We start from the raw sequence: 111,590 nt of genomic DNA on the forward strand, positions 1-111,590 counted from the left end.
ATGGTGCTACATGAACAATACAAAAACTACACTGAACTATGTAAAAAAACAACACGAAACTACACTAGACTACAGACCTACCCAGGACTGCATAAAGTGCACAAAACAGTACAGGCATTACAATAAATAATAAACAAGACAATAGGCACAGTAGAGGGCAGTAGGCTGGTGTCAGTCCAGGCTCTGGGTATTGAGGAATCTGATGACTTGGGGGAAGAAACTGTTACATAGTCTGGTCGTGACAGCCCGAATACTTCGGTGCCTTTTGCCAGATGGCAGGAGGGAGAAGAGTTTGTGTGACGGGTGCGTGGGGTCCTTCATGATGCTGTTTGCTTTGCGGGGGCAGCATGTGGTGTAAATGTCTGTAATGGTGGGAAAAGAGACCCCGGTGATCTTTTCAGCTGACCTCACTATCCACTGCAGGATCTTGCGATCCGAGATGGTGCAATTTCCGAACCAGACAGTGATGCAGCTGCTCAGGATGCTCTTGATACATCCCCTGTAGGATGCCTTGAGGACATGGGGGGGGGGGGGGGGGTTGACTTTTCTCAGCCTTCACAGGAAGTAGAGATGCTGCTGGGCCTTCTTTGCTATGGAGCTGGTGTTGAGGGACCAGGTGAGATTCTCCGCCAGGTGAACACCAAGAAATATGTTTACAGAAAAAGGTCTCAGCAATCAAGCAATTTTTCGGTGCAACCTCCTGATTTTGTAGTTTTTTATAAAATATGTGCCTTTTCATAAAATATGTGTCTTTTCCTGTTATTACTTAGTTTTTGTCAACAGTCACACACAATAAAAAGCTAATTATTCCTGTTTATTTAGTCTTATATAGATTTAGAGCCTTTAAATCATTGTGTCTACACCATAGGTACACATATATGCTGTTAAATGTTGAATATTCACTTTTGTTCATTTTTTATACTATTTCATGTGTACTCCTTTAAAAACTCTTACATCATGCAACTTTTATCATTAGCATTAAATATGCAAAATAACAATTTTGGACATCATAAACACATTTTTAATTTTAAAGAGACAATTACTTTAATAAATCAACTGTTTTGGAGGAACGGATTGTAAGTATATTAATTTGTAACAAAGGAAGTTCCATCTGACGGTGGTGACTGAGACCTGACGTTGATGGCAGTGGCCTAATTACAACAAACAATTCCAACCTTTTCACCACTCAAGTCAATGCTTCCTTGCTTAACAACTTTACTTAACAACTTCGTACAACGAATAACAATTCGTCATGTACATTTTATCCTTTTGTAAATATTAATAACAGTAAACAGCAAAATAAAAACTACAGTAGAACTGCAATGTTTAAGCATAAACATCAGAAAACACACCAGGAACTTTAAAAAAAAATTCCATCCATTTCTGGGCCTGAAAATCTTTGAAAACGTTCAGTCAGCTTTATCAAGAAGTAGACGATTAATATGCTCCTTCTCTATGAAGTCCATGACTTCAGCAGACAGGTGGTAGATCTCCCTCGTCCTGCTTCCACAACCCGGTGATGATGGCTCCATCAGTTTGACCAGGATATCTTCAACTGGTACGAAGCACATATCCTTTCCACCTGGTTTTGGATGGAAGCGCATGTTGGGCCCATGAGGGTGGAAAAACTCCACTTGAACATCTTGATGATGAGCATCCACAGTGACAGCCTTTGCTAACCACCAATTTTGGTCATAAATGACTGCAAGCCAATCTCCACAATTAATGACACCAGCAGACATATCTGTTGTAGTCCTGTCAGGTCCACTCTGGGGTTCCTGCTCCATTTCCTCCATCAGCTTTCTCTTACGCTCTCTTGACTCTTGCTGTCTACGTTTCCATGCCTTTCTCTTACTCCTCTTTTCCCTTTCATTCAAATCACTGATAGTTTTTATCTTCCCATCCTCTACTCTCTTCTTCCATCTTTGCTTTTCCTTTCTCAGGTATTCCTCCTTTAACTCTGGCTTACTATATATTTTCTCTCTCCGCTTTTTTTGGTATTCCCTGTTTCTTCTCCTTCGCTCCTCCACTGATAGCTGCTGCCTAGCCATAACTTCCTAAAATACATAAAAGGAAGGTCAGAATTTAATGGAATTACTATGAAATTGTGCAAAATCACTATGAATTTAATTATGTTTAATTTGGTGAAATTTTCTAAAATGATTATGAAATGGTGCAACTAAATTCATTTATGGTTTTAGTCATTGGGGATACATATAGTAAGGAAATATTGTAAGCCTGTGTGTGGAAGAAATAAAGGGGAAATTATGTATATTATAAATAAAGAGGTTAATGAAACATTAATGAAAACATTAATGAAACCAATTTCCCCCGGGATCAATAAAGTATGACTATGACTATATTACTATTTATTGTGATCATAAATTATACTCAAGCCTCCATTGAGGATGATTTGGATGGTTTTTGTCAACACCGTCAAACTATGTGTCACCACCGTCAGACAAAACCTGACGGTGTTGATGTCTGACAGTGGTGACAAAAACACACTTTTTTACATGACATGCATGAGTTATATACAGGAGCCATCTCGTTTTCCTTCTGTTGCTAGCTGCCTCTGGCCTCTACTTAAAATGCATAAATGTATGTCATAACTTAAAATAATTCTTTCTATACAAAAGAGACAGTGTTGACACGTCATGGTTCTGACAGTAGCAACATCAATAAATATGTAAAAATTATTGAAAAATAGCAAACTTACAGGAGCTTGTTTGACCTTGTTTGCATTTAGCAGATGTGGTGGGTGGAAAGGGGGTCCTTAGGAATATAGTTGACCATGTGGTTGCCTGATTTTATTGCTTTTTTTAAAAAATAAATATCTGACGGTGTTGACAAAAACTTGGGACCCATTTTGAGCCAACCACAAAATAAGAGTAAATATTGTTGAAAACTCACTGCTTTTAGTTTTAAAGGTTTTTCACAACGCTTTCATCTGGCAGATACACATTTTAAATAAATTTTTCACTTTTTTTTATCAAATTGAAATGATAATCTCTTGTCTGCGGACAGCTAATTTTGTGGGTTACTGGGCTATCATATAAAAATATAATTTATAAAATCAAAAGCATGAAAAAATATTGCATTTGTGCAAACCACCCTCGGATGATCAACCCTGATTATTTTAAATAAGAAAATGTTATTCATTTTCAACGGAATTAGCACTTTACTTAGTGGGGCATGTTTTCAGAATCAGTGTTTTTAATCATTTATCGAAGATGAAGATAAAACTTCAAATACACCTGCTGAAGTTGGTAGTTACTTTCTGGCCTTCTGGTGCTAGACAGGCTGAGTCTACAACAACGTTCATGCACCCGAGATAACCTGGTAGAATCTGGAGTCCAGTGCCTCTGGTCTGAGGTTTGCATGCCCGCCGGATCGACCCCTGAAACCGAGATGATCACCCAAATCTCTGACCGGGAAACGGTGGGCAGACCCCTCACTCTCCCTACCCGTGTCGCTACAGCCGTCCCCTTGCGCAACAATGGGCTCATGTTTTACGCTAAATAAATATTTACTTTATTTGTGCGGAGTCTTACAGCATTGACATTTATTTTCCAGACGAGTAGGGTAATAGCCGAAGACAAGACCTTTAGCATCGGTCTGTCCAAGAGTTGGTGAGAGCAGGTGGAACAATAGAACCGCCTTCGTGTTTCCCGCCGGAGCCAACCGGGAGGGGACGAGTTCTTCGCCTCTGCGCTGTAGGGTGACAGGGCCGGGGCTGGGCGTGCGGGACCGAGAGCACCAGGGCCGGGAGCTCAGTGTGCGGGAACAGGAGCAACAGGGCCGGGGGCTCAGTGTGCGGGAACAGGAGCAACAGGGCCGGGGGCTCAGTGTGCGGGAACAGGAGCAACAGGGCCGGGGGCTCAGTGTGCGGGAACAGGAGCAACAGGGCTGGGGGCTCAGTGTGCGGGGCCGAGGCTCGGGATAAACGGGCTGAACCGAGCGGCGAGTTCCCAAGGTAGGAGCCAAAACTCGGGCAAGAGAGGCTGTGGTTACGGACCGCCCGTGAGGAGTCTGTTGACCGAGGGCTGATTCTGACCCTCAACCAAAATGTCCATCTTCACTCCCACCAACCAAATCCGGTTGACCAACGTAGCGATTGTCCGCATGAAGAGAGCGGGGAAACGCTTTGAAATCGCCTGCTACAAGAACAAAGTAATGAGCTGGAGGAATGGAGCGTGAGTATCCCGTCCATGCAGTTTGTTACATCTGTTAATATAATATATCTCCATTTGTTTGTGTTTGTACGTAATTTGGTATTGTCGTGCACTGTTTTTTGAGATAGTATGTATTTATAATAAAGGGGGCTTCTGTTCGTTAAATATCCGAAGGTAGTATAGAGCTTTCTATGTGGTGACTTCCGTCTCAAAGTTCATCGTGAGTCACGATACTCACTTAAACCTTGATGCTATTCCCACAGATCAGCTGAACATCGAACATAACTTCCTAACCTCTCATTGTCTGATATCTGAATTTGGGTGCCGACCCCTCCCATTCAATTTTGTTATCCTTGCAGCTCTCCTCTCACACGAAGAGTGTGTCCATTCTTAGTTATTTGTGTCTCCTGATCCCGTTGACCAAGAGCTAAAAAAAATTAGGACTCATTGAAGAATGAACATAAGGACTAGATCACATGCTTAGAACTTTTTTGAGATATTTTATCTCACATATATACCCTACTATTTACGTTAATATTTTATCTAAGAATATATTTATTAATATATTATTGTGCTTAATCTCACTACAAATAGATTATAATTCTGGAAATAAATAGAACTATAGGGGCTTTTTCCAAAAAAGGTCAAATATCTAGGATGACACGGCCAGTGACTGGTGTGATTGCTAATAAAAAAAAAGTTTTGTTCTGATATAATTACATTAAAACTAACACAGTTTATATTTCAGTTTACAACTTCAGAGTTTTACATGACATCATTGAATATCATAGAAATTAAACATATAATTATGGAACTGTAGATGGGGTTGCTAAGATCACGCAATATAATGAAAAGAATTTTCACTCTTTTACAAAAATAACATTTGTAAGAAAAGATTAGTCTCTGTGACAATGCAATATCGACCAAATGAAAATTTTAAGTCAGTTTTTGTTTACTAAAAGTTTGATTCCAATTGGATCACATCCAGTGAAAGCATCTGGTTTTCATTCTGGGTCCTAGGAAGCAAGGGAGAATGCAGTGATACAAACTTTTAGATAACATGATCTACTGGATAGGTCAGTGAAGTATGGGTTTTTAAAGAAAGATTTGTGTGGATTTGTTCTGTATGTTTTTATGAACAGCTCTTTATCTCAACCAATTTTGTATTTTCAGGGAAAAGGATCTCGATGAAGTTCTTCAGACACACACAGTGTTTACAAATGTGTCCAAAGGACAAGTGGCAAAAAAAGAGGATTGTGTTGCAGCATTTCAGACAGATAATATGACGGACATATGTAAACAGGTGTGTTTTCACAAAACTTGTAGATGGAATAAGTTGCGTTGAAAGCTATTGCCTGATTGAAAATCGTTATTTTATAAGTTTGTTTTAATGTCATAGTGACAGATTGATATATTTTGGAGGTGTATTCCAATAACTTAAATAAATATTGTATCTGGGTTGCCCAGACTCCACCTGTCCCTGAAGTGCTTCTAACCAACAATGTTTAAAATATATAATAAATAGTTATCGTGAGAAACTCTGATGAGAATCAATAGAATCAATATTAATCTCTCCAAATAACTTACGATTGTGTCATTATAATAGTTACTCTTTAATACTTTGAATTCAATTTTAAATACAAATAAATATCTTTACCTTTCAGATTTTGGCAAAGGGTGAATTGCAGGTATCTGACAAGGAGCGGCATGCGCAGCTTGAACAGATGTTTCGAGACATAGCGACCATAGTAACAGAGAAATGTGTCAACCCCGAAACGAAGAGACCTTACACCGTGAACCTAATAGAGCGTGCCATGAAGGACATTCACTACTCTGTGAAGGCCAACAAGAGTACCAAGCAGCAGGTAGACTAGCACAAAGCCCTAAATTGGGCAGTTTTTACTGGATATTCTGGGGTCTTTAAGTCAGAGTGCATGTTCTGATGTTCACAGTTACAAGAACAAGACTTCCAAATGATTGTTCTGTTGACAAAACAATTTCATCTGTGTTGAGAACACCAGATGTGACAATAAGACCTTTATTTTACCCAATTATACAGGTTTCTTTATGTTTTGTAATTTTTGTTTAAGCTTGCAATATTTACTTTCTGCGTTGGCTGGTTCAGCTTTTGAAGTAAGATGAGAGTAGCGATGTATTTAGGGTTTTTTTGTTGTTAATTCATTTTTTTGTGCAGATCCAAGCATCGAGCTATCCAGCTTCTCAACAAAACTCACTCAGGTGTAAAGCCTTAACTGTCCCTGCACAATTTCAACAGGTTACTTAAAAACTACTGCGACTTCGTTTTCAGTAACTTGTTGATTCAGAAGTCTGGAGAAAGCAGCACCTGACCAGATTTCTAGGTTGATGTGTACTTGATTTCAAAATCATAGGCTAATACATTATGGCCCATTTTAGTAGATGGTTAACTGTATCCACCGAGATGACTTTTCTTACACCCAAACATGGACAACAGTGGTTTGTGATCAGTAAGGAAAGTGAAGCATCTTGTGGAATTTCTTCACAGCAAGGATGATTCCCAAGGCTTCCTTCTCGATTTGTCCATATTTCCTTCCTGCTGAGGTCAGTGATCTTGCTGCATGCATGTCAGTTTTTTTCGGAACCATCAAGGAATATATGGGATTAGACAGCTCCCACCCCATAGTTGAATGCATCCTTCTTGACTACGGTTGACAATTCTGAGTTTTTTTATGTGACAATGTTTTTTTTTCTTTCTACTTTATATGCACGTGTATGTTTCTGCACTTTGGCCCCAGAGGAACCCTGTCTCGTTCAATTGTACCCATGTACGGTTTGAATAACAATTAAACTTGAATTGATCTAATTTGATTTAAAATGTGTCAAAAGAAGGTTGCATGACACAATATTCTTCACCTTATCAAAAGCTTCTTGGACTAGCTCCACATGGCACCCTTGTTGAACAGGGCATTGAGTACTGCAGGAAGAAATACTGAATAATGACTGATCATGCCTAAAATTGATCGTAAAGTGCTGACATTCTGATGGTGGAGGCATCTTTAAGATAGTAGTAATGTTTTTGGGAGCAGGGCAGTGACAGAATCCCAGATACTTGATTGAAGACAGCAGGAGACTGCATTTTTCTGCCCAAAATCTTGTAGCTTGTTCAAAACGTGGTCCAGACATTGGCATAGTTCTGTCTGATCTGTGCCCATCACATTATCAAGGTAAGTGGAACACCATCAATACCCACTCAGCATGGTGTCCGTAAGCTGTTAGAAAATTGAAGGAGCCGCTGTACATCGAAAGGCAGAGAGGGGAATAAGACAACACCTTGTGTGTTGTAATGGTGAGAAGCTCCTCTGTATTTTCTGCCAATTCAACCTGGAGGTAGGGTTCAGCAAGTCCAGCTTCACAAGGTATTGACTATCATTCAATTTAGCAAAGAGATCTGCTGGTACCAGTAATGACTGCTGGTGTGTCTACATAGCCACTTTTGAGACCAGCTGAGAAGTCTGCACACAGCCTCAGTGTACTGTTGGCTTTCTTGCTAATGACTATTGGAGCTGCACACATCAGTAGTTGCCATCTTTAATCACTCCAGCTTGTTGTAGGCAATCTAGCTCTTGCTGAACGATTGGTAAGGCTGCGTATCGTACCGGTCTTTTGGAACGGAAGACTAGCTTTGTGTCTGAACAAAGATGGAATTCTGCTTGCAGTTTGGTCCATCGACCTATACCTTCTTCAAACACTGCTGCATAGTGCTATTATAGTTGTTGTATGGTCTCGTGTACTGATGGTGGTATGGCGTCAAATGACATGATTTGAACAACCAATATCTTCATACAGACCTCATCCAGAGGGATACTCCAGAGATCAAGCTTGTCCATCCAGTCAATGCCAAGGACATTCAGGTCTGGCTGGTCTGTTGGGTAACACACACTGTTGATTTGGTTACCATTCAGCTCCACCATGCAGTTTAGCTCATCAATCAGCTGGAGGGTTCCACACAATGCACTGCAGAACGTGATGAGTTGATTAGACTGGTAGGGACCGAAGTGCCCACCACTTGCTTTTGGAGATGATACAGTGTCAAACATCACCACTGAGTTGAAGCTTAACCAACTGATTTTTGGTAAATACATTGATGTACCATCTCCTGGGGGTGAAGTTTACTTTGAACATGACCATTAAACTTCTTGTACATTTTGATGGCTTTTATAACTTCTTGTGCTGTGTTTCACTAGCCGGGAAGACAGTGAAGGACGGCAAAATTCTTTGTTACTATGGTGTTGGCATTTGCTGCAAATGTGTTTCTTGTATTGACAGTTTTTTTTGCATTATGCCATGCAGCACAGTTCCAACAAGCTGTGTTTGGCTATTTGGAGACCTACTGAGTGATGATGTCTGGGCCATTGGAAACTGCATTGACATGGTTCTGTTTGACCAGTATGGAATTCTGTTTCAAGTTGACATTCTTTAGTGACAGCTTGTATAGTAATATCAGGGTCTTGTTCCAGTCTAGCCAGTAGCCGTTTGTGAATGTCTGCTTTGCCAAGTGCCTGAAATCTGCAAATAAAAATCAGATATTTGAACTGTGATTCAGTCATGTTACCCAGCTTGAACTTTTCACATTCGCGATTGATGATACCAGCATATGTGATGAAGTCATCTGCATCGTGTTTAACATCTTTTAGGCAAGGGTAGCAAACACCGAAGAAAGATGACTGTTCTCCAAAAAAGCTTGCTGGCTGTTGGACACTTTCATCAAATGGTAGGTCACACGGGATCTGAGGCAGAATGAAGTTGAAATAACATTCGTATTCAACAGTACCCAATTTTCGGAGGAAAGTATGTGTCTTCCATGAGTCATCTTTACTGGCAAACTTGACTTGGAATATATCTTCGTAATGTTCGAACCATGATCATTGCTCCTTCTAAGCTGTGTCAGTGCATGGCCATTTAGTAACTGAAATGCTCCCAAGCACATAGCCTTTGTTGCTGCACAGCTGGTATTTTCTTTTACATAATTTTAATATAATTGTGAAATATCCTGTAATTATATGTTAATGAATATAATCCATAAATTTTCTAAATAATAAATGTACCACAACCTTCACTTTAAAACATTTTAGAGCTTCAGTGTTTGTATTTACATTGCTGGTGTTTCAAGTTACAACACTGTTACAAATTGTAACAATAAACATAGAATGGAAATCAGTAGTCATTGTAAATAAACTGCCAGCCTTCGGAAAGCTGCCAACACAGTCCAGTCAATACTCATAGTATGCATGTTACAAAACAAAATGCCAGTTTTCAAGCTCTAAATTTTTTTTGCTCAGAGCAATGGTTGGTCCACACAGCTGTAAAAACAAATGGAGGACACTGATCATGATTTAAACATAACTCACAAAGTGGCATCAAACTGGAAGTTGGTAATGGACGCAACAACTGACTCATATGAGTTCTTTTCGGTGTTTAACACCAATGTTGTTGGACTCAATAATAACCTGCTGGTCAAGGTTTTGATTAACTTCAGCTGGGCCGTCCAGAATTGAGCTTGCTGCTATTGTAGAATTGCTCTCAAGTCTTCTGAGAAAATTGTTTTGTTGTTATAATACAGCAGCTTGTCACCAATTTGTTGTTTGCTTGCCCAATAATTACTGATGAGACCCAAAGCCAGGAGATAGAATAAAGCCAGAACTCGAAATAAATCTTTATTCAGTCAAACCACTCAACTACAAAAATCTCAAAACTCAACAATACGTCCCAAAGCAGGACTAATTAAATACTTTACTCAAGAAGACTCAAGATGTTGATAGGAATGACGACCAATCAGTGAAAGTCAGCCTGGGATTGGTTGTCAGCTGACCAGTAGGCATTGGTTGTTTTGGCTTGCTGTAACAGATATCAGGAGATGCAGTGTCTGATCTGCTCTTGCAACCATGTTATTTGTATAGCTGGTCCAATTATTTACAATCAATGGTGACCGTCAGGATGCTGATGGTGGAGGTTTCAGTGATGTTCATCCCATCAAGTAGAGGGTGAGGGATTAGACTCTCTCATTACACTTGGTCGTTGCATGGTATTTTTGTGGCACACATTACTTGCCATATATCTGCTTATATCTGTACAGGTACAGGTGTGAACTGTCAGTTGCTGTAAATTTGTAGTTAAACATGGTGTAAACATCAGCTGACTTACTCACTTCTGACCTTTATGACGGATGGGAAGAACATTGAAGCAGCTGAAGGTGGTTGGGCCTAGAACACTGTCTAAGAAACTCCTGCAATGATACCTGGGGTTGAGATGACTGACTTCCAAAATTCACAACCATTTTCCTTTGTGCAAAATATTACTCCAGCCATCAGTGTTAAAAATCCTTGAATCTTAAGTTTATATTTGTGCTCTTCAAAACAAAGGAATTAAAGCTGTCCTGCAGTGTTATTCTTGAAATTGGCATGTTGACAGGCATGATATTTATGTATCACCACCAGTTGTCTAGATGATAGTGGTACAAATAAATGGAGGTTGACAGCTCAACCTTCTACTTCTGCTGCTCGGAAGTGCTGGACAGTCAGTGAAGATACTGCATTTGTCTTGAACGAGTATGGGAGAATATCCCTGAACCCTTTCCTCTGTTCACCTGGTGTCCTCTTCCCAAAAGCGATTTTGAAATTTGATGTTTTTTTTCAGGAGTTTGGTAACTGGTTCAGTGGTAGAGAGAGAACTTTTAGAGATGCTGGCTTTCAGTTTAGAAGTTTGACCCGAGGCACCATTTGGACTGCTGAGATGCACACATAAAGCAATCATAGTGTTACTGGAAAGAGTTCAACAAAGTAGATTTTTTAAACCAAGTGTGTGTATGTGTGTATGTATATATATGTTACCATATATAACTCTGAGATTCATTTTCTTGTGGGCATACACAGCAAATACAATTTTTCCCAGTGAATGTAATGCTCAACCAATTATGACTGTACATTCATCTTACTTTCATCTAAAATTTATCTGCTATATTTGACTATATTTCAGAAGTAATCTATGCAAAAGAAACATTATTTGAAAAAATAAATTTGTAAAGGAATTAATGCATTATTGCAGGTAAGGTTCCACTGGACACAGGTCAGAAACAGGTTTTTGGATTAATATTTGAGTATCAGTAGTGTAATGTTAATGCTGTAGAAACAAATCCAGATTAAATTACATTACAGTGCTGATGTTTAAATGTGCGTATGTAAATTCTACTTGCTTAAATGTTCCAGTGTACAGAACCAAAGTAACTAACTTTTAATTTATCTTTTCATACGTAAAGGCATTGGAAGTTATCAGACTGCTCAAGGATAGTATGCAGATTGAACGTGCTCACATGAGACTCCGACTCAGGATTCCAATAAAGGATGGAAAGCGGCTTAAGGAAAAACTGAAGCCACTGATTAAAGTGATGGAAAGCGAAGAATTTGCTGAAGATTTAGATGTTGTAAGTTTTTTTTTACATTCCTGGTATATTGGAGTATCATAATCAATGCTATTGGTTTGAAGATTTCAGATTTGGATTAGTTTACTTTCATGTTCACCACGGTGCAATGTGATTTCTTGGCTTGTATTAAAATCACAGTTTAATTACTCAAAACATATTTAATCTCTCAATTTTTTTCTAGTTTGATAAAAATTGTTTATCTGCATATCCAGTGAAACCATGTTAATTCATTGGACCTAAACATTAATAAATGGAATTTATTTTTTTTAGATTATGAAGACCCGTAGTCCTCTTTTATTGTCACTTAGTAATGCATGCATTAAGAAATGATGCATTATTTCCTCCGGTGTGATATCATAAAACACAGGACAAACCAAGACTAAAAAACTGACAAAACCACATAATTATAACATATAGTTACAACAGTGCAACAATACCATAACTTGATGAAGAAGTCCGTGAGCACAGTAAAGTTCAAAGTTTCTCAAATGTCCCACATTTCACGCAGACAGGAGAAGGAAGAAAACCTCTCCCTGCCATGCTGACCACAATCCAACTCTGAGTCATGGGAAAACTTCGAGCTCTGATCAGCTGACACCGAGTACTGAGCGCCATCTCTGTCCGAGCGATTCGACCTCTTTCTCGGTCGCCAACAGTGGGCAAGGCCGGGGATTTTGAGGCCTTCCCTCCGAAAGATTCCCGACCGTACAGTAACGACAGCAGTGAACGAGCGTTTCAGAAATTTTTCCAGATGTTACTGTGCTTTCACATCCATTCTCCATCAAATCAGAATTGTCCACACCCCCATTTAACAGATACGACATCATTTTTCACTGGAGAGCTGCTAACGCACAGCCATCTTCTCCTCCCGCCTTTATCAAAGATGTTAAGATATCTCAATGCAATAAATTTGTAATGAGTCAGAGTTCTACAAAATACAAATGGACCCTTTGTCCCACAATGTCTGCACTGATCATCATGCCTACCAATATTAATTCCACTTGCCTGCATTAATTCCATATCCCTCCTCCTCATTCTCGTACTTGTAGAAATCCTCTTAAAGTGCTTTACTGTTCCTGCATACACCACCATTTATGGCAGCTCAATCTGTATTCTGGCTACTTTTTATGTGACGGTAACATGCTTATAATTTTTTTCTCTAGCTTAATCATGTGAGATATTAGCTGATTTGATTGCATAAAACAGCAGTTGTTGATTATTTAAGAAATACTGACTCCAGGAAATAAAACAATACTAAGTTCAGCAGGGTTAAAAAATGTTATAATTCTGTTAATATTTCCTATGTGGAGTTAACATGTCTTAACTGAGGTAGAAAACAGGTGTTGGCCTACTCTGGGATGCTGCAGACATCAGACTGAGTACTAGTCATTGTAGGTAACTGTTGCCTTTTACTGAGAAATGTTGTTGGCTGGATACCAACTGATGTTTGGCTAACCTGTGCTTTATCATCCTCTCTGGTCTACTAAAATTCACACATGAATACCCACTGCATAGCTGCAGGGTTGAAATATAAAGGGAATTAGGCTACACACTCGTTGATGGAAGGGATAGAAAGATTTGAGATCTGAAATTTCTTTGAATGTTAGATTACACAGCCAGCAGCTGCAGAAATTTTCTGATGGTCCAAATGGCCATTTGATTTTTTTTGCTTTGGTAATTAAATAGAAATAATCTTTATGATTTTACTTCAGGTATGTTTGATTGATCCTGGTTGCTTCAGAGAAATTGATGAACTAATCCGACAGGAAACAAAGGGAAAGGCTTCCCTGGAAGTTCTCAGCTTAAAGGAGGTGGAAGAAGGTGATGAAAAACTTGAATAAGTTGTTCATGGAAGCTTTGGTCCAGTTGCAAAACCAAGTATTCTTAAACCACACTGGTACCAATAAATAATCCATTTAAAGTGCACTGAAACTGTGTTTGCTTCAGTGGGACTGGAAAAGGAATAAATAATATACAATTTTTAATCCTTAATCCACTTGATATTCTATTCTATTCTTACATTATTTTCTCTTGTATTTAATTAAAATGTGTATAAAGATACTAAAACATTGCTTTGTGGATTTCTTTTCTTGAACTTGTATAGTTACATGACTGTAATGCTGGTGTTCGTTTGCTTTGAATTATGAGTATTCTGAAGTTCCATTTATCCAAGAGAACATTTTATCACAATATTGAAAAGTCCACAAAAAGTTTTGGATACAGCCTCGTCCATCACAAGCAAAGACCCCCCCATCATTGAGCACATTTACAAGAAAGCAGCATCCATTAAGGACCTCCATCATCCAGGCTATGCATTCTGATACCGTCGGTCCCACACCACCACGTTCAGGAAGTTACCCTACAACCATCAGACTCCTGAACCAGTATGGATCACACATCATGTCTCAACGCTAAACTGACTCCACAACCTATAGATTCACTTTAAAAGGACTCTTCAACACCACAGTAGTGTAGTGGTTAATGCAACACCATTACAGCTCAGGGCGTTGGGAATTTGGAGTTCAATGCTGGCGTCCTCTGTAAAGAGTTTGTATGTCCTCCCCCTAGAATGCCTGGGTTCATTCCAGGTGTTCTAGTTTCTTTCCACAGTCCAAAGACATGCTGGTTAGTAGGTTAATTCATCACTGTAAATTGTCCTGTAATTAGGCTAAGGTTAAGTAGGGAGTTGTTAGGGGTTGCTGAGTGGTGCAGCTTGGAGGACTATAAGGGCCTATTCCACACTGTATCTCTAAATAGATAACTAAATAAACTTGTTCTCAGTATTTTTTTTATTATTTGCATAATTTGTCAACTTTTGCACATTAGTTGTTGGTCAGTCTTGGTTATAGTTTTTCATAAATTCTATAGTTTTTGTTTCCTGTAAATACCTGCAAGATAAATCTTAAGGTACATATGCTGATATATACTGTACATACTTTGATAATAAATTTACTTTGAGCTTGTAGTGGTAGAAATACACTGAAACAAGAAGTGAGTCACTTACCACAGAATATTTGCTCTTCTATACTGTTCAAAAGACACTTAGAAGGTTATTATTGTTAATTTCATCAGAATGTGAGCAAGCACTTATCAGATATAGACCTGGTCATTTATTAGTTAAAGCCTGAATGGTCAAACCCCACTGCAATTGGCTACAAACTGTGTCATTGGTCTTGATGAATCTGACCACCTCATGGAATACACTTGTAACAGTTTTTCATAGATAGTGACCGGCCATCTCTACTGCATTGTCACATTGATTGTGTGATCCTTAAGTTTCATTGTTGTAGCACCGATGAAACAAGGCTTTAACCATAGAGTTTGAGACATGGCCCTGACTGTTAGGACAAATACCATAGGTGACACAATGACTACTGTTGATGTTATGTTATAAAGCTATTCAAAGCTCAAATGTCTTCTGCAGTTTAGTCACTCCAGATTTTGTCCAGCTGTGGAGTATCTGTAATTACATCTGCAATTACTTATTATTAATAAGTATACCACATTGTTGGAACTGTCTATAATACCTATACATTGCTACATTTTTGGCACTGCAGCAGTGGAAAGAGTTTGGGAAGGATTAAAAATGATTAAAGGAAAATGTTATGCAGCAGGTTGCAGGTTGGGAAGCAGGAACTCCAGAGAACAAAGTGCATATCCAACTGAAGTAAATTAAATATTTAAATTGTTGGCTAATTTCCAGTAGAAATTGTTATATAGTGAGGAAAATTGCTTAATAGTATCTACAACTGTACAGGATTGTCACATTGGAGATGAACTCAGTGTGAGAGACAGCACAAAGAATTGCAAACGATCTCTAAAATTTATATCATGTAAATTACTTCACTTCCAGCTATGCAAAGTGTCATGGATAGATGGAGTATGTCTCTCACTTTTCTTAAGGTACATCTGATAAATACTTAGTGCACAACAAATATTAAGGTAACCAGCATTGCAGTGTGTGGGGTTGGATATATAAAATCATAATTGTTTATTTTGAACATACAGTTCAGGAATACACAATTTACTGTGTCCTTTATTGCCTGATACAGGTGTAAGGAAAGTTGCTTAAATTCTGGAAACAATGCAGACAATACAAATACAAAATAAATAAATCATACAAATTTAGATAATAAATTGCTGTGAATAGATGAACAAGCAAATTTTGCAAAATATTAAGACAGTCAAAGAACAAGCAACTTTTATCAATTCTTAATATGTAATGTTCTCCAAACCCCATCTTTCTGAATCTATCCTTTAAACCTTGCTTCATCTGAATATAATATGCACTGTATAAAGTATTTTCTGGCTCTTAATATAGCCAATTAGTTGTGTGTAATTGATCATGGTTTAAACATGCTTAAGTTTCTGCATTCCATCAAACTGCTGTAATGAAAATGCATCTTTAAAGTAACCTCAGTGGAAACAAATGCCAAGTTGGTAAAATAGACAGACACCACATTTAATGACATAACCAAACACGTATCCAAGTGAATGAGCTTATATAAATTCTGAACATTTTAATAGCAAGAACAGAAACATCTTTTTACTGAACGTTGTTTATGAAAATAATCAATGAAAAAATACACTATAAAACTGCAAACAACTTCAATCAGCATGTTTATATGCTTAGTTTAGTCAAAGCATTCTTTCAACAAAGTGTTTTTATCCTCATTTCTTCTGAGGAAAAGCTAACTTGGCATTGTAAGCTGTACTAAAGTGTACCAATGATGTGAAAATAAAGTTCAAATGAAATTTAAACAGCAAAACCAGTTTCTCACATGGCTGCGAATCTTTCTAAAACAATGAGAGTGGACCTTCTAAATGTTCCAGCTAATCTTAATAATGAAAATTCACATCAAACCACTCAATAGGCAATCTTTTCTTTCTCCCTGTGAATTAAATATGGCTCGTCTCCTTAAAGTATCTTGAATTTTCTATAGCTATAGAGATCTTTTCCACATTAATTTTCTGCCATTTACAACAAAACCCCATGATCACAAAACTCATGAAATGCAGAGGCTGGAAATTTTAAACACCATAATATGCTGGGAACACTCAGTAAATCATGTACCATCTGCAGAAAGAAAAAGCTAACTTTTTAAACTCCAAAGACTTTTCATCAGAGCTGCAAAGAAACCCTCCATTTTCCAGTTTTGACAAAATGTCCATGAAATATTGACTTTAACTCTCTTTCCTCAGAGGTAGTCTGACCTGACAAGTGTTTACAGCATTTTGTTTTTTTAAATCATGATCATCCTTAGTTAAGGATGAATATATTCTTATAATTGAATTTTTGCAAAGAAATTGATTCAATTGAAGAAATGCAAACCTATACATATCTGTTGATTGGAAACCACCAAATTATTGTGCAAATGCCAACGTATGGAAATTACGCAAACCTATTTGAATTATTTTCACTATCTTGTTGGAATCTGAAAATGTCTCATTTTATAGCTCTGTATTTAACAGAACATTTTGAAGACTTAAGTTGTTTTTTTGAGAAGCTATCAAGAATTTGCACAAAAAATAGTTTCACATACATCAGGTCTAAAACATTAGTGTATTAAAACAAAGTAAGACTGATTACAAAAAGAAAGATTGTGATTTTATAATTTTATGCTCATACCTACCAATCCAACGCACCCCATGCGGGCTTTATAGGTTTGGTCACATTCAATTTTATTTTGTTATAAAAACTCAATTAAAATGATGTGTATATGAATGTCATATTCTTGTGCATTGTACTATTATCATTTAAATATCACTAACCATTACTACAAACATTAACCAAGCTATAAATGTAGTTTGATGAAGATTTTTAAATATTTGAAACATATTGGATGGGTCTAATCATCATTAGGAAGTCATGGTTTTTAGTGTTAACATTTCAATACAGTACAACATAGTACTCTTAAATGACAACCAGTACAACATGCGAAATAAACATCTTTGAAATAAAATGCTGGACAATGAATTTATAGAAGTGAAATACTAATATTCACCACTACAGGTTTTCATCTGAGTGGTGAAAATGATAAAACAATAATAGAGGAGCAAGTTGGATGAAATCAGCAAATGGATCCATGTTTTTGACTATTTGTGAATAAATAACATTTTTAATATGGATGGCTAAGTATCCTGACTGAAGCATAAATGATTCCATTAGTCCATAATCATATTTAGAATAAGCAGCAAAGGCACTAACATTTAGTGTTATAACTGGGAATTACACATAACATTTCCCATTTAGTGTAGCTATATATGCTCAGTGACTTAAACACACCAGTCTTTGCCAGTATGTAAATCATTATATTTGTAGTTTCAAACAGAATTCCTCTTCTTTTATAAAACAAATTGCTGAAGTTTCTTAAAAAAATTGTGCTGAATTCACTTCTTGGCTCTGGAATGCAAGTAGATCAAACTCGTGAGCGGACCAGAGTTTTGTGAAAGTCAGAGTTCTTCCAAAAAGGCCACTTGTGTCTTTGCAGTTACACTCTGTAAATTAAGCTGTTGAATTAAAGCAAAAAACACATTAATAAATTGTTGAGAGAATACCTTTCAAATTTTTTCACGAACAAGTTTCCAAATAATATCCAAGTCTTATCCCTGTATTGTATTACTGTGTGGCAAGGTATCTTTCCTATGGGAAATATATGTGGCTACCAACAAAAAGGAGGGTTACATTAGTTGGAATGGTTTTAAATGCCAAGTTCATTCATTCGAGGATCAACCTTATTCGCCATATACTTTTACATTAACAGTGAATTACGGTAAACTGGGACACACTGGGCCCCAATACATTTTGGTCCAAATAAACAGCTGCCCTAATTAGCCAAAGTTTCATGGAAATAGTTGAGGTTTAAAAAAACTGTTCAACTGAGTAACAAGTTGTGTATTTAAATGAAGTACAGATCAAGTTACAACATTATCAATACTACTACAGTACTATAAAACTGTATTAGCTCCTAATAGCTATCGATTGAGGAATTCATCCAGAGTATGCTGCCATGTTCTTTTGATTGATTGTAAATGAACAAAATCAGCAGACACCTAGTGCAGAAAGTGGACTAACTTCATGCAATGCTTTTGACAATTGCATGCTCCGAATCTTCATTTTCATTGAAACATTCAAAATGATTGTTGATACCTTCAAATCTTTGTAGTTCCTTAACTTGAAACAGTGAAATCATTTCATTTTCACTTCTAGGTATTTCTGGCATGTCCAAGTCAGAATGCTTGAAACCACAGTGAACAAAACAATTCTAAATTGTCTTACTGCTCATTTCTTGCCAACTATAAGTGACAAAGATTACTGTTTTTTGAACCCAAAATGTCAGCATGACATATGCTGGTGATATTAAACCCAATCCTGATTCTGCAACTGATGCTATTCAAAAACTGTTCACTGTAAGCACGGCAGAGTGTCAAACAGCCATACAAATGCACACAACTGACACTAGTCAGAAACTGTTCAGCAACAGTCTCCAGTCCCAATTAAGTGGTATGGTGCCCCAAATAAATGAAGAGAATGCTGGCTATTTTCTCTATTTTTGTTCTTTAAGAGTTGTCCCAAAGAAGCTGCTGCCTCTATTAACTGGTGCAATTAACCAGAATCCACTGTATTCGGAATTGGTTGTGGTTTGTTGGCACTACTTGCAACATAAAACAACAACATACAACTTTAGGGAATAAAAATAAAATTAGAAGCACTGATACAGAATAAATATGCATAAATGCACAAATATCTGCATTATTTAGTACAAGGTAAACTGTACTATAAAAAGTGCCCTAAAGTATTTTCAGTGCAGTGTACTAACTGAGGTAGTAGATAGAAGGGGTTGGGGGTAGAGCTAACGAGAGTGGTCAATCAGATTAATTGCCTGGGGGAAGAAACTTTTAAAATCAAATTAGGTTTTTGTTTTATTGCCCTATATAGCACTTGCCAGAAGGGAACTTGTGGGTGAAGGAATTTGTGGGGTGGATAGTGTGTCCAGAATGATTTTTCCTGCCTGCTTTCCTGTCTTGGACACATACAAGTCCGGCAGTGATGGTACACCGCAACTAATGACCTTTTCTGCTGTCCTGACAGTTTGCCGTAGTTTTCGCATATTGTGAGAGGATGCTGCACCTTTATCAGACAGTAAGGGCTGATGTGAGGATATCCTCTACAATGGCAATGAAGAATTGCATGAGCATGTTCTGTGGAAGATGGAATTTTACCAACTGCCACAAGTAGTACATCCTCTTCCTAACATTTTTGTTAATGGAGCAGATACGGTTCTCCCACATGAGGTCCTGTGAAATAATGATGATCAGAAACCTGAATGTTGAAACTGTGCTAACTGTAGAGTTATTAATGATGAGTGGGTGGAACAGAAGTACATTTCTCCTGAAGTCAATATATATTGCGATCGTTTTGAGGGCAATCAGCTCCAAGTTGTTGTGATTACAGCAGGACACTAAGCTTGTTTCCTTCCTGGTGGTACTTGGATTTGTCGCGTCTGACAATTAGTTCAATGACAGTGGTGTCATCCACAAGCTATCAGTTTAACTGATGGGTTCACTGGAGACACAGTCACTGGTGTATAAAGAAAATGGGAAGACACTCCTGTGGCGCATATCCCCACATCCTGACTGAGCAGGATGTGGAGATGTGTAGCCTAGTCTCACATACTGCCTCCTGTCAGAGCAGAATTTGTTATCCACTGCAGATGGAACCTGGTATGTTAACTTTGGAGAATTTCTGTTGTAGAAGCTCAAGGATAATGGTATTGAAGGCTGAACTGAAATCACGGGAGTATCAAGCCCAGACGAATGTTAACTGCATTACTCACAGATCTGTTGGCTCTGTAAGGCGAACTTCAGTGGATCTAAAAAAAAATTAGAGTTATAGATTTGAGAAATTATATGACTGGCCTTTCAAATGTCTTCATTGTGATTGATGTGAGTGCAACTGGCCTGTAGTCATTCAGTACAGTGATCATTGAATTTTTTGGGGGGACTGGAGTAATAACATTTTTTGAAACATGCTGGAACAGTTTAAGAGACTGATTGAAAATGGTTCTGAAGACTTCGGACAGCTGGTTAGCACCATGTTTAAGAACTGCAGGGGAGATAGAGTCGGGGCTAGCAGCCTTGATATTTTGCTTCCTAAACAGCTTTGTCACCTCCTCTTCCTTCGCAACAAAGGTGTCTGTCACTAGTGATGGTCCGCTGAATGGACACTAGAAGGGATCTTTGAAGTGTGATCTAGCTGCAGTGGAACGCGTTTAAATGATTAAGGAGGGGATGCCTTATTTTATCATTTGGAATGGATGGAAGGCTTCTCCAGACTAAAGAACAGTACTTTACAGATAACTGGTTCTCCAGATTGACTGAATATTGGCACTTGGCAGCTGTGATTGCCTTCTCCAGCTCTTACTTGGCCTTTTTGAAATCCCCGTTATCTCCACTCCTGTAAATCTCCTCCTTCTCCAGATGCAACTGTCTAAGCTCTGTGTTGAACCAGGGTTTATTATTTCTAATGTTGGTGATTGTTTTAGTGCAGATGCAGGCATCTTCAATCGGCGGATCGGAACATTTTTAAAAATAGATGCAAAGTAGTTTCTTAGCAGCAGTGGTTTTATCATACCATTTTTTTTAGAACTTTCAAATGCCTCAGATCCTCTTGCACACATGTAATTGAAAGCCAACATGCAAGTGCAACAAGCCATCCCAAAGGCAAAATGGATACGATGGCTTCAGTTGAGGAGGTTTTGAGTACACAAGTAACTATGCCTTTCTGCAATTATATGGGAACTCGGTGAGAATATTAGAGGAAAGATGCATGGATAGAGGAATAGTTGACAGGCAGGAAGTAGTGAGTGGAAATAAAGGTAACTTTGTTTGGTTGTCTGCCAGTGACTAGTGGTGTTCTCGGTGAGAAAGGTTAGGAGTCTTAATCTCCTAACCTTTGTTCAGAAAGTACATTGGAAATTCATTAGACACATTCCAGGGAGAGCAGATTTGTTATTATCGACAGTTTAAGGAGACCAGGGTAGAATTTTCTGGGCTTTATAAAACTGAACAATCCTCAGTGAAATGTAAAAAATTATTAGTGTTTGATCAGCTGGATGAAAGGCAGATATTTCCCCTCGCTGAGAAGTCTAGAATCATAGTTTGCAGTCTTAGAATAAGAGACAAGTCAGTTAGGATTGAAACGAGGAATGAAATGCAAGTGTGGCAAACCTTTGGCATTCTCAACTTCAATTTGTTTCAAATAGATAAAAGACCATAAGACAAAAAGACATAGGAGCAGAATTAAGCCATTCAGCCCATCAAGTCCGCTCCGCCATTTCATCATGGCTGATCCCAGATCCCACGCAACCCCATAGACCTCTCACCATATCCCTTGATGTCCCAACCAATCAGGAATCTATCAACTTCCGCTTTAAATATACCCACAGACTTGGCCTCCACTGCAGTCTGTGGCACAGCATTCCACAGACTCATCACTCTTTGGGCTAAGATAATTCCTCCTTACTTCTGTTCTAAAAAGTCGCCCCTCAATTTTGAGACTGTGCCCTCTAGCTTTGGATACCCCCAGAGGAAACATCCTCTCCACATCCACCTCCTCTAGTCCTTTCAACATTTGGTAGGTTTCAATGAGATCCCCATGCATTCTTCTAAATTCCAGTGAGTACAGGCCCAAAGCTGCCAGACACTCCCCATATGTTAACCCCTTCATTACTGTGATCACCCTCATGAACCTCCTCTGCATTCTCTCCAATGACAATGCATCCTTTCGGAGGTAAGTGGCCTAAATCTGTTGACAATACTCCCAGTGCAGCCCGACTATTGTCTTATAGTGCTGAAGGCTTTACCTCCTTGTTTTTAATATTTTATTCCCTTTCAAATAAATGCCAACATTGAATTTGCCTTCTTTACCACAGACTCAACCTGTGAATTAACCTTCCGGGAGCCTTGCTCAAGACTCCCAATTCCCTTTGCACCTCTGATATTTGAACTTTCTCCCCACTTAGATAATACACTATGGATCCTTTTACCAAAATGCATTATTATACATTTCCCAACACTGTATTCCATCTGCCACTTTTTTGCTCATTCTTCCAATTTGTCCAAGTCCTGTTGCAATTACGTTGTTTCCTCAGCACAACCTACCCCTCCACATGTTTTCATATCATCCACAAACTTTGCCACAAAGCCATCAATTCCATTATCTAAATCACTGACAAATAATGTGAAAAGTAGCAGTCCCAAAACTGACCCCTGAAGAACACCACTAGTCACTGGCAGACAACCAAAGTTACCTTTATTTCCTTTACTTCCTACCTGTCAGCTATTCCTCTATCCATGCATCTTTCCGCTAACACCATAGGATTTTATCTTGTAAGCAGCCTCATGTGAGATACCTTATCAAATGCCTTCTGAAAATCTAAATAAATGACATCCACTGCCTCTCCATTGGCCACCATGCCCGATACTTCCTCAAAGAATTCTAACGGATTTGTCCAACAAGATTTCCCTTTACAGAAACCATGTTGACTTTGACTTATTTTATTATTAGCCTCCAAGTACCCCGAAACTTCATCCTTAATAATGGACTCCAACACCTTCCTAACCAAATAACTGGCCCATAATTTACTCTTTTGTCTTTGTCCTTTCTTAAAAAGTGGAGTGACATTTGCAATTATCCAGCAAGTGATCCTTGAAAGATCATGACCAATGCATCCGTCACCTCTTCAGCAACCCCCTTCAGGACTCTAGGATGTAGTCCATCTAGTCCAGGTGACTTATCCACCTCAAGACCTTTCAATTTGCCTAGCACGTGTTCCTTTGTAATAGCAATAATGAAGCCAGCTCATCTGTCATTTCTTTGTCTCCCATTGCTAACTCACCAGCATCATTTTCCAGTGGTCCAACATTAACTCTCACCTCCCTTTTATTCTTTATATAACTGAAAAAAACTTTTAGTATCCAGCTTTATATTATCGGCTAGTTTACCTTCATATTTCACCCTTGCCCTCCTTATAGCGCTAGTTGCCCTTTGTTGGATTTTAAAAGCTTGCCAATCATCCAACTTCCTACTCACTTTCACCACTTTATATGCCCTTTCCTTAGCTTTTATGCAGTAGCCACGGTTGCCTAGCCCTGCCATTTCTTCTGTGGGACACATATCAGTTCAGTTCGGTTTCAGTTTCCGTTTATTGTCATTTAGAAATGCATGCATTAAAAAATGATACAACGTTCTTCCAGAATGATCTCACAAGAAAACACAGGACAAACCAAAACAAAACTGACAAAACCACAGAATTATAACATATAGTTACAACAGTGCAAAGCAATACCATAATTTGATAAAGAGCAGACCATGGGCACAGTAAAAAAAAGTCTCAAAGTCCCGATAGACTCATCATCCCACGCAGGCAGCAGAAGGGAGGAACTCTCCCCGCCATGAACCTCCAAGTGCCGCCAACTCGCCGATGCAGCATCATTGGCACCAGACCGCAGTGGACTCGAGCCTGTCCAAAAACTTCAAGCCTCCGACTAGCCCCTCCGACACAGCCTCTCCAAGCACCATCCTCTGCCGAACGCTTCGACCCCACCCTGGCCGCTGAGCAGCAAGCAAGCCGAGGACTCAGGGCCTTCTCCTCCAGAGATTCTGGACCACACAGTAGCAGCAGCAGCAGTGAAGTAGGCATTTCAGAAGTTTCACCAGATGTTCCTCTGTGCTCTCACGTCCATCTCCATCAAATCAGGATTGTGCACGGCACCCTACTTGACAAATAACAGACATCACCACCGGAGTGGCCGCTGCGAGCTGCGTCGCGCCGCCATCTTCACCATCATCCCACGCCTTGTGAACTATCCTCAGAAACTTCAGCCACCTCTGTTCTGCTGTCATCCCCACCAGTATCTCCCTCCAATCCAACTGGGCAAGCTCCTCTAATGACTCTGTAACTCCCTTTATTCCATTGCAATACTGGTACATGTGATTTATCCTTCTCCCTCCAGATATTAATAGATTTCAGGTATTAAGGATTAAAATGGATATGCAGACAGTGCAGGAAAATGACATTGTGGAGATTGAGTAACATGCAGCCCAAAGCATTAAATAGTCCCACTCGTGTTCTTGATCCTTGTGTTTTATGTTCAATGTCCCCAAACACTCACCATTGAATTAATTATTCTTTCTGGTGGTCATTATCATTTTCTTTTCAGGCAACTTCAAGTCAACTAGTGTTCGTAACAAAAAATGAGTTGCTAGAGGAACACAGTGGCTCAGCAATAACCAAGGTAGCAAAAGGATAGTCCTTCATAGAAGCTGAATGACCCACTGGGTTCCTCAGGAGCTTGTATTTTGCTCAATATCCCAGCACAGTTCCAAATATACTAATACGAGAAGTAGCACTTTCTTAATCATTGATTGTAGGCAAAATGTTGATCAGGCCAGGAAAGAAAATCCTTCCCAGTTTTGCTAACTGTACCAGAATACACTGCAATTATCTGAATGGTCAGATGAGGTCTATTTAATGGGTCACCCTTAAGACAGCACCTTGGACAATGCAACATCTGCTTAGAATGTCCTTAAGTGTTAACTAGTCCTGGATTGACACTGGAAGCCTCAACCTTCTGACTGAAAGACACAGGAACTGGTACACAGCCATGTGGTCACCACAACACACTTCTGTTTTCAGCTTATAGTTGCCATCCATGATTTAACTCCATACTGCTTCACTCAGCTCATTTACTGTTCCAGGACATGGCCACGTTAAGGCTCTTCTGACCAGGAGCCCATCTTCTATCTTTGATAAACTTAAACACATGCAAAATTCAACTCAAGTTCTTCATTAAGGTTGCAATCACCCGTTACCATGCTTCTGCAAGGCCCCCCAAGTATATCTTAAATTCTCCATTTTGTGTTCAATCCTTTCCATGGCCTCATCTTCCTCTATTACTAATCCAGAGCATCATAACTATATTAGGTATCTCCAGTTTAAGTGTGGGATTTTAGTAGAATACTAGTGGCCAAGGACCCAAGTTCTAGAACTTCCAAAATAACCCACTTCATTTTGTCAGCTCTATTTCACCATTAAGACACAAAACATCTGCCTTAAGACCTCCTTATTTAATTCTATTTTATTAATAAAATTTTGTTTGATAGCACATTTCGTAGACTTTGGGCATCTTACGACATTAAAGAAACTACACAAGTATATGAATATTACAGAAACATGTACAGAACTATCATACAACAGTAACCTCCTCTTCCTTCACAACAAAGGTGTTGGGAGTAAAGACACATTTCTGTATTTTTCATTATTTTTGAACAGATTTGAATACAAACTATAAAATAATCCAGTTAAAATATGCTATAACAGGCAATATCCTGAAAGTGTACATACATTAGATCCCATCTGGAATGAGATATAATTTGACATTCTGAAAACTATTTACTTTTTTGCAGTTATGATACCCCCAATTTCAAGTCAGCGGGAGGCATCAGTAAATTAGGCTGAAGAGAGTTACATTTGAATAGTAATTGTTACAGGAATAGCATTTTTTTTTTATTTTTAAACACAGAGATATAAGGACACATACCAGGTAGGTGATAAAGTGCTACAAGAAATTTAAAACAGACAAAAGACTACCCAGATAATTATGTCAAGATGCAGAGAGATTGTTCTGTCCCAGTAAGGTGGACATGATAGATGATGTTCTTTAATTTCTTCACAAACTCAAATTGACAGAAAACAAGTTAATATACAAAACTATGTTTTGTTCTATCTTAATACTACTAGACTAATAAGTCAAAGAATCTTTACTGTTTTGCATTAAAGCAACATGCATTTAGAGGTAATACACAAGTACATATTCAAAAAAGAAAACTCACATTACTGAGTGGTGTGTAAGTATTATCAGAAAATTCCATGGTCTCACTGGTAGGGATGCCCATGTTAGCATGTCGTTCTTCTAATTTCAGAGCTTCAATTTCAGTTTTTAGTTCCTTCAACTGCTCTTGCAGGTGTTTGCTTTTTTCCATGTATTCCACACTATGAAGTAAATTAAAATTGTGCACGTTATTTGCCTTTCAAGGCTGCAAATATTATTAATTCTGAAGCTCATCTGATGCCACTGGCATGCAGTACATCCCCGGACGAACGCAAAGGAGGTAGAAGTACAGTAACTTACCGTTCTCGCTCTATTTCCATGGATAGCCGCTTCATATCAGTATCCTTGAAGTCAAATTTAAAAGATCCAGATTCTAAGTTAAGATCACCAACATCAGCAGGGGGATGAGCTGAATATGAAGCTATAACCTAAGTGAATCAGATTTAAAAGTTGAGACATCAGCTGTACTTCTTAAAGATCTTTTACCTATTATGAATTCAGTAAACATTGCTAAACTAATTCAGTCAGCAAATTAACTTCTGAGGTGCATTCACCATTCATCACTCTAGACAAATTGCACATTATTCTGCATTGTGCAAGTACATTCGTTCATAACAATGAAGAGAATCAATAATTCAATACTAACCATATATGTGAAACATGAATGTCTTTTTTAAATGAATAAACTATGTTATTAAGTAAATTAAACATACATACACACAAAAAATACTTCCAAGTCATATTTTTGCATATACCGGATAACTGGGTTTTGTAATCTCCAGCAGTCTATGCTTGGCTCTTCTCTCTGCCTCTCGAGCTTCAGTCAGATCTTGCTTGAGCTGTTCTGCTTCCTTAGATCTGAAATAAATATTTTTAAAGTAAAGATTGTATAATAACACTATTCCATCACTACAAAACAATGCCAAGACATTCCTTCTGGAAATGATAAAACAACAGTGTGTTCCTAGTTTCAATGAGTCACTAAATCAACCATCACTTAATTTTGCCCTATGATTACATGAGGAACCTTTAGACAATACCCATCAGAAAAAAAAAACACCCATCACAAATGAAGGACCATTTAAGAGAATATTATCTACTTGTGGAAGAGAGACAATGCCATTGCAATTATGTAGTAACCATGGCTCTCCTTTCTATTTTATGAAGTACTTGATAGTTTTCTAGCCACATTGATTCAGGTTCACTTTCTGATTTCTAAATTCTGATCTCTTAAACTGGCCTGATCAACAGATAGGTTTGGGAAAGAATGCTGGCAAAAGAATGAATGAGAAAAGACTGACCGTTGTAGGATTTTCACATAATCATTACTTAGAACGTAGAAATCCATAGCACATTACAGGCCCTTCAGCCCACAATGTTGTGCCAACCATGTAACCTACTCTAGAAACTGTCTGGAATTTCCCAACTGCATAGCCCTCTATTTTTCTAAGCTCCATGTACCTATCCAAGAAGCTCTTAAAATACCCTATTGTATCTGCTTCCACCACCACTGCCGGCAGTGCATTCCATGCACCCACCATTCTCTGTGTGAAAAACTTACCCCTGACATCCCCTCAGTACCCATTTCCAAGCACCTTAAAACTCTGCATCCTCATGTTAGCCACTTCAGCCTTGGAAAAAAGCCTCTGACTATCCACACGATCAATGCACCTCATCATCTTATACACCTCTATCAGCTCACCTCTCATCCTCCATCACTCCAAGGAGAAAAGGTCAAGTGCACTCAACCTATTCTCAATAAGGTACTCCTCCAATCCAGGCAACCTCCTTGTAAATCTCCTCCGCACTCCCTCTATGGTATGCACATCCTTCCCGTAGTGAAGTGACCAGAACTGAACACAGTGCTCCACATGAAGTCTGACCAAGGTCTTATATAGCTGTAACATTACCTCATGGCTCTTGAACTCAATTACACTTAATGTGAACTGATTTAACTACAGGTTTAGTAGTCACCCTCTGACGACACTGACTTCCACAAAATATACTGCACGTCATTTATCACATAGGCAAACAGATGTCTTCCAAAATGCAAGCTAACCAACCTCCTCTCTGATTCCTCCACAAGCTTAACAGCTATCAACTCTGCTTCTCGCATCTTCTGTTCCATTAGACGCTTTTCCTCTTTTGTCTTCAAGGCTGTGACTTCCAACCTTTGTCGCTCCTGCTCTGCTTCTGCTGCTTTCTGAGCGAGCAGCTTGGCCTCCTCTTCTGCAATCTGTGCCTTCTCAGCAAGCAAGTCAGCAGTCTCCTCTGATCGTATCTAAGAAAAAGCATTAACTTCCTGAATACATATCGGTATGTGATAAAACTTAAGCCTTACCCACGGTCTGTAAACTCAAAAGAGAATCACAATCAGGTTTGACAGAGGAGTATGTCATGAAATGTGTTAACTTTATGGCAGCAGTACATTGGAATACATGGTAAATAAATATCATTGTATAAAGTATATGTCAATTAAGTAGCTAAGTTAAAATAAGTGGTGCAAAAATCAGAAATAAAAGTAGTGAGGTGGTGTTCATGGGTTCAATGTCCAATTAGAAACTGGCAGAGGAGAAGAAGCTACTCCCAAATCATTGAGTGTATGCCTTCAGACTTCTGTACCTCCTTCCTGACAGTAACACTGAGAAGAGGGCAGGTCCTGGATGGAGGGGGTCCTTAATGATGGATGCTGCACTACTCCCTGAAGATGCTTTGGATACTACGAAAGCCAATACCCACGATACAGCTGACTACAGGTTTTGGCAACTTAATTCCATCCTGTGCAGTAGCCCTACCTCCCAATACCAGATGGTGATGCAGACAATCAGAATGCTCTCCACAGTACACTTGTAGAAGTTTTCAAGTGTTGCAGTTGACAAATCTCCTCAAACTCCTAATGAAATATAGCAGCCGTCTTGCCTTCTTTATTACTGCGTCAATATGTTGCAAGAAGGTTAGGTCTTCAGGGATATTGACACTCAGGAACTTGAAATTGCTCACTCTTTCCACTTCTGATCCCTCTAGGAGGATTGGTGTGTGCTTCCTTGCCCTACTCTTTCTGAAATCCACAGTTCTTTGGACTTAGTGACATCAAGTGCAAGGTTGCTGCTGCGGCAGCACTCAACTAGCTGATATACCTCGCTCCTGTACACCCTCTCATCACCATCTGAAATTCTGCCTTGCCACAGGAGTTGTGTCATCAGCAAATTTATAGATGGCATTTGAATCTGAATTCTTTACGTTCATAATAAGATAGATGAATAAACAGCATAATATATTGACATGGAATACGACTCCTTGAAGATGATCACGCCAGTTAGAATGCTCTCCACGGTACATCTGTAGAAATTTGCGAGGGTCTTTGGTGACATTACAAATCTCCTCAAACTCCGAATGAAATATAAACCACTGTCATGCTTTCTTTGCAGCTGCATTGATATGTTGGGCCCAGGAACGATCCTCAGAGATGCTGACACCCAGGAACTTGAAATTGCTCACTCTTTCCACTTCTGATCCCTCTGTGAGGGTTGATTAGTGTTCCCTCATCTTACCCTTCCTGAAGTCCACAATCAGATATTTGGTATTGCTGAAAATGAGTGCAAGGATGTTGCTGGGACACCATTGAACTAATTGGTATATCTCGCTCCTGTACGCTCTTTTTTCACCATTTGAAATTCTACCAACAATGGCTGTATCATCAACAAATTTATACATGGCATTTGAGCTATGCTTAGCCACACAATCATGGGTGTAAAGGGAGTACAGCAGTGGGCTAAGCACACATCCGTGTGGTGCGTCAGTGTTGATAGTTAGCTAGGTGGAGATGTTATTTCCAATCCGCACAGATTCTGGTCCTCTGGTTAGGAGTTCAAGAATCCAGTTGCAGAGGGAGGTACAGAGGCTTAGGTTCTGTAGCCTTTAGCTTGTAGAAATGATGAGGTTAGATGCTGAGCAGTAGTCTATAAACAGCATCCTGACAGTTATTTGCATGTCCAGGTGATCCAAGGTTGCATGGAGAACCATTGAGATCGCGTCTGCTGCAGACAGGCAAATTGCAGTGGGTGCAGTTCTTTCCTGAAATGGTGTTGATTCTATCCAATGACCAACCTCTCAAAGCATTTCATCACTGTAGATGTGAGTACTACCGTATGATCTTCATTAAATCAGCTCACACTGCTCTTCTCGGGCACTGGTATAATTGTTGCCCTTTTGAAGGGAGTGGGAACTTCCAACAATAGCAATAAAAGACTGAAGATGTCTTTGAATACCTCAGCCAGTTGGTTGGGGCAGGTTTGCCGCCTTGCGAGGGTTCACCCTCTTGACAGCCATAAAGCACATATGTGGTTAAAACTGGTTACTACTAACCAAAAGGCTTTGTACAGAATAATTCATTGCTTTGATTGGCAGCCATCTCATTAACACCTATTATTTAGTACTAATTAATGGGTCTAGACATTTCAGTAAAGCTAAATGTCACCCATGACTGACATTCTGAAAAAAATTATGCAAATCTGCATAGTTTTATACTCTTTCACAACACTGTGGAAATTTCAAAGGAACAAACTGTCAATTAGGAAATAAGAATAGTTCAGTACTGGTCTTCCAAAACTGAAAATTTTAATCAATTCTCAACAAAAACATTCCATTATCCATCATGCCCACGAGCACTTGCACCCACAAGTTCAAACAAGCCAATGATCTGTACACTTTCCCTCTCATAGCTTATCTATATTCCTTAGAAGTTGTGACAAATTTACACCAGTTTAATTTACATTCAGCCTTAAGAACTTGAAAACTTGTTGATTCCCATAAACCAGGCACCAAACAGCCTAGTTCCTACTCCTTGATTATAAAGGCCTAAAGCTTATAGTTCACACTGCCATTGCCAATCTCTGTGGCAATTCTTGCAATAGCTACATACACAATCAACTTTTACATTCTTCTGCTCAATTCTGACCAATCACACTCAAAATACTCAGATCATTGACATATGCTGCACATTAGATTACATTTTTTAGATTACATTTTTTAATTATAGTTTTCATTGTTTGAAGACCATTATATCCTGGAAATGCCTGAAAGAAGTTTTAGTAATTTCTCAATAATCCCTGCTTTTAGAGATTTTAAACTTCATTTCCAGTGTAGTGTTACTACTTCAAGAGACCAGGTGAATAATATATCTATTTAGCATTAATTCCATAAATATTTTGAAAAGAGGAGTTCAAATTCATTAGGCACACGCAGCAGATTGAGAAATATGGACAATACTGGTCAATCGAGTAGTACAATATCTCTGCACAAGACTGTGCCATACCAAAATATACAAAGAAAACAGAATTTACATTTACAGATGGTCTATAATTGTGCTCCACAATGACTCACCAGCGCTTCATTTGCGAGCCTGGACTCATCCTGTAATTGATAAAGTCGCCTCTCCAAATCTTCTTTTGCTCGCTCAGCCTCCTCCCTCAACTTTTTCTCTCTGGCTAACCTTTGACGTTCCATCTGAAATCATAGTAATCCATCTTTCAGGGAAAATACTCCTGTCACATCAATGGACCAGCATTAAATAAACTATCACATGCATAATTTTACATGGAATGGACTAACCTTTTTCCTAGCCTTTTCTTCTCTGGCTTGAGCTTTCATCTGCTGAACTTCAATTGAATCTACTTTTCTTCTTCTCATAAACAAGTCATGATTTCCAATGCATAACTGCAATATCTGAAAACAAACAAAATAAAGGGTGATTTGTCATTATTATGACAATGAAATAGAATTTCAAATAACATGGACTCCCCATGCAAGTCTATTTTCGTCATCCCCATAGATGACAAAGACAGCTTCCTTTTTCTGAACAGAAAGTGCTATGGAAACCAAAAAATGTTAATAAGAGTAGCTACAGTAAGAAATTTGATTGGCTGCTTGAAGACATATTGAATCAGTCTGCCTTTCCAAAGTGTATACCTACCTTAAAAAAAATCCACATCCAATGCAGGTTCAAATTTTTAAAACATTTATTTCACAATTGAATTTCAACATCATCCTAAAACAGGAAAGGAACCAAAAATTTAAAAAAATATCAAGTATACATTATTTATTTAAATTGCACCTTTTAATCCTGTTTTTAAATCTCCATTAAGATTGCATGGTTATGAAATTTATTGATACTCACATTTTTAAATTATTATCTCTAAAGAGCTTTCAATAGTTTTCTACAAGGGAGGTTCACTTAAACAAACACATTTACAACTTACGGAGGTAATAGAGTGTTCGGCTCTAATATCAAGGCATAAATGGACTAACTGAATGGCAGACAAGACAGTTGTCATGTGTGAAGCCAAGCAGAGCTGCAGAATGGATCATGCTAATGAGAGAGATAACGAAAGACAATGGAGAAACATTCAAAATGCAAATAAGAGAGAAGAGAGAGATTAACGAGAAAGAGACACAATTCAGATGTTGGCATCTGCCACAGACCGTTTGCTTTGAACCTGAACTGTTTGAAGTTTGATGGACAGGTGATACCTCATCAGGGGGATAAAAATAGCCGGTTGCTAAGGCATGGGACACACGCCACGAGACCCGGGAAAGAGCAGTGTGCCCCATAAGTTGGTCGGAGTTTGGAGGACCGATTCACGGGAATTGGTCAGAGGCTCATAGTGTGTAAAGGTACAATCGGTGGGAACCTGGTGTGTGTCCGCCCTTGTCTGAATGCTGGGTTCACCACGGAAGAACAATCGCATCCGGAACGGAGGGGTCACAGTCGGTGACCACAGCTGGATCAGAAGGCATCGAAAGGTTTGCCTGAAACCAATTGCATCTCTCTCTCTCTCCCCCCCCCCCCCAACGGTACAACAACAGCGATTACTTCGAACTGCACTGGACTGAACTGAACTCTGCTTCACCTTAAGACTGATCATTTTACCCCTAGACTGTGATAGAGCTTGGTTGATTCCTATTACCCTATTTCTGTGTATATGTGTATACTATCATTGCTAACCTGTTACATTTATATCCTTGCGGTTAGTGTACTGTATTACTTATTTCTTTAATAAAACTTTATTAGTTCCTAGTAATCACAGACTCCAACGAGTGTTCCATTTCTGCTGGTTTGGCAACCCAGTTATGGGGTACGTAACACAGTTAAATTGGTGGTTCCTGTGGGGATCAATATCGATTCATGGGGAATACCAAAACCAAATGATGAATTGCAATACACGTTATTTTGCCCTGGTTGTTATATATTTTAAAAAAAAGCAAGAACTGACTCCAGACCTAAAGGTGTTTGCCATCTCACTGCAACTAATAGCTTGAACTCAATAGGGTAGATAAGCAGCCACTGTGCTATATCACAAGGGCTTGAGAGGAATCCATGCAGCCTTTTGAGTCTATGCCCCCAGTAATCAAAATCTCATCTTGTATAAAATGCCATTTTTAGCACTATCCCAATATTTCTCCATTTCTGAATGTCTAAAAATGCATCACTATTTTGAATGAGCATAACAACTAAGCTCCCACAACAGCAAGGGTAAAGAATTCTAAACATCTACCACCCCCCAAGTGAAGTAATCTATCTTCATCTCTGTCCTAAGCAATCTACCCCTTATTCTCAAACTGTATCCTTCTCTTAAGCTTATCAGTCAGGAGGAATATCCTCCCAGCAACCAGCCTGTCAATCTCTAAGACTTTTATATATCATGATATCCCTTTAAGTTACAAGGAAAACAATTGCAGCCTCAAATCTTTCTTCAATTGGTAACCAGCCTCGTGAATCTTCATTATACTCTCTCCACGGATCTTTAATCACTCTCAACCTTTTTACATCAGGAGTTCATAGTTGTCTTCAAGATGCCAGATGTAGGCTCTATACAATTGCAATAAGGTCTTTACTGGACTTTCCTTTATACCACAAACAATCAAGACTGCAATTAGCTCAAGTGTAAAACATACATAAACTGGTAAGATTATTTAAACCAAACCAACAAAAGCATAATTGATACCCACTAAAGTGGCAAAATAATTCATTGTACCAACCATCATTTTTAAAATGGTAGGAAGCAGACATTTATAGCAATATCATAGCTTGGCTTATCTACTACAAAGTATCCAACATCTACTACTCAACAAGTCAAACAACTATGGGAAAAGAAACAATGCACATGCTTCAAATCAAGAACCCTTTATCAGAATTGGAAATGTGGGGGTTAAAAATAGTTATATTGCAGAGGAGAGTTGGTGGGATGCAGATCAAAGCTATCAAGATAACAATTCGTTTAAAAACTGGCAGTTCACAACAGAAGAGGAAATAAAAGAATCAAATTGAAACAGAAAGGTACATTTCTATAGAGAAAAAGGTAAACATCATAAGAACCAAATGCAAATACACCTTTCCAATTAAGGGTGTACATTTTTGATTTGGATGTCAAGGGCAACCCTGTGCATCTAGTTGCCTTTTGGAGTCACAGAGCACAGAAAATGGCCTTTCACTCCTCCAATCCATGCTGACCAAGATAACCATCTCAGATCGTCCCATATGCCCACATTTTACCCATATCTCTTTCCCCTAAATCTTTCCTATTCACACACCTGTCCAAAAGTCTTTTAAGTGCTGTTATTGTACCCACCTCTACTCACTTCCAGAAGATCTTTACCATGTACTCATGACAAATTATGTGAAAAAGCTACCCCTCAGGTGACCTTTGTGGTTCCATTTGCTCTTTATTACTTTATTGAGTTACACACAGAGCGGAGCAGGCCTTAGAGCCATGCTACCCATCAATCCCCCGATTTAACCCTAGACTAATCACAGGACAATTGACAATGACCAATTAACCCACTAACCGGTACATCATTGAACTGTGAGAGGAAACCACAGCACCAAGAGGAAACCCACGTGGTCATGGGGAGATGGTACAAACTCTTTACGGGCAGCAGCAGGAATTGAACCCGAGTCACCGGTACTGTGGTGTTGTGATAAATATGCTACCATGCCACCCATTATCTCCTCTCCACAAGTCATTATTCCTAAATAAATAGTTTGATCATTCTGCACATCATCAGATGTTCCCCGTGTTTATCCACATACCCCCTTTTGCGATCGGGAACCTTTATCTCCTTGCTTTTGCAGTTTTGATGAAGACTCTATAACCTCAAACATCAGCAATTTTGCTCTGTGCAGATGAACTCAACCTCCAAGTGCTGCCAGGAATATAGGAAAATAGGAAACACGAGACCGTAGATGCTGGAGGAACTCAGCTGGGCCCTGATGCAGAATTTCGACCCAAGATGTCAACAATTCATCTCCTCCTGTATATGCTGCACAACTCACTGAGTTCCTCCAGCAAGTCATTTACTGCTTAGCAAAACAGATGCAAGATTAAACCTCTCAAGCCTATTCCATCATTTAACATGATCAAGATTGATCTGCTCTAGCCTCATCTCTTCTTCCATGTCCTCAATTTGCTAACCTTTCAAAGTGCATGTTCTTTAAATACCCCCAATAATCTAGAATTCAGAATCCTATGGAATAAAAAATGCCACAGATAAACCACATATGCAATTTTATTCCAGTTTTCTAGCATCTGAAGTTTATTGCTCCAATTTTTACAAACTTGAATTGATCATAAATAAGCACAAACTACTGTAAATAAGTTTCAATGCATTTGGTATTACAGAAGATAAAAACTGTTAGTGTAATTCATAAGATACACTCACCAATTTATTTACACGGAGCTGTGAAGAGTAAAATTTGAAAACCTCCGCCTTTTTGTCCAAAGGTTTGATGGTAAACTGTAAAAAAAGTTCGCATTAAGTTTAAATTGTTAGTCTATATTTTATGGCGAAAAAATAAACTTTCAATTTACTTTAGATAATCCTTCCTCTGGATTAATTGCATATTTGAAGACAACATGAAGCTAAAATATATCAAAGTCTCTATTAAATTGTGACACAACAATTTTTCTGCATGCCAGTATCTTAACTGTACCACTTTATTTGATATGTTAAGTATCATTTATAAAGAAATTGTATCATAATTTATTTCATAGTTTGTTTGGAATCTGACAGTTTCAAATTCGGAAGCTCTAGACCCTAATTAAGTTGCAAGCATCATTTTTTAAGTAGGTAAATAAGTAGCAGACAACTGCGTATTTCACTTTATATATCAATGAAAAACAGGAAAAAAAGTTAGAACTGAGACAGCAAAAGGAAACCTGGACAACGTAAAAACATGGAACACACATCAAAGTTGCTGGTGAACGCAGCAGGCCAAGCAGCATCTCTAGGAAGAGGTACAGTCGACGTTTCAGGCCGAGACCCTTCGTCAGGAATAACTGAAGGAAGAGTGAGTAAGAGATTTGAAAGTGGGAGGGGGAGGGGGAGATCCAAAATGATAGGAGAAGACAGGAGGGGGAGGGATGGAGCCAAGAGCTGGACAGGTGTTTAGCAAAGGGGATATGAGAGGATCATGGGACAGGAGGCCCAAGGAGAAAGACAAGTGGGGGGGGAACCCAGAGGATGGGCAAGGTGCATAGCGTAGGTGTTCAGCAAAACGATCTCCCAGTCTGCGTCGGGTCTCACCAATATATAGAAGGCCACATCGGGAGTACCGGACGCAGTATATAACCCCAGCCGACTGGTCCATTTCCGACACCTCCCTCCCCTTTCTAGACCCGACACAGGCTGGGAGACCGCTTTGCTGAATACCTACGCTCTGTCCGCCAGAGAAAGCAGGATCTCCCAGTGGCCACACATTTTAATTCCACATCCCATTCCCATTCTGACATGTCTATCCACAGCCTCCTCTACTGTAAAGATGAAGCCACACTCAGGTTGGAGGAACAACACCTTATGTTCCGTCTGGGTAGCCTCCAACCTGATGGCATGAACATCGACTTCTCTAACTTCCGCTAATGCCCCACCTCCCCCTTGTACCCCATCCGCTATTTATTTTTATACACATTCTTTCTCTCACTCTCCTTTTTCTCCCTCCTTCCCTCTGACTATACCCCTTGCCCATCCTCTGGTTCCCCCCTGCCCTTGCCTTTCTCCCTGGACCTCCTGTCCCATGATCCTCTCATATCCCCTTTGCTAATCACCTGTCCAGCTCTTGGCTCTATCCCTCCCCCTCCTGTCTTCTCCTATCATTTTGGATCTCCCCCTCCCCCTCCCACTTTCAAATCTCTTACTAACTCTTCCTTCAGTTAGTTCTGACGAAGGGTCTCGGCCCGAAATGTCGACTGTACCCCTTCCTAGAGGTGCTGCCTGGCCTGCTGTGTTCACCAGCAACTTTGATGTGTGTTGCTTGAATTTCCAGCATCTGCCGAATTCCTGTTGTTTGCAATGTAAAAACATGATGTACGACCCATTTACTTTCATTCTTCAGTGATAAAAGTGCCCAAAACAAACTGTTAGCAGCCAAAATGATTAACAGATCACCATTAAGATATAACTGTCATAAAATAAATGAATCTCAAATCCAAATTCTGTCTGACCAAGCTGTAAGCTTTCTGCAAATAGTTAACTAAAAATCAACTGATTTAAGCATATTGTTTTACTTAATAGGATTCCTATTGGCATGCGTCAATGATATATGTGACTATAGATTTTAATTTACAGAATTTTAACAAAGAAATCACAGTAAACAGACTCAAATGCTCTTTACCTCTTTCTCACTGTAGGAAATGTTTCTGATTCCACTCCACGCAAATGACTTTTTAGATGAAAGCTTGTTGTCAGGGATGTAGATATGAAGACCAAGTGCATCAACTCCAAGCAGCAAGTCAGTATCCTTTTTATTTTGCTTTTATAGATTTTTTTAAATATAGTTGTATTAAAAATCATTTATATTCAAAACATTTAAAAAGAACTTTTCCATACAACTGGAAAAGTTATTCAAATATTGACTATTCAACAACTCTGCTGAAATGTCTTTAACTAGAAACATTAACTTTCTCATAGACATGATCACTTCAATATTTACTGTAAATTTCTGTAGTAATAGCTACCTTACGGTATAAGCATTATCCGTGGATATTTATTAATTTGCAGCTTCGAAAGCAAGTTGAATATTCCCATTTTCTAGAATTTCTAATACAAGTGACAATTATTATGCATGAATTCTCTATGCACATCAGGAAGGTACATCCTCTTCCCCGTCAAGCTGAAGGGTCTTACAATTAGGGAAACAATATTTGAGATTGAAGTTCCAATTGCAACCTGCTCTGCTGTAATAGCAACTTCACTGTCACTGACAACACTTGTCGAAAAACATATTGCCAACAGAAGATCTGCATAGTAAATTACAGACTCACAGTTGACTTGAGTATGTAGCAACTCTACATAAAAGCAATCCACTGTCTTGCTTTTAAGAATTGATTCACTCGGGTGACTTAGCGCTTTTGTATGTTATCTTCATTCAATGGCTTTTTGTTCAATGGGACCGTTTTCTTTATTTAGACTACCTATACCAATTATGTTTTAAAATAAACAGATAACTCTGCAACTTCCAAGAACAACCTCAGCTTATCCACGCTATTCACATTACTGAAGTCAATCTCTGGAAGCATTTCAGTACATCTCTTCCACAGCCTCTGTAAAGCTTTTACATCTTTCCATATAACCATATAACAATTACAGCACGAAAACAGGCCATCTCAGCCCTTCTAGTTCGTGCCGAACTCTTACTCTCACCTAGTCTCACCAACCTGCACTCAGCCCATAGCCCTCCATTTCTTTCTTGTCCATATAGCTATCCAATTTAATTTTAAATAACAACATCGAACCTGCCTCAACCACTTCTGCTGGAAGCTCGTTCCACACAGCTACCACTCCCTGAATAAAGAAGTTCCCCCTCATGTTACCCCTAAACTTTTGCCCTTTAACTTTCAACACATGTCCTCTTGTTTGAATCTCCCCTACTCTCAATGGAAAAAGCCTATCCACGTCAACTCTATCCATCCTCCTCAATTTTAAATACCCCTATCAAGTCTCCCCTCAACCTTCTATGCTCCAAAGAATAAAGACTCAACTTGTTCAACCTTTCTCTTTAACTTAGGAGATGAAACCCAGGCAACATTCTAGTAAATCTCCTCTGTACTCTCTCAATTTTATTGACATCTTTCCTATAATTCAGTGACCAGAACTGTACACAATACTCCAAATTCGGCCTTACCAATACCTTATACAATTTCAACATTACATCCCAACTCCTATACTCAATGCTCTGATTTATAAAGGCCAGCATACCAAAAGCTTTCTTCACCACCCTATCCACATGAGATTCCACCTTCAGGGAACTATGCACCATTATTCCTAGATCCCTCTTTTCTACTGCATTCTTCAATGCCCTACCATTTACCACGTATGTCCTATTTTGATAAGTCCTACCAAAATGTAGCACCTCACATTTATCAGCATTAAACTCCATCTGCCATCTTTCAGCCCGCTCTTCTAAGTGGTCTGAATCTCTCTACAAGCTTTGAAAACCTACTTCATTATCCACAACTCTACCTATCTTAGTATCATCTGTATACTTACTAATCCAATTTACCACCCCATTATCCAGATTATTAATATATATGACCAACAACATTGGACCCAGTACAGATCCCTAAGGCACACCACTAGACACCGTTCCAATCTGACACACAGTTATCCACCACTACTCTCTGGCGTCTCCTATCCAGCCACTGCTGAATCCATTTTACTACTTCAATATTAATACCTAACGATTGAACCTTCCTAACTAACCTTCCGTGTGGAACCTTGTCAAAGGCCTTACTAAAGTCCATATAGACAATATCCACCGCTTTACCCTCATTAACTTTCTTAGTAACCTCAACAAAAAAATTAAATAAGATTTGTCAAACATGACCTTCCACGCACAAATCCATGTTGACTGTTCCTAATCAGACCCTGTCTAACCAGATAATTATATGTACCATCTCTTAAGAATATTTTCCATCAATTTACCCAACACTGACATCAAACTCACAGGCCGATAATTGCTAGGTTTACTCTTAGAACACTTGTTAAACAATTGAACAACATTAGCAATACGCCAATCCTCCGGCACCATCCTCGTTTCTAATGACATTTGAAATATTTCTGTCAGAGCCCCTGCTATTTCCACATTAACTTCCCTCAAGGTCCGAGGGAATATCCTGTCCGGACCCAGAGACTTATCCACTTTTATATTCCTTAAAAGCGCCAGTACTTCCTCTTCTTTAATCATACTTTCCATAATTACCCTTCTTGTTTCCCTTACCTTACCCAATTCAATATCCTTCTTCTTAGTGAATACCGAAGAAAAGAAATTGTTCAATATCTCCCCATCTCTTTTGGCTCCACACATAGCCGTCCACTCTGATTCTCTAAGGGACCAATTTTATCCCTCACTATCCTTTTGCTATTACTATAACTGTAGGAACCCTTTGGATTTATTTTCACCCTACTTGCCAAAGCAGCCTCATATCTTCTTTAAGCTTTTCTAATTTATTTCTTAAGATTCTTTTTACATTCTTTATATTCCTCTAGCACCTCATTTACTCCAAGCTGCCTATATTTATTGTAGATCCCTCTCTTTTTCTGAACCAAGTTTCCAATATCCCTTGAAAACCATGGCTCTCTCAAACTTCTAACCTTTCCTTTCAACCTAACAGGAACATAAAGATCCTGTACCCTCAAAATTTCACCTTTAAATGACCTCCATTTCTCTATTACATCCTTCCCATAAAACAAATTGTCCCAATCCACTCCTTCTAAATCCTTTCACATCTCCTCAAAGTTAGTCTTTCTCCAATCAAAAATCTCAACCCTGGGTTCAGTCCTATCCTCCTTCATAATTATAGTGAAAGTAATGGTATTGTGATCACTGGACCCGAAGTGCTCCCCAACACCTACCTCCGTCACCTGCCCTATCTCACTCCCTAACAGGAAATCCAACACTGCCCCTTCTCTAGTTGGTACCTCTATGTATTGCTGCAAAAAACTATCTTGCACACATTTTACAAACCCCAAACCATCCAGCCCTTTTACAGAATGGGCTTCTCAGTCAATGTGTGGAAAATTAAAATCTCCCACAATCACAACATGTGCTTACTACAAATATCTGCTATCTCCTTACAAATTTGCTCCTCCAATTCTCGCTCCCCGTTAGGTGGTCTATAATACACCCCTATAAGCGTCACTACACCTTTCCCATTCCTCAATTCCACACAAATAGCCTCCCTAGACGAGCCTTCTAATCTATCCTGCCAAAGCACCGTTGTTATATCTTCTCTGACAAGCAATGCAACACCTCCCCCTCTTGCCCCTCCGATTCTATCACACCTGAAGCAACAAAATCCAGGAATATTTAGTTGCCAATCACACCCCTCCTGCAACCATGTTTCACTGAAGCTACAACATCATATTTCCAGGTATCAATCCATGCTCTAAGCTCATCCACCTTTCTTACAATGCTCCCAGCATTAAAATAGATGCATTTAAGAAACTCTCCACCTCTTACTCTCTGTTTATCCCTAATGGAGCAAACAACTTAGTTATCTTTTTCTTCCTTCTCCCCTACATCTTCGGTCTGAGTGCTCCCATTCTCTGTCCCCTGCCTATCCTCCCTCACACACTGTCTACTAGCTTTCTCCATTTGTGAACTAACCTCCTCTCTCCTAGTCTCTTCATTTTGATTCCCACCCCCCAACCATTCTAGTTTAGTCTCCTCAGTAGCCTCTGCAAATCTCCCCGCCACGATATTGGTCCCCCTAGGATTCAAGTGCAACCCATCCTTTTTGTACAGGTCACACCTGTGCCAAAAGAGGTCCCAATGATCCAAAAACTTGAATCCCTGCCCCCACTCCAATCCCTCAGCCACGCATTTATCCTCCACCTCATTCCATTCCTACCCTCACCGTCGCGTGGCACAGACAGTAATCTCAAGATTACTACCTTTGCGGTCCTTCTTCTCAACTCCCTTCCTAACTCCCTATATTCTCCTTTCAGGACCTCTTCCGTTTTCCTACCTATGTCATTGGCACCTATATGTACCACGACCTCTGGCTCCTCACCCTCCCACTTCAGGATATCTTGGATGCAATCAGAAACATCCCGGACCCTGGCAACAGGGAGGCAAACTACCAAACTGGTCTCCTGACTGCGTCCACAGAATCGCCTATCTGACCCCCTAACTATTGTGTCCCCTATTACTACTGCCCTCCTCTTCCTTTCCCTACCCTTCTGAGCTACAGGGCTGGACTCGGTGCCGGAGGCACGGCCACTGTTGCTTCCCCCAGGGAAGCTGTCCCCCACCCCAACAGTACTCTAACAGCAGTACTTATTGTCAAGGGGCACAGCCACTGGGGTACTCTCTAGTACCCGACCCTTCCACTTCCCCTTCTTAACCGTGACCCACCTGTCTTCCTCCCGTGGCACCGGTGTGACCACCTGCCTGTAACTTCTCTCTATCAACTCCTCACTCTCCCTGACACGACAAAGGTCATTGAGCTGCAGCTCCAGTTCCCTAAACACAGTCCTTTAGGAGCTGCAGCTCAGCGCACCTGGCGCAGATGTGGACGTCCGGGAGGCTGGAAGACTCCAGGACCTCTCACATCCAACACTGAGAACAACAAGCTGCCCTCACGCTCATACTTCCCCCCTTTCCTCAAATAACAGGAAAAATTGAAAACCAAACCTACTTTGCCTCGCCCGTTTCCACCTAAGCCAGTTGAGCCAAAGCCCTTAGGCCTTCGCTCTGCTCCCGGCTCACTCCGCTGCCCGCTGTATAAGGTTGTGCTCCTTTTAAATCTTCCGCTCTTCACTACCCGACGTCACACGCCTGCGCAGTCCCGCCTCTCTTAACTCCGATGAAAAAACAAAAAATTCAAAATGGCTTCCGCCACACTCCCACTCCAATTCTCAGACTTTCTTCTCCTTTTCTGAATGTTGTGCCCAGAAAACTGACAATGTACTCCAAATGTGGCTGAAGCAATGTTTAACAAACTGCTTTTTGACTTCTATTCTCTTGTATACCTTTGCCTCCAGGATCCCAACTTTCTCAATCAGTCCTGCTAGTCTTAATGGCTCATCCACATACATTTCCACATCACTCCTCTGGTGGCTTTTAATCGCAGTTCACAATGCAATTGTTCTCTTTACACCCATGTCATTTATAAAATACAAAAAGAAACAGTGGACCTCCGTCCCCAAGAGAAATCTAATATCCTTTCACTGTTACTCTCCCTTTTCCCTGTTGCTTACCTTTTTTAAAAATCTATGAAATGCAGTCCTTTTTATTCCATGGCCTTTGATGGTGATAATGAATTTTCAAATGAAATTTTTGATCATTAAATTTGATTATTCAAATATAATGTTGTTAAAGTTGAAAGCATCATCTATTGTGTAACAAAATAGACTACACACGAAACTCAGATTTGCCAGTAGCTTTGTACATTGTAAGAGTTCAAAGGAGCTCAAGACTTTTATATGTGCCTAAGACTTTTGCACTGTACTCTATATATCACCATATACTACCCTGAGATTCATTTTCTTGCAGGCATTCACAGTGGAACAAAGTAGTACAATAGGATCATTGAAAAACTACACACAAAGACCGACAAGCAACCAATGTACAAAAGACCACAATCTGTGCAAATACAAAATAATAATAAATAACACTGAGAACACGAGTTGCAGAGCCCTTGAAAGTGAGTCCATAGGTTGTGGATCAGTTCAGTGCTGAGGTGAAGCAGGTTCAGGAGCCTGATGGTTGAAGGGTAATAACAGGTCCTGAACTTGATGGTGTGGGACCTAAGGCTCCTGTACCTTCTTCCTGTTACATAGTTAAAAGCCCCTAAATATTTCTTTGTGCAGGAATACGACTTCCCGCGTAATTGCTGCATTAAAAGTATTCTATTCTGACAAAAGTAAACAAAAATTTTAAAGAACAGTTTATGGTAAAAAAAGATCAAGCAAAAAGTCCTTCGGTTTTCAGTGGTTTTGCCTGAGTTTGTTTGTTTGTTTATTTATTGAGATACAGCGCAAAATAGGTCCTCCTAGCCCTTTGGGTTGTACTATCCAGCAATCCTCCAATTTAATATTAGCCAAATCACAGGACAAATTACAATGACCAATTAACCTACCAACTGATACATCTTTGGACTGTGGGAGTAAAATGCAGTACACGGGAGGAAATCTACACAGTCACCCAGAGAACATACAAACTACTTACAGGCAGCGGCAGGAATTGAACCCGATTCTCTGGTACTCTAAAGCGTTGTGCTAATAACTACACTGGCATCCTGCTATAATTCATGCACTTTACAATTTCAGTATTACAAAATACATACCGTGATAGGGAAATAATTTACTCCGTACATCTCTAGGTCTTGTGCAATCTTTAAATATTCCATTTCAGCTTCATCTCTATCAAAAGTGGATAATAATTTAAAAAGTAGTACACAAATGAAAAGAGAGGTTAGTACATTTGCTTGGCAGTATCATGGTTAGATTATTTTCACCATTAAAAAGCATAGGATCATAGTATTTATTGGATTGCTTGTTTTACATTTATTTTAACCACTTAACTTATCGGTATAACTAAACCAAATCGTACTGGGCCGAAGGAGAAACAAAGAAGAACTAAAAACTCAGATCAAACAACTCCAAATAATGGGCAGGAAGCGATTGCAAATGCTGCCAACTAGCCTTAAGGTAAACTTGGGGCACATTAAATTTCAAGTGTCAGTAAATAAATTTTGTCGGACAGACTAAAATTAACTGAAATTAAGTCAACATTAAAAAAGCAGAACATGACCTTGAGATATTTCATTGCATTAACAAAACCTCAATTCCATGAAGGTCACAAATTAACACCAAGCTAGAGCTGATGCCAAAAACCCAAGGAATTACACTGAACAGAGGAGGACCTGATCCGTAGCCACTGAGATGGAGGTTATGTAACGATCAACATGTCTGCATTTCAAAATTTTGTTTTTGTTATTTGGAAACAAGTTTAATGATTAGGTTCGTGCAAAATACATGATACCAGGCTAACACTACAAAATGATTATTAATTATTTAATGGATTTCATAAGTAGGTAATGATAGATTTAAATATGATTGCATGTTTGATCAGAGCAAGTGTAAAAAATAATCAAGTGTGCAGATTTGAGGTATCTGACTGTTCTTGTTGTGAATTTTTTTTTCCTAAATTACTTTTTCTTCAAAATCGGAGACCTTTGCTAAACTAGAAATTTTTACTTCCAAAACACAGAATATATAACCAAATTAAATAAAAAGATACAATCATAAAATCCTACTAGATGTAGTGGTGCTTACCTCGCAATTCCCCTGTGCTCAGCATACCAGGCTGTTATCTTTTCTTCCCACATGTCTGCTGTCATCTGATATTGTTTAAGGACCTAAAAAACAGGCAATATAAAAAGTAAACTTTCACCAAACAATGTCATTTTCAAGGCTAGAATTTATGAATAGCATTAAAAATATTTCCATAACATATCTAAGGGATCAATATTGCCTGTGTTAAAGCAGAATAAAGAAGTGACACATATTCAGTGGTGCATACTGTGCAAAATGGAAAATGAGAAACTGCAGCTCAAACAGCAGACTACATTAATCTAGTTTTGAAATCCCTGCCTAATCCATTAAAACAAAGCAAACCTGCTTCTTGCTTAAAAAAACCATATCAATCACAGCACAGTTGTTACATTAACATTTATTTACCAATTAATATCCATTACTGTTTTACCATCAGTTTCTTATTCATTTTTGATTTTTAAAAAATCAAGATTCTGTAGCAGCCCTTCAGTAATATTAACTATTACAGAAATAACTATTGTAGAACTCAAGGAGAAATAATTTAAAAATTTATTAAAAAGATAATTCTTAGGATCTGGAAGGCTGTGCCTGACAGAATGGTAGATTATAAATTTACAGTAACATTAAACAAAATTAGTTATCTATTTAGAGGGCAATGGGGAAAAATAAGCCAGCAGGATTAATTGGATAATTCTACTTAAGAGTTCATGAAAGCATGAAGCCAAATGACCTCATTCCACACTATAATTAATGCTTTTATTTCTATGCAAAACTAGAACATTTTGGGTCAATTTATCAAAATTTGATTGATAATTTGGATAATTTTGTATTCTTCCTTCAATATTTTAAGTTTATATGACATTAAAACCTACAGACTACAGAGGGTTGTAGACTCAGCCAGCACCATCACATGCTCAACCCTCCTAATCACGGAGAACATCTTCAAGAGGTGCTGCATCAAGGCTGCAAGATCCATCACTAGGACCCCTCACCATCCAGGATATGCATGGCCTCTTCTCATTACTACTATGAGGAAAGAAAAACAGCAGTCTGAAGACTCACATTCGACATTTTAGGAACAGCTTCTTCCCAGTTGCCACCAGATTTCTGAACAGTCCATGAAGCCATGAACACTACCACCTTGTTCCTCTTTTTTTCCACTATTAATTTATAGCCAATGTTATGCCCTACAGTCTTGCCACAAAACAGAAACTTCACAATATACATGTCTGCGATAGCAATCTGACTCTGATAGCAACCCGATTCTGATAAACTCCACAGCAGTAATAAATTAGTAAAAAATCATTTCTAAAAATATATTATGCATTATCTAACAAAAGTAAAGGGCTTCACTGAAAGTTGCTGGACCTACTCTTTTTGGTAGTAGTTCATCCTGAGCCAAGAAACCAGGTTTATGAAAATTTGGATCGTAGTCTCCATACTGAAAACAAATCAAATACAACATAGTTCAGAATCACAAACAAAGTAATGATGTGTTTAGTACTGATATATACAGCAATTTTCTTCTCTGGATCATAATCATTATCATTCTCAATTAAAAGTTGACGGGAAAATATGCACAGGTACCACAGATCAATTAGTTAACATGTTTTAGCACACCAGCACTTTTAAATTTACAGTGTTCAAATAAAATACAAAGTTCACCCTATATAATAAAATAAAGCCAAAAATATTTTAAATAAGGCACTCTCTAGTGATTTTGGAAGACTTAATTAGTTCCAAAGGATTTCATGGCAGAATTACAACAGACAGAGTCTGTAAGTGGTGGGTGCAAGCAAAGGGCACTAGCAAATTTGGGACAAAGACCCCTACATGGATAGGAATTCCAGAATATCCGAGCAACACCATTCACTAAAACATAGCAGGGGAGAGTGGGATTTGGGGGGGGGGGGGGCATTGGAATATCTGGTAAATTTTATTGCAATATTACCACGATCAAAAAGTATTTTGTGGGCCAGTAAAAAATATATGCAGCAGGTGTAGATTCTATTGAGCTTATTAAATGACTTATCCAGTATTTACCAAACTCAGAAGCACTAATCCATGGCCTCAAATTGTGGAAATACTGAATCTTTTCCCAGTGTGCTAGCTGAGGAAAGAGGAACACAACAACAAACTGAACTGGAATTTGCTGATCATGAGCTGGCAGATATGTACATACTACAAATGGGAAGATGACAAAACTTTAATGTTTCCTGGTCTCACCATCAAGTCCACGGTGGTTCATAAGCTGCTGAACCAAAGAGTCAAAAATGTTTTCTGCCTGGCATCTCAGCTTTTACACTAAACACAGATGATGTATCAAACAACTCATACATTTCCACAGAATTACTAATTTTCCTCTAGAAATATTTTACCAATAACTGATGGAAATTTGTGTTTTTAAATAATTGCACCAAGTAAATGAGACATTTCAATTATTTTTAAAGATAAATTCTTCATCTTGCACCCCACCCCAAATGTTTCCAAATGTCCCTGATCATCAGGAATATTTTGGCAGACTGAAATGTCTTTTCTGGAAACACAAGCTCTCAATTCATCAGTGACCTTTGATTTTATCAACATTCATGGTCTGCTGCATTTTGCAAATGAGCCACAACAGTGACAAAGGCACCACATTGGGATTTGCCTAACCACAAAGACTTAGGTTAGCTTCTGGACTAGCATGGCTAGCATAGCAAGGCCATGCTGGAATCAAAATTCATCTCCAACGTATTCACTTTTACTGACAATACAAAAGTTAGGTGAGAAAACATGCTAAGAATACAAGTAAATTAGATAGACTTGTTAAGTGTATATGGAACAAGGTAGCAGACGGACAACAATGTAGGGAAGTATTTAATAGCAATAACAGAAAAGCAGAACAAAGACAAGAACCCATTTAGTTACTCAGGGGGATTTAGGAAACTTGTTTCTACAAAAACCTAACATAATACAGAATTCAGGAAGGCAACTGGTCCGGGAAGGTCATGAAGTAAAAGTGTGCAGCAAAGGGAAAGACTGAGGTAGGGAATTCAGAGTGCAGAGCAGAGAATGGCAGCTCTTGTCCAAAGATTCCCAGCATCCTATGCCTCTTTAAGGAGCATTAGGTTAACAAAGCTCAGTTAACAACCAATCCTTACATTAAAGTACTTACTGCTGTTCAAGGCATTTCCCTCCAACTTTTATCAAGACAATGCTACATAAATTACTCCATCCAGCGCTTTGTCCTAGCTACATACATCTTTGAAGAAACACAAAAGCAGTAGGAAGGCTGATGTGAAATACAGTGGATTCTGATTAACTGGGACCAGTACATTCTGGTCCAATTATGCACTACTGCAATTAGCCTAAGTTTCATGGAAATACTTAAAAAGGGATAAAAAGACAAACTATTATTTAACTGAGTAACAAATTATGTATTTAAATGAAATACAGAACAAATTAGAACACTAACAATACAACTACAGTACTATAAAACCATCTTACCTCCTAATAGTTATCGGAGGAATTCATCCAGTGTATGCTGCCATGTTCTTTTGACTGACTGTAAATGAACAAAATCAGCAGAGACACCTAATGTAGATAATGGACTGCCTTCATTGCCTTCCTGCATGAAGTAGGGTCGTAATCCAACAATAAATTTCTTGGATTCATGTTTAGTCACTAACTCAAGTTTTCTTTTTAAATTTGGTCCAGTGGGGGTTTCTTCCCCAGCTAGTGTCAGATTTTGGCAAGGATCTGAATTTTTTAAGTCAAATTAACCAAAATTATCAAAAATCACAGCTTTTTGAATCAACATCCATCAACCCAAATGGATAACAACACAAACACATACAACTGATGCAATTTAAAAACTGGGCTCCAAGCACAGTGTAGTGTCTAACGGCCACACAAGTGCATGCAACTGACGTTAGTTAGAAACTAGCGGCAATCTGCCAAGTGCACAATTCTGTAGTGACTTGGATTTGGGCGTCAGCATTGAACATGACAGTAAAAACTTGTCAATTTGCAACTGGGAGAAAAGCTGGACACTTCTGCAGTCTGTTCTTTACAGTGAAAGGGAACAAAAGAAGTGTAATCAAGTCTCAGTGAAGAGACCAAGTAAAGTGATAGAAAAGACCATGTGTATAACTAAAGAACAGAAAATTTATCAGCTAGCAGAAAGTTCGTATTTTCCATTCAATAGTCTCTACATTAGCCCTAAGATACTACATATGGTACACATTTTTTCTCAACCATGTATTTGTATTTCAGTCTCCTGTCCCAAATAAAGGAAAGGAACCCTGGTTATTTCTTCAATTAGTTTTTTGTTCTTTAAGAGTTGTCCCAGATAAGCAGGTGCTCTGATTAGCTGATGGCTAATTAACCAGAATCCACTGTACATGTTTTTATCTTGGACTTAGAATATTTTTAATAGATTATGACGCCAAACCTTTGCTTGAACAGCATAAGATGCCAGCAGCACGGAAGCCTCAGGGGAGCAATAAATCTCCTCATCCAAGATCTGTTTCTTCACCTGTGCAAAAGGAATAAGATATTTCAATCCAAATTATGATACAATTCCTGAAGCATATGACAATCCCATGCCAGCTTTTAATTATGATATTATCAGCCAAATACATGCAACAAAATGGCTCACTGATTTTCTTTGAGCGAAGAATCCAATGCGGCCAACACAAGAGTTTACTATCATACTTCCAACTGGAAAAGTCCTTCTTAAAATTATTTTATTTAATTGATGTATATATAAACAACATTTATCATTGAATTAATGTTACTGCTACATGTTTAAAATTAGGTTTACTCTGGTCAAAGTTACTTATACAAGCAAATTTTACACATATACATTTATTGTCATTTACTGCCTATAAATATTTGCATTGTTGAACCTATAGATTTAGTCAGCAGGTGGATGCACACTCTGTCCTCACTGTTAGCGCTGCAAACAATTGCTCTTACTTTCTTCACAATTGCCTGACTGACTAGGGGGCATCACAAATTCTGCTGAACCCATTACCAGTCAGAAACTGACCACATCTTTCCATCACCCAATGACAAAGCTCTGTATGACATACTAATGGGCAATTCGTTATTCATGCACAAGCATTATTTTACAGTGGCTTCAGTTTTCAACTCCTAAACATTCATGTCTGGCCTTATACTCATGATGAGATTCACAAATTTCCGTGTTCCTCCCTTATTTTCATCCCTCAACAAAGCTGATTTACAGCTGTTTAAAGTTTCCAGACATGAATGATTGGAAATATTCTCTAATTGGTGGATATAGAAGAGTTTAATCTATTCCTCAGACCAACAATGTTAAATGTATGAAACATTTTACCATATTAGAGCAATTAAAAAGTACAGCACAGGAACAAGCCCTTTGGCCCAGAATGTTGTGCTGAACCAACTAAATTTGTAATCAAATGGCCAACTAAACTAATCTCTTCGGCCTTTACCATGTCCATATCCTTCTATTTTCCCCACATTCATGTGCCAATCTATGCGCCTCTTAAAAGTGCCTAATTCAAGATTCTTTAATGTCATTTCTTGTACACAAGTGAAAGGAGAACAAAATAATTGTTACTCAGGGTCAGATGCAGCACAAAAAAAACACAAAAGATAAAGAATTAATAATTTAAAAAACACAATGAATATAAATACACAAGATAATTTATATACATTGATTGTATATGCATAAAGCAATGTTGGGCTGTACATAATGACTGACAGGGAATAATAAAGTAGTGGTGGAGATAGTGGGTAAAAGTGTTGATCAGCCTTATTGCTCAGGGAAAGTAACAGTTTTGGAGTCTGGTTGTCCTGGCGTGGATGCTACGTAGTCACCTCCCTAAATAGGAATAGACAAACAGTCCATGAGCAGGGTGTGCGAGATCCTACATGATGTTACTGGTCCTTTTCCGGGACCTTTCCGTGTAAATGTCCCCAATAACCGGGTAGACTGGTGCCAGTGATGCATTGGGCAGTTTTGACCACCTGTTGTAAAGCCTTCCTGTCTGCCACAGTGCAGTTTCCATACCAAGTAATGCAGCTTCTTAGGATGCTCTCTACTATGCGCCTCTATAATGATGTGAGTATTCTAGTTAGGCTGCATCTGGAGTACAGTTCTGGTCACCCCATTATAGCAAGGGTGTTGAAGCTTCTGAGAGGGTTACCAGAATGTTGCCTGAATTAGAGGCCTTGTGCTATAACGAGAGGTTGAACAAGGCAGCATGCTGGTAACCCTCTTCTGCACCCTCTCCAATGCGTCAACATCCTTCCTATGAGAGCCGTATGCAATACTCCAGATGCAGCCCTATTAGGATTTTATAAAGCTGTAAAGTAACTTCCTGACTTTTGACCTCAATGTCTTGACTTATAAAAGCAAGCATGCCACATGCCTTCTGAACTACCCTATTAACCTGTGTAGCTACTTTCAGGGAGCTATGAATTTGGATCCCAAGATCCTTCTGCTCTTCAATAAGGTTAAGACTCTTACCCTCAACAGTGACCTGTCTCTGACACAACACCTGACATATATCTGGGTTAAACTCCATCTGCCATTTCTCCGCACACTTCTGAAACTGATCTATATCCCACCATATTCTTTGCCGGTCGTCTACACTATCCACAACACTACCAATCTTCGTATCTTCTACAGACTTACTAATCCACCCACCCACATTTTCATCCATGTAATGTATGTATCACACAAACAGAAGAGGCTTCAGTACAGATCAGTGGAATACAACTAATCATAGGCTAATCATAGAACAAGTCACTTCGACCACTACTTTCTGTCTTCTACGGGCAAGCTAGTTCTGAATGCAAATGGTCAATTCACCACTCTTCTGGTTCTCAACAGTTTCTGATTTAACTATCTACGCTATGTTCCAGTTCATCCTTCTCTACTCATACGTTGCATCTTTGCCATCATTTGGCCTTCAAGTCTGTTTTGTACATGGCCATCTTCTCAATACAGGCTCTTCCTTTGCTGCCTACTCCCTCTCTTCATTACTTGGTAATCATTTCAAAGACAAACTGGCTCCTCCGATGGAAGAGGCCTTTCAAATTATTTTGCAAATTTAAAAAATGCGTTATTTCATCTTTTACTTTTTCTTGTTCCAGTAAAATTGCACAACTTTCTCCACCGTGATAGTATTTCATTTTCATCAACTTGTTGTAATCACCAGACTTTCATAACTTTTTAAAAAATAGATTGTCCCAAGTAATGCACAATTCTAATCCCACCAGGTACACAGGTTTTGCATTCACTCAGGTCGTGGCTGCTTTGCTAAGCACACAATAAACTATATTCCTCTGCAGCTTAGTTTTTCAGTTTCCACACTATCAGGAATAGATGATACAACCGGAACTTGCTCATTTCCTAGACTTGCTGCCCACTGACCCTGCTAACACCACTGACTGCAAACGGGCTAGAAAAACAGACCTTCCACACAGTGGGCATAGAAAGCTTGTGAACCCTGTAAAAATTTCTCTATTTCTGCATAAATAAGACCTAACATGTGATGATTTTCACAAGTACTAAAACTAGATAAAGAGTACCCAATTAAATAAACACAAAATCATTATATTGTTCATTTATTTATTGAGAAAAGTGATCCAATATTACATACATTTGTTGCAAAAAGTATGTGAATCTCTAGGACAATGCCTTCTACAGAAGCTATTTGGAGTCAGATGTTCCAATCAATGAGATAAGATTAGAGGTGTGGGTTGTAGAGGTGCCCTGACCTATATATTAAAAAACACATACACACAAAGTCAAGTTATTGACAGAGTCCGCTCTTCTCAAGAAAGATCTGTTTGTGCACCATACTCCCATCAAAACGATTTTCAAAGGACCTTAGAAGAAGAATTGTAGAGATCATGAAGCAGGAAAAGGCTACAAAAGCATTTCTAAAGTCCTGAGAGATCATAAGGAAGAGAAATTGTCCAAAACTGAAGGAAATTCAGTACTGTTGCTACTCTCCCTAGGAGTGGGTGTCCTGCAAAGATCACACCAAGAACACAATGTGCAATGCTGAATGAGGTGAAAAAGAATACAAGGGTAACAGCAAAACACCTGCAAAAATCTCAAGGACTTGCTAAAGTCTCCATTCACATGTCCACTAAGAAAAAAAAAACACTGAAGAATGGTGTTCGTGGAAGGACACCATGGAAGAAGCTGCCATCTCTAAAAAAAACAAACAAGCAAACAACATTGCCCCAGAAGTGTTGTAAAACATCCAGGTGGTCTTTTGCAAACTTGAGATGTGTAACAATGTTCTGTGAACAGATGAGACAAAAGCTTAACTTTTTGGCAGAAATGCACATTGCTATATTTGAAGGAAAAGGGGCATCGTACACCAACACCAAAACCTCATCCCAATTGTGAAGCATGGTGGAAAGAGCAGCATGGTTTGGGGCTGCTTTGCTGCCTCAGGGCCTACACAGCTTGCAATCGTTGAGGGAACAAGGAATTCAAAATTGTATCAAGACATTTTACAGGAAAATGTCAAGGTAGCAGTCCATCATCTGACACTTAATAGAAGTTGGATAATGCAACCAGACAATATCCGAAAGACAAAAGAACATGAATAATAGAATGTTTTAAAAAGTAGAATACCTGTGTTTTGGAATAGTCAAGTCCTGACCTTAATCCTATAGAAATATTATGGAAGGAACTGAAGCAAGCCGTTAATGCAAGGAAGCCCACCAACATCCCAGTGTTGAAGCAGTCTTGCAAGGAGGAATGGCCTAAAATTCCTTCAAGCCATCGTGCAGGATGGATCAACAGTTACCGGAAATGTTTGGTTGAAGTTATTGCTCTACAAGGAGGTCACACCAGTTACTGAAAGCAAAGGTTCATATACTTTTTCCAACAAATATATGTAATATTGGATCATTTTTCACAAAAAAAATAAAGTATAATGCTTTTTGTGTTATTTATTTAACAGGGTTCTCTTTATCTAGTTTTAAGGACTTCACGAAGATCTGATCACATTTTAGGTCATATTTATGTGGAAAGAGGAAATTCTACAGGGTTCACAAACTTTCTAGCACTACTGTATATATTGAAGGTCGCCTATTAACCCATCTGATGATATGCACCAAGGATTACAGGCATTCCATTAGGAAAAACATAAAACCAATCTGCAGGAAAATGGATACATACCTGCAGAAAGAAAAGGTGCTGGGTGATTTCTTGGACAAGTTCTTCTTCTACTTTCTCAGGATAGAACTTGGCCAGGAAGTGAAATGTAATCGGATCCTCCTTGGGAACTTCTTGATCCAACACCTGTTTGTAGTGATACAAAAACAAATTCCCCAATGCATTTAAAGAGAATATCATAACTCAGTGATCATCTCTGTATTTATCTACAATAAAAAACTTAAAACTGAAATGTTTTTCTCAAAGATAGCACTATTTCATAGCAACTTGAATTACAGAGGTTTGTGAAAAAAATTCAGTGTATTCACAGATATCAGAAACTTTCAGAGATACCAGAATAGAGTCAAACATAGCTCTGTAGAAAGGAAAAAAGAAAAAGTTGAAATATACAATAACTCTAGGTCCCTTTCATACATGTATCCAAATAGAAAGCTATGAAGTAGAAGGATATTTATTTTAGTTAAATCAAATGAATCAACTAAATCAATGATATTAAAAAGAGATGACACAAGGGTACATAACCAGAACATCTTCACCAGCCATTATTATTGATAATGGTATGAGTTCCATTTCAAGTGACAAAATGTTTTGAAAGACTACTTACACAAGATTGTTTTTATTTTACAAAGCACGAGGGTTTCAAAGATATTTTGAAGATTTGCAAAAGTTATCATCTGTGTTAACATCATGGAACCAGTTCTGAATGATCAGTGGATTCAAACTTGACCCCATCTCTATCACTTCACAGATGCTACCAGTTCTGAAAAATGCTTCACACATTTTCTATTTTCATTACACACCCTTAATTTTCCATTCAACTTCTATTATCTTTATTAGTTCCTTCCATAAAATTATCAATTCTTTCCAACCTATGACACAATGGACACCAAAAGTCAAGCTACACAATTTATTGGTGCAACCCACAATTAATCCTTATTTGATCGCTTTTAAGATCGGTACAATAAAAAGATTTGGTCCATTCAAATCCGCAACATGCTTTTCTTCAATATTTGCAAACTATAAATTCAGAATTTTTGCAGAGTCAATTTTGCTAACATTTATATAAATTCTATTACGTTCCAGATAACATTTTAAGATTTACAGATGAATATGTTTAGAGATCAATAGTACAAGTTTAAAATGCTATCAAGTAATCTTGACAGTTTATAGTTTTAAGCATTCAAATTTAAAATTTCTGCAAATATTTTTAAACCAAATAAAAACTTTATACAAACCTTTTTCTCCATTTTTAACCATGCAGAGGTATCTTTTACCATGTATCGTAGTCCAAAGAACCAAGTTTCTCGCAATCCAATTGTTCTACACACCAAGTCAAAGAGGTCTTTCCCTTTCCATTTCACCTGCAAGAAATAAAAATGAACAAAATTTTTAATATCTTGAATTATTGTTTAATATTATCTGGTCCTGCATTTCTTGGCCTGGCAATCTAGACTTTGGCAACACTGCACAGATGAAGTGAAGAAGGAATCTGAAGTTTTACAACCAGGATAGTTTTCATTTTTAAAAAAGTCTGAGATAAATTAACTTACCTGGTATCACTGAGTGATGATACAACCTAGCCAAAGCACCTGCCAACCATGTTCAGAATGAAATACTGAATAGACGATCCATCTTAATTCCCTCTCAAGAACACCACCATCATAGATGTCAATCTACAGCCAATTCAATTCACTCAGAGAGATTTTAAGAAAGAGTTGCAAGTATAGATGTAGAACTGGACAACAACCCAGCCAAGGTACTACAGATCCTCCCCCCTCCCCATTCCATAAGAAGCTGCACCTCTAGGGAGGCTCTTACAGTACACCTACAGCACTGGTTTCTACCTGACAATGCAAAACCTGCCCAAATCTACCTTCTTCAAAAAAAGCAAGACAAATCCAATACAGCTCTTATGACACAATCAATGTATTTACAATTATAGAAGCTGTCATCGACAGTACTATCAAGCAGCACCTACTTAAAGGTGGAAGGTGAGCAGCCGTATGTCTTAGCACATAATGCCACCAATGACATCGGTAGTAAAATGGAGGAGGTCCTGAAGAGAAAATTTAGGAGTTAGGTCGAAAGTTGAAAAGCAGGACCTCCAGGGTAGTAACCTCTGGGTTGCTGCCTGTGGCACACAGCTGTGAGAGTAAGAATAGGATGTTTTGGCAGATAAATGAGTGTCTAAGGAACTAGTACAGGGGGCAAGGTTTCAGATATTTAGATAATTGACATCTCTTCTGGGAAAGGCATGCCCTGTACAAAAGGCACAGGTTACACCTGATCCCAAGGGGGACTAACATCTTTGCAGGCAGTTGGTTTACGATCAGTGGCAGTGCGTAGTGAGACTGTTAACAAGGAAAGGCTGATGATAAGCCAAAACTGCAGTCAATGGGATAAGTTGCAATGTTTAAAAAGGGGAGGGGGGGCCAAAAAAAAAAAAAAAAACAAAAAGAGTGACAAATACAGGACTGAAGGCATTACATTTGAATGCATGCAGTATATGGAATAAGATAAATGATCTTGTAGTGCAGTTACAGAATGGCAAGTATGATGTTGTGGGCATCACTCAGTCATGTCTGAAAGCACAGCAGTTGGGAGCTTAACATCCAAGGGTACACATTGTATTGAAAGGACAGACAGGTAAGCAGAAGGGGTGACATGGCTACATTGGCAAGACAATAAGAAATCAAATCCTTAGAATGAGGTGATATAGGATCAGAAGCTGTGAAATCCTTATGGGTAAGTTAAGAAACTGCAAGGGTAAAAAAAAATCCTAATGGGAGTTAGATACAGGCCTCTGAACAGTAGCCAGGATGTGGGCTATAAACTACAACAGGAAATAGAAAACGCACGCCAAAAGGGCAATGTTACGATAGTAATGAAGGACTTCGACATGCAGTTAGATTGGGAAAATCAAGTTGGTGCTGGATCCCAAGAGAAAACTCGTAAAATGCCAATGAGATGGCTTTTTAGAGCAGCTTGCGGCTGACTGCATGAAGGAAAAGGCAATTATGGATTGGGTGTTCTGTAACGAAACAGATTTGATTAGGAAGCTCAAGGTAAACAAAGCCTTAGGAGGTAGAGATCATAATATGATTGACTTCACCCCGCAATTTAAGAGGATGGAGTAAAGGGAATTATAGATGCACCAGAGAGGAACTGGCCAGAGTTAATTAGAAGGGGGCACTAGCAGGGATGACGGCAGAACAGCAATGGCTGGAGTTCCTGAGAGAAATTCAAAGGCACAGGACAGATACTTTCCAAAGTAGTAGTATTCTAACGGCAGGATGATGCAGCCAGGGCTGACAAGGAAAGTCAAAACAAATGCAAAAGAGAATATATAATACAGCACAAATTAATGGGAAGTTAGAGAATTGGGAAGCTTTAAAAGCCAGCAGAATGCAACTAAAAAGCTGTAAGGAGAAGGAATAAGATGAAATATGAAAGTAAGATAGCCAATAATATCAGACAGGCTATCAAAAGACTTTTTTAGATATATTAAAAGAGAGGTAAGAGTAGATATTGGATCACTGGAAAATGACGCTGGAGAAGTTGAAATGGGGGACAAGGAAATTCCGGATGAACTAAATAAGTATGTTGCATCCATCTTCATTGTGGAACACACTAGCAATATGCTGAAAGTTCAAGAATGTCAGGGGACAGAAGCAAGTACAATTGCTATCACTAGGGAGAAGGTGCTTGGGAGGCTGAAGTGTCTGAAGGTGGCTAAGTCACCTGAACCAGATGGATACATCCCAGGATTCTGAAAGAGGTGGCTGGAGAAGATTGTGAAGGCATTGGTAATGATCTTTCAAGAATCAATAGATTCTAGCATGGTTCCAGAGGACTGTAAAATTGCAAATGTCACTCCACTTTAAGAAAGGAGGAAGGCAGAAGAAAGGAAATTTTAGGCCAGTTAGTCTGACCTCAGTGGTTGGTAAGATGTTGGAGTCGACTGTAAAGGATGTAGTTTCAGAGTATTTGGTGGCACATGATAAAATAGGCCATAGTCGCATGGTTTCCTGAAGGGAAAAATGTTCCTGTTTAAGACGGTGCTGCTGAGGTTAAGTGACCACTTGCTGGTGGCCAATGAAACAAAGAGAGCAACCAAATACTTTGGTATTCATACTTTTTCTGGTAAATAATTGCTGCAATAGTTGCCTGTGGCCTCCTTGCCTGAGTTCAGTTGAATCACCTGTGCAACCTGGCATTTTTGTGGCTGGAGTCTTGGAGAGGCAGGATGGTTGCAGCATGTCCGGCTGGAGTTGCTGGAGCTGACCTGGAGGCTATTCGATGCGGCAGAGCCAAGGCGAAGCGAAGTTGAGAAAAGATCCGAGGTTTGATCGATTTAAGAGCTGAGACGAATTGGAAAGGTTGGGTAGTGGCATAATTGAGGCAGCAGAGCCCAAGCCCAAGGGCATATCAAAGTGGCAAAGAATGACAAATGACCCAAAGTTTGGATGATTTAAGCATGGGGCCAGATTGAAATGGTCAGGCTGTCAGGGTCAGAGGCAAAACGGTTCACTGTTCCGCAGGGTTTGCTCATCTGTGCTGGATGGAGGCTGTGGTTTGTACAAAGTTTGTAACTAGTGGACTTCTGGATCAGCTGAATTGATACCTGGCTTTGTGAACTTCAGTTGTGAATGCTGTTTGCTTGCTTTTATTGTTTGCACGATTTGTTTTTTCTCTCTCTCTGCACACTGGGTGTTTGACGGTCTTTTGTTTTTAATTCTATTGGGTTTCTTTGTTTTGTGGCTGCCTGTAAGGAGACAAATCTCAAGGTTGTATAAAGTATACATACTTTGATAATAAATGTACTTTGAACTTTGCCTGACAAATCTGCTGGAAGTCATTTTCACAAAACAGAAAGCAGGACAGACAAAGGAGAATCAGTGGATGTTGCCTACTTGAATTTTCAGAAAGACTTTGACAAGGTGCTGCACATGAGGCTGCTTAACAAGAGCCCATGGTATTACAGGAAAGATACTAGCATGGATAGAGGATTACCTGATTAGCAGGAGACAAAGACTGGAAATAAAGGTCGCCTTTTCTGGTTGGCTACCGGTGACTATTGGTGTTCTGCAGGGGTCAGTGTTGGAACTGCTTTTTTTGAAATGTTATTACCAATGATTTGAATGATAGAATTGATGGCCTAGTGGCCAAGTCTGCAGACAATATTAAAATAGGTGGAGGGACAGGCAGTGTTGAGGAAGCAGAGAGGCTGCAGAAGGACTTAGAATGATGAAAAGAATGAGCAAAGTGGCAGATGGAATACATCACGCACTTTGATTGAAGCAACAAAAGTGTACACTATTTTATCAACAGGTAGAAAATACAAAAATCCAAGGTGCAGAGAGTCCTCCTGCAGGATTCCCTAAAGGTTAACTTGCAGGTTGAGTCAGTGGTGAAGAAGGCAAATGTAATTGTAAAGCCCTGCTTAAGATTTTTACTGCTACTCTGTAGGTATTTCATTTTAGCAGTTCTGTAAGAGCAGTCTCTTTCAGCTTCTAGCATGTTTGGGTTTGAGCTAAACATAAGCGACTATGTTGTTCAACTTCGGAATGTTGTGTCAGCCAATCAAGATGGTGGAATTGGGTGTCCGCAAAGCATATGCTACCAGGTCGTGAGGAAACGATACGAGTCAGCTGCACCTTTCCTCATTCCCTGTCATGCACTGTTGAACTTGAACATAGGGTTGCCAACTGTCCCGTATTTGCCAGGACATCCCGTATATTGGGCTAAGTTGGTTTGTCCTGTATCTCCCCCGCTATGGTAGAGCATTCCTATGAAACCTTTCCAGCCGAAATGGCATGAAGCGAAGAAGCAATTACCATTAATTTATATGGGAAACATTTTTGAGCGTCCCCAGACCCAAAAAATAATGTAACAAATCATACCAAATAAAACAAAACTGAAAATAAATAACAGTAACATATAGTAAAAGCAGGAATGATATGATAAATACACAGCCTATATAAAGTAGAAATAATGTATGTACAGTGTAGTCCGGAAGATGAAGGCAAAACTGATTTGTGGGGGGAAATATTCGGCACGTCACGCATGCGCACACAGGTGCCCGCGCAAGTCTTCATGGTCATGGTAGCCTTTCCTGGGGTAAAGTGTCCCGGGATTTGACTGCTACCTTTGTCCCTTATTTGGGAGTGAGAAAGTTGGCAACCTTAACTGTAAAAGACATGTTGAGGTGAGTTTAACCCTACTTCAACACCCCCCTTCCCCCCTACCCCTGGTCGGCCAGTCCGCAAGAATATTGTCAACATTAAACTGGTCTGCAGTGCGAAAAAGGTTGGGGACCCCTGTTCTAAAGGACGCTGGGCAGAGAAATTTTTTGTGAAGGACACTGGTGTCTGTCAAGGTCTTTTGGCAAAAGCTGAGAGAAGACAGGAGGGAAGATGCCCGAGGATGCCGTCCCTGTTGCAAAAGATGCCTGATGCAGATGAGTGACTTCAAGGAGGAAGGACCAATACTCCCATGGGGAAAGCCTGTTTGTTGGATGTGGACTTCGAACGACATTCGGAAGGTGGCATGTGTCCTCATGCAGACAGTGGGTCCAATGTGTGAGTTATATGCAATGTATGTTCTGTTATGTCTTGCTGATGGCTAATTGCATGGGGGCAGTATTAACACAGTATTTGCACAGATCGGGGTTCGGGTGGTTGAAACATCCCAACTTCCAGGTTTTGGTGGGACTGAAGTCATACCGACCATAGACGCACAGAGTTTGAGAAAGGTGGTTCTCAATGCTGAGTCCAATGGCTGTTCACGAGGGGCTAACAAGCCACATCTCTAGAGATGCGTGTGGGAAAAAAGGGGTTTCACAATATTTGCACTCACTTTGAGAGGACGAAAATATAAAGGCAAGGATAGAATACTGAGGATTTATAAGGCACTGGTGAGGCCTCACTTAGAGTACTGTGAGCAGTTCTAGGCCCCTTATCTAAGAAAGGATGTCCTGGCATTGGAGAGGTTTCAGAGGAAGTTCACAAGAATAATTCCTGGAATGAAAGACTTACCATATAAGGAGCATTTGATGGCTCTGGGCCTGCACTCACTGGAATTCAGAAGATGGGGGGGGGGGGGAATTTCATTGAAACCTATCAACTGTTAAAAGGTCTAGATAGAGTGGATGTAGAGGAAATTTCCTATAGCCTCAGAATAGTGAGGACATTCTTTTGTCAGAGTGTTGAGACTCTGTGGAATTCATTACCAGAGGCAGCTGTGGTCATTGGGTGCATTTAAGGTGGAGGTTGATAGATTCCTGATCAGTCAGGGTATGAAAGGTTACAGGGAGAAGGCAGGAGAATGGGGTTGAGGGGGAAAATGGATCAGCTATGATTAAATAGTGAAGCAGATTCAATGAGCTGAATGGCCTAATTCTGTTCCTATCTCTTATGGTCTTATTAATAACCTACTAATTGAAAGCAGTTTACCTTTTGCCAGGACTACTCAGTCCAGACTTCATCACAATCTTAGCCCACACATGAGCCAATGAGAAACAGGTGATACCATTAGACAAAATCAATAGTCCCACTATCCACTAACAACTCACAATAACCATCATCTCTGTTGGAAACTACAATGCTTAGGTACTTGGTAAAACCAAGACCTGTCTTGGCCAACATAACTAATCCTAATGTTCAAATAGCTTTATCAGAAAATATGATTCCAATTTGCTAACCCTGTGAAACAATACTCCAGTATAAATCAGGCTGTCTCCAGAAATGACAAGAAAAAAGGCTTAAAAATTGAAATTGGCAAGGGCAAATAATGTAATAAAAATTGTTAGAAAGGGACATGTTCACAATTAAAGATGCTTTTTCTCTAAAGTACCCGAAACAAAACTGAAAATTAACTGGGATGAAGAGTGTGTACACATTCTAAAATAATTGCATCACCCTTTTACTTGGGAAAGAATTTAGATTGCTTCCAAGTTCAGACATGCTTTAGCAGTGTCATTACATATTACTTGAATTATATTTAATAAAAAGGAACAGATGTTAATCTGACATTTTATCTCTCTTAATGTTGAAACAATCTTTCAATTTCATGTTCCAATAAATGGACCTGTGATTTCCATTTGTTTTTATACTCCTATTATACTTTCTTACATTTATGTGTATATAGGGTATGTGAAATCATGCTGCAATTACATCTGCAGACCTGGAATAGTGCTGAGGTCTGAGGCCTCCGTCAGTCAGAGTTAACCATAGATATTGCATCCTAGCTAACTAGGTACACAAGCCTGGGCAGTAAGATACGGAATGCAAGCTGTTCTCCTCGTAGCAAGCTTCCCCCCCCCCACACACACACACACACATCTGATGAACCCAAAGGAACAGCAGAGATCGACACAATTTAGTACCAGCAGCATCGCAGGAGTTGCCATTCAACATTGAACTCAATGTAAGACTGCCTTAGGGACTCCAGCTCCGGTTTTTTCCCTTAGGGGTTTACTTCCAAAACCTTCCCCATGAGTGGGTACAACCACAAAGGCAGTGGAGGTTTGAGATCGGAGTTTTCCTTCTCCTAGATGAGCTGCCAACCATAGCTGATGAGTCACATCTGCCCAAAGCAATTCGTTTTAAAGCACCAGTAACCCACCTTTGCCCCTTCCTGTCAGCAGAAATTATTCTGCCAGGCTTAGTAACTAAACCACACATGAAGGCCAGGAACTGGACTTGGTTGTCAGAGGCAATTTGAGGTCCACGCCATTGGGAGCATTTAATAGGTAGTGGGAGCTTGTCTCATTACTGTCCTCAGCTATTCCAGTCTGGAATAGGTACAATTATAGAAAAAGCATTTACATTGGTAATTCATCATGGTAAAGTATAACAGAAAATGGTGATTCTGTTGCACACAATAAGCTCAATAAAATGGTCTTTCTTTCCTCTAGTGATTAGATTTACTCTTTCTGCATCAATGGATTGCATCTTGTTATATCCAGCCCATCATTCATTCCCATGGCTGCATTACTTTCCACAACCTGCCGGTCTGTTTGCACTGTAAGCTCTGCTGCCACAACCCATAAAGCATAGTAGTATGCAAATAGGACTACACCTTAAGCAGCAGATTCTCAAATCACCATCTCAGACAAATCTGAAGGCCTTTCTGACAAAAGCTGTTCTGTTTCCTTAAACTGCTCCTACATCTGATGATTTTAAAACTATTCAAAATTTATAAAATTTAAATAATACAAATTAAACATTAAAAAACAGCTGCACTCAAAAAAAGGCTCATCTGGAATTGTCTTAAAACTCTGTTTCTTTAATATTTCCAGGAAAGGAAATTGTCTTTCTGATCCATATGCAACTCCACGACCTTCTCAGTTCAGAGTTATAAGGGATGAACAAAAGATGCCTGCGATGTTCATAATCCATAAAAAACTCTTCAATCATAGACAGCTATGGATGAAGTCACACCACAAACACAAGCTACTCCTGGTGTAAAATTGCTGAACAGATATCAGGAACTAGTGGACCTGTTAACTGTCATTAACCAGGAAATCTCAATGGAACCTCTAACTAAAAAAACTGTACAAATCTGACCCAAACTTTTTTTTTCATCTTTACCCTACTTACCTTTATTCCAAGTTCTCCTTTCTCATTTTCAAGGCAATACATTTTAGTACATTACAGTATCTGCAAACTCCAAATTAAAAAAGAATCCCAGTCTCTGACTGTGGCTATTATCTGATGAACTAAACTGACTTAAGCATTTACATAACTTACCCAACATGGCTAAACATATTTACACAATATTATTTAAAATAATATAAGTATCAATGTTTAGAGCATTCTGCATTACTTCAATTCATTACTCCATTAATACAATGTGTGTTCCCTGGAACACAATCCTAAATCTAAAGGCCAATATTTCTGAGGAATAACAGCAAAACTGGTTCAATACTTGAAATGAGGCAACAAAACAAAAAAAAAGTAGATTAAAGAATAAGTGTGCATTTTTGTGGCACTATTACATTCTGAATGTTTAAATGTGTTTCACAAATTAAATATAACAGTTACTTTCAAGAAAGACAAATCTGAAAACTAGCAGATCAATTAACAAAACAGACAAATCTAAATCTGGCTGCAATTCTTTCCAAAACCTACCTTAGATTCACATTTACAGCTCAAGTCACCTCAGATTCAGAATTGGTAACAAAATACATATTTTTCCTCCATTCTCTTAAATACATCCAATTTAAATAACCAAATACAAGTGAATGGTGAAAAAATTAACCAGTCTTTCATATACATCATAAAATTTTACAATTGCTTATTACGATGTAAGTTCAAACAAAAGAATTGTTAGGTACATTTTGATGTAAAGCTTTCATTATTGTACAATTACAATTGTTATTTTTTGTATGTTAGGACACCAAGGATGTTCCCCAGCAGATTCAATTGACCCTATTGTTGCAAATGGAACAAGCTACTTAAGCATGTTGGTCAATGAGATTAGCTGAGTATTGGTTCCAGACATTTGAGGATATCTGGGTCATACTTAAATACTGAAAAATGCAGCATCATCAGAAATTCCATCTTTCAGATGAATTGATAAACTGTGTTCAACCAAGTCTCAAGTTCAATAGAAGGTTCATTTGGAATATTTGAAAAGGAAGCTTTCCCCACTTCAAACAAAATACTGCATCACATTCTCATTATATAATTAGTGCTGCCAGAAACAAAGCAACTGACTAAACATCCTTCCAAGAGGACAGAGCTAAGGAGGACGATGGCGCCTAACGGCGACTCCTTTGCTTACATCTTCGGAAACAGCCCTATTTCTATCTTTGATATCTCTTTTTTTCTTTTCAAGGTTCTTTTGAAGACCCTGACCTGGAGTTACACGCTGACTTCAGTTCTTTGCGGAAATGGGACCCGCTCTCGAGGCCTCACGACCAGCTAGTTTTTGATATGCCAAGGATGCGGCCTGGAAGACTAACACACCTTCAGGGTGTCAGATTTTCGTGGCACTGGAGGCGGGCAGATTTAAGGCCAGTGCCACCACTGCCTGATGCGTCGTGGGAGATGGAAGATCGTAAGCAGCGAGCTGACTGCTGGCTGTGTGCCCAGAGACCCGAGTTCTTTAGGCACAGAGCTCGGAATAAGCAACACAACAGACCTTTAACACCATAAATCAGTGAGTTGCTTTGTGATGTCTCCTCTCTCATTGTGAAACAAGGACACTTCTTTTCCCCTCATTAGGGAGAGAGAGAACCTGTGGGATGTTGAATTACTGGGTGAATGAGTAGTCTTTGGGGTACTGCAAGACTGGGTCTTTACTGATGCTTTGCTGCACGCTTGAGTGCTTGGTGGGAGGCGTCGATGCTTTTTTGCTGGTGGGGGAGGGGGTGTCATTGCTTTGCTGCTGCTTATGCATGGCAGGGGAGAGCTGGGGGGGCTTTGGAGTTCTAACAGTTAACTGTCATTCTTTCTTTGGGGCACTCCTTTGTTTTCGTGGATGTTTGTGAAGAAGAAGAGTTTCAGGATGTGTATATTTCTTTGATATTAAATGGACCTATTGAAACCTTGTCATAGAGTTTGGAGGCTCGCATGCCCCAGTGATCCAGAGAGCTATGTTGGCAGGAGTCAGGGCCTTGTGCCTTGACTCTTGGTAGGGTAATTCATGCCAAACAGGTCAAAGGGTACAGGCCAGACTAAGAGTGGTCCACCAGGTTCAGGGCTTCAGCTCAGGGCTAACAACCCTGACTTGTCAAAAAATATATATTGTTACGCAAGCAGCATTGAAGAAAACCTTCATTGCAGTCCTAAACATCAGTGGCGTAATGGGCAGCAAGTAATCAAATATCACATTTGCCACTGTTCTTTGCTATATGCAAAACAATTGTTGCATTTGCCTACATAAAGGCAATATTTCAAAACATTGGAATAATCTAAGGATATAAATCGTTAAAATACTTTATGCATCTAAAACAGAAACTCACTCATACCTCACAACTGAATTCCATTTCTGCATCCATGGTAATAACCTTAACTTTGAAGGTTTTAGGTTGTTTTTTCTTTAAGCCCATTATCGACATTTTCCTTCTAAATCCTTTGAAGGATACCATCAAGTGTAGTTTTAAACCTAACAATAGAAAGCAATAATAATGTCATATGGACAATTAAGACAATTTACAAAAGTGATGAGTATTGATATGCCATGGTCTCCCTCCACACAATGCTCCAGAACCATACTCACAGATATACACAAACAACCCTTCTCTTTCTGCCCTTTTGTTGATATACCTTTACCCGGAGAGGTGGAGCATTTAGTGAAGAGAAAGCATACTAAATGTTTATGAAGCAAAATTAAGCAGGGCTCTTAAGAATTATAAGGAGTTGAAGTAGAGACTTAGGAGGGCTAGGAGACACGAAAGGGCCCTGGCAAGTAGGATTAAGAAAAACCCCAGGGGGTTCTACATGTATGTGAAGAACAGAAGGATGACCAGAGAGAGAGAGGACTACTCAGCGATAAAGGGAGAACCATGTGCCTGGAAACAGATTAGATAGGGAAGTCATTAATGATTACTTTGCTTTTGTGCTTACCAGGGAGAGGGACTTTGACGAATACAAGGTTAGGGTACAGGCTAATGTGCTGGAGCATATAGAGGTTAAGAAAAAGAAAGTGTTGAAGCTTCTGAAATACACAAGTACAAGTTCCTGGAATCAGACGAGATATACCTCAGACTACTATGGGTAGCAAGGAAGAGATTGCTGGGACATTGATGATGAACCTTGTGTCCTCCCTGGCCATAGGAGGGGTATCAGAAGATTAGAGGATGGCAAATGTCATTTGTTGTTCAAGAAAGGTATTAGGAATAATCCTGGAAATTATAGTCTCACATCACTAGTGCGAAAACTTAAGGAGAGGATTCTTAGACACAGGATTTACAAGCATTTGAAGCAGCATGGTAGCTTCATCTAGAAAGTTGTGAGGCACAAGATCTATGGAAAATTGGCTCTACAGATTCAGAATTGGCTTTCCCACAGAAGGCAGTAGCATATGGAGCATATTCTGGCCAGAGGTTGGAGACTAGTGGTGCTCCACAAGGATCTGTTCTGGTACCCCTGCTCTGTGACTTTTATTATTGATTTGGATGAGAAAGTGAGGGGTGGATTAGTAAATTTGCAGGTGACATGATGGTTGGTAGTGTTGTGAATAATGTAGAAGGCTGCCATGGATCACAATGGTGATGACATTTTAAGGGTGTTGGAGAAGAAAGAAATGATTCTTGGACTCTTGTAAATAACGGGTTAAAATTAAGTGCCAACTTACGTGTGCTCTGTTCTGGATAGTGTACAAATTTCTGTTTGTCCTTCATTGAGGAATCTGCCTGCGGCTTATTTAGATTAATGACTCACAGATGTCTCCTGAGAATGTTATGGGGGTTGGGTTCTCATGGATCGCACACATTCTGCCTTATAGTTTTGCAAGAATTGAGCTAAGTACCCTTGTTGTTTAGTGAAAGCACAGGAATGAATATCTGTCTGTAATTAAGTCAGGGCCTAGTAAAGGGAATAACTGACAAGGATTGGACAGTACATCCCATCTGTAATTAAAACCTTGATTTAGTGGACTCTCTTATCTCAGAAATTAAATGCTCTGTCTCGCTAGTTCTATAAATTGTAACGTTTCTGCATGTTAGACAGAGGTTCGACATGAGCCCCCAGAGGGAGAGGAACACTGTCCCTCTGTTGTGTGTGGCTCCAAACTTCTCGCCGGCTGAGTTCAAACAAATAAACTAGTGAAAAGGATAAAGTAAAGAACTGTTTGTGGTGTGGTTATTGGTCCGGCGAACTTAAGTTTACAATGGAACGCAGAGATGGGCTGTCAAGTGGCAGATGGAGTTCAACTCAGGAAAATGTGAAGTGATACACTTTGGAAGATCAAACTTGAAAGTAGAATACAAGGTTAATAGCAGGAGGAAGAGGGATTTGGGGCGCAAGATCATTGTCACACAAACTGATTGGGTGGTTAAGGCAGCATATGGTATGCTAGCCTTCATTAGTCAGAGGATTGGTTTTCAAGAGCTGTAAGATTATGTTGCAGCTCTATAAAACTCTTGTTAGAACATGCTTGGAATATTGTGTTCAGTTCTGATCCCCTAATTATAGGAAGGATGTGGCAGCTTCAGAGAAGGTGCAGAGATTTACCAGGATGTTGCCCAGATTAGAGGACATTTCTTAAGCAGAAAGGTTGAGTTATCTGAAGCTTTTCTCTTTGGAGACAGAGGATGAGAAGTAACTTGATCAAGATATATTTGATTATGAAAGGCACAGATAGAGCATACAACCACCCAGGGCAGCAATTGCCAATACCAGAGGATATCAATTTAAGGCAAGTGGAGGAAAGTTAGGAGATGTCAAAGGTAGTTTTTTTTTTTTAAATGCAGAGTGGTGGACGCCTGAAATTTACTTCCAGCGGTGGCACTAGAGGCTGATACAACAGGGACATTTAAAAGACCCTTTGATAGGCACACGAGTGCAAGAAAAATGGAGGACTCTGGGCTATACGAGGAACGGTTAGATTGACCATGGAGTGGGTTTATATACAGTAGTGTGCAAAAGTCTTCAGCACCCTGTGATTTACATAAATGTTGATATAATTTTTTTAACCTTCTGCATTGGTGTTTCAGTAGAATAGTGCAAATTTTATATTTCCAAACATTCATTTTCCAAAAAAATTAAATGTTAGAGAATTTTTTGAATTTCATTAAAGTAAAGTAATAGACAACTTTACAAGCTTGATTACTTTTTAGGTCTATAGCCTAAAGCATGATTAAACAAAGAGAACAAATGGATGCTCATGATCAAAGACATAATGAGTTAAATGAACTAAACTGAATAACTGAAACTGAATCAAACTCGGCAAAGAATAATCAAACTAAAGGTTTAACCTACAAATCATGAATTCTTACACCATGGCAAAAGTGAGCATAGCAACAAGACACAAGGTGGTCTTCCTGTATTAGCAAGGTTTCTCTCAGGCTGAAATTTTGCTGCAGCCAGGATGTGCTGCCTAAGTTCTTCTGAAAAAGCACAAAGAAACGGGCATAGTTGAGGACCAGAAATGCAGTGCTCAGCCACAGAAACTAACTGCAGCAGTTGAGACAAACTGACATCCCTACTAAATCAGAAGTCCAGCACTTCAGCTTAAACTCACAAACCACTGGAACCCAAGTACACCCCTCCACTGTCTGAAGAAGTCTTGTCAAAAGTGGCCTTCATGGAAAAGTTACTGCCGAAAATCTATTCCTCCCAAGCGGCACAAAGCCAAGAGACTCACCTCCGCACTAAAACACAAGGACTCGGGTGCAGAACAATGGCAGGAAGTGCTCTGGACTGGCAGTTCAACATTTGAAATTTTTGGCTCAAATAGGAGGCACTTTGTCCATAGAGAGGCTGGAGAGCACTGTGTGGATGAGTGTCTGCAGCCAACAGTGAATCACAGTGGAGGCTCCCTGCAGGTTTAGGGCTATATTTCTGCAAATGGAGTTGGTGATCTGCTCAGAGTTAATGTAATCCTCAATGCTGAGAAGTACAAGCAGATTCTCATCCATCAAGCAATACCAACAGGGAGGCATCTGATCCGTACCAACTTCATTCTGCAACAGGACAAGGACCCCAAGGTCATCAAGAACTACCTTCAGCAAAAAGAACAAGGAGCTATGCAACAGGTTGCTTGGCCTCCACAGAGCCCTGATGTCAACATCATTGAGGCTGTCTGGGTTTACCCGGAGAGACAGAATCAAGCGAGACAGCCAAAGTCTGCAGAAGACTGAGGCAATTTCTCCAAGATGTTTAGAACAACCTACCAGCCAATTTTCTTGTAAAACTGCACAATAGTCTACCCAAGAGAATTGATGCAGTTTTAAAGGCAAACGGTGGTCGCATCAAGTATTGATTTTAGTTATTTTACTGTTTACTGCTCTTTAAATTTTTGATAGAAACTTTTTCATTATTTTTGAAACATTTTTGCTTTACAGATTTTTTTCATACACGTGCCTAAGACTTTCGCACACAGTCCTGTAGGTCAGCACAACATTATGGGCCAAAGGACCATACTGTACTGTACTGTTCCATGTTCAAAGTTTTCAAGTAAATTGCAGAGTACAAGTGTTAACACTTCACAGTTCTCAAATCTCTACTCCCGTAATCTGGGCCTCCCTTTTCTAGAAAGAGCTAAATTAGTCATTTCTCTATACAAAGGGAGTAAAGACTGGGCAATTATGCAGTTGTAGATTTTCCCGTAGTTTAACATAGCCCACAATAATCAAAGACAGAAGTGCAAGAAAAAAAAACAAAGCATGGCAACACATTATAGCACTCCAATATCCATTCTGACAAGACTGCGGTAAAAATAAGCAATGTTTTCATGAACAACAGTCTCTAGAGAATGGTTCAAAAAAAACAAAAAAGCATCCAGTGAACAGCAGTTCTGAGTGTGAAAATGCCTTGTTAATGAGAGAGGTCAGAAGATAATGGCTAGACTGGTTCAACCTACAGGAATACATTTGGATTACCTGAATCCAAGATGGTGAGACAATCTGAAAATGCTTCTCAATGGAAACCCCAAATAGTGAACCCAGTGATTTCAAAACTGCCTTCTTCTGTTCATATTCTCCCACAAAACACACATTAATTTCAAAACACATTTCAACACCTGAATACTGTTAATATCCTTAGAAAGGCAACACACACAAAGAACTGGAGGAACTCAACATGCCAGGCCCCATTTATGGAAAAAATGTACAATTGCTGTTTTGGGCCGAAACCCTTCAGCAGGACTGGAGAAAAAAAAGCAGAGTAGATTTAAAAACATGGGGGGAGGGGAGAGAGAAACAACTGGTGATAGGTGAAACCTGGAGGGGAAGGGATGAAGTAAAGAGCTGTGAAGGTGACTGGAGAAAGACAGAAGGCCATTGAAGAAAGAAAGAAAAAGGGAAGAAGCACCAGAGGGGGGCAATGGGCGGGCAAGAAAATGAGATGAGAGAGGGAAAAGGGGATGGGAAATGGATTAAGAGTAAGGGGGTTTGGGGGCATTACACAAAGTCTGAGAAAGCAACGTTCATGCCATCAGGTTGGACGCTACCCAAAAGGAATACAAGGTGTTGTTCCTCCAATCTAAGCTTGGCCTCATCACGACAGTGGAGGCAACCATGGATAGACGTATCGGAATGGAATGGGAAGTGGAATTAAAATGGCCAGAAAAAGCGGCATCTCCCAGTGGCTACTCATTTTAATTCCACCTCCCATTCCCATGCCCGAAACGTCAATTGTACTTCTTCCTCTCATAGACGCTGCCTGGCCTGCTGAGTTCCTCCAGCATTTTGTGTGTGTTGCTCAGATTTCCAGCATCTGCAGATTTTCTCGTTTGTGATGCTTAGAATTTAACTGTCTTTTGAAGTCATTGCTGTTCTATCTAGAAATTAATGATGTTTTTATTTTTTTTAAAAAAGCAAAATACACTCCAAAAACAGAGAAAGGTAAAAAAAAAAATGATCTGAACAAGAAGAAAAAGTTGAAAGGTTCTTGGGAGTCTTAGAAAAAATGATCCATTAATGCAATAAAAAACAGGAAAATAGTCAAAGCACTCAGCAAGTCAAACACTTGAAATATTGTTGCAGAACTTGGTTCAGGAGTTAAGTTAGTTACACCAGAATAATTTTGAGTAACAGTAAAAATGGTAAAATGCAAGTCAGTGGAAGACAAACTAAACAACAACTTTAAGGCTAAATGCAAATTAGTGTTTAATCCAGCAATCAATATTCAAAAAAGGTACAAAGACTCAGAGTAACAAATACAATCTCCCACATAACATGGATGAGTGATTTCAGAAATATGGTTTCCAATACAGTTGGTTAACAAAATGGGAGAAATAAATACCAGAATATTACTTCCAATTATTAAAGAGTTACTGGGCTCAGGGCTGAGTGGGGGGCAATGTTTTAAAAGAGCAATAGAATAAATTTTGGGCTGCTATCAATAAAAAGTTAGAAAGCTAGAAGATGGTTCATGGTGAATGCATTTCTATATCCACAGAGAATAATTGATTAGTGGTTTAAGAAATAGATGCTGTAAACACAAGATTTTATGATTAATTAGGTTAAACCTAATAGCCCTCCTTCTCCATTTTTATGTATAGTGCGACGTGATTCTGTGGATGAATTTTCAGTGGGCCCACCGTTTGTCAGGGTCATCCATGGATGTTGTGTCCCCGCAAGCCAGGGTTGTACGACATGGAGAGTAAAGCTGTCTCCACGCAGTTGATGAATCTGAAGGAATAGCAGAGACGGATACATTTTGGTACCAGTGGCATCGCAGATGTTTCCAGTCAACGTTGAGCTGCCTTTGGGACTCCAGCTCCGAATTTTTCCTCAGGGTTTACTCCCAAAGTCTTCCCCATGAGTGGGTATTGCAACAAGGCTGCTGAGATTTGAGATCCAAGTTTTCCTCCTCCAAGATGAGCAGCCAACCAAAGCTGACGAACCCCATTTGCCCAAAACGACTGATTTTAAAGCATCAGTAACCCTCCTTTACCCTTTCTTCTGTCAGTACTAAGCCACACGTGAAGGCTAGGAGCTGGACTTGGTTGTCAGAGGCAATTTGAGACGCACGCCATTGCGGGCATTTAATAGGTCGTGGGAGCTTATCCCCATTACCATCCCCGGCTATGACAACCTTAAGGAACCTGTGGATGAATTGAGATGCAATAATAGTCTCCTTTTGAGATACAAGTATGTTTGTCTTGTGCCCTCCTTACAGATAAGCTAAGTCTTTACTTTTCATTTGTTACTTACGGATCGATAGAGGATAAAGTGAAGCGGGCGGGAAAGAAAATAAAGAAATGTGGACTTACTTAAAAGTTGGAAGGGTTAGGCTGTCTCTACCCCGTGATTTATTTCACAACAAAACAATCAATGGTTAAATGAAACAAAAGCGTTAGTTCTGCAAAAAAAAACTATAACATGTACATAATGCCATTATCCCTAATTATAGATAGCAGAAAAATATCTGCGTTTAAAAACATAAGAAATCCTTCAAAAAAAATCAAACATTCCGGAGGCCGAACTGTGCGTCCAATGCAAAATCTGATCAACAGTTTTCAAAAATAACCCACAGATATATGTGTTCTTTGAGTCGGTTCATCCTTCAATCTATGGCAGTTTGAATCGTGCCTGATACTCACGGACGTAGGAAGGCCCAGCCCGAGCCCCGGACTCGAGTGATAGCAAGTGCGTGCGAGGCGACACGGACACCAGCCTCAGACCGACAGCAGACCACACAGAGACCCCAATAACCAGGCCATGACCTGATCCACAACGTTTAACTTTGTTGGCGATCTGTTTAAGCAGCCGGTCCAACAACACTGCGGGCTGGGTCGAAGGACGGCGAAACAGCGCTCCCCGACAGCGACGGCAGAGCGCGCCCTCCAGGTGGGATGAGCAACCCGCAGCGGAGCGCCTGACAGTCCTCACCTGCCCCCGTACCCAACCCGCCAACGCAGCTAGCTCCCTCCTCCTCCTCCTCCTCTCTTCCCAGCCCTGCCTTCCCCTCCAAAGGCAGTTCAAAGATGCAAAGTACATTGATTATCAAAGTATGTATGCAGTCTACAACCCCGAGATTCACCTTCCCACAGACAGCCACGAAACAAAAAAATACCATGCGACCCGTTCAAAGAAAAACAATCGCGCCACCAAAGCGCAAAAAAAATAATTCGCACAAAGAGGGAAAATGAGCGAAAGATGCACAATACAAAACACTAAATCATCGAACCAGTCCAGTCATATGCAATTCAATCTAGCACAATGTCGTTTGTTAACTTATGGTCTCAGAGCCCCAACAAAATAACAACAAAAAAGAGCAACCAGAAGCACATCATAATGTGAACTACATAGTCCAATCCATAAACTGCATAAATTAAACCCGACCCAAGAATCAGAACTCCAATTATATCTTGGCGTGAAATTATGTCGATTATGGGCGCATGCCCCGTCTCTTGCTTCCTGAAGTCAATTATCATTTCTATTGTCTTCTTACTTTGACATGGGTGTGTTAGGTTGAATGACTGTTTTCATGTTATACAGCTTTATGAACATAGCATAATCTATTATCCACTTATTCATACAACACAGCCCACCCTTGTTCTGCATCCCTACAACACATCCACACCTTTACCTCTGTAAAACATGTTCAACAACACTCGAGGATGTTGTTTTCACACTGAGGATATTTTCTACTGTATTGTCTGTCTCTCCCAAAGAAAGTCAACAATTTTGCCCATACTTAGCCAGAAATATCAAGTGCATGATCATCTTGACTCTTCCTACAGTTTCCTCCATTACAGAAATATGTCTTCAGTCCATATGATTCACTTCTATGATATGATCTTTTAACTAAGAGTACTAGATGTTGCAAAAACTACAGGACCAAGAAAATGTCCTGATTGCATTGTTAAAGATTTCTGCTCTAGAACATGCTATGTTTTTGTCTAAGATGTTCCAGTATAGTTCCAGTACTTATACCTCAACATTATGGAAAGTTTTTTGCATGTATCCTACTACAAGAAGCATGATTTGACCGGCCGGTAGTTCAGTGGAATCGGCACTGGACTTTGAGGTGAATGGTCCCAGCTTTGAATCTGGCCTGCCCCTTGTATGCTTTCCATTGTGCCAGGTTGGGAATTGAGTTAGCAACTCATCCGTGTAAAAAACAGACAAGTGCTAAGGAAGTGATGTAGGTACCATCCAATGCACAAAAAGGAACAACAAGAAGCATGACAAATTTGCAGATGATACAAAGATTGGTGCAGAGGCAGGTAGTGTTGAGGAAACCGGTAGGATGCAGAAGGACTTAGGCAGATTAGAAGAATGAGCAAGAAAGTGGCAAATTAAATACAATGTTGGAAAATGCATCGCCATGCACTTTGGTAGTAGAAATAAATGTGCAGACTATTTTCTAAACGGAGAAAATCTAGGAATCCGAGATGCAGAGGGACTTGGGAGTCCTTGTGCAGAACACCCTGAAGGTTAACTTGCAGGTTGAGTCGGTGGTGAGGAAGGCAAATGCCATGTTAGCATTCATTTAAGAGATCTAGAATACGAGAGCAGGGATGTGATGCTGAGGCTTTATGAGGCACTGGTGAGGCATCACCTTGAGTATTGTGAACAGTTTTGGGCCCCTCATCTTAGAAAAGATGTGCTGGCATTGGAGATGGTCCAGAGGAGGTTCACAAGGATGATTCCAGGAATGAAAGGGTCATCATACGAGAAACATTTGATGGCTCTGGATCTGTACTTGCTGGAATTCAGAAGGATGGGGGGGGGGGAGGAATCTCATTGAAACCATTCGAACGTTGAAAGCCCTAGACAGAGTAGATGTGCAAAGGATGTTTCCCATGGTGGGAGAGTCTAGGACAAGAGGGCACAGCCTCAGGATAGAGCGGCGCCCTTTCAAAACAGAGATGCAGAGACGTTTCTTCAGCCAAAGGGTGGTGAATTTGTGGAATTTGTTGCCACATGCAGCTGTGGAGGCCAGGTCGTTGGGTGTATTTAAGGTTGAGATCGATAGGTTCTTCATTGGACGTGCCATCAAAGGTTACGGGGAGAAGGCCAGGAACTGGTGTTGAGGAGGGGATAGAAAAAAGGATCAGCCATGACTGAATGGCAGAGCAGACTTGATGGGCCAGGTGGCCTAATTCTGCTCCTATATCTTATGGTCTTAAATGTCTATTGATAGTCTACTCTCAGTCATGATTAGAGTTATAAAATGTGTGATTGGCAATGTTATCAAGTCAACTTACCAATAACATGCTCAGTGACAGTCAATTTGGGTTTCTACATGACTCCACTGCTCTACACCTCCAGGCAAACCTGATCCAAACATGAACCAGGAGGCTGCATTCCAGAGATGAGAGAGTCTGTTCTACACATCAATACACTAAGTGTAGCAACCTGCAGTGTTGGGAATCAAAATAGATGAACGTCAGAATGAAACCACCTGCTAGTTGATGTCACACCTGCTTTCACAGCTATGCCTACCAGTTAAACTCCCCTCACACTCTTCAACCCCAAGGCACAGCTCCCAATATCAAATTCCCTTACACCCGCTGCCTCTGTCCTCAGCCCACAATGAAGTTCTTTTTATGTCCTAGTTGTAGCACAGCCTTCACTTCCACCAACTTAATTGCCTCCTGTTTGCCCACTGACCTAGCTTTATTGCTTTTGCTGTCAATTTTTCAACCTGCTTTCCCTTTCACATGGTTCGCCACCATCTGGTATGGAGGGACCACTGCACAGCATCAGAAGAAATCTGCAGAAGGTTGCAAACTTGGCCATCTCCATCATGGGTACTAGCATCCCCAGCATCAAGGACATCTTCAAAAATGCAGCATCCATCATTAAGTACCCCCCATCACCCAGTACATGCTTCTTCTCTTTGCTGCCGGTGGAGGAGTCTGAAGACACATAATCGATATTTCAGGAACAGCTCCTTGCCCTCAGCAATCAGATTTCTGAATGGATAATGAATCCATGTATACTACCTTGCTATATATTTTTTCTTTTTTTGCCTCTTTTTGCAATACTTAATTTAATTATATGTATAGTGTATTTCTTATTGTAATATATATTTTAATTATGTTATGCAATGTACTGCTGCACAAAACAACACATTTCAAGACATATGCCAGTGATATTAAACCTGATTCTGACCTCTACTTCCTCACAAGCCATGTTCCTGATAGCTCTTCCCAATTTTTACAGATGCACCACAGAAAGCATCCTAATCAGATGCATCACAGTTTGATATGGCAAATGAATGCAAAAAAAATTGCACTGCTGTGAATGCAGCTCAGTGCGTTACATAATCAAGTAATCCTTCCATTAAACTGCGGGATATATTTCTTGAGGAAAAACTGCATGACAATGGACAATACCAAGATTTAAGTTAATTTATCATGAGTAGATTGAAACCTTCAGTGAAATGTGTTGTTTGCGTTAGCAACCAATACACCAGAGGATGTGCTGGGGCAGACGGCAAAGTTTGCGCCTTCCAACTTTAAAGCCCCACGGAAAGCTCAAGATGCCATATGACTACAGTTGTAATTTATAGACTAGTTTCAAAGTTCAAAATAAATTTATTATCAAAGTACATATATATCACCATGTTTGTCTACCTTGAGATTCATTTTCTTGCATGCATTGACTGTGAAACAAAGAAAAAAATTTAAAAACCTACACACAAAGACTGACAACCAATGTGCAAAAGAAGACACTGTGCAAATAAATAAATGAAGAGAACATGAGTTGTAGAGTCCTTGAAAGTGAGTCCCCAGAGGTTGTGAAATCAGTTCAGAGTTGAGATTATCTATTTTAGTAAAGCACAAAGAAGCTTGAGAAAAAGCATTTTGTCTGCCCTTTTTATACCCTTTTGGACTCAAAACTAAGTTCAACAATTTTATTGAATTATCATTTCCAGTTTCTGAATTTAACATTCCCAGTTGTCACTGTTTATGTTTGAGATAACTATTCTGTTTCTCCTAGTTACACACCCTTCTGGTTTTTCACTAATCCCTTCTCCAGTTTCTTTCCTCCCACATTGTCTGGTCTTGCCTTGTGTTTTCATCTACATTTTCCACGCTGTTTTAACTGTAATTTAAACATTTTGCAAGTTTAGCAAGTCTAACTTTAGCAAGTTCGGATGAAACACTAACTTTGTTTTGATTTCACAAGTTCTGAGAACAATAGCAGCATAGACAACAATAGTTGTGTTGTCAGCAAATTTATAGATGGCATTTGAGCTGTGCCTAGCCACACAGTCACAGACAGCCCACCTCTCCCGGAAGTTCCGGGAGTCTCCGGCATACTAATAGTGGCTCCCTGATGCCTGCACATTATGTACAATATCACGGAAATCAATTTTTTTGAGAGTGAGCGAGAGAAAGCAAGAGAGAGAGAGAGACCGAGAGCACGCCATGGCAGAGTGTTCCGAAAAAAGAAAATATAAAATGTACAACACCCCAAACTAATGCCCCACCTCCCCCTCGTACACCATCCATTATTTATTTATACACACACATTCTTTATTTCTCTCTCCTTCTCCCTCTGTCCCTCTGACTATACTCCTTGCCCATCCTCTGGGGTTTCCCCCCTCTCCTTTTTCCTTCTCCCTGGGCCTCCTGTCCCATGATCCTCTCATATCCCCTTTGCCAATCACCTGTCCAGCTCTTGGCTCCATCCCTCCCCCTCCTGTCTTCTCCTATAATATTGGATCTCCCCCTCCCCCTCCCACTTTCAAATCTCTTACTAGCTCTTCCTTCAGTTGGTCCTGACGAAGGGTCTCGGCCCGAAACATCGACTGTACCTTTTCCTAGAGATGCTGCCTGGCCTGCTGCATTCATCAGCAACTTTGATGTGTGTTGCTTGAATTTCCAGCATCTGCAGAATTCCTCGTGTTTGCGTTTTTAAAAAGACATGTTGAGGTGAATTTAACAGGTGTCATTCATTCATTAGCATAGCTAACATTATTTAAACTAGCTGGCTAGCTGCTAAGGAGCAACTCTATTGCAGACATCCCACCTCTCTCAGAGGTTCCGGGAGTCTCCCGCAAATTGATGGTGCTACCTCCCTGAAATGGGTTTTTGCGGGGGGGATGTCTGCAGTCGTGGTTTTAGAGAGAGTGGAGCAGTGGGCTAGGTACATATCCTTGAGGTGCGTCAGTGTTATTATCAGCGGGGTGGATGTGTTATTTCCAACCCACAGACTGTGGTCTTCCAATGAGGAAGTCAAGGATCCAGTTGCATAGGGAGGTACAAAGGCCCACGTTTTGGAGCTTGATGTACTTGGGTCTTGAGATGATCTGTATGCATGACATGCTTCTCAGTGTATCTTGATATATGTGCCAATATCAAAGAATCGGAGACACAAGAAAATGGAGATGCTGGAATCTGAAGCAACACAAGAAAGCACTGGAGGAACTCAGCAGATCAGGCAGCATTTATGGAGGGAAATGGATAATCAATATCAAAGTAAAAGTGAATTTATTTTCAAAGTACATTTTTGTCAGCGTATACTATGTTGTGATTCATTTCCTTGCAGATATTTACATACAATAGGGTAATAGCTGTTGCTGAATCTAATGGTGTGGAATCTAAGACTCCTTCATCTCCTGCCCGATGGTTGTAGTGAGAACAGATCATAGCCTGGACGTTGGCGGTCCTTGATGACGGATGCTGCTATCTTGTGGCCTGTGATGGACTGGGCTTTATCCGCCACTTTCTGTAGACTTTTCCATTCCTGGGCATTGGTGCTTCAGTACTAGGCCACGATGCAACTGGTCAGGATACTCTCTGTTGTGCATCTGTAGACATTTGTCAAAGTTTTAGATGATATGTCAAATCCACATGGAATTCTTAAAAAAGTCTTTGAGATAGCACTTATATGCTGGTCCCAGGACAGATCCTCTGAAGGAATTTAAAAAGTTTCTGGCCCTCTCCACCTCCGATACCCTGATGAGGACTGGCTCATGGACCCCCAGCTTCTTCCCCTTGTAGTCAATTATCAGGTATTTGGTATTGTTGACATTGACTGAGAGGTTGCTATTGTACAGCATTCAACCAGATTTCAATCTCCTTCCTATGTGCCAATTGATCACCACCTTTGATTCAATAAACAACACCAATGCCCGATCTTCCTCAGTTATTTTGTGTGTGGGGGGGGGAGGGTATTTGGGATTGATGATCATGCTGCATTTATTTTCTTTTTTGGTTTCATGGGGCTATCTGGAGAAGAAGAATTTCAGAGTTGTATACTTCGATAATAAATGAACCTTTGATGTCATCAGCAAACTTAAATATGGCATTGGAGCTGTACTTAGTCACACAAATAGTCATAGTCATAGTCATACTTTATTGATCCCGGGGGAGATTGGTTTTCGTTACAGTTGCAACACAAATAATAAATAGTAATAGAACCATAAATAGTAATGTGTAAATTATGCTGGTAAATTATGAAATAAGTCCAGGACCAGCCTATTGGCTCAGGGTGTCTGACCCTCCAAGGGAGGAGTTGTAAAGTTTGATGGCCACAGGCAGGAATGACTTCCTATTACGCTCTGTGCTGCATCTCGGTGGAATGAATCTCTGGCTGAATGTACTCCTGTGCCCACCCAGTACATTATGTAGTGGATGGGAGACATTGACCAAGATGGCATGCAACTTAGACAGCATCCTCTTTTCAGACACCACCGTGAGAGAGTCCAGTTCCATCCCCACAACATCACTGGCCTTACGAATGAGTTTGTTGATTCTGTTGGTGTCTGCCACCCTCAGCCTGCTGCCCCAGCACACAACAGCAAACATGATAGCACTGGCCACCACAGACTCATAGAACATCCTTAGCATCATCTGGCAGATGTTAAAGGACCTCAGTCTCCTCAGGAAATAGAGACGGCTCTGTCCCTTCTTGTAGACAGCCTCAGTGTTCTTTGACCAGTCCAGTTTATTGTCAATTTGTATCCCCAGGTATTTGTAATCCTCCACCATGTCCACACTGACCCCCTGGACGGAAGCAGGGGTCACCGGTGCCTTAGCTCTCCTCAGGTCTACCACCAGCTCCTTAGTCTTTTTCACATTAAGCTGCAGAAAATTCTGCTCACACCATATGACAAAGTTTCCTACCGTAGCCCTGTACTCAGCCTCATCTCCCTTGCTGATGCATCCAACTATGGCAGAGTCATCCGAAAACTTCTGAAGATGACAAGACTCTGTGCAGTAGTTGAAGTCCGAGGTGTAAATGGTGGAGAGAAAGGGAGACAAGACAGTCCCCTGTGGAGCCCCAGTGCTGATGATCACTCAATATTCAATGTTTCACGTTTAGACCATTTATCCGGACTAATTAGCAAATTATGGACAATATACATAAGAACAAGCTTCCAAACATGATTAAATTCAGAAGTTCAAAGTAACAGCAGAACTAGTTACGTCTTTCTCTCCACGTTGAATAATTGTTTTTCATAAGTCTTATGATGCCATTTGTGTGTGGAGGTTACGATCCTTAGTGATTCTCCGACATAAGGATGTCCGTAGAAATGGAACTTGTTCGTTATCCGAGACGTCCTATACTGTAATAATGTATACAGTGACAAAGTAGGATTAAATTAGACCAAAAAGGTGAAGTTACAGGCGCCCAGCAGGGGCAGTGTTGGGTTCGTTCCCGGCTCACGGCTGTGCCGTTCGCGAGTGACGGCAGGAACACCTACTGCGCATGCTCCTGTTTCCAAGGCGCGGCACCGTATCACGTGCTCCTCGGTACGGACTCTGAAGGGAACTGCATGGGTGGGTTAGCAGAGTGAGGAGCAGCTGAGTCGTTGCTCCCCAGGTAGGTTGCATGATGTACCACGGTCGCACTTTTACCGTGCAGAACTTCGGATTCGGGTCGGTTGCTCAGCAACTGGCGCTGAGTGTGAGGATAACGAGCTATGTCGCATGCGTGTGGCCCGCAGAGGCAGAGTCCGTCAGCTTGGCGCTCCCCCGACAATCCACAAGTTGTGGTCATAGAGCGTCAGTCTACGGATGCTGGCAATTTAAAATAAAAGCAGTATTTTCGCATCTGGTCTATTTTTGTACAAATTCGTTATCTGTACCCAAGAAGGAAAACTTATTTTTGGAGTCAGTTCTCCAGATTGAAATTCATCGTGATGAAGGGTCTCGGCCCGAAACAACGACTATTCCTCCCCTGGATACTGCCTGATCTGCTGAGTTCCTCCAGCATTTTATGTGTATTGGTATAGATTTACAGCACCTGCGGTCTCCTATGCCGCCAGATTGATATTTTAAATTTTTATTGGGTTGTTGAATAAGAATGAACAATAAGTTGAATTGTATTTCTTAATAAGGAATAATAGTAAGAACGTAATTGGAAGCAGGAATGGGTTTTGGCCTTTGCTCAGCTATTCATCAGGATAAGCAGCAGGTTTAATATCACTGGTGTACGTCATGAAATGCGTTCTTTTGCAGCAGTAGTACGTTGCCATACATAATAAAAACTAAATTACAATAAGAAATATATAATTAAATAAGTACGAAAAAAGCATGAAAATACTAAAGTAGATGTTAGATGGAGAAGAAGCCCTTACATGAATCCCTACGTTGCATTTTGGCAGTAAAGGCATCCGTTAGTCTTGAGAGACCATGGATCTGCACCTGGAAAGTCTTCACTCTCCAGGGCGCAGGCCTGGGCAAGGTTGTATGGAAGACCAGCAGTTGCCTATGCTACAAGTCCCCCCTCTCCACGACACCAATGTTGTCCAAGGGAAGGGCATTAGGACCCATACAGTTTGGCACCAGTGTCATCGCAAAGCAATGTGTGATTAAGTGCCTTGCTCAAGGACACAACACATTCCCTCGGCTGGGGCTCAAACTCACGACCTTCAGGTAGCTAGTCCAATGCCTTAACCACTTGGCCACATGCCCACACGTGTATTTTGGCAATAGCCTTCAATATGTATGACGCCTTCTGTCTTGTCAAAAGCTATGCATGATACATTTCCCCTTTAGATATGGGATGTACAACTACTTGGAAGTCCAGTAGGTGTGACCTACTCAAGTTCAATGTTGAGCACCATTCTTATGTCAATTAATATCACCACCAGGACTACACATCATCTCAGAAACTTCTTTCCTGTAGCTATCCAGCTTCTTGACAAAACTCAGTGGGGTGTAAAACACACAAAATGCTGGAGAAACTCAGTAGGCCACTCAGCTTGTATGGAAAAAAAAAGTACAGTTGATGTTTTAGGCCAAGACCCTCCAGCATCTGCTGATTTTTCTCTTGCAGGTGTAATACCCTGACTGTCCCTGCACAATGTTGATAATTATTGAGTCTGTTCAGATGTTCACAATTATTTTTTGATTATTGACATTTGTGCATGTGACCATTCTGCTAATTGTTGATTGCTCATTGCTGTTTGTACTATTTTCTTGTAAATTGTTATTGTGTTGTCTGTAATGGTATTGTCTTGTGTTTTATGCTTGCACCAAACCACAACCAATTCTCGTGTTTTCCATACTGGCAATAAAGTGATTCTGATTAATATCCAGAAATCTATCAAACTCCATTTTATGTGAAAGAAATGATTAATCATTATAATGGTTTCATTGAAAGATGTAGGAAACTGGAAAGTATTGATAGGTAAATTAGGAAGGGGTATTTTCCTCTGGCTAGAGTTTACAGAACTAGGGAACATTGTTTCAGGATGTGCACTTAAGTGGTGTTTTGAAAATACAGAACACTGAGTTATAACTATTCAATAAAAATTGTACTTATACAGAATTGTGCAATAGCCTTGGAAACAAAAAAATTCTATAAAGTGAAGATGTTTTCAAAAATAATGAAATGAAGTTTCTATCAAAAAATTACTATAAAGAGCAGTAAACAGTAAAAGAGCTAAATCAAATCATTATTTGTGTGACCACCATTTGCTTTTAAAACTGCATCAATTCTCTTGGGTAGACTATTGTGCAGTTTTATATGAAAATTGGCTGGTAGGTTGTCCTAAATATCTTGGAGAAATTGCCTCAGTCTTCTGCAGACTTTGGCTGTCTCGCGTGCTTCTGTCTCCTTGACAGCCTTGATGATGTTGAGATCAGGGCTCTGTGGAGGCCAAACCATCTATTGCATAGTTCCTCCTTCTTTTTGCTGAAGGTAGTTCTTTATGACCTTGGGGTCCTTGTCCTGCTGCAGAATGAAGTTGGGTCAGATCAGATGCCTCCCTGATGGTATTGCTTGATGGATGAGAATCTGCTTGTTCTTCTCAGCATTGAAGATTCCATTAATTCTGACCAGATCACCAACCCCATTTGCAGTAATACAGCCCTAAACCTGCAGGAAGCCTCTGCCGTGATCCACTGTTGGCTGCAGACACTCATCCACCCAGTGCTCTCCAGCTCCTCTCTGGACAAACTGCCTCCTAGTTAAGCCAAAAATTTCAAATGTTGAATTGTCAGTGCAGAGCACTTCCTGCCATTGTTCAGCACCCCAGTCCTTGTGTTTTAGTGCGGAGGTGAGTCTCTTGGCTTTGTTGCTGCTTGGGAGGATTAGATTTTTGGCAGTAACTTTTCCATGTAAGCCACTTCTGACAAGACTTCTCCAGACTGTAGAGGGGTGTACTTAGATTCCAGTGGTTTCTGTGAGTTCAAGCTGATAGCAGTGCTGGACTTCTTCCGATTTAGAAGGGACATCAGTTTCCATGGCCGCTCACTACATTTCTGGTCCTCAACCATGCCTGCTTCTTTGTCCTTCTTCAGAAGAGCTTGGACAGCACATAGTGAAACTCCTGTTTGCTGCAAAATTTCTGCTTGGAAGGAATCTTGCTGATGCAGGATGACCACCTTGTGTCTTGTTGCTTTGCTCACTCTTGGTATAGTGTAAGAATTGATGATTTTAAGGTTAAACTGTCACATATGCCACACACTTGTCTTTTAGTTTGGTTATCTGTCACCAAGTTTGATTCCTTCTACACCCATTTCTGTTTCAGTTATTCAGTTTAGTTCATTCAACTCATTATGTCATTGATCATCAGCACCTGTTTGTTATCTTTGTTTAATCATACACTGGGCTAGATACCTAAAATGTAATCATTTTTCTTTGAAAAGTTGTCTATTACTTAATGTTACTTCATTTAACAAAATACAAAAAATTCTCTAACATTTAATTTTTTGGAAAATGAATGGAGTCTAAAGTTTGCTCTTTTCTACTGACATGCTAATGCAGATTAAAAGTAAACATCTAAAACAAAATTTGTATAAAAAATCTAAGGTGCAGAAGACTTGCACTGTACTGTAATTGGGCAAAATGTTGACCACTTATGCTGTTGAGTTAAGCATGCATTACAACTGTGAAGGCCTAACCAGAAATCAATTTTGTTTTAGATGTTTACTTATAATCTGCATTAGCATATCAGTAGAAAAGAGCAAACTTTAGACTCCATTCATTTTCCAAAAAATAAGCAGAATAGTTCAGCCTGTGCTTCAATATCTCAAGCTTGTGTCAATTCTAAAAGAAAAAAAAATGTCATTGGTAAAGGTCTCCGCCCGCCCCCCCCCCCCCCGTCGACCTCCAAGGGTGTATGTAATACTTTGTTTAGTGATTTTGTCTAATCTGTAAACCAAGTTGGGTATATGCAGCAAATGTGACATTAAAATACGTACTTATATTACAAACGTACAATATATTATCATGTTTATTCTATTACAACTTTAAGCAAGTCTACAGGGAGTTTGGCCTCATCACGTAGGACATCAATAGCGTAGCTCCTTGGCAGCTAGCCAGCTAGTTTAAATCAGGGGTCCCCAACCTGTTTTGCACCACGGACCAGTTTAATATTGATAATATGCTTGTGAACCGGCCAACCCCGGCGGGGGGGGGGCGGGGGGTGTTAAATGCGACCGGAATATAGGTGATAAGTCAACTATAAGTCACTTGTAAGTAGCTAATACACTCAACTTCGTTTCTAAAGGGGTTTATCTAACGAATTTAATATTAAACACACAGCGCATATTTTCCTCGCATGAATATAGTGATAAGTCAATTATAACAGTGGTCCCAAACCTCCGGCCGCGAAGAATACAGTGGTGGCCGGAACGCACCCAGCACATCTTTAAGAAAAAAGCCAAAATAAACAAGCTAATTGATTAGGTGCCGCCCGGCAGGTAATCAATTACCTTGTTTATTTCGGCTTTTTTTCTTAAAGATGTGCTGGGCACATTCTGGCTACCGCTGTATTCTTCGCAGCTCGGAGGTTGGAGACCACTGAATTATGAGTCAATAGCATCATAACATTTTAAGTAATGTTTGGATATTAAACACACAGCGCATATTTTCCTCATATAAACATATAAAATCATTGCAACACACCAATATCACTGAATCAGTGGGAGCCCTGGGTTTGTTTTCCTGCACCAACACGGTCCTATCGAGGAGTGATGGGATACAGCGATACTCGAAGGGGGTTCCTTATGTCCAGTCTATTCTGCAATTTAGTTTTCGTTGCATTTATTGCAGAAAACTCCGCTTCGCAGAAATATGTTGGAAATGAAAGCAACAGTGCTCTCGTGGCTATCTCAGGGTATTCAGCCTTAACTTTGATCCAGAATGCCAACACAGATGTTATGTCAAACATACTTTTCAACCCGCCGTCATTTGCAAGCTCAAGGAGTTGATCTTTTTTCCTGCGCTGACATGGATGATTCACCGGGGACATTCACAAATGGGTCACGGACCCATTCCTTTGCACGTCTTGGGTCACTGATGACCTCGCGTGCATTAAAATTCAACAGTACGTGACAGGGAATGAGGAAAGGTGAAGCTGACTCATATCATTCCATATCGCCAAATCATATTGTTTCCTTGCGGCCCGGTGCTTGGGGACCACTCTTAGCACGAAGAGAGACCAATCAGGAAGCTCGCTCTCCCTCTCAAAAAAATCTATTTCCGGAATATTGTCTATAATTTCCGGGTGTCAGGGAGCCACTATCAATATGTGGGAGACTTCCGGGAGAGGTGTGATGTCTGCTATCAAGGCAAGGCAAGCTTATTTGTATAGCACTTTTCAAACACAAGGCAGTTCAAAGTGCTTTACAATGAACCAGAAAAAAAGTCAAACTTCAAATTTCAGACAATATAAAGAGAATAAAATCACAAATAAAAACAAATAAATAGAAGTTACAGTGCAAGAGATTCTAATTTAAAGCTACAGTGAAAATAAAAGTTTTAAGCCTTGATTTGAAAGAGCTTAAAGTTGGGGCAGACCTCAGATCATCTGGAAGGTTATTTCAGACATGTGGAGCATAGTAACTAAAAGCTGCTTCACTATGTTTTGTTTTGAGCCTGGGGATGGTGAGCAGATCCACCCAGATGACCTGAGAGCTCTGGAAGGTTCATAATGCAGCAAGAGTCAGAGATGTATTTTGGCCCTAGACTATTCAGTGCTTTATAAACCAGTAGTAATATTTTAAAGTCAATCCTCTGATGGACAGGAAGCCAGTGTTGTGATCTGAGAACTGGAGTGATGTTTTCTACTTTCTTGGTCTTAATGAGAACTCTAACATCAGCATTCGGAATGAGCTGCAGCTGTCTGAGGATTTTTTTTTACAGTACAGTAGGTACTGTAGCCATGACAGTAGTCAACCCTAGTAAAAATCAATGCATGGATGAGATTTTCTAGATCTTGCTGAGACATAAACCCTTTAACTCTCACTATATTTTAAAGATGGTAGTAAGCTGACTTTGTATTTGTCTTAATGTGGCAGTTAAAATTTAAGTTGAAGTCCATCACAACACCATGGTTTCTGGCTTGGTTTGTGGACTGTAATGACAGGGATTCTAAGTGAGCACTGACTTTATATCGTTCGTTTTTGGCACCAAAAACAAATATTCAGTTTTCTCTTTGTTTAACTGAAGGGAATTTTGGCACATCCAATCAGTTTGTTTCACTAAGTATCCTTTGTCTGCATGTATGATGGTAACTGACAAGTCTGGTATTCCTGATATTGTGTATAAAACGGGCTGGAGTGAATTGTGGAGTTAACTCTATTATTCCATACATAAACTCTATAAATATATAATTAAAATTATTGCATGTATTCCATGGACCAAATACAAATCTTTATCATCGGGAAGAAAGTGCTATTTAATTTGGAAAGTGGCCACAAATATCCAAAGGATTAAATATATCTCAATCTAAACTCTTAAGTCAGAGATGATAGTTTCAGGATGCATCCATTATTTAAACACCAAACCAGTCCTTCCAGTGTACAACACATAAAATATTACATACCTAGAGGTGCTCTGCAAAGACAAACTGGTTACCCCTTGGAGGAGCATATCTAGAAGGATTTTACCCCACTTTTTGTGGGTTGTATATTTAAAGTATTGATCTAAATTTGAAAACATGATAGACATAAAAATAACAATATTGTTGAATATTTTTATCCCTCAGTTTTTTTAAACTGGCTTGAAAAATTGATTAAAAGATGATCAGTTGATTATTATTTGTTATTGTGGAAACTTGCATGCAATTTGGTTGCTGTTCTTACCCATGTGACGGTGAATGCATGTGATATATTTACTTAGTTCAGGTGGTTTGCTTTTAAAAGGCCTGATATTATATTTGCACCATAAATGTAAGTTTAGACAAATATTTTGGAGTTATTTTGTTTGTTACTTATTCTCAATTACATTAATGCAGGTTATTTACAAAATGTCAACCAGAACAGCCTCTGTCCATGCCAAATGGATTATAGGAAAAGTGATTGGAACAAAAATGCAGAAGACTGCTAAAGTCAGAGTAACTAGGCTTGTCCTGAATCCATATCTGTTAAAGGTAACGTATTTGTTTTGAGATGTGTCGAACTGTTTTGTAGATTAAGCACAGAAAATGAACATTTATCCGATTTGAAAACAAATTAATGTGAACAAAAGATTTTGTTTAAATAAAAAAATCTGTTTTAAAGCAGAGAACAGTGTGGTTTTGGGTTTGATTTTTCCCAATTTATTTCTAACATTTCCTATCATTTTTTAAAAACTGCATGGCCTTTGTGATAGTTTTAATCAGAACCTCTGTTCCTTTTGAAGATGTGATATACAGGAATAACTCTACACTTGACTAAATCCTATATTTCTTAATCTGAGAAATTACTCTCACTTTCTTGAATGACAGAAGTTGTTTTAATTGTAGAAAAGTTGTGCTTTTAAAAATCAAATTATTCTGCTTATTTTCAGTTTAATTTTGTATGTCTTCAACCAAATTTCACATGATAGAGGATGTACAATCATTTTGGTGAAAGTCATAAATTAAAGTACAGTTGCAAGAAAAAGCTTGTGAACCCTTTGAAATTACCTGGTTTTCTGCATTAATTATCCTAAAATGTGGTCTGATCTTCATGTAAGCCACAATAACAAACAAAATCTGCCTAAACCAATAATATACAAACAATTGTACTTTTCATGTCTTTATTGAACACAATTGTTTAATCATTCACTGTCCAGGCTGGAAAAAGTATGTGAACCCTTGACTTTAATAATTGGTAGAATCTCCTTTAGCAGCAATAACCTCTACAACACGTCTCCTATAGCTGCTGATCAGACTTGCACAACGACGAGGAGGAATTTTAGACCATTCCTCCATACAAAACTGTTTTAGTTCGTCAATATTTCTGGGATACCTTGCATGAACAGCCCTCTTCAGGTCATGCCACAGCATCTCAGGTGGGTTAAGGTCTGGACTCTGACTTGGCCATACCAAAACACAAATTTTCTTCTTAAACCATTCTGCTGTTAATTTACTCCTGTGTTTTGGATCATTGTCTTGTTGCATCATCCAACTCGTATTAAGCATCAGGTGACGGACCGTTACTTTGACATTCTCCTGTAAAATGTCTTGATACAATTTTGAATTCATTGTTCCCTCAACGCTTGCAAGTTCCCCAAGCCCTGAGGCAGCAAAGCAGCCCCAAACCATGATGCTCCCTCCACCATGCTTCACAGTTGGGATGTGGTGTTGGTGTTGATGTGCGGTGCCCTTTTTCCTCCAAGCATAGCAAGGTATATTTCTGCAAAAAAAAAAAGGTCCAACTTTTGTCTCATCTTTCCATAGAATATTGTCCCAGAAGTGTTGTGGAATATCCAGGTGGTTTTATGCAAACTTGAGACATGTAACAATGTGTTTTTTGGAGAGCGGTAGTTTCCTCCCTGCTGCCTTTCCACGAACACCATTCTTGTGCAGTATTTTTCTTATACTGAATGCATGAACAGAGACTTCAGAAGGTTCTACATATTCTGCAGGTCTTATGCTGTTACCCTTGGGTTCTTTTTCACCTTCTTCAGCATTGCATGTTGTGCTTTCGGTGTGATCTTTCAGGACACCTACTAGGGAGAGTAGCAACAGTACTAAATTTCCTCCATTTGTAGATGATTTCTCTTACTGTGGACCGATGAACACTCAGGTCTTTAGGAGTGTTTTTGTAGCCTTTTCCAGCTTCATGCATCTCTGCAATTGTGTTGGACTAGTATTGTGACTCACCTGAAGATCAGACAACATTTTGAGAGTAATTGCAAAGGGTTCACAAACTTTTTCTTGCAACTGTACATGCACGTTTTCACATGAGAGTCTTCTCTGACCATTAGGTATCAACAAGATGTATGCTGTTATCAGTTATAGACTCAGATTAATTGATTGTTGCTTTCATGAGGAATTCAGCTTGAAATCTTAACCTATTTCTCTTTTCACAGATGCAGCTTGACCTGCTGAATATTTCCCAGTACTTTTTGTTTTAGATTACCAGCACTTAGTTTTTTTAAAATTTTAATTTGTTGTGATAACCCAGTTGGGTCACTAATGATCTTTAAGGAGGAATAAAAATGTATAACTATTCCCATATCATCTGATTGGCACAGAACCCTCCATCCTAAACTTTCACCCACTCTGCCATCAGTACTATGGCTGAAGAGCATACCACCCACAAAATGCAGCAGCATTTGGAGGTTTCTGTGAGAGAACTTGCCAAGATCACAACTATCTTGAATGGCAAGGATAGGTGCATAGGAACCTGCTGATTCCACTCTCATATATTACTAATTTTAAATTATATCATTGGTTTGTACAACTGATTGGAATTCCTTATCCAAGAGCACCATCAGAGTGGCTTTGCCATGTGACTGCAGTGTCAAAAAGGCAATTTATTTCTGCATTGGAGGAGAATTGTGAGTGCTGATGAAACATTGGCTGTGTTAGCTATGTCCACATCCTGTAACTGAGTAGATTAAAAAAGTTTGGTTCTTAACTCTCCACTGAGCCACTCTGGAGATACTACTGCTTTGTTTGTAATTACTTTTCAATTGTCTCCAATACCTTTTTCAATATATCAGCAGATAAATTCACATCAGAAATAGAAGCAGAAGCATGCCAAGCAACATTCCCTCTAAGTATTTTTACAGCTACACAGACCATCCATTGCTCTGAACAGGAAATTTTTATACAGCCTGAAAACGGCACAGCACTTTAATTTTTTTTGTAATATGCACACTATAAGTTTTTAGAATAAAAATTGAAAGTCACATATTTTTGTTTTAATTAATAAAATTTACAGAATTATTTATAGAATTTTTCACATCAAACACAAACTACAACTCCCAACACAAACAAACATTGTCAGGCAGTTAAAATATCTAACAGCTACAATGGCAAAAATAAAATGTCATGACTAGATGAGGTTGGCATACAGCAGGCTAGCCGTTTATTAACAGTGAGCTATCGATTTCCATCTGTGTTTGTTACAATTTGTTACTGCATTGTAACTTGAAACACTGACAATGAATATGTTAAAGCTCTAAAGATTGTGGTATAATTAAGAAAACTTAAGGATTCTATTCATTAACATTAATTACAGGGTATTTCAGAATTATATTAAAGTAGATTTTTAAATTGGTATAATTTCAAAATTATATTAACATTACATAAAAGAGAATTCCAGCTGCGTGGCAACAAAGGCTTTGTGCGTGGGAGCATTTCAGTTACCGCGCAGCCTGCAGCCCTGCAGCTTAGAGTGAACAGCAACGTCAAGTAATGAAAGAATCAATAATCTTTTTACCTCTGCAGCATACCTATCTAAACACTGAATTTCTAAGTCTTTCAATTGCTGCATCCATAATTATCTTGGGTAGATAATTTCAAATTGCCAGATAATCAACCTTTTATCTTTAGTATATGCCCTTGGTTCTAGATATTCCAGCCCAGTAAATATCATCCTTGTATCTGTTCTGTCAAACCCAGTAAGAATTGTGTGTGCATGAATGAGATCATTTTACATTATTGTGGGCAGAATATAGGACCAGTCTGTTTAGTTTCTCCTCACTGGATGATTTTTCCATCCCTGGAATAAATCAGGTACATCTTTGGCAAAGCAGGGTGACCAGACATATTCACCATCTAGATGGTGTTTCATCAATGCTTGATATAAATGCAGTAAGATGTCTTAATTCTTGTACTCAATTCCTCATGTAATAAGGGTACTTGATTTTTTTTTTTTTTCCCCCCTAGTTATTTGCTGTTCCTGCATGGTAACTTCCTGTGCTGTATGTCTTGTATACCCTGGTCCCTCTGAACGGCAACACTTATCTTTTACCTTTATTCTACAATGTAAATATCTAGGTTAGGCTAGGCTATTTGTTCTTAGTCAGGAATGATGTTAGTGATACTAAAGTACAGCAAAACTTTCTTTTTATAAAATACTGATGAATACAGGCTAGATGTGCTTTTTCAAAAATTTTTTATTTCAAAAATGTTTTCATTTTTCCACAGTTTTATAACAAGAGGAAGACCTATTTTGCTCATGATCCAAAAGAACAATGTACTGTGGGTGATATTGTGCTTCTGAAGGCTCTACCTGAACGAAGAACCAAACATGTAAAACATGAACTGGCTGAAATTGTTTTCAAAGTTGGAAATATTATTGATCCTATAACACAGAAACACTGCAGTGGGAGCAGAATAATTGAGCCCCTTACAGACTTTGATTCAGATGTCAGATCTCTGAATGACCAATTAGAGAATTTAGAGATCAATGCTGTGCAGAGTAATTCAGAACAGAAAATCAAAATAAACTGAGCTGAATAAATGTTGGTAAATGTGAACGTCTTCACCATAAAATATATTGATGTTCTCTAGCATTTTCAATAAATCATACAATATAGTTTTAAAGATGTAATATTTCTTGTATTATTTCTTTTCCATGTTTTTATTAATATCAGAATAAAATGAAAGGAAGCAGTTATTGTATGTAATGCTCAACATCTGAAGTGTGCATTTCTTTGTATATTTTTACATTCAAACTATATGATGAGAGTTGACACAGTGGTGTTGCCTGTGTGAAGTTTGTATGTTCTATCATGACCGCAAAGGTGTGGGTTGGCAGATTAATTGGTGGCTATAGTGTAGGATGAGTGTTAAAATGTGGGGATAGGTTTATGAGAGTGCAGAGAGAATAAAATTATATTAGTGTAGGATTAATGTAAATGCGTACTTGTTACAGAATGGAGTCATTCAGCCAAAGGTCCCATTTCTCTGGGTAGGACTTTAACTGGAAATGTGAATGGGCAACTTTTAAAAAGTACTGGTGAAATTCCTATGAAGATCTCAGTCTGTCATAGGATAAACTGTTACAAACAGTTTATGGTAAAACTTGTTGAATGCACCTATTCCATTTGTATTTCTTTCCTCCCACAGATGTTGCTTGACTGACAGTGTTCTTCCTGCAGATTGTTACTCCATTTGTAAAAAAACAAACTGATCTAATCTAGCAGATGGATGGCTGACAAAGTTACAAAAAAAAAGTTAGCTGAACTTATAGAATTCTTTTGAGTCCAAAAGGCTGCAATATGCCCGGGTAGAAGATGAATTTATCGTCATAGATGTGGGCATGCCTTGTTGGTGCTAGAAGCATAGTGACAGTTGTTGGCTACCCACAGCACATCCCCAGGCTATTGGTTGTTGACGCAAAACTACATATTTCACTGCATGTTTTGATGTACATGTGACAAATAAATAAAGCTAATCTTCTGTCTATGCAAAGAGGACTATATTTGCAATATTAGCTGGTTCAATGCCTAGTAATTATAGGGTTAGAAATTGAGTAGATAACATTATTTATCAAGCATTTTAAAACAAAATTACAGCAAATACATAATACCAGGTGGCCAGAAGTAAATATGAGCAGTACCTTCAGACTACATTTAGACATGTGTCAACCACTTCTATTTTGATCTTTGACACAAGCTCAGTGGCCACTTTATCAGGTACAGGAGTGGCACCCAGTATGGTCTGCTGCTGTAGCCCATCCACTTCAAGGTTGTGCATTCAAACCAAAAGACATAGGAGCAGAAGTAGGATATTTGGCCCAATGAGTGCTCTGGCATTCTATCATAGCTGATTTATTATCCCTCTCAACCCCATGCTCTTGCCACCTTCCCATAATCTTTGATGCCCTGACTAATCGTGAACCTTTCAACTTCCACTTTATACTCAAATGACTTGGCCATCCATGCAATAAATTCCATATATTCACCCCCACTGGCAAAAGAAATTCCTTCCCTTCTGTTCCAAATAGATGTACCTCTATTCTAAGGCTGTGCCTTCTGATCTTAAAATTACCCACTGTAGGAAACATTCACACTACATTGGCCTTTCAGTATTCGATAGATTTCAATGCGATCTCCCACATTCTAAACTCCAGCAAGTACAAGCCTAGAGCTGTCAAACATTCATCATGTGGTAACCCTTTCATTCCTGGAAACATTTTTTGAACCATCTGGGCACATCTTTTAGATAAGGGGCCCAAAACTGCTCACAATACTCTTAAGTGCAGTCCGATCAATGTCTTATAAAACCTCAACATCCTTGCTCTTAAATTCTAGTCCTCTCAAAACGAATGCCATCATTGCATTTACCTTTCTTACCACTGACTCACCTCAAAGTTAATCTTTAGGGAAACCTGCACAGACTCCCAAGTCCCTTTGTACCTCTGATTTTTGAACTTTCTCCTCATTTAGAAACTAGGCAATGCCTTTATTCCTTCTTCTAAAGTGCATGACCATACATTTCCCTACACTACAACCCAAGCAAGATGGGTATTAGAAACCCTGGACAATGTAGCTACATGGACTAGGATGACCTTCAAGGCCAGAAAGTCCAGATGCATGGTTATCAAAAAGGCAAGTTTTCTAGCAAGTTCAGTCTTCAAGTACAGGGAGAAGTAATTCCATCCATAAAGGACAATCCTGGAAAGTGGTTTAATGCAGCAATGGACAGTGCCAACATACCCAACACAGTGAAGCAAACTGAAGAGTGGACGAAGAAGGTCGACAAAACCAGACTTCATGGTAAATTTGAGACATGGCTGTACCAACATGGTCTTCTACCAAGGCTGTTCTATCTTTTCACAGTGTACAAGCTCCCTATGACCACTGTAGAAGGCACCAAGAGGAAAGTCAACAAGTACCTGCGGAGGTGGCTAGGGATCAGGCCATCCATAGTGGAGGAGTTCAAGGTGACAAAGTGTACAGTTGTGTTAACACTGAGCGGCTCCAATGACAAGCTAATAACCAGGAAGGAATCACAAGAAGATCAGGCCATAGGTCAGCCACCAACTTAGCCTTGGACTAGGCAGTGAGCTCCCTGCAATTGAGAGACATCAACAACCATCCATGCCTGGGACGGCAAGGCCTCAGTTCTACACACTTTCAACGATGGGGGACTGTAAGGGACAGGCATGACATGGTCCAGGCAGAGGTGCAAAACTGCGAGGGCGAGAGGCAGGTATGGAAGGCAGTGGAGTTGGGGTTACAGGGCGCCAGGAAGAAATGGGATCTTCCCAGCACAAGATCACTTGGGCAGCGCTTTGGAGACTGGAACCCTTCCGCATTTGTTTCCTCCTGCAGTCCGTGTACAGCACTCCCCCTACACCATCACAGCCGCGCACATGGGATCTGAGAGAGGACCCCAAGTGCAAGCTTTGTGGTCAGTGGGGTTCACTGGCACACATACTGTCAAGATGCAAAACAGCTTTAACACAAGGACAATATAGGTGGCACCATAACAAGGTCTTGCTGTCCCTTGCTGACACGCTGGAGTGGGAGAGGTGTAAAAAGAGACCAGTTGGCAGAGAGGCAAACAGGGCAGTCATTTTCATCAAGGAGAGGGCCACACTAGTCACATCAAAGAGGCTTAAATCCAATCTGCCGCAAACTGTCAAATCATGGGAGATGTGGGGAGGAAGTTGCAGGTGCAAACCAGACATCGTATAGTGGTCCACGGAAGACAAGAAAATCACCCTGGTGGAGCTCACAGTACCATGAGAGCAAGAATGCAAGGGGGCTCACAAGAGGAAGGCCCCAAAGTACCAGTCCTTAGTCCAGGATTGCAGGGGCAAAGGACAGCAGACGTGGCTATTCCCAGTGGAGATTGGCTGTAGAGTGTTCCCAGCAAGATTGGCATGGAGGTTGCTGTTTGCACTGGGCCTTGATGTAAAGAGCAAGAACCAAGAAGCTCACAGGGTGTGGGAGGAAGTAGAAAGAACCTCTTGCTGGATATGGAGCAGGCGAGAGGAGTTGAGTTGGAAGTCAGGAGCAGATGGGCAGTGACTGGCCACCACTGCTGACCCGCTGTATGGAGAGTGTAGTGGTTAAGGGTCAAAACACTGAAGGTTGGGCACCACCTGACAACATCCGCTCCTGGCCAAAGGCTACGATTACATTGAACATAGAAATTTACAGCACGTTACAGGCCCTTCAACCCACAATTTTGTGCCGACCATATAACTACTTTAGAGACTGTCTAGAATTTCCCCAGTGCATAGCCCTCTGTTTTACTAAGCTCCATGTACCTATCTAGGAGGCTCTTAAAAGACCTTACTGTATCTGCTTCCATCACCGCTGCCAGCAATGCATTTCACACACCCACCACTGTGTGCAAAACTTACCCTTGACATCCCCTCTGTACCCATTTCCAAGCACCTTAAAACTATGCCCCCTCATGTTAGCCATTTTAGCCCTGGGAAAAAGCCTCTGGCTATCCACATGATCGATGCCCTCATCATCTTATACACCTTGATCAGCTCACCTCTCATCCTCCATCGCTCCAAGGAGAAAAGGCCAAGTACACTCAACCTATTCTCATAAGGTATGCCCCCCAATCCAGGCAACATCCTTGTAAATCTCCTCTGCACTCTACAGTATTCACATCCTTCATATAATGAGGTGACCAGAACTGAACACAGTACTCCAAGTGGGTTCTGACCAAGGTCTTGTATAGCTGTAACATTACCTCACGGCTCTTTAACTCAGTCCCATGGTTGATGAATGCCAACACACCATATGCCTTCTTAACAACACTGTCAACCTGCACAGCAGCTTTGAGTATCCTATGGACACGGACCCCAAAATGTCTCAGAACCTCCACACTAACAAGAGTGGCATGCAGAAGTTTGGGCACCCCTGGTCAAAATTTCTGTTACTGTGAATAGTTAAGTGAATGGAAGATGAACTTTATACTTTATAAAGTATAACGTATTAAGTAAATGGAAGATGAACTTCTCCAAAAGTCATAAAGTTAAAGACGAAACATTTTTTTCAACATTTTAAGCAAGATTAGTGTATTATTTTTGTTTGGTACAATTTTAGAGTGAAAAAAAGGAAAGGAGCACCATGCAAAAGTTTGGGTACCCCAAAAGATTTGAGCTCTCAGATAACTTTTACCAAGGTCTCAGACCTTCATTAGCTTGTTAGGGCTATGGCTTGTTCATAGTCATCGTTAGGAAAGGCCAGGTGATGCAAATTTCAAGGCTTTATAAATACCCTGATTCTTCAAACCTTGTCCCAACAATCAGCAGCCATGGGCTCCTCTAAGCAGCTGCCTAGCACTCTGAAAATTAAAATAAATGATGCCTACAAAGCAGGAGAAGGCTACAAGAAGATAAAGTGTTTTCAGGTAGCCCTTTCCTCAGTTCGTAATGTAATTAAGAAATGGCAGTTAACAGGAACAGTGGAGATCAAGTTGAGGTCTGGAAGACCAAAAAAAACTTTCCAAGCGAACTGCTCGTAAGATTGCTAGAAAGGCAAATCAAAACCCCCATTTGACTGCAAAAGACCTTCAGGAAGATTTAGCAGACTCTGGAGTGGTGGTGCACTGTTCTACTGTGCAGCGACACCTGCACAAGTATGATCTTCATGGAAGAGTCATCAGAAGAAAACTTTTCCTGCGTCCTCACCACAAAATTCAGCGTCAGAAATTTGCAAAGGAACATTTAAACAAGTCTGATGCATTTTGGAAACAAGTCCTGTGGACTGATAAGACAAACTAATCTGCAGATGCTGGGGTCAAAGCAACATTCACAACTATCATCTGTTACATCCGGTGCTCCCAGTGCAGCCTCCTCTACATCGGTGAAACCCGACGCAGATTGGGGGACCGCTTCATCGAGCACCTCCACTCCGTCCGCCACAACAGACAGAATCTCCCAGTAGCCACCCACTTCAACTCTGCTTTCCCCTCCCATTTGGATATGCCCATACATGGCCTCCTCTACTGCCATGATGAGGCTAAACTCAGGTTGGAGGAGCAACACCTCATATACCATCTAGGTAGTCTCCAGCCCCTTGGTATGAACATAGAATTCTCCAATTTCCAGTAATTCCCTCCCCCTCCCTTCCTCTGTCCCTATGTCACTCCGCCCACTCCCCCAGCTGCCTATCACCTCCCTCAAGGTTCCACCTCCTTCTACTACCCATTGTGTTTCCCCCTATTTCTTCTTCACCTTTGCTGCCTATCACCTCCCTGCTTCCCCTCCCCCACCCCTTTATCTTTCCCCTTACTGGTTTTTCACGTGGAACCTACCGGCCTTCTCCTTCCCACCCTCCCCCCCCCCACCTTCTTTATACGGCCTCTGCCCTTTCCCTTTACAGTCCTAATGAAGGGCTCCGGCCCGAAATGTTGACTGATCATTTCCACGGATGCTGCCCAACCTGCGGAGTTCCTCCAGTGTGTTGTGAGTGTTCCTGTGGACTGATGAAGTTAAAATAGAACTTTTTGGCCTCAATGAGCAAAGGTATGTTTGGAGGAAAAAAAGGGTGCAGTATTTCCTGAAAAGAGCTCCAACTGTTAAGCATGGGGGTGGATCGATCATGCTTTGGGCTTCTGTTGCAGCCAGTGGCACAGGGACCATTTCACTGGTAGAGGGAAGAATGAATTCAATTAAATACCAGCAAATTCTGGAAGCAAACATCACACTGTCTGTAAAAAAGCTGAAGATGAAAAGAGGATGGCTTCTACAAAAGGATAATGATCCTAAACACACCTCAAAGTCCACAATGGACTACCTCAAGAGGCGCAAGCTGAAGGTTTTGCCATGGCCCTCACAGTCCCCTGACCTAAACATCATCGAGAATCTGTGGATAGACCTCAAAAGAGCAGTGCATGCAAGACGGCCCAAGAAACTCACAGATCTACAAGCATTTTGCAAGGAAGAATGGGCGAAAATCCCCCAATCAAGAACTGAAAGACTCTTAAATGGCTACAGAAAGCGTTTACAAGCTGTGATACTTGCCAAAGGAGGTGTTACTAAGGAGGTGTGACCATGCAGGGTGCCCAAACTTTTGCTTCGGGCCCTTTTCCTTTTTTGTTATTTTGAAACTGTAAAAGATAGAAATAAAAAAATCAATCTTGCTTAAACTATTAAAGAAATGTGTCATCTTTAACTTTATGCCTTTTGGAAATCAGATCATCTTTTACTCACTTAGCTAGTCACAGTAACAGAAATTTTGACCAGGGGTGCTCAAACTTTTGCGTGCCACTGTATATTATATTCTGCCTTCAAATTGGACCTACCAAAATGAACCACTTCACACTTATCTGGGTTGAAGTTCAGCTGCCACTTCTCAGCCCAGTTTTGCATCCTATCGATGTCCCACTGTAACCCCTGACAACCCTCCACAACACCCCCAACCTTTGTCTCATCAGCAAACTTACTAAACCACCCTTCTACTAGGCTAGGGAAGCAGGAAAAGGATGAGGGACTGGGAACAAGGAGCCTGAGCGTGGACTCCGAGCCAGAGACTGGACAAGGACCCAGAACCTGGGTCTTGACTCAGGCTCGGACCCCAAAACCAGGCGAGGACGTGACGAGGTTCGGGTTCTTGGAACCCAGGCGAGGACATGACGGGGCAAGGGAACTTGGATGCGGGACCCCACCCCAGGGAGGCAAGGAGAGGGTGGGATAGACCCAACCGCAGGGTAACGGCAAATGGCCTGGCTTACCCGACGGAGGCAAGGGACAGGAAGGGAGCTAGATACGGGTTGGGTCCAAGACTCAAGGCAGCCGGTAACCTCGGTGGGCTACGGAACAGCCAAATCCATATCTCAATGACTGCACTAGCCTTCCACCGGTGGGCTTCTCCAAGGGGAGACTGACAAGACGACCCAGCAACCACACTTCTTCTTGTTTAATGGTGGTTGGCAAACCAACTTTAAGGTGCATTACCGCCACCTGCTAGGCTTCCATCTTCAACCAAATACGTCATGGAGTACTCTGCTTTAAACAATCTAGTTCAGCCTGCAGATCTCTCTGATATCATTCTGAAATTGTAATTCATTTTGCAAGTGCAGTATATGCTCAGTTGATAGCAGTGCCACAGACTGCTTTTTTCCCTAATTTTTGTCACATGGTTTTCAAGTAATTGCATTATTGATCTCAACTGCATTATTTGTAAAACTAAAAGCTTCTTGTTTAAGAATATTAATTTTGGCATGCTTAACATTTAAACTTGCTGTTTTTCAAGTCTATCTGCTTTTTCCAAGTTTTCCTTTTCTTGAATCATAATCTCTCATTGTTTACTGAGATCTTGAAACTCTTCGTCATTTGCTTCCATGTTTTCATTTTGTAACCTGAATGTAGATAAGTCACCTTACCACAATACCTTTTCCTTTTACAATTTTGTAATAAGTTCCTCCATTTTCAATCTCTTTCCAACCGACTTCAGACAACCTAGTTCAACCTGCATACTGTATCTCTATTTATTTCAATCTATAATTGCAATTCCTCTTGCAAATGCTGTATGCACCCATTAGAGAGCAGTGTCGCAAACTGCTGTTCTCCATAATTTCTATCACATGGTTTTCAAGTAATTGTATCACCTCAATTACATTGATTTCATCTGCATCATTTATAAGACTAAAATCTTCTTATTTAATATTATTGCATGCTTTTAAATTTGTTTCCGTGCTTTCATTTAATAATCTGAATGTAAATGATTCACTCTGCAACAATTCCTTTTTCTTTTTATAGCTTTTGAATAATTTCCTCCACTCTTTTATCTGTTTTCCAAGTCACTGAATTTTTGACAACAAGTATCCTTTTCAGAAACCGTCTCCTTTAAATGCAGTACTGTTTCATCCAATCGCTTTTCTAACTCTCAGTTGTTCTTTTTGAGTACTTTATTTGTTATTGGAGTTCTGCACTTTTACCCTGGGTTTCAACCATGTTTCTTATATACATAAAATCTGAAGTTTTTCCTCAAGTTCTGATACATATTTCGTAAATTCTTGACCATTTGTCACAAGACTCCTTGCATTCCCATGTAAAATATATATATATAGCCATTAATATCCCATCTATCCTGCCTGTAAACTGTTTGATCCTCCATTCAGCATTTCTTTGACCGCTTCCCACCTAAGTCATGGAATACCAAGATATTTTACTGCAGACTTGACTATAATTTTAATTTTTTCAGTTCTTTTGTCTGTTTGCACTGAACAGTTAATGGCATCTACTATAAACTGTACGAAATCCTTTCTACTCATTATTAGCATATCCTTATTTATCTTGTTACAGCCCTCACAGTTCATCAGTTTATTATTCCCTGTATTTGTTTGCTTGATAGCCTTCTTTCCAGCAAATGCTTTCACTGCCTCCATGTAACTGATTCCTTGAGTTACTTTCACATATTGTATCTCAGCTTCTTTCCTACTATTAATGCACCCTCGGTAAGCTGCACTGTGTTCCTTGCCACAATTACAGCATTTCAGCCTAGCTCCCGCTTCACATTTCCCATATTCACATTCTCCAGCGCATCTCCTCTGTAGACAGCTGCAATATGCCCAAATTTCTGGCATTTAAAGCATCTTAAGGCCAGTGGTATATATATTCTGACTTCATAACACATATATCCTAAATAAGCTTTAGTCAGCAATCTCTCTTCATCAAAGTTAATCATAACCGATAAACTATCACACTTTTTTTCCATTTCTTGTAGCTTTCAAACATTTGGCTTCAATAATTTTTGCTCCTTCTATGTTCTGTTTAATCTCATCCATAGTAACTTTTGTTGGTATTCCCAAAATAACTCCTCTAGTCCACTTTCTGTTGTTGGGTATGCAGCATTATACTTGCTTGCTGTCTATTTTATTTAATCTTATCACTTTGCCAGCAAATCACTAATAGCAATCCATTTCATAAAATTTTTGCTTTGTTGACCTCACCTATAAGTTTGTTGATTGTCTTCATCAAATGAATCAGGTTCCAGTCACCAAGAGTCTTCGCTCAGTTTTATAATTGCTTTAATCTCATCTTCTTTCCATTGTTTTACCATCCTATTTTGATCATCCCCTGACTCCCCAGAGTTCAATATCTCATACCTGTTTTCTTTTCTTCCTCTTTCCCACCATCCTCCATCTCAAACTCACTCCACTGGTCCTCTCTCATCACCATCTCATCCAATCACAACACAACCTCCTTACCTTACTTGAGCCTCTCACACTTCTGGGCATTTAACCTCCAGCAACCACACTCAATCCCAGGGCCACTTATATTCCCAGCTGCAAGATGAGCATCAGGTGCTTATGATTAAATCCAACTGAAACAAGGGACAGCCGGAAGACCTGGAGTCTGGAGTTCGCAGACCGGACCATGAACCGGAATGTGGAGTTTGGACCGGACCATGACAATGCCAACTGCCTCATCCTCAGCCCTATTGCTCCAGTTCCCATATCCTTGCCAAATTAGTTTAAACTTTCCCCAAAAGTTCTAGCAAACCTGCCTGCAAGAATATTGGCGCCCTTTGAGTTCAATGCAAACCAACCTTATACCACAGTTTCCCAGAAGAGATCCCGATGATCTAGAAATCTGAAACACTGCACCCTGCACCAATTCCTCAGACACAGATTCATCTGGCAGATAATCCTATTCTTACCCTCAATGGCGCATAGCACAAGCAGCAAATAAGAGATTACTACCCTTGAGATCCTGCTTTTCAGCTTTCTACCTAACTCCCTATGTTCACTCTTCAGGACATCATCCATTTTCCTACCTACAGTATGTTATTGGTATCAACATGTACCACAACTTCCAGCTGTTCCCCTCCCCCTTTAGACCCGATCCAAGACATTCCTGACCATGGCATCTGGGAGCACATCCAGTTGTCTCTTTCCCATCCACAGAATCTCCTGTCTGCTCTTCTGACTATGGAATACCCTATCACTAATGCAATTCTCTTCTCCCCTCTTCTTTTCTGAGCCATAGAACCAGACTCAGTGCAGCTTCCCACTGCTAAGTCATTCCCCCTTACAACAGTATCCAAAATGGGACATTTATTATTGAGGGGAACGACCACTCTTCTGCACCCCACTGTTATTACATGTTGTTATTTGAGCTACTGTTACCTTTCTGTCAGTTAGAACCAGTGTGGCCAATCTCTTCTGACCTCTCTCATTAACAAGGCATTTTCACCCACAGAACTGCAGCTCACAGGGTGCTTTTTTCACACCATCGTCTGTAAACTCTGGAGACTGGTGTGCGTGAAAATCTCAGATCAGCAGTTTCTGAGATATTCAAATGGCTCCATCTGACACCAAACAGTCGAAGCCACTTAGATCACATTTCTTCCCCCATTCTAATGTTTGGTCTGAACAAGAATTGAACCTCTTGACCATGTATGCATGCTTTTATGCATTAAGTTATTGTTACGATTGGCTGATTAGATATTTGCATTAATAAACAGGTGTTTCTAATAAGTGGCCACCGAGTGTTGTCTGTGTGAGGTAACTTCACTGGACCCCCTGCAGTTCGTGTACCGTCCCAACCGCTCAACAGATGACGCCATCGCCACCACCCTCCACCTGGCCCTCACCCACTTGGACAAAGAAAGACACGTATAGTCGAATGCTGTTCATAGACTTCAGTTCAGCATTCAACACAATCATTCCTCAGAAACTGATCGGAAAGCTGAGCCGACTGGGTCTGAACACCTCCCTCTGCAACTGGATCCTAGACTTCCTGACTGGGAGACCTCAGTCAGTCCGGATTGGAAGCAGCATCTCCAACACCATCACACTGAGCACGGGGGCCCCCCAGGGCTGTGTGCTCAGTCCACTGCTGTTCACTCTGCTGATCCACAACTGTGCAGCAACACACAGCTCGAACCACATCATCGTTTGCCGATGACACGACCGTGGTGGGTCTCATCAGCAAGAACGATGAGTCAGCCTACAGAGAGGAGGTGCAGCGGCTGGTGCAGAGCCAACAACCTGTCTCTGAATGCGAACAAATCAAAAGAGGTGGTTGTTGACTTTAGGAGAGCGCACGGAATGATCACTCTCCACTGAACATCGAGGACTCCTCCGTAGAGGTTGTTAAGAGCACCAAATTTCTTGGTATTCACCTGGCGGAGAATCTCACCTAGTCCCTCAACACGGGCTCCATAGCCAAGAAAGCCCAGCAGCGTCTCTACTTTCTGCGAAGGCTGAGAAAAGTCCATCTCCCTCCCCCCATCCTCACCACATTCTACAGAGGTTGTATTGAGAGCATCCTGAGCAGCTGCATCACTGCCTGGTTTGGAAATTGCACCATCCTGGATCGCAAGACCCTGCAGCGGATAGTGAGGTCAGCTGAGAAGATCATCGGGGTGTCTCTTCCCACCATTACAGACATTTACACCAAATGCTGCATCAGCAAAGCTAACAGCATTGTGAAGGACCCCACGCACCCCTCATACAAACTCTTCTCCAGCCTGCCATCTGGCAAAAGGCACCGAAGCATTCGGGCTCTCACGACCAGACTGTGTAATAGTTTCTTCCCCCAAGCCATTAGACTCCTCAATTCACAGAGTCTAGTCCGACACCAACCTACACACACACACACACACACACACACACACTCACACACACACACACACACACACACACACACACACACACACACACACACACACACATACACACTCAACTGATCACCACTCCACTCCCTTTGCAATTTTTGCTCATTTCTTTCTCAATTCTTGCTAAAATATTGTTTATATTGTTTACATTTACATCATTTATTATTATATTGTCATTTGTCCTTTACTGTGCCTATTGTCTTGTTTATTAATTATTGTATTGTCTTGCACTGTTTTGTGCACTTTATGTAGTCCCATGTAGGTCTGAAGTCTAATGTAGTTTTGTGTTGTTTCACGTAGTCTAGTGTAGTTTTGTTTTGTTTCAGGTAGCACCACTGGAACGTTGTTTTGTTTTTACTGTGTACTGTACCAGCAGTTATGGTTGAAATGACAATCAAAGTGACTTAACTTGACTTGACGAACTTCCAAAGGTAATGTGAATCTAGTATTCTAATCATACTGTTGGAGAAGGCTTTGCTAACTACATATTAAATGGTACAAACGAAGAGCTCCTTGGTGTAGGCAATATATAATTGTTGGAAGTTATTTTTCCTTTTTGTGTTTTTCCTGGGCATTTATAGGTTTTCCATTAAGAAATCAGTTGAAATGGTTTAGTTGAATGTTTCCTCCATGAACTGATTGTCTTCAATCACAACACTGCCAAGTTGAGAAGATATTTTTGTTTCGAAAATGAGCCTTTGGACTTCTGAATTTCCATATCATCATGCTGTTTAATATAACTCTTTAGAATTAGAATAAGATTGAAATTTACAGAAAAATTGCTTATGTGCAACTGCATTGTTGCCATCAGGTAGCAGTTTTATAAAACTCCTTTCTTAAAAGTAAATCATGGTAATTCAAAGAGGCTTCTCAAAGTTGAACGAGGTAACAATATTGAGACATGGAGTCAAGGTAAAGGAAAGATACCAGCACCTGCCACCATATTCCAAAAAATGTCATCACTTAACTGGAGATTAGCTGGAAAATAAGTGAATATTTGGAGATGCACGCTGGCAACAGGGTCTATGATAGTATATGAAGTAAAAATAGAAATGCTGGAAAAATTCTGCATTTGTGGAAGTAAAAACAGTTAACATTTTAAATCAATGACCTTTCAGCTCTGAGGAAGGGTAATTGAAACTGGGTGGCACAGTAGCATAGTGGTTAGCACAATGCTTTACAGTACCAGCGACCCAGGTTCAATTCCCAGCGCTGCCTGTAAGGAGTTTGTACGTTATCCCCATGACCGTGTGGGTTTCCTCCGAGTGGTCTAGTTTCCTCCCACAGTCCAAAGATGTCTCGATTGGTAGGTAAATTGTCTTGTGATTAGTCTAGGGTTAAATCAGGGGATTACTGGGCAGCGTGCCTTGAAGGGCCAGTAGGGCATGCTCTGCACTATATCTTGATAAATAAACAAACTTCAATTACTTTATCTTTCCAAGGTCTCTGCTTGACTGCTTGAAATTTGTCAGTATTTCTGTTTTTGTTTCAGATTCTAACATTAGCAAATTTATTTGATATCCATAATACTATTTGCTCATTTGTTTGGCTCTTCTAATTATTCTGCAGGCTTGTGTCTCAATCGCAGAGGACAGGAAAGAAAACCACCTGTCACTGTTCTACTCAGGCTATTTAGCTAAGACCATGCACAGTTACGGGTTCTTCTGCAAACAATTTTTTTAGCTTGCTTCCTCAGTGAATGAAGAAAATACTGAAAAATCACTGAAGCATGGATCAGCTTTCCGATACAAGCTATCTAACAGTCTGCTGTTATATTTCTATTAGCATGATGTTCCTCTTGTAATACGTGGCCAGAACTTTGATAGATATACATGAACCAGTCTGTCCCGAGCCTTATAGGCTCATCAGGCCAGTGCTTATGCCGGTTTCCGTGGCGTGAAGCGATTGAGAGTATGAGACTCCCCCCAGATAGGATGCCAGTCTATCGCGAGGTTAACCCCCAGCATTTTGCCAGTACCCATTTTCAGCTGGGTGGACTGGAGCAGTGTAAGTGCCTTGCTCAAGTACACAGCACACTGCCTCGGCTAGGGCTTGAACTCACAACTTTCAGATGCCTTAACCATTTGGCCATGCACCACACATACATGAACTAATTGTCCTGTATATTCTAAATAAACTCAGTGGCATCTTTATTAGGTACCTCCTGTAACCACTGAGAGTGTGTTTGTGGCCTTCTGCTGTCGTAGCCCATTCACTTCATAATTCAACATGTTGTGCATTCAGAGATGCTTTCTGGCATACCACTGTTGTAATGAGTGGTTATTTGAATTACTGTCACCTTCCTGTCAGCTTTAACCAGTCTGGACATTCTCCTCGGACCACTCTCATTAACAAGGCGTTTTTGCCCACAGAACTGGTGCTCACTGGATGTTTTGTCTTTTCTTTTGCATCATTTTCTGTAAATTCTAGAGACTGTTGTGTGTGAAAATCCCAGGAGATCAACAGTTTCTGAAATACTCAAACCACCACATCAGGCACCAAATCATTCCATGGTTTAAGTTTACTTAGGCCACATTTCTTCCCCATTCTCGTGTCTGACCACCAACTGAACCTCCTGACCATGTCTGAATGCTTTTATGCATTGAGTTGCTACCACGTGATTGGCTGATTGGATATTTGGATTAACAAGCAGATGTAAAGATCAAAGTGGCCGCTGCGTGTATGTTCCCTGGATAGTTAAATTCATGTTCCTTCCAATGTTAAGCCGCATTTCAGCACACATTCAGATGGTAACCAATGTCCTACAATTCAGTTCTGAGACCATGAATTACAATTTCCTTTTTAAAGACCCTTTTGCCAAAGATGGAACCCCTACTTTTTTATGAAGTAACATCTGCTGATCATCAAGCCTACTACATATTTATAATTGAAGAATACATGGGACAAACCCATAATAAACCATTGTTATGAATATTTACTTTAAGATTAAAGGCTGACGAAAGGGTCCATTAATGTTATCAAATTATTGGTTTTCATTATTAGAATTTCACATTTAATATTACTGTATATTGTATCACTCAAAAAATTATTAACAGTAAAAACTAAGTTTTGCTACACTTGCCTACACTTCAAACCTTACCCACCATTAGTTGGATAAGTGAATCCAAAGTATATCAGAATCAGGATCAAGTTTAATATCACCAGCACATATTGTAAAATTTGTTGACTTTACAGCAGCAGTACAATGTAATACATAATAATAAAGAAAAATCTGTGAAGTACAATAAATATATGGTTAAATGAAATAAGTTGCGCAAAAATAAAAAATTAAAACTGTAGTAAGGTAGTGTTCATGGGTTCAATATCCATTCAGAAACTGGATGCCAGAGAAGAAGAAGCTGTGCCTGAATTATTGAGTGTGTGCCTTCAGGCTCATGTACCTCCTTCCTGATGAGAAGAGGGCATGTCTATGGTGATGGGGTCCTTAATGATGGATGCTATCTTTTTGAGGCATCGCTCTTTGAAGATATTCTGGATACTATGGAGACTAGTGCCCATAATGGAGCTGACAAAGTTTACAACTCTCTGACATGAGAAAATCTGCAGATGCTGGAAATTCAAGCAACACACATAAAAAATGCTGGTGGAACGCAGCAGGCCAGTCAGCTCTGTAGGAAGAGGTACAGTCGACGTTTCGGGCCGGAATCCTTTCTCAGGACTAACTGAAGGAAGAGATAGTAAGAGATTTGAAAGTAGGAGGGGGAGGGGGAGATCCAAAATGACAGGAGAAGACAGGAAGGGAGGGGTGGATCTAAGAGCTGGAAAGTTGATTGGCAAAAGGGATACCAGACTGGAGAAGGGAGAGGATCATGGGATGGGAAGCCTGGGGAAAGAGAGCAGGGGGGAGGGGAGCCCGGAGGGTGAAGAGCAGGCAAGGAATTATAGTGAGAGGGACAGAGGGAGAAAATAGAGAGAGAGAGAAAAGGGGGGAAATAAAAAATATATTAAATAAATAAGGGATGGGGTGTGAAGGGGAGGAGGGGCATTAACAGAAGTTAGAGAAGTCAATATTCATGCCATCAGGTTGGAGGCTACCCAGACGGAATATAAGGTGCTGTTCCTCCAACCTGAGTGTGGCTTCATCTCAGCAGTAGAGGAGGCCATGGATAGACATATCAGAATGGGAATGGGACGTGGAATTAAAATGTGTGGCCACTGGGAGATCTTGCTTTCTCTGGTGGACAGAGCGTAGGTGTTCAGTGAAATGGTCTCCCAGCCTGTGTCGGGTCTTGCCAATATATAGAAGGCCGCACCGGGAGCACCGGACGCAGTATATCACCCCAGCCGACTCACAGAACGATGAAGCCACACTCAGGTTGGAGGAACAACACCTTATATTCCGTCTGGGTAGCCTCCAATCTGATGGCATGAATATTGACTTCTCTAACTTCCGTTAATGCCCCTCCTCCCCTTCACACCCCATCCCTTATTTATTTATTTAATATATTTTTTTATTTCTCTGCCTTTTTTCTCTCTGTCTCTATTTTCTCCCTCTGTCCCTCTCACTATTACTCCTTGCCTGCTCTCCACCCTCCGGGCTCCCCTCCCCCCTTCTCTCTCTCCCCAGGCTTCCCATCCCATGATCCTCTCCCTTCTCCAGTCTGGTATCCCTTTTGCCAATCAACTTTCCAGCTCTTAGATCCATCCCACCCCTCCTGTCTTCTCCTATCACTTCGGATCTCCCCCTCCCCCTCCTACTTTCAAATCTCTTACTATCTCTTCTTTCAGTTAGTTCTGACGAAGGGTCCCGGTCCAAAACATCGACGGTACCTCTTCCTATAGATGCTGCTTGGCCTGCTGCGTTCCACTAGCATTTTTTATGTGTGTTGTTAACAACTCTCTGCAGCTTCTTTCGATCCTGTTCAGTAGCGCCCCCCCCCCAAACCAGATGATGATGAGGCCAGTTAGAATACTCTTCACAGTACATTTGTAGAAATTTGTGAGTGTCTTTGGTGACATACCAAATCTCTTCAGACCCCAAATGAAATATAGCTGCCGTTGTAGCTTCATCGATATGTTGGGCCCAGGATAGATTCTCAGAGATGTTGACACCTAGAAACTTGGAACTGATCACTCTTTCCATTTCTGATCCCTCTATAAGGACTGGTGTGTGTTCCCTCGTCTTACCTTACTGAAGTCCACAATCAGTTCTTTGTTCTTACTGACGTTCTTACTGATGTTGTTGCTGCAACACCACTCAACCAGCTCATACATCTTGCTCCTGTACACCCTCTCATTACAATCTGAACTTCTGCCAATACTTGTGCCATCAGCAAATTTATAGATGGCATGTGAACTGTGCCTAGCCACAACGTCATGGGTGTAGAGAGAGTAGAACAGTGGGCTAAGCACACATCCCTAAGGTACGCCAGTGTTGATTGTCAGTGAGGTGGATATGTTATTTCTGATCTGCACAGATTGTGATAGGAAGTTGAGAATACAGTTGCAGAGGTAGGTACATAGGGCCAGGTTTTGCAGCTTTTCGATCAGAGCTGCAGGAATGGTTGTGTTAAAATGCTGAGCTGTAATCGTAATACCTGACATAGGTATTTGTATTGTCCAAGTGATCGAAGGCCGCTTGAAGAGCCAGTTAGATCACATCCACCATAGACTTATTGCTGCGAGTCCAGGTATATTTAAAATTAGTCATAATTAGAATCATAGAAAATTTAATGCAGGGCTTCCCCTCTTGGTTTTACACACAAAATGTTGGAGGAAATCACCAGTCAGGCAGCATCTATGGAGAGGAAT

The 111,590-nt window shown here is 40.0% G+C and overlaps 4 protein-coding genes across 7 annotated transcripts; 2 read left to right on the top strand and 2 right to left on the bottom strand.

Moving 5' to 3' along the window:
* Positions 1 to 817: 817 nt before the first annotated feature.
* Positions 818 to 2,767, bottom strand: LOC140187742 (uncharacterized). Its single transcript, XM_072243383.1, has 2 exons — positions 2,720 to 2,767; positions 818 to 2,057 (listed from the first exon to the last, which is right to left on the bottom strand). Exon 2 carries the CDS (start codon positions 2,049 to 2,051, stop codon positions 1,410 to 1,412), a length of 642 nt encoding a protein of 213 aa, XP_072099484.1. The 5' UTR covers positions 2,052 to 2,057; positions 2,720 to 2,767; the 3' UTR covers positions 818 to 1,409.
* A 918-nt stretch (positions 2,768 to 3,685) lies between these two features.
* Positions 3,686 to 13,702, top strand: sbds (SBDS ribosome maturation factor). The gene is made up of 5 exons (XM_072243382.1): positions 3,686 to 4,196; positions 5,349 to 5,478; positions 5,840 to 6,040; positions 11,467 to 11,631; positions 13,344 to 13,702. Exons 1-5 carry the CDS (start codon positions 4,069 to 4,071, stop codon positions 13,470 to 13,472), a joined length of 753 nt encoding a protein of 250 aa, XP_072099483.1. The 5' UTR covers positions 3,686 to 4,068; the 3' UTR covers positions 13,473 to 13,702.
* A 2,827-nt stretch (positions 13,703 to 16,529) lies between these two features.
* On the bottom strand, positions 16,530 to 74,549 carry nf2b (NF2, moesin-ezrin-radixin like (MERLIN) tumor suppressor b). Of its 4 annotated transcripts, XM_072243379.1 has the most exons (18): positions 73,250 to 73,521; positions 67,014 to 67,150; positions 56,272 to 56,397; positions 55,040 to 55,162; positions 50,294 to 50,377; positions 47,231 to 47,299; positions 45,859 to 45,941; positions 44,868 to 44,943; positions 38,192 to 38,329; positions 36,244 to 36,318; positions 32,137 to 32,250; positions 31,909 to 32,031; positions 28,590 to 28,807; positions 27,282 to 27,384; positions 26,827 to 26,954; positions 26,528 to 26,687; positions 20,469 to 20,504; positions 16,530 to 18,141 (listed from the first exon to the last, which is right to left on the bottom strand). In XM_072243379.1, the coding sequence occupies exons 1-17, from the start codon at positions 73,365 to 73,367 to the stop codon at positions 20,496 to 20,498; spliced, it is 1,884 nt and encodes a 627-aa protein (XP_072099480.1). In that variant the 5' UTR covers positions 73,368 to 73,521; the 3' UTR covers positions 16,530 to 18,141; positions 20,469 to 20,495. The 4 variants fall into 4 exon arrangements, with proteins under 4 accessions (XP_072099480.1, XP_072099481.1, XP_072099482.1 ...); XM_072243380.1 differs by lacking the exons at positions 20,469 to 20,504; positions 73,250 to 73,521 and adding an exon at positions 74,255 to 74,549; XM_072243381.1 differs by lacking the exons at positions 20,469 to 20,504; positions 73,250 to 73,521 and adding an exon at positions 74,186 to 74,245.
* A 7,793-nt stretch (positions 74,550 to 82,342) lies between these two features.
* mrps17 (mitochondrial ribosomal protein S17) lies at positions 82,343 to 94,679 on the top strand. The gene is made up of 3 exons (XM_072243256.1): positions 82,343 to 82,442; positions 89,311 to 89,445; positions 93,421 to 94,679. The coding sequence occupies exons 2-3, from the start codon at positions 89,323 to 89,325 to the stop codon at positions 93,724 to 93,726; spliced, it is 429 nt and encodes a 142-aa protein (XP_072099357.1). The 5' UTR covers positions 82,343 to 82,442; positions 89,311 to 89,322; the 3' UTR covers positions 93,727 to 94,679.
* The last annotated feature ends 16,911 nt before the right edge of the window (positions 94,680 to 111,590 follow it).

This window comes from Mobula birostris, chromosome 25 (assembly GCF_030028105.1).
Source record: "Mobula birostris isolate sMobBir1 chromosome 25, sMobBir1.hap1, whole genome shotgun sequence".
Classification (NCBI taxonomy): Eukaryota; Metazoa; Chordata; class Chondrichthyes; order Myliobatiformes; family Myliobatidae; genus Mobula; species Mobula birostris.

Coding starts and splice junctions, on each gene's coding strand:
- LOC140187742 (XM_072243383.1), bottom strand. CDS start 2,051: ATGGCTAGGCAGCAGCTATCAGTGGAGGAGCGAAGGAGAAGAAACAGG.
- sbds (XM_072243382.1), top strand. CDS start 4,069: ATGTCCATCTTCACTCCCACCAACCAAATCCGGTTGACCAACGTAGCG. Junction 4,197..5,348: donor ATGAGCTGGAGGAATGGAGC/GTGAGTATCCCG, acceptor TTGTATTTTCAG/GGAAAAGGATCTCGATGAAG. Junction 11,632..13,343: donor TTGCTGAAGATTTAGATGTT/GTAAGTTTTTTT, acceptor ATTTTACTTCAG/GTATGTTTGATTGATCCTGG.
- nf2b (XM_072243377.1), bottom strand. CDS start 73,367: ATGTATCCGTCTCTGCTATTCCTTCAGATTCATCAACTGCGTGGAGAC. Junction 45,942..47,230: donor ATGAACTACTACCAAAAAGA/GTAGGTCCAGCA, acceptor CCTGTTTTTTAG/GTCCTTAAACAATATCAGAT. Junction 44,944..45,858: donor GAGCACAGGGGAATTGCGAG/GTAAGCACCACT, acceptor CACTTTTGATAG/AGATGAAGCTGAAATGGAAT.
- mrps17 (XM_072243256.1), top strand. CDS start 89,323: ATGTCAACCAGAACAGCCTCTGTCCATGCCAAATGGATTATAGGAAAA. Junction 89,446..93,420: donor TGAATCCATATCTGTTAAAG/GTAACGTATTTG, acceptor ATTTTTCCACAG/TTTTATAACAAGAGGAAGAC.